Source organism: Oncorhynchus gorbuscha, linkage group LG18, assembly GCF_021184085.1.
Source record: "Oncorhynchus gorbuscha isolate QuinsamMale2020 ecotype Even-year linkage group LG18, OgorEven_v1.0, whole genome shotgun sequence".
In the NCBI taxonomy this organism is placed as follows: domain Eukaryota; kingdom Metazoa; phylum Chordata; class Actinopteri; order Salmoniformes; family Salmonidae; genus Oncorhynchus; species Oncorhynchus gorbuscha.
The window spans coordinates 208,059-327,199 of NC_060190.1; the positions used below are offsets into that span (position 1 = coordinate 208,059).

Below are 119,141 nucleotides of genomic sequence, written 5' to 3' on the forward strand. Positions count from 1 at the left end.
GTGGTGTATTGGTCATGTCTGACTGTATCCTAGTTAGGTGGTGTATTGGTCACGTCTGACTGTATCCTAGTTGTGTCTGACTGTATCCTAGTTGTGTCTGACTGTATCCTAGTTAGGTGGTGTATTGGTCACGTCTGACTGTATCCTAGTTGTGTCTGACTGTATCCTAGTTGTGTCTGACTGTATCCTAGTTAGGTGGTGTATTGGTCACGTCTGACTGTATCCTAGTTGTGTCTGACTGTATCCTAGTTGTGTCTGACTGTATCCTAGTTGTGTCTGACTGTATCCTAGTTGTGTCTGACTGTATCCTAGTTAGGTGGTGTATTGGTCACGTCTGACCTTATCCTAGTTGTGTCTGACTGTATCCTAGTTAGGTGGTGTATTGGTCACGTCTGACTGTATCCTAGTTAGGTGGTGTATTGGTCACGTCTGACTGTATCCTAGTTAGGTGGTGTATCCTAGTCACGTCTAACTGTATCCTAGTTAGGTGGTGTATTGGTCAGTCTGAACTGTTAGGTGGTGTAACAGAGTGTTAGGTGGTGTAACAGAGTGTTAGGTTAGGTGGTGTATCAGAGTGTTAGGTGGTGTAACAGAGTGTTAGGTGGTGTAACAGAGTGTTAGGTGGTGTAACAGAGTGTTAGGTGGTGTATCAGAGTGTTAGGTGGTGTATCTGACTGTATCCTGTTAGGTGGTGTAACAGAGTGTTAGGTGGTGTAACAGAGTGTTAGGTGGTGTATCAGAGTGTTAGGTGGTGTAACAGAGTGTTAGGTGGTGTATCAGAGTGTTAGGTGGTGTATCAGAGTGTTAGGTGGTGTAACAGAGTGTTAGGTGGTGTAACAGAGTGTTAGGTGGTGTAACAGAGTGTTAGGTGGTGTGACAGAGTGTTAGGTGGTGTAACAGAGTGTGTACGTGTCGTACTGACCGAGCCGAGGCCTTAGCTTCTAGAAGGCCATACAGGCTGTGCATGTTGTAGTGAGACGAGGTCTTCTGGACAGCAGAGGCACACAGAGTCTTAGCCCTCAACAACCCTCCTAATATACCTAGAGGGAGAGAGAGGGAGAAGTGAGAGAGAAATGAGAGAGAGGTGAGAGAGAAGTGAGAGAGGTGAGAGAGAAGTGAGAGAGGTGAGAGAGAAGTGAGAGAGGTGAGAGAGAAGTGAGAGAGAAATGAGAGAGAGGTGAGAGAGAAGTGAGAGAGAGGTGAGAGAGAAATGAGAGAGAGGTGAGAGAGAAGTGAGAGAGAGAGAAATGAGAGAGAGGTGAGAGAGTTGAGAGAACGAGAGGTGGAAGAGAGCAAGATGAGAGAGGTGTGTGTGTCTCACCAGGTGTGTACGGAGGGTTCTCCAGCTCGGTGTCAGGACAGCCAACGGTCGACCCGTCCACGAAGCTAGATGGCTCGTTCATGTCCTAGGCAAGAAGTGAGAGGGGTCAGAGGGCAAAGCCGTTCACAATATCTGACTCCAGACTGAAACAGGAAAACACACACACGGTTAGATGACAGCGCACACACACACACACACACACACACACACACACACACACACACACACACACACACACACACACACACACACACACACACACACACACACACACACACACACACACACACACACACACACACACACACACACTCTTACGTACGATCCAGAGTCCGTCGAAGGGAACTTTGTCGTGGAACCTCTTGAGATTGTCGTACCACCACTCATGGGTCACATCATCAGAGAAATCAGGAAACGCTGTCAGACCTGGCCACACCTGGGAGAGGTGAACAACATAGGAGAGGAGAGGAGAGGTGAACAACATAGGAGAGGAGAGGAGAGGAGAGAGGTGAACAACATAGGAGAGGAGAGGAGAGGTGAACAACATAGGAGAGAGAGAGAGGTGAACAACATAGGAGAGGAGAGAGAGGTGAACAACATAGGAGAGAGAGAGAGGTGAACAACATAGGAGAGGAGAGGAGAGGAGAGAGGTGAACAACATAGGAGAGGAGAGAGAGGTGAACAACATAGGAGAGAGAGAGAGAGAGGAGAGAGGTGAACAACATAGGAGAGGAGAGAGAGAGAGAGAGAGGGTGAACAACATAGGAGAGGAGAGAGAGGAGAACAACATAGGAGAGGAGAGGAGAGAGAGAGAGAGGTGAACAACATAGGAGAGGAGAGGAGAGGAGAGAGGTGAACAACATAGGAGAGGAGAGAGAGGAGAACAACATAGGAGAGGAGAGAGAGAGAGAGAGGTGAACAACATAGGAGAGGAGAGAGAGGTGAACAACATAGGAGAGGAGAGAGAGAGGTGAACAACATAGGAGAGGAGAGAGAGGTGAACAACATAGGAGAGGAGAGAGAGAGTGAACAACATAGGAGAGGAGAGAGAGGTGAACAACATAGGAGAGGAGAGAGAGGTGAACAACATAGGAGAGAGAGAGAGAACAACATAGGAGAGAGAGAGAGTGAACAACATAGGAGAGGAGAGAGAGAGGTGAACAACATAGGAGAGGAGAGAGAGAGAGAGAGAGAGGTGAACAACATAGGAGAGGAGAGAGAGGTGAACAACATAGGAGAGGAGAGAGAGAGGTGAACAACATAGGAGAGGAGAGAGAGGTGAACAACATAGGAGAGGAGAGAGAGAGGTGAACAACATAGGAGAGGAGAGAGAGGTGAACAACATAGGAGAGGAGAGAGAGGTGAACAACATAGGAGAGAGAGAGAGGTGAACAACATAGGAGAGGAGAGAGAGAGAGGTGAACAACATAGGAGAGAGAGGAGAGGAGAGAGGTGAACAACATAGGAGAGGAGAGGAGAGAGAGAGAGGTGAACAACATAGGAGAGAGAGAGAGAGAGAGGTGAACAACATAGGAGAGGAGAGAGAGAGAGAGAGAGTGAACAACATAGGAGAGGAGAGAGAGTGAACAACATAGGAGAGGAGAGAGAGGTGAACAACATAGGAGAGGAGAGAGAGAGGTGAACAACATAGGAGAGGAGAGGAGAGAGAGGTGAACAACATAGGAGAGAGAGAGAGGTGAACAACATAGGAGAGAGAGAGAGAGAGGTGAACAACATAGGAGAGGAGAGAGAGAGAGGTGAACAACATAGGAGAGGAGAGAGAGGTGAACAACATAGGAGAGGAGAGAGAGAGAGAGAGGTGAACAACATAGGAGAGAGAGAGAGGTGAACAACATAGGAGAGAGAGAGAGGTGAACAACATAGGAGAGAGAGAGAGAGAGAGGTGAACAACATAGGAGAGAGAGAGAGAGAGAGTGAACAACATAGGAGAGAGAGAGAGGTGAACAACATAGGAGAGGAGAGAGAGGAGGTGAACAACATAGGAGAGAGAGAGAGAGGTGAACAACATAGGAGAGAGAGAGAGAGAGGTGAACAACATAGGAGAGAGAGAGAGGTGAACAACATAGGAGAGAGAGAGAGAGAGAGAGTGAACAACATAGGAGAGAGAGAGAGAGGTGAACAACATAGGAGAGAGAGAGAGAGAGAGAGAACAACATAGGAGAGGAGAGAGAGGTGAACAACATAGGAGAGGAGAGAGAGAGAGAGTGAACAACATAGGAGAGAGAGGAGAGAGAGAGGTGAACAACATAGGAGAGAGAGAGGTGAACAACATAGGAGAGAGAGAGAGAGTGAACAACATAGGAGAGAGAGAGAGAGAGGTGAACAACATAGGAGAGAGAGAGGTGAACAACATAGGAGAGAGAGAGAGAGTGAACAACATAGGAGAGAGAGAGAGAGGTGAACAACATAGGAGAGGAGAGAGAGGTGAACAACATAGGAGAGGAGAGGAGAGGAGAGAGGTGAACAACATAGGAGAGGAGAGAGAGAGGTGAACAACATAGGAGAGAGAGAGAGAGAGAGGTGAACAACATAGGAGAGAGAGAGAGAGGTGAACAACATAGGAGAGAGAGAGAGAGGTGAACAACATAGGAGAGAGAGAGAGAGAGGTGAACAACATAGGAGAGAGAGAGAGGTGAACAACATAGGAGAGAGAGAGAGGTGAACAACATAGGAGAGGAGAGGAGAGGTGAACAACATAGGAGAGAGAGAGAGGGTGAACAACATAGGAGAGAGAGAGAGAGTGAACAACATAGGAGAGAGAGAGAGAGAGGTGAACAACATAGGAGAGGAGAGAGAGAGAGAGAGAGAGAGAGGTGAACAACATAGGAGAGAGAGAGAGAGAGAGGTGAACAACATAGGAGAGGAGAGAGAGAGAGAGGTGAACAACATAGGAGAGAGAGAGAGAGGGGTGAACAACATAGGAGAGAGAGAGAGAGGTGAACAACATAGGAGAGGAGAGAGAGAGGGTGAACAACATAGGAGAGAGAGAGAGAGGTGAACAACATAGGAGAGAGAGAGAGAGAGGGTGAACAACATAGGAGAGAGAGAGAGAGAGAGAGGTGAACAACATAGGAGAGAGAGAGAGGTGAACAACATAGGAGAGAGAGAGAGAGGTGAACAACATAGGAGAGAGAGAGAGAGGTGAACAACATAGGAGAGGAGAGAGAGAGAGAGAGAGTGAACAACATAGGAGAGAGAGAGAGGTGAACAACATAGGAGAGAGAGAGAGAGGTGAACAACATAGGAGAGGAGAGAGAGAGGTGAACAACATAGGAGAGAGAGAGAGGTGAACAACATAGGAGAGGAGAGAGAGAGAGAGAGAGAGAGAGGTGAACAACATAGGAGAGAGAGAGAGAGAGAGGTGAACAACATAGGAGAGGAGAGAGAGAGAGAGAGAGGTGAACAACATAGGAGAGAGAGAGAGAGAGGTGAACAACATAGGAGAGAGAGAGAGGTGAACAACATAGGAGAGGAGAGGAGAGAGAGGTGAACAACATAGGAGAGGAGAGGAGAGGAGAGAGAGGTGAACAACATAGGAGAGAGAGAGAGAGAGAGGTGAACAACATAGGAGAGGAGAGAGAGAGAGAGGTGAACAACATAGGAGAGAGAGAGAGGTGAACAACATAGGAGAGAGAGAGAGGAGGTGAACAACATAGGAGAGGAGAGAGAGGTGAACAACATAGGAGAGGAGAGAGAGAGAGAGAGAGAGGTGAACAACATAGGAGAGAGAGAGAGAGAGGTGAACAACATAGGAGAGAGAGAGAGGTGAACAACATAGGAGAGGAGAGAGAGGTGAACAACATAGGAGAGGAGAGGAGAGGAGAGGAGAGAGAGGTGAACAACATAGGAGAGGAGAGAGAGAGAGGTGAACAACATAGGAGAGAGAGAGAGAGAGAGGTGAACAACATAGGAGAGGAGAGAGAGAGAGAGGTGAACAACATAGGAGAGAGAGAGAGAGAGGTGAACAACATAGGAGAGAGAGAGAGAGGTGAACAACATAGGAGAGAGAGAGAGGTGAACAACATAGGAGAGAGAGAGAGGTGAACAACATAGGAGAGGAGAGAGGTGAACAACATAGGAGAGAGAGAGAGAGGTGAACAACATAGGAGAGGAGAGGAGAGGAGAGGGTGAACAACATAGGAGAGAGAGGTGAACAACATAGGAGAGAGAGAGAGAGAGAGTGAACAACATAGGAGAGAGAGAGAGAGGTGAACAACATAGGAGAGAGAGAGAGAGAGGTGAACAACATAGGAGAGGAGAGGAGAGAGAGGTGAACAACATAGGAGAGGAGAGAGAGGAGAGGAGAACAACATAGGAGAGGAGAGAGAGGGAGGTGAACAACAGAGGAGAGAGAGAGAGAGGTGAACAACATAGGAGAGAGAGAGAGAGAACAACAGGAGAGAGAGAGAGGTGAACAACATAGGAGAGAGAGAGAGGTGAACAACATAGGAGAGAGGAGAGAGAGGTGAACAAGGAGAGAGGAGGAGAGAGGAGAGAGAGAGGTGAACAACATAGGAGAGAGAGAGAGAGGTGAACAACATAGGAGAGGAGAGAGAGAGAGAGGTGAACAACATAGGAGAGGAGAGAGAGAGGTGAACAACATAGGAGAGAGAGAGAGAGTGAACAACATAGGAGAGAGAGAGAGAGTGAACAACATAGGAGAGAGAGAGAGAGAGGTGAACAACATAGGAGAGAGAGAGAGAGGTGAACAACATAGGAGAGAGAGAGAGGTGAACAACATAGGAGAGGAGAGAGGTGAACAACATAGGAGAGGAGAGGAGAGGAGAGGAGAGGAGAGGAGAGAGAGGTGAACAACATAGGAGAGGAGAGAGAGAGAGGTGAACAACATAGGAGAGGAGAGGAGAGGAGAGAGAGAGAGGTGAACAACATAGGAGAGAGAGAGAGAGAGGTGAACAACATAGGAGAGAGAGAGAGAGAGAGGTGAACAACATAGGAGAGAGAGAGAGAGAGAGGTGAACAACATAGGAGAGAGAGAGAGAGAGGTGAACAACATAGGAGAGAGAGAGAGAGGTGAACAACATAGGAGAGAGAGAGAGAGGTGAACAACATAGGAGAGAGAGAGAGAGAGAGGTGAACAACATAGGAGAGAGAGAGAGAGTGAACAACATAGGAGAGAGAGAGGTGAACAACATAGGAGAGGAGAGAGAGGTGAACAACATAGGAGAGAGAGAGAGAGAGAGAGGTGAACAACATAGGAGAGGAGAGAGGTGAACAACATAGGAGAGGAGAGAGAGGTGAACAACATAGGAGAGAGAGAGAGAGGTGAACAACATAGGAGAGGAGAGAGGTGAACAACATAGGAGAGAGAGAACATAGAGAGAGAGAGAGAGAGAGGTGAACAACATAGGAGAGAGAGAGAGGTGAACAACATAGGAGAGAGAGAGAGAGGTGAACAACATAGGAGAGAGAGAGGTGAACAACATAGGAGAGAGAGAGAGAGTGAACAACATAGGAGAGAGAGAGAGAGGTGAACAACATAGGAGAGAGAGAGAGAGAGGTGAACAACATAGGAGAGAGAGAGAGGTGAACAACATAGGAGAGAGAGAGAGGTGAACAACATAGGAGAGAGAGAAACAACATAGGAGAGAGAGAGAGAGGTGAACAACATAGGAGAGAGAGGTGAACAACATAGGAGAGAGAGAGAGGTGAACAACATAGGAGAGAGAGAGAGGTGAACAACATAGGAGAGAGAGAGAGGTGAACAACATAGGAGAGAGAGAGAGAGGTGAACAACATAGGAGAGAGAGAGAGAGAGAGGTGAACAACATAGGAGAGAGAGAGAGAGGTGAACAACATAGGAGAGAGAGAGAGAGGTGAACAACATAGGAGAGAGAGAGAGGTGAACAACATAGGAGAGAGAGAGGAGGTGAACAACATAGGAGAGAGAGAGAGAGGTGAACAACATAGGAGAGAGAGAGAGAGTGAACAACATAGGAGAGAGAGAGAGAGAGTGAACAACATAGGAGAGGAGAGAGAGAGAGAGAGGTGAACAACATAGGAGAGAGAGAGAGAGAGGTGAACAACATAGGAGAGAGAGAGAGGTGAACAACATAGGAGAGAGAGAGAGGTGAACAACATAGGAGAGAGAGAGAGGTGAACAACATAGGAGAGGAGAGAGAGAGAGAGGTGAACAACATAGGAGAGAACATAGAGAGAGAGAGAGAGGTGAACAACATAGGAGAGAGAGAGAGGTGAACAACATAGGAGAGAGAGAGAGGTGAACAACATAGGAGAGAGAGAGAGAGGTGAACAACATAGGAGAGAGAGAGAGAGGTGAACAACATAGGAGAGAGAGAGAGGTGAACAACATAGGAGAGAGAGAGAGAGGTGAACAACATAGGAGAGGAGAGAGAGGTGAACAACATAGGAGAGGAGAGAGAGGTGAACAACATAGGAGAGAGAGAGAGAGGTGAACAACATAGGAGAGAGAGAGAGAGGTGAACAACATAGGAGAGAGAGAGAGAGAGAGAGGTGAACAACATAGGAGAGAGAGAGAGGTGAACAACATAGGAGAGAGAGAGAGAGTGAACAACATAGGAGAGAGAGAGGTGAACAACATAGGAGAGAGAGAGAGGTGAACAACATAGGAGAGAGAGAGAGAGGTGAACAACATAGGAGAGAGAGAGAGGTGAACAACATAGGAGAGAGAGAGAGAGGTGAACAACATAGGAGAGAGAGAGAGGTGAACAACATAGGAGAGAGAGAGAGGTGAACAACATAGGAGAGAGAGAGAGAGAGTGAACAACATAGGAGAGAGAGAGAGAGAGGTGAACAACATAGGAGAGAGAGAGAGAGAGAGGTGAACAACATAGGAGAGGAGAGAGAGAGAGGTGAACAACATAGGAGAGAGAGAGAGAGGTGAACAACATAGGAGAGAGAGAGAGAGAGAGGTGAACAACATAGGAGAGAGAGAGAGAGGTGAACAACATAGGAGAGAGAGAGAGAGGTGAACAACATAGGAGAGAGAGAGAGAGGTGAACAACATAGGAGAGGAGAGAGAGGTGAACAACATAGGAGAGGAGAGAGAGAGAGAGAGGTGAACAACATAGGAGAGAGAGAGAGGTGAACAACATAGGAGAGAGAGAGGTGAACAACATAGGAGAGAGAGAGAGGTGAACAACATAGGAGAGAGAGAGAGAGAGGTGAACAACATAGGAGAGGAGAGAGAGGTGAACAACATAGGAGAGGAGAGAGAGGTGAACAACATAGGAGAGAGAGAGAGAGGTGAACAACATAGGAGAGAGAGAGAGAGGTGAACAACATAGGAGAGGAGAGAGAGTGAACAACATAGGAGAGGAGAGAGAGGTGAACAACATAGGAGAGGAGAGAGAGGTGAACAACATAGGAGAGGAGAGAGAGAGAGTGAACAACATAGGAGAGAGAGAGAGAGGTGAACAACATAGGAGAGAGAGAGAGGTGAACAACATAGGAGAGAGAGAGAGAGGTGAACAACATAGGAGAGAGAGAGAGAGGTGAACAACATAGGAGAGAGAGAGAGAGGTGAACAACATAGGAGAGAGAGAGAGGTGAACAACATAGGAGAGAGAGAGAGGTGAACAACATAGGAGAGAGAGAGAGGGTGAACAACATAGGAGAGAGAGAGAGAGGTGAACAACATAGGAGAGAGAGAGAGAGGTGAACAACATAGGAGAGAGAGAGAGGTGAACAACATAGGAGAGAGAGAGAGAGGTGAACAACATAGGAGAGAGAGAGAGAGGTGAACAACATAGGAGAGAGAGAGAGGTGAACAACATAGGAGAGAGAGAGAGAGGTGAACAACATAGGAGAGAGAGAGAGAGGTGAACAACATAGGAGAGGAGAGAGAGAGGTGAACAACATAGGAGAGAGAGAGAGGTGAACAACATAGGAGAGAGAGAGAGAGGTGAACAACATAGGAGAGAGAGAGAGAGAGGTGAACAACATAGGAGAGAGAGAGAGAGAGGTGAACAACATAGGAGAGAGAGAGAGAGGGTGAACAACATAGGAGAGAGAGAGAGAGGTGAACAACATAGGAGAGAGAGAGAGAGAACAACATAGGAGAGAGAGAGGTGAACAACATAGGAGAGAGAGAGAGAGAGGTGAACAACATAGGAGAGGAGAGGAGAGGAGAGAGAGGTGAACAACATAGGAGAGAGAGAGAGAGGTGAACAACATAGGAGAGGAGAGAGAGGTGAACAACATAGGAGAGAGAGAGAGAGGTGAACAACATAGGAGAGAGAGAGAGAGGTGAACAACATAGGAGAGAGAGAGAGAGGTGAACAACATAGGAGAGAGAGAGAGGTGAACAACATAGGAGAGGAGAGAGAGAGGTGAACAACATAGGAGAGAGAGAGAGAGGTGAACAACATAGGAGAGAGAGAGAGGTGAACAACATAGGAGAGAGAGAGAGAGGTGAACAACATAGGAGAGAGAGAGAGGTGAACAACATAGGAGAGAGAGAGAGAGGTGAACAACATAGGAGAGAGAGAGAGAGGTGAACAACATAGGAGAGAGAGAGAGGTGAACAACATAGGAGAGGAGAGAGAGGTGAACAACATAGGAGAGGAGAGAGAGAGGTGAACAACAGAGGAGAGAGAGAGAGAGGGTGAACAACATAGGAGAGAGAGAGAGGTGAACAACATAGGAGAGAGAGAGAGAGGTGAACAACATAGGAGAGAGAGAGAGAGTGAACAACATAGGAGAGAGAGAGAGAGAGGTGAACAACATAGGAGAGAGAGAGAGAGGTGAACAACATAGGAGAGAGAGAGAGAGAGGTGAACAACATAGGAGAGGAGAGGAGAGGAGAGGAGAGGTGAACAACATAGGAGAGGAGAGAGAGAGAGGTGAACAACATAGGAGAGGAGAGAGAGGTGAACAACATAGGAGAGGAGAGGAGAGAGAGAGAGGTGAACAACATAAGAGAGGAGAGAGAGGTGAACAACATAGGAGAGGAGAGGAGAGAGAGAGAGAGGTGAACAACATAGGAGAGGAGAGAGAGGTGAACAACATAGGAGAGGAGAGAGAGGTGAACAACATAGGAGAGGAGAGAGAGGTGAACAACATAGGAGAGGAGAGGAGAGGAGAGGAGGTGAACAACATAGGAGAGGAGAGAGAGGTGAACAACATAGGAGAGAGAGAGAGAGAGAGGTGAACAACATAGGAGAGGAGAGGAGAGAGAGGTGAACAACATAGGAGAGAGAGAGGAGAGAGAGGTGAACAACATAGGAGAGGAGAGAGAGGTGAACAACATAGGAGAGGAGAGAGAGGTGAACAACATAGGAGAGGAGAGGAGAGGAACAACAGAGGAGAGAGAGAGAGAGAGGTGAACAACATAGGAGAGAGAGAGAGAGGTGAACAACATAGGAGAGAGAGAGTGAACAACATAGGAGAGAGAGAGAGAGGTGAACAACATAGGAGAGGAGAGAGAGAGGAGAGGTGAACAACATAGGAGAGAGAGAGAGAGAGAGGTGAACAACATAGGAGAGAGAGAGAGAGAGAGGTGAACAACATAGGAGAGAGAGAGAGAGGTGAACAACATAGGAGAGAGAGAGAGAGAGAGAGGTGAACAACATAGGAGAGAGAGAGAGAGGTGAACAACATAGGAGAGAGAGAGAGAGGTGAACAACATAGGAGAGAGAGAGAGGTGAACAACATAGGAGAGAGAGAGAGAGAGAGGTGAACAACATAGGAGAGAGAGAGAGAGAGAGGTGAACAACATAGGAGAGAGAGAGAGAGGTGAACAACATAGGAGAGAGAGGTGAACAACATAGGAGAGAGAGGTGAACAACATAGGAGAGAGAGAGAGAGAGAGGTGAACAACATAGAGAGAGAGAGAGGTGAACAACATAGGAGAGAGAGGTGAACAACATAGGAGAGAGAGGTGAACAACATAGGAGAGAGAGAGAGAGAGGTGAACAACATAGGAGAGAGAGAGGTGAACAACATAGGAGAGAGAGGTGAACAACATAGGAGAGAGAGGTGAACAACATAGGAGAGAGAGGTGAACAACATAGGAGAGAGAGAGGTGAACAACATAGGAGAGAGAGGTGAACAACATAGGAGAGAGAGGTGAACAACATAGGAGAGAGAGAGAGAGAGGTGAACAACATAGGAGAGAGAGGTGAACAACATAGGAGAGAGAGAGAGAGTGAACAACATAGGAGAGAGAGAGAGGTGAACAACATAGGAGAGAGAGGTGAACAACATAGGAGAGGAGAGAGGTCAAGGTAAAAAGGTAAAAGAGAGGTAGTTATCCCACAGAAACAAACACAGGTAAAAGAGGCTGGAGCAGAGGGGAGGCGCAGTAACCCATTTTAGAGGTTAATGGTCTTGCTCAAGGGCACAATGGCAGGCAGGATACGGCATGTAGCTGTCAATCCACTCCCTCCAGCTGCTGGTCCATCTCTCTCTAACCTCCAGCTGCTGGTCCATCTCTCTCTAACCTCTAGGAGACCCTAAGCTGCCTCTCTCTCTAACCTCTAGGAGACCTCCAGCTGCTGGTCCATCTCTCTCTAACCTCTAGGAGACCTCCAGCTGCTGATCCATCTTTCTCTAACCTCTAGGAGACCTCCAGCTGCTGGTCCATCTCTCTCTAACCTCCAGGAGATCTCCAGCTACTGGTCCATCTCTCTCTAACCTCCAGCTGCTGGTCCATCTCCCTCTAACCTCTAGGAGACCTCCAGCTGCATCTCTCTCTAACCTCCAGGAGACCTCCAGCTGCTGGTCCATCTCTCTCTAACATCTAGGAGACCTCCAGCTGCTGGTCCATCTCTCTCTAACATCTAGGAGACCTCCAGCTGCTGGTCCATCTCTCTCTAACCTCTAGGAGACCTCCAGCTGCTGGTCCATCTCTCTCTAACCTCTAGGAGACCTCCAGCTGCTGGTCCATCTCTCTCTAACCCCCAGCTGCTGGTCCATCTCTCTCTAACCTCCAGGAGATCTCCAGCTGCTGGTCCATCTCTCTCTAACCTCTAGGAGATCTCCAGCTGCATCTCTCTCTAACCTCTAGGAGATCTCCAGCTGCTGGTCCATCTCAGGAGTGAGTAAGTACCAAACAGATAGAACGTGCACAGAACCTGGGATTGGAACCTTTAGAGGTGAGTGTGTTTCCATCTGTGTGTGTCTCCCTACCTTCCTGGTGAGTGTGTGTCCATCTGTGTGTGTTTGTCCATCTGTGTGTGTTTCCATCTGTGTGTGTGTGTCTCCCTACCTTCCCGATGATTGTGCTTCCATCTGTGTGGTTGATGAAGACTCCTCTCCTCAGACCTTCGTCATACGGCCAGTACCCTCCTTCTGGCTGGACACTACTGATACCCGGGTCCTGTAGAGGGAGGAGAGGGTTAATACCCCTAGAGGGGGGAGGAGAGGGTTAATACCCCTAGAGGGAGGAGGAGAGGGTTAGTACCCCTAGAGGGGGGAGGAGAGGGTTAGTACCCCTAGAGGGGGGAGGAGAGGGTTAATACCCCTAGAGGGGGAGGAGGAGGGTTAATACCCCTAGAGGGGGAGGAGGAGAGGGTTAATACCCCTAGAGGGGGAGGAGGAGGAGAGGGGGAGGAGGAGAGGGGTTAATACCCCTAGAGGGGGAGGAGGAGAGGGTTAATACCCCTAGATGGGGGGAGGAGGAGAGGGTTAAAACCCCTAGAGGGGGGGAGGAGAGGGGGTTAAACCCCTAGAGGGGAGGAGGAGAGGGTTAATACCCCTAGAGGGGGGAGGAGGGGTTAATAGAGGGGAGGAGGAGAGGGTTAATACCCCTAGAGGGGGAGGAGGAGAGGGTTAATACCCCTAGAGGGGGAGGAGGAGAGGGGGAGGAGGGGGTTAATACCCCTAGAGGGGGAGGAGAGGGTTAATACCCCTAGAGGGGGAGGAGGGTTAATACCCCTAGAGGGGAGGAGGAGAGGGTTAGTACCCCTAGAGGGGGGAGGAGGAGAGGGGTTAATACCCCTAGAGGGGGAGGAGGAGAGGGTTAATACCCCTAGAGGGGGAGGAGGAGAGGGTTAATACCCCTAGAGGGGGGGAGGAGAGGGTTAATACCCCTAGAGGGGGAGGAGGAGAGGGTTAATACCCCTAGAGGGGGAGGAGGAGAGGGTTAATACCCCTAGAGGGGGAGGAGGAGAGGGTTAGTACCCCTAGAGGGGGAGGAGGAGAGGGTTAATACCCCTAGAGGGGGAGGAGGAGGAGGGGTTAATACCCCTAGAGGGGGGAGGAGGAGAGGGTTAATACCCCTAGAGGGGGGAGGAGAGGGTTAATACCCCTAGAGGGGGAGGAGGAGAGGGTTAATACCCCTAGAGGGGGAGGAGGAGAGGGTTAATACCCCTAGAGGGGGAGGAGAGGGGAGAGGGGTTAGCACCCCTAGAGGGGGAGGAGGAGAGGGTTAGACCCCTAGAGGGGGAGGAGGAGAGGGTTAGAGGGGGAGGGGGAGGAGGGGTTAATACCCCTAGAGGGGAGGAGGAGAGGGTTAATACCCCTAGAGGGGGAGGAGGGTTAGGAGGGGGAGGAGGAGAGGGTTAGTACCCCTAGAGGGGAGGAGGAGAGGGTTAATACCCCTAGAGGGGGAGGAGAGGGTTAGTACCCCTAGAGGGGGGGAGGAGAGGGTTAATACCCCTAGAGGGGGGAGGAGAGGGTTAGTACCCCTAGAGGGGGAGGAGGAGAGGGTTAATACCCCTAGAGGGGGAGGAGGAGAGGGTTAAAACCCCTAGAGGGGGAGGAGGAGAGGGTTAATACCCCTAGAGGGGGAGGAGGAGGGGTTAAACCCCTAGAGGGGGGAGGAGAGGGTTAAACCCCTAGAGGGGGAGGAGGAGAGGGTTAGTACCCCTAGAGGGGAGGAGGAGAGAGGGGGAGGAGAGGGTTAGTACCCCTAGAGGGGGAGGAGGAGAGGGTTAATAGAGGGGGAGGAGGAGGGGTTAATACCCCTAGAGGGGGAGGAGGAGAGGGTTAATACCCCTAGAGGGGGAGGAGGAGAGGGTTAGTACCCCTAGAGGGGGAGGAGGAGAGGGTTAATACCCCTAGAGGGGAGGAGGAGGAGAGGGTTAGTACCCCTAGAGGGGGAGGAGGAGAGGGTTAGTACCCCTAGAGGGGGAGGAGGAGAGGGTTAATACCCCTAGAGGGGGAGGAGGAGAGGGTTAAACCCCTAGAGGGGGAGGAGGAGAGGGTTAAAACCCCTAGAGGGGGAGGAGGAGAGGGTTAAAACCCCTAGAGGGGGAGGAGGAGAGGGTTAAAACCCCTAGAGGGGAGGAGGAGAGGGTTAATACCCCTAGAGGGGGAGGAGGAGAGGGTTAATACCCCTAGAGGGGGAGGAGGAGAGGGGTTAATACCCCTAGAGGGGGAGGAGGAGAGGGTTAATACCCCTAGAGGGGGAGGAGGAGAGGGTTAAAACCCCTAGAGGGGGAGGAGGAGAGGGTTAAAACCCCTAGAGGGGGAGGAGAGGGTTAATACCCCTAGAGGGGGAGGAGGAGAGGGTTAATAACCCTAGAGGGGGGAGGAGGAGAGGGTTAGTACCCTAGAGGGGGAGGAGGAGAGGGTTAGTACCCCTAGAGGGGGAGGAGGAGAGGGTTAATACCCTAGAGGGGGAGGAGGAGAGGGTTAAACCCCTAGAGGGGGAGGAGGAGAGGGTTAAAACCCCTAGAGGGGGAGGAGGAGAGGGTTAATACCCCTAGAGGGGGAGGAGGAGAGGGTTAATACCCCTAGAGGGAGGAGGAGAGGGTTAATACCCCTAGAGGGGGGAGGAGGAGAGGGTTAATACCCCTAGAGGGAGGAGGAGAGGGTTAATACCCCTAGAGGGGGGAGGAGGAGAGGGTTAATACCCCTAGAGGGAGGAGGAGAGGGTTAATACCCCTAGAGGGGGGAGGAGAGGGTTAATACCCCTAGAGGGGGAGGAGGAGAGGGTTAATACCCCTAGAGGGGGAGGAGGAGAGGGTTAATACCCCTAGAGGGGGGAGGAGGAGAGGGTTAATACCCCTAGAGGGAGGAGGAGGAGAGGGTTAGTACCCCTAGAGGGGGAAGGAGGAGAGGGTTAGTACCCCTAGAGGGAGGAGGAGAGGGTTAGTACCCCTAGAGGGGGAGGAGGAGAGGGTTAATACCCCTAGAGGGGGAGGAGGAGGGGTTAATACCCCTAGAGGGGGAGGAGGAGAGGGTTAATACCCCTAGAGGGGGAGGAGGAGAGGGTTAATACCCCTAGAGGGGGAGGAGGAGAGGGTTAATACCCCTAGAGGGGGAGGAGGAGAGGGTTAACACCCCTAGAGGGGGAGGAGAGGGTTAATACCCCTAGAGGGGGAGGAGGAGAGGGTTAATACCCCTAGAGGGGGAGGAGGAGAGGGTTAATACCCCTAGAGGGGGAGGAGGAGAGGGGTTAATACCCCTAGAGGGGGAGGAGGAGAGGGTTAATACCCCTAGAGGGGGAGGAGGAGAGGGTTAATACCCCTAGAGGGGGAGGAGGAGAGGGTTAATACCCCTAGAGGGGGAGGAGGAGAGGGTTAATACCCCTAGAGGGGGAGGAGGAGAGGGTTAATACCCCTAGAGGGGGGAGGAGAGGGTTAACACCCCTAGAGGGGGGAGGAGGAGAGGGTTAATACCCCTAGAGGGGAGGAGGAGAGGGTTAATACCCCTAGAGGGGGAGGAGGAGAGGGTTAATACCCCTAGAGGGGGAGGAGGAGAGGGTTAATACCCCTAGAGGGGGAGGAGGAGAGGGTTAGTACCCCTAGAGGGGGAGGAGGAGAGGGTTAATACCCCTAGAGGGGGAGGAGGAGAGGGTTAACACCCCTAGAGGGGGAGAGGAGAGGGTTAACACCCCACAGAGGGGGAGGAGGAGAGGGTTAATACCCCTAGAGGGGGGAGGAGGAGAGGGTTAATACCCCTAGAGGGGGGAGGAGGAGAGGGTTAATACCCCTAGAGGGAGGAGGAGAGGGTTAATACCCCTAGAGGGGGAGGAGAGGGTTAATACCCCTAGAGGGGGGAGGAGAGGGGTAACGTACCAGCATCATGACGTAGCGCTGTCCGTGGCTGTGCAGGTCTTTCACCATGTCAGGCAGGGTCGAGAAGGCCGTGGGGTCAAAGGTGAAGTCTAGAGAACGGTCCATGTAGTCTATATCATTCCACTGCAGTCATCCTGGAACACACACACACACAGGGAGTCAGTACCTGAGGTATTATTCCACAAGACAGTCCCTGTTCCATGCAGAAAAGAACAGTGAACACACACACTGAGGGAGTCAGTACCTGAGGTATGTTCTATACACACATACTGAGGGAGTCAGTACCTGAGGTATGTTCTATACACACATATATACACACACACACTGAGGGAGTCAGTACCTGAGGTATGTTCTATACACACACACTGAGGGAGTCAGTACCTGAGGTATGTTCTATACACACACACTGAGGGAGTCAGTACCTGAGGTATGTTCTATACACACACACTGAGGGAGTCAGTACCTGAGGTATGTTCTATACACACACACTGAGGGAGTCAGTACCTGAGGTATGTTCTATACACACACACTGAGGGAGTCAGTACCTGAGGTATGTTCTATACACACACACTGAGGGAGTCAGTACCTGAGGTATGTTCTATACACACACACTGAGGGAGTCAGTACCTGAGGTATGTTCTATACACACACACTGAGGGAGTCAGTACCTGAGGTATGTTCTATACACACACACTGAGGGAGTCAGTACCTGAGGTATGTTCTATACACACACACTGAGGGAGTCAGTACCTGAGGTATGTTCTATACACACACACTGAGGGAGTCAGTACCTGAGGTATGTTCTATACACACACACTGAGGGAGTCAGTACCTGAGGTATGTTCTATACACACACACTGAGGGAGTCAGTACCTGAGGTATGTTCTATACACACACACTGAGGGAGTCAGTACCTGAGGTATGTTCTATACACACACACTGAGGGAGTCAGTACCTGAGGTATGTTCTATACACACACACTGAGGGAGTCAGTACCTGAGGTATGTTCTATACACACACACTGAGGGAGTCAGTACCTGAGGTATGTTCTATACACACACACTGAGGGAGTCAGTACCTGAGGTATGTTCTATACACACACACTGAGGGAGTCAGTACCTGAGGTATGTTCTATACACACACACTGAGGGAGTCAGTACCTGAGGTATGTTCTATACACACACACTGAGGGAGTCAGTACCTGAGGTATGTTCTATACACACACACTGAGGAGTCAGTACCTGAGGTATGTTCTATACACACACACTGAGGGAGTCAGTACCTGAGGTATGTTCTATACACACACACTGAGGGAGTCAGTACCTGAGGTATGTTCTATACACACACACTGAGGGAGTCAGTACCTGAGGTATGTTCTATACACACACACTGAGGGAGTCAGTACCTGAGGTATGTTCTATACACACACACTGAGGGAGTCAGTACCTGAGGTATGTTCTATACACACACACTGAGGGAGTCAGTACCTGAGGTATGTTCTATACACACACACTGAGGGAGTCAGTACCTGAGGTATGTTCTATACACACACACTGAGGGAGTCAGTACCTGAGGTATGTTCTATACACACACACTGAGGGAGTCAGTACCTGAGGTATGTTCTATACACACACACTGAGGGAGTCAGTACCTGAGGTATGTTCTATACACACACACTGAGGGAGTCAGTACCTGAGGTATGTTCTATACACACACACTGAGGGAGTCAGTACCTGAGGTATGTTCTATACACACACACTGAGGGAGTCAGTACCTGAGGTATGTTCTATACACACACACTGAGGGAGTCAGTACCTGAGGTATGTTCTATACACACACACTGAGGGAGTCAGTACCTGAGGTATGTTCTATACACACACACTGAGGGAGTCAGTACCTGAGGTATGTTCTATACACACACACTGAGGGAGTCAGTACCTGAGGTATGTTCTATACACACACACTGAGGGAGTCAGTACCTGAGGTATGTTCTATACACACACACTGAGGAGTCAGTACCTGAGGTATGTTCTATACACACACACTGAGGGAGTCAGTACCTGAGGTATGTTCTATACACACACACTGAGGGAGTCAGTACCTGAGGTATGTTCTATACACACACACTGAGGGAGTCAGTACCTGAGGTATGTTCTATACACACACACTGAGGGAGTCAGTACCTGAGGTATGTTCTATACACACACACTGAGGGAGTCAGTACCTGAGGTATGTTCTATACACACACACTGAGGGAGTCAGTACCTGAGGTATCCCATAGTTCCTCATGTTCTTGACGACGTCCCAGGTGGCATTGCTACTTCCGTAACCCCAGCGACAGAGATGGTACCCCAGCGCCCAGTAGACCGGCATGGCGGGGTAACCTGAGAGAGGTGACGGTCGAGAATCAGACAGTGACGACTTCCAAGGACACGAGGAAGAAATAGGTCCTTATCTTTCTGTAGACTGACCTACGACCTCCAAATACTGTCCAATCACAGAGGCCGGATCGGGACCCAGAAAGACGTAGAAGTCCAGGATCCCACCGATGGTGCGCCAGGTGATGGCAGGGCCCGGCTGGAGGACGACGTCTACAGAACCAACATCCACACAGCATCGCTCAGACAGCATCGCTCAGACAGCATCACTCAGACAGCATCGCTCAGACAGCATCGCTCAGACAGCATCGCTCAGACAGCAACAGAGATTCAACATACTGAACGTAAAAGGTGGTTGAAACGGAACAGGCCAGCCACCTGACCCATCATGTCCCAGTAAACAGGAGCTAGAGTAAAGGTAGTAATGGTAGTAATGGGACGTGGCCACCTGACCCATCATGTCCCAGTAAACAGGAGCTAGAGTAAAGGTAGTAATGGTAGTAATGGGACGTGGCCACCTGACCCATCATGTCCCAGTAAACAGGAGCTAGAGTAAAGGTAGTAATGGTAGTAATGGGACGTGGCCACCTGACCCATCATGTCCCAGTAAACAGGAGCTAGAGTTAAGGTAGTAATGGTAGTAATGGGACGTGGCCACCTGACCCATCATGTCCCAGTAAACAGGAGCTAGAGTAAAGGTAGTAATGGTAGTAATGGGACGTGGCCACCTGACCCATCATGTCCCAGTAAACAGGAGCTAGAGTAAAGGTAGTAATGGTAGTAATGGGACGTGGCCACCTGACCCATCATGTCCCAGTAAACAGGAGCTAGAGTAAAGGTAGTAATGGTAGTAATGGGACGTGGCCACCTGACCCATCATGTCCCAGTAAACAGGAGCTAGAGTAAAGGTAGTAATGGTAGTAATGGGACGTGGACACCTGACCCATCATGTCCCAGTAAACAGGAGCTAGAGTAAAGGTAGTAATGGTAGTAATGGGACGTGGCCACCTGACCCATCATGTCCCAGTAAACAGGAGCTAGAGTAAAGGTAGTAATGGTAGTAATGGGACGTGGCCACCTGACCCATCATGTCCCAGTAAACAGGAGCTAGAGTAAAGGTAGTAATGGTAGTAATGGGACGTGGCCACCTGACCCATCATGTCCCAGTAAACAGGAGCTAGAGTAAAGGTAGTAATGGTAGTAATGGGACGTGGCCACCTGACCCATCATGTCCCAGTAAACAGGAGCTAGAGTAAAGGTAGTAATGGTAGTAATGGGACGTGGCCACCTGACCCATCATGTCCCAGTAAACAGGAGCTAGAGTAAAGGTAGTAATGGTAGTAATGGGACGTGGCCACCTGACCCATCATGTCCCAGTAAACAGGAGCTAGAGTAAAGGTAGTAATGGTAGTAATGGGACGTGGCCACCTGACCCATCATGTCCCAGTAAACAGGAGCTAGAGTAAAGGTAGTAATGGTAGTAATGGGACGTGGCCACCTGACCCATCATGTCCCAGTAAACAGGAGCTAGAGTAAAGGTAGTAATGGTAGTAATGGGACGTGGCCACCTGACCCATCATGTCCCAGTAAACAGGAGCTAGAGTAAAGGTAGTAATGGTAGTAATGGGACGTGGCCACCTGACCCATCATGTCCCAGTAAACAGGAGCTAGAGTAAAGGTAGTAATGGTAGTAATGGGACGTGGCCACCTGACCCATCATGTCCCAGTAAACAGGAGCTAGAGTAAAGGTAGTAATGGTAGTAATGGGACGTGGCCACCTGACCCATCATGTCCCAGTAAACAGGAGCTAGAGTAAAGGTAGTAATGGTAGAAATGGGACGTGGCCACTGACCCATCATGTCCCAAACAAACAGGAGCTAGAGTAAAGGTAGTAATGGTAGAAATGGGACGTGGCCACTGACCCATCATGTCCCAGTAAACAGGAGCTAGAGTAAAGGTAGTAATGGTAGTAATGGGACGTGGCCACTGACCCATCATGTCCCAGTAAAGAGGAGCTAGAGTAAAGGTAGTAATGGTAGTAATGGGACGTGACCACTGACCCATCGTGTCCCAGTAAACAGGAGCTAGAGTAAAGGTAGTAATGGTAGTAATGGGACGTGGCCACCTGACCCATCATGTCCCAGTAAACAGGAGCTAGAGTAAAGGTAGTAATGGGACGTGGCCACTGACCCATCGTGTCCCAGTAAACAGGAGCTAGAGTAAAGGTAGTAATGGTAGTAATGGGACGTGGCCACCTGACCCATCATGTCCCAGTAAACAGGAGCTAGAGTAAAGGTAGTAATGGTAGTAATGGGACGTGGCCACTGACCCATCATGTCCCAGTAAACAGGAGCTAGAGTAAAGGTAGTAATGGTAGTAATGGGACGTGGCCACTGACCCATCATGTCCCAGTAAACAGGAGCTAGAGTAAAGGTAGTAATGGTAGTAATGGGACGTGGCCACTGACCCATCATGTCCCAGTAAACAGGAGCTAGAGTAAAGGTAGTAATGGGACGTGGCCACTGACCCATCGCGTTGCTGTTGAGCAGGAAGAATCCATGTGCTGTCCCCGTCCCTCCCTCATCTATCGCCAGGTAGAAGGGATGAACCCCGTACAGGTTAGTCAGCTCCTACAGACACAGGATATAGAATAGAGTCACGGTCAGGTAGAAGGGATGAGGTCCTACAGACACAGGATATAGAATAGAGTCACGGTCAGGTAGAAGGGATGAGGTCCTACAGACACAGGATATAGAATAGAGTCATGGTCAGGTAGAAGGGATGAGGTCCTACAGACACAGGATATAGAATAGAGTCACGGTCAGGTAGAAGGGATGAGGTCCTACAGACACAGGATATAGAATAGAGTCATGGTCAGGTAGAAGGGATGAGGTCCTACAGACACAGGATATAGAATAGAGTCATGGTCAGGTAGAAGGGATGAGGTCCTACAGACACAGGATATAGAATAGAGTCACTGTCAGGTAGAAGGGATGAGGTCCTACAGACACAGGATATAGAATAGTCATGGTCAGGTAGAAGGGATGAGGTCCTACAGACACAGGATATAGAATAGTCATGGTCAGGTGGAAGGGATGAGGTCCTACAGACACAGGATATAGAAAAGTCATGGTCAGGTAGAAGGGATGATATGTGGTCTGGAGACGGGAGTCGTTACCGTGGGCGCCACGTCTCTAGCCCACATGGTGAGGGTGTTCCAGTGGATGTCGTGTAGGAAGGAGGAGCGGTGTTCTCCCAGCCCATAGATGTACTGACTGGACAGACTGCTGGACAGCTGGAGGAACTGGTCACAGTAGAACAGAGGAGCTACCGTGGTGTTGAGGCTGGGGGGGGGCAGAGAGAGACAGACAGACACAACATGAAGACAGACACACAAGCACAGGCATTATGTTAAGTCAAAAGAAACTAGCCCAATTCCCAGATTACTCCAACCAGACTACAGAGAGAGAGCCGGAGAGAGAGAGAAGAGACTACCGACAGAGAGTAGAGTCTACAGAGAGAAAGTAGAGACTACACAGAGAGAGAAACAGAGTAGAGACTACAGAGAGAGAGAGACAGAGAGACAGAGACAGAGAATATAGACTACAGAGAGAGAGAGAGAAACAGAGTAGAGACTACAGAGAGAGAGAAACAGAGTAGAGACTACAGAGAGAGAGAGACAGAGAGACAGAGACAGAGAATATAGACTACAGAGAGAGAGAGAGAAACAGAGTAGAGACTACAGAGAGAGAGAGAGAGAAACAGAGTAGAGACTACAGAGAGAGAGAGAGAAACAGAGAGAGAGAGAGAAACAGAGTAGAGACTACAGAGAGAGAGACAGAGAGACAGAGACAGAGAATATAGACTACAGAGAGAGAGAGAGAGAGAACAGAGTAGAGACTACAGAGAGAGAGAGAGAAACAGAGTAGAGACTACAGAGAGAGAGAGAGAAACAGAGTAGAGACTACAGAGAGAGAGAGAGAAACAGAGTAGAGACTACAGAGAGAGAAACAGAGTAGAGACTACAGAGAGAGAGAAACAGAGTAGAGACTACAGAGAGACAGAGAGAGAAACAGAGTAGAGACTACAGAGAGAGAGAAACAGAGTAGAGACTACAGAGAGAGAGAGAAACAGAGTAGAGACTACAGAGAGAGAGAGAGACAGAGAGAGAATATAGACTACAGAGAGACTACAGAGAGAGAGACAGAGAGAGACTAGAGAGAGAGAGACAGAGAGACTACAGAGAGAGAGAGACAGAGTAGAGACTACAGAGAGAGAGACAGAGTAGAGACTACAGAGAGAGAGACAGAGTAGAGACTACAGAGAGAGAGACAGAGTAGAGACTACAGAGAGAGAGACAGAGTAGAGACTACAGAGAGAGAGACAGAGTAGAGACTACAGAGAGAGAGACAGAGTAGAGACTACAGAGAGAGAGAGACAGAGTAGAGACTACAGAGAGAGAGACAGAGTAGAGACTACAGAGAGAGAGACAGAGTAGAGACTACAGAGAGAGAGAGAGACAGAGTAGAGACTACAGAGAGAGAGACAGAGTAGAGACTACAGAGAGAGAGACAGAGTAGAGACTACAGAGAGAGAGACAGAGTAGAGACTACAGAGAGAGAGACAGAGTAGAGACTACAGAGAGAGAGACAGAGTAGAGACTACAGAGAGAGAGAGAGAGAGTAGAGACTACAGAGAGAGAGAGAGAGAGAGAGAGAGAGAGACAGAGAGAGACTACAGAGAGAGAGACAGAGTAGAGACTACAGAGAGAGAGACAGAGTAGAGACTACAGAGAGAGAGACAGAGTAGAGACTACAGAGAGAGAGACAGAGTAGAGACTACAGAGAGAGAGACAGAGTAGAGACTACAGAGAGAGAGACAGAGTAGAGACTACAGAGAGAGAGACAGAGTAGAGACTACAGAGAGAGAGACAGAGTAGAGACTACAGAGAGAGAGAGACAGAGTAGAGACTACAGAGAGAGAGAGACAGAGTAGAGACTACAGAGAGAGAGACAGAGTAGAGACTACAGAGAGAGAGACAGAGTAGAGACTACAGAGAGAGAGACAGAGTAGAGACTACAGAGAGAGAGACAGAGTAGAGACTACAGAGAGAGAGAGACAGAGTAGAGACTACAGAGAGAGAGAGACAGAGTAGAGACTACAGAGAGAGAGACAGAGTAGAGACTACAGAGAGAGAGACAGAGTAGAGACTACAGAGAGAGAGAGAGAAGACAGAGTAGAGACTACAGAGAGAGAGACAGAGTAGAGACTACAGAGAGAGAGACAGAGTAGAGACTACAGAGAGAGAGACAGAGTAGAGACTACAGAGAGAGAGACAGAGTAGAGACTACAGAGAGAGAGACAGAGTAGAGACTAGAGTAGAGACTACAGAGACTACAGAGAGAGAGACAGAGTAGAGACTACAGAGAGAGAGACAGAGTAGAGACTACAGAGAGAGAGACAGAGTAGAGACTACAGAGAGAGAGAGACAGAGTAGAGACTACAGAGAGAGAGACAGAGTAGAGACTACAGAGAGAGAGACAGAGTAGAGACTACAGAGAGAGAGAGACAGAGTAGAGACTACAGAGAGAGAGACAGAGTAGAGACTACAGAGAGAGAGACAGAGTAGAGACTACAGAGAGAGAGAGACAGAGTAGAGACTACAGAGAGAGAGACAGAGTAGAGACTACAGAGAGAGAGACAGAGTAGAGACTACAGAGAGAGAGACAGAGTAGAGACTACAGAGAGAGAGACAGAGTAGAGACTACAGAGAGAGAGAGACAGAGTAGAGACTACAGAGAGAGAGACAGAGTAGAGACTACAGAGAGAGAGAGACAGAGTAGAGACTACAGAGAGAGAGACAGAGTAGAGACTACAGAGAGAGAGACAGAGTAGAGACTACAGAGAGAGAGACAGAGTAGAGACTACAGAGAGAGAGACAGAGTAGAGACTACAGAGAGAGAGAGACAGAGTAGAGACTACAGAGAGAGAGACAGAGTAGAGACTACAGAGAGAGAGAGAGAGACAGAGTAGAGACTACAGAGAGAGAGAGAGAGTAGAGACTACAGAGAGAGAGACAGAGTAGAGACTACAGAGAGAGAGACAGAGTAGAGACTACAGAGAGACAGAGACAGAGTAGAGACTACAGAGAGAGAGACAGAGTAGAGACTACAGAGAGAGAGACAGAGTAGAGACTACAGAGAGAGAGAGACAGAGTAGAGACTACAGAGAGAGAGACAGAGTAGAGACTACAGAGAGAGAGACAGAGTAGAGACTACAGAGAGAGAGACAGAGTAGAGACTACAGAGAGAGAGACAGAGTAGAGACTACAGAGAGAGAGACAGAGAGTAGAGACTACAGAGAGAGAGACAGAGAGTAGAGACTACAGAGAGAGAGACAGAGTAGAGACTACAGAGAGACAGAGACAGAGTAGAGACTACAGAGAGACAGAGACAGAGTAGAGACTACAGAGAGAGAGACAGAGTAGAGACTACAGAGAGAGAGACAGAGTAGAGACTACAGAGAGAGAGACAGAGTAGAGACTACAGAGAGAGAGAGAGACAGAGTAGAGACTACAGAGAGAGAGACAGAGTAGAGACTACAGAGAGAGAGACAGAGTAGAGACTACAGAGAGAGAGACAGAGTAGAGACTACAGAGAGAGAGACAGAGTAGAGACTACAGAGAGAGAGACAGAGTAGAGACTACAGAGAGAGAGACAGAGTAGAGACTACAGAGAGACAGAGACAGAGAGAGAGAGAGAGTAGAGACTACAGAGAGACAGAGAGAGAGAGAGAGAGAGAGAAGAGACTACAGAGAGACAGAGAGAGAGAGAGAGACAGAGTAGAGACTACAGAGAGAGAGACAGAGTAGAGACTACAGAGAGAGAGACAGAGTAGAGACTACAGAGAGAGAGACAGAGTAGAGACTACAGAGAGAGAGAGACAGAGTAGAGACTACAGAGAGAGAGACAGAGTAGAGACTACAGAGAGAGAGAGAGAGAGAGAGAGAGAGTGAGAGAGAGAGAGAGAGAGAGACAGAGTAGAGACTACAGAGAGAGAGACAGAGAAGAGACTACAGAGAGAGAGACAGAGTAGAGACTACAGAGAGAGAGACAGAGTAGAGACTACAGAGAGAGAGACAGAGTAGAGACTACAGAGAGAGAGAGACAGAGTAGAGACTACAGAGAGAGAGACAGAGTAGAGACTACAGAGAGAGAGAGACAGAGTAGAGACTACAGAGAGAGAGACAGAGTAGAGACTACAGAGAGAGAGAGACAGAGTAGAGACTACAGAGAGAGAGACAGAGTAGAGACTACAGAGAGAGAGACAGAGTAGAGACTACAGAGAGAGAGACAGAGTAGAGACTACAGAGAGAGAGAGAGAGACAGAGTAGAGACTACAGAGAGAGAGACAGAGTAGAGACTACAGAGAGAGAGAGAGTAGAGACTACAGAGAGAGAGACAGAGTAGAGACTACAGAGAGAGAGACAGAGTAGAGACTACAGAGAGAGAGAGAGAGTAGAGACTAGAGAGAGACTACAGAGAGAGAGAGACAGAGTAGAGACTACAGAGAGAGAGACAGAGTAGAGACTACAGAGAGAGAGACAGAGTAGAGACTACAGAGAGAGAGACAGAGTAGAGACTACAGAGAGACAGAGACAGAGTAGAGACTACAGAGAGAGAGACAGAGTAGAGACTACAGAGAGAGAGACAGAGTAGAGACTACAGAGAGAGAGACAGAGTAGAGACTACAGAGAGAGAGACAGAGTAGAGACTACAGAGAGAGAGACAGAGTAGAGACTACAGAGAGAGAGACAGAGTAGAGACTACAGAGAGAGAGAGACAGAGTAGAGTCTACAGAGAGAGACAGAGTAGAGACTACAGAGAGAGAGACAGAGAGTAGAGACTACAGAGAGAGAGACAGAGAGTAGAGACTACAGAGAGAGAGACAGAGTAGAGACTACAGAGAGACAGAGACAGAGTAGAGACTACAGAGAGAGAGACAGAGTAGAGACTACAGAGAGAGAGACAGAGTAGAGACTACAGAGAGAGAGACAGAGTAGAGACTACAGAGAGAGAGACAGAGTAGAGACTACAGAGAGAGAGACAGAGTAGAGACTACAGAGAGAGAGACAGAGTAGAGACTACAGAGAGAGAGACAGAGTAGAGACTACAGAGACAGAGACAGAGTAGAGACTACAGAGAGAGAGACAGAGTAGAGACTACAGAGAGACAGAGACAGAGAGAGAGAGAGAGTAGAGACTACAGAGAAACAGAGAGAGAGAGAGAGAGAGAGAAGAGACTACAGAGAGACTGAGAGAGAGAGAGAGACAGAGAAGAGACTACAGAGAGAGAGAGAGAGAGAGAGAGAGAGAGAGACTACAGAGAGAGAGACAGAGTAGAGACTACAGAGAGAGAGACAGAGTAGAGACTACAGAGAGAGAGACAGAGTAGAGACTACAGAGAGAGAGAGAGAGAGAGAGAGAGAGAGAGAGAGAGAGACTACAGAGAGAGAGAGACAGAGTAGAGACTACAGAGAGAGAGACAGAGTAGAGACTACAGAGAGAGAGACAGAGTAGAGACTACAGAGAGAGAGAGACAGAGTAGAGACTACAGAGAGAGAGAGACAGAGTAGAGACTACAGAGAGAGAGAGAGAGAGAGAGAGAGAGAGAGAGACAGAGACAGAGACAGAGACAGAGACAGAGACAGAGAGAGACTAGAGAGAGAGAGAGAGAGAGAGAGAGAGAGACTACAGAGAGACAGAGACAGAGAGAGAGAGAGAGAGAGAGAGAGAGACAGAGAGAGACTACAGAGAGAGAGAGACAGAGAGACTAGAGAGACAGAGAGAGAGACAGAGAGAGACTACAGAGAGAGAGAGAGAGAGAGAGAGAGAGAGAGAGAGAGAGAGAGAGAGACAGAGAGAGACTACAGAGAGAGAGACAGAGAGAGACTACAGAGACAGAGACAGAGAGAGAGACAGAGAGAGAGAGAGAGAGAGAGAGAGAGAGAGAGAGAGAGAGAGAGAGAGAGAGAGAGAGAGAGAGAGAGAGACTAGAGAGAGAGAGAGAGAGAGTAGAGACTACAGAGAGAGAGAGACAGAATAACTCATGCATACAGCACAGCTCCTGTGGAAGTTCTCTTAACGATGATGCCAAACGGCTCATTGGACAGCTCCACAGAGTAGGCGGGACTAGAGGCCTTCTCTGTGGCCTTGGGCACGGCGATTGGCACCTCGAATCGCGACTCAGACGGGTCGGTGATCTGAACATAACAAAAGAGAGATGAATGACGGCCAAAGACCCCAGAGATCTGACACTATACAGTACATTCATGTGCATCTGTCTGTATTTGTGTGTGCGCACTTCTGCCTGTGTGTGTGAGCATTAATTTGCGTGTGTGTACAGTACAGTATGTATGTATTGGTGTGTATACAGTACATGGTGGAAAATAAGGGACCATTTTTTTCTCATTTTGTTTGTCATAGTTGAAGTGTACCTTTGATGAAAATTACAGGCCTCTCTCATCTGTTTAAGTGGGAGAACTTGCACAATTGGCGGCTGACTAAATACTTTTTTGCCCCACTGTATGTATTGGTGTGTCCTCCCTGCCTCCTCACCCTGACTCGGAGCCTGTTGTCTGTGTGTCAGTATGTATGTATTGGTGTGACCTCCCTGCCTCCTCACCCTGACTCGGAGCCTGTTGTCTGTGTGTCAGTATGTATGTATTGGTGTGTCCTCCCTGCCTCCTCACCCTGACTCGGAGCCTGTTGTCTGTGTGTCAGTATGTATGTATTGGTGTGTCCTCCCTCCCTGCCTCCTCACCCTGACTGTTGTCTGTGTGTCAGGAGCCTGTTGTCTGTGTGTCAGTATGTATGTATTGGTGTGTCCTCCCTGCCTCCTCACCCTGACTCGGAGCCTGTTGTCTGTGTGTCAGTATGTATGTATTGGTGTGACCTCCCTGCCTCCTCACCCTGACTCGGAGCCTGTTGTCTGTGTGTCAGTATGTATGTATTGGTGTGACCTCCCTGCCTCCTCACCCGGACTCGGAGCCTGTTGTCTGTGTGTCAGTCTGTATGTATTGGTGTGACCTCCCTGCCTCCTCACCCTGACTCGGAGCCTGTTGTCTGTGTGTCAGTATGTATGTATGTATGTATTGGTGTGTCCTCCCTGCCTCCTCACCCTGACTCAGAGCCTGTTGTCTGTGTGTCAGTATGTATGTATTGGTGTGACCTCCCTGCCTCCTCACCCTGACTCGGAGCCTGTTGTCTGTGTGTCATTATGTATGTATTGGTGTGACCTCCCTGCCTCCTCACCCTGACTCGGAGCCTGTTGTCTGTGTGTCAGTATGTATGTATTGGTGTGTCCTCCCTGCCTCCTCACCCTGACTCGGAGCCTGTTGTCTGTGTGTCAGTATGTATGTATTGGTGTGTCCTCCCTGCCTCCTCACCCTGACTCGGAGCCTGTTGTCTGTGTGTCATTATGTATGTATTGGTGTGACCTCCCTGCCTCCTCACCCTGACTCGGAGCCTGTTGTCTGTGTGTCAGTATGTATGTATTGGTGTGACCTCCCTGCCTCCTCACCCTGACTCGGAGCCTGTTGTCTGTGTGTCAGTATGTATGTATTGGTGTGACCTCCCTGCCTCCTCACCCTGACTCGGAGCCTGTTGTCTGTGTGTCAGTATGTATGTATTGGTGTGTCCTCCCTGCCTCCTCACCCTGACTCGGAGCCTGTTGTCTGTCTCATAGAGGAGCTCCAGCTGTAAGGTCAGAATGTCTTTAGGGTAGTAGGTCTTCACCGTCTTCACCAGAGTTCCCGTCTGACCCACGTCTGTGGTGTTAACAGACACCAGGGAGTAGGAGGGGAACCCAGGAGGGTAGAAACACCAGGGAACACCGTTCCTCCCCGGGGCAGGGGGGAAGGAGGAGGCAGGGATGAAGCAACAGTTCCTCGCCTCACACAACTCCCTGGTCACCACCACCCCTCTCTCTGGGTAGCAGTCAAACCTCCAGGCCTCTGGGACCACTCCACAAGCCTGGGGCTCTGGTAGGGCTCTACTCCCGTCTCCCCCACCCGTCCCTGGGGAGCCCCTGGGCGGCGGGGCCCTGTGGGGGGCGCTGTTGGAGGGGGCTTGGAGCCAGAAGATGGTCACCAGAAGCCAGAGGCCACAGACCAGGAGCAGCAGGGAGCCCAGGGAGATGAGGGCCGTGGTGGCAGAACAGGAGGGCCTCCGAGGCAGCAGGGGGCGCTCTGTCTCCTCTGGGTCCTTCCCCTGAAATCACAACAACAGTTACAGTTTGACTGCAATACGACACAATACTAAACCGTAGAGTACAAGACAGTACAAAACACTGGTGTAGTCTGGGTAAGAACGTGAGCCTTGGCTTGTGCGAGTCAGAACGGCTCATAGGGGCAGGAGCCTGTTTCTGCAGCTTGGTGTACAGTGGGTCCTGGGCAGGACACTAGTCAATCACCTGCCTGTCTGTTTCTGCAGCTTGGTGTACAGTGGGTCCTGGGCAGGACACTAGTCAATCACCTGCCAGTCTGTTTCTGCAGCTTGGTGTACAGTGGGTCCTGGGCAGGACACTAGTCAATCACCTGCCAGTCTGTTTCTGCAGCTTGGTGTACAGTGGGTCCTGGGCAGGACACTAGTCAATCACCTGCCAGTCTGTTTCTGCAGCTTGGTGTACAGTGGGTCCTGGGCAGGACACTAGTCAATCACCTGCCAGTCTGTTTCTGCAGCTTGGTGTACAGTGGGTCCTGGGCAGGACACTAGTCAATCATCTGAGTGCCAGTCTGTTTCTGCTCTTTTGTAAGAAATGCAGGGGTGTAAAGCAGTTGAGGTACTATGTACAGTACCAGTCAAAGGTTTGGACACAACTACTAATTTAAGAGTTTCCTTTAATGTTTCACTATTTTCTACATTGTAGAATAACAGTGAAGATCATCAAAACTACGAAGTAACACAAATGGAATCATGTAGTAACCAACAACAACAAAAAGTGTTGAACAAATCCAAATATTTGAGATTCTTCAGAGTCGCCACCCTTTGCCTTGATGACAGCTTTGCACACTCTTGGCATTCTCTCAACCAGCTACATGAGGTAGTCACCTGGAATGCATTTCAATTAACAGGTGTGCCTTGTTAAAAGTACATTTGTTTAATTTATTTCCTTCTTAATGCATTTGAGACAATCAGTTGTGTTTGACATGGTAGGGGTGGTATACAGAAAATAGCCCTATTTGGTAAAAGACCAAGTCTATATTATGGCAAGAACAGCTCAAATAAGCAAAGAGAAACAACGGTCCATCATTACTTTAAGACATGAAGGTCAATCAATAAGGAACATTTTCAGAACTTTGAAAGTTTCTTCAAGTGCAGTCGCAAAAACCATCAAGCGCTATGATGAAACTGTCTCTCATGAGGACCACCACAGGAAAGGAAGACCCAGAGTTACCTCTGCTGCAGAGGATAAGTTCATTAGAGTTACCAGCCTCAGATTGCAGCCAAATAAATGCTTCACAGAATAACAGACATCTCAACATAAACAATATTTTGATTTGTTTAACACTTTTCTGGTTATTACATGATTCCATTTGTGTTATTTCATAGTGTTGATGTCTTCACTATTATTCTACAATGTAGAAAATAGTAAAAATAAAGAAAAACCCCTTGAATGAGTAGGTGTTCTAAACCCTTGAATGAGTAGGTGTTCTAAACCCTTGAATGAGTAGGTGTTCTAAACCCTTGAATGAGTAGGTGTTCTAAACCCTTGAATGAGTAGGTGTTCTAAACCCTTGAATGAGTAGGTGTTCTAAACCCTTGAATGAGTAGGTGTTCTAAACCCTTGAATGAGTAGGTGTTCTAAACCCTTGAATGAGTAGGTGTTCTAAACCCTTGAATGAGTAGGTGTTCTAAACCCTTGAATGAGTAGGTGTTCTAAAACCCTTGAATGAGTAGGTGTTCTAAACCCTTGAATGAGTAGGTGTTCTAAACCCTTGAATGAGTAGGTGTTCTAAACCCTTGAATGAGTAGGTGTTCTAAACCCTTGAATGAGTAGGTGTTCTAAAACCCTTGAATGAGTAGGTGTTCTAACCCTTGAATGAGTAGGTGTTCTAAACCCTTGAATGAGTAGGTGTTCTAAACCCTTGAATGAGTAGGTGTGTCCCAAACTTTTGACTGGTACTGTAGGGTTGGGGTAAAATGTGACTACATTCCTATACATGACAGAATCCCACCAGAGTGTCCGGTAGTTCTCTCACCTCCTCCCGTACAGGAGCCTCCTCTGAAGCAGCAGCGTTGGTGAACTGGACATCCTCTGGGCTCAGTCGCTTATAAGACACCATCTACACAGAGACCAGGACAACGTAGACGGGTGAGGACACGACAGACACATGTAGCGGCATATCAAACCCAGTGTTTGGTTTACAGACACTGTAAAGAGCTGTGTACACACATCTCCAGTAAGCCTGACTGGCTAGTAGATTCGACTGTATCATATAGTTAGATAAGATTGCATACATAGCTTCATAAATATTGTTGAATAGCCTTGCTAGACTTTCGACCCGTAGACAGCCAACACAAGCTGTGCTGTAAATGCCAAAGGTGAATTTATCTGGCCACCTCGGCTGGGGATACTAGCTGAGTTTACCTCAACTACACGATATCGTATTACAGGGATTTAATAAACAAAAACGAGGCTGTGAAAGTAAGGTTACCTAAACAACTAACTAGTTAGTATCCCTCTAACTGAGCAACGAGGCTGTGAAAGTAAGGTTACCTAAACAACTAACTAGTTAGTATCCCTCTAACTGAGCAACGAGGCTGTGAAAGGTTACCTAAACAACTAACTAGTTAGTAATCCCTCTAACTGAGCAACGAGGCTGTGAAAGGTTACCTAAACAACTAACTAGTTAGTATCCCTCTAACTGAGCGACGAGGCTGTGAAAGGTTACCTAAACAACTAACTAGTTAGTATCCCTCTAACTGAGCAACGAGGCTGTGAAAGGTTACCTAGACAACTAACTAGTTAGTATCCCTCTAACTGAGCAACGAGGCTGTGAAAGGTTACCTAAACAACTAACTAGTTAGTATCCCTCTAACTGAGCAACGAGGCTGTGAAAGGTTACCTAAACAACTAACTAGTTAGTATCCCTCTAACTGAGCAACGAGGCTGTGAAAGGTTACCTAGACAACTAACTAAATGACTTAAATGTAAATGTAAATGTAACTAGTTAGTATCCCTCTAACTGAACAACGAGGCTGTGAAAGGTTACCTAGACAACATTAGGTTTGTTGGAGTAGATATCTAACCTTAGTTTCCTTGGATACGAGATAAAAGAAAGCGACGCACACGAACGTTTCTTACCTCGACTGTTTGTCTCGGGTTTTTCACTAATAATAGTAATAATAATAAAAATAATAATAATAATAATAATACTGATAATAATACACGTTCCCTCGATGTAGGTTTTTTGAAAACGTGTCTAGCATGCCGTCGTCTCTCCTTCCATAAACATGTTGTTGTTCTCTCAGGCTTGTTCTTCTTCGGTGGATTTAACGGCGGTCGGGATTCACCGTTAAACGATGCACTACCGCCACCTACTGTACTGGAGACAGAGAAACGGAAGAACTAAATCAAATCTGACAGCCCTGTGTCTCTAAATTAAAGAAAACAAAAGATTGGATACTATATTCAATTCAATTCAAGGGCTTTATTGGCATGGGAAACATGTGTTAACATTGCCAAAGCAAGTGAGGTAGACAACATACATATCTGTCGAGGTTCTACCCAGTCAACTCTTTACACTTTGTGCCCAGGCAAGTCCCAGCCAGCGAGGTCAAAGATGGTGGATAAATGATGTCCCACTCAGGCTGTTTCCCATTGAAACAAAACATATTCAGTTCCGTTCTGCTCGACAGGGTGGCTCTCCCTTTGACACCAATGCATTAGCAGCTAGAGCTAGTCTGCGAAGTTCATTAACCATATATGGACCAGAAAAAGAAAATAGGGAGTGGGATGTCTTGCATTCTCTTCCTTCTCTGCTGAGGTGCGTTGACCGTGCAGAAAATGGCAGCCTTGCTTGTAGCGCTGTTTGAGTAAAATCAGAGACTGTTAGCGAGCTGAAACATCATCCGTATCGGGGAATAATTCTAATGTTCAGTATGTGGCAGCACATTAAATGTGTGAACGTCAATGTATCAAATAATATGTTTTGAAGTGATTTGGTTTTCCTATCAGATGTAATGACTTATTCAACCGGCTGTTTCCAACCCCAAGACTGGTCAAACAGGGTTTCAACTCGAGTTAGGGAACCCCTGAGGTAAAGGATGGCCTCCTCACTTCCATCTCTTCCTGCCGTCCTCCCCTCCCCGACTTCCTCTGTACTGGGAATAGACGCTGCCCTGTGTCTCTATCCCACTACTCCTGCAACCTCTGTACCATTACTGCCCATATCAGTCCCTAAAGCCTCTGTACCATTACTGCCCATATCAGTCCCTAAAGTCTCTGCATCATTACTGCCCATATCAGTCCCTAAAGCCTCTGCATCATTACTGCCCATATCAGTCCCTAAAGCCTCTGCATCATTACTGCTCATATCAGTCCCTAAAGCCTCTGCATCATTACTGCCCATATCAGTCCCTAAAGCCTCTGCCCATATCAGTCCCTAAAGCCTCTGCATCATTACTGCCCATATCAGTCCCTAAAGCCTCTGCATCATTACTGCCCATATCAGTCCCTAAAGCCTCTGCATCATTACTGCCCATATCAGTCCCTAAAGCCTCTGCCCATATCAGTCCCTAAAGCCTCTGCATCATTACTGCCCACATCAGTCCCTAAAGCCTCTGCATCATTACTGCCCATATCAGTCCCTAAAGCCTCTGCATCATTACTGCCCATATCAGTCCCTAAAGCCTCTGCCCATATCAGTCCCTAAAGCCTCTGCATTGCTTATTGAAATCTCCACTTCCACCACCCCTCAGGGCCCGTTTAGCCAACACATCAACTACCTCATCCCCCTCCACCCCCCACATGGGCTGGGACTCATCCCCCTCCACCCCCCACATGGGCTGGGACTGAAGCACATCTCATCTGTATACCCATTGGTCTCTCTTCCTAGAGCTGGCCGCCAAGCCGGAGTCCGGACTTGAACCCCGATTGAACATCTCTGGAGAGACCTGAAAATAGCTGTGCCGCGATGCTCTCCATCCAACCTGACAGAACTTGAGAGGATCTGCAGAGAAGAATGGGGAAAAACTCCCCAAATACAGGTGTGCCAAGCTTGTAGCGTCAAACCCAAGAAGACTCGAGGCTGTAGTCGCTGCCAAAGTACTCAAAGTACTGAGTAAAGGGTCTGAGTACTTATGTAAATGTAATATTTCTGTTTTGTATTTTAATACATTTGCAAAAAATGTTTAAAAAACTTGTTTTTGCTTTGTCATTATGAGGTATTGTGATGTCATTGAGGTATTGTGATGTCATTGAGGTATTGTGATGTCATTGAGGTATTGTGATGTCATTGAGGTATTGTGATGTCATTGAGGTATTGTGATGTCATTATGAGGTATTGTGTGTGTGTAGATGGATGAGTTTTACTTTCCTGAATGCAGCGTATATCATTTTTTCAAAGGTGCGGCTTTAAACGTACTCTTGAAAGTTGTAATAGTAGAATGCACAAGGTGCAATGTATAAATTGGGTAGTTCATCGTTCAGTTCCTCTTGTCATGTTAGTCATTACATACCATAGAGAGATATGTATAACTGGTCTGAAATGTCCGGGTCAACTAGCCCATGACAGCATGGGATAGTTGGTTTTTTACCACATAGATAATGTTGTAATTTTTTTTGTCACTCAAATGAATACATATTAGACATGGTAAATGTTTAGAATTGCAAGAAAATTAGCTTTAAAACAGCAACATTTTCTTTGCACCCCGATGACTAAATGTGTAGAACTGCAGGAAATACACTTTAAACCTGAAAAATCCTCTCCACCAACAAGAGGCGTGTGAACAGTGTGTGTCATGAACAGTGCTGGTGCCCATAGAAATAGACCTGTATCTGATGCTGTCTGGACAGTAGTAGTGTGGCATGTCATACCTTTTCTGGCCGGACAGCATCAAATACATGGGCTACAGATAGTAAGACAGAGGGGCGCTGTTTCGCTGGCTAGTTTCAGCAGAGAGGAAGAGGCGAAGAGAGAGGGCTCACCCGCTAAAAATCTGTCCTCAATAAACCCAATGCGTTTCTATGTGGCATAATATGCAGGCCTAAACTTGTCGCCTGCGTTCCCGCATTTGGGATGACGTTTCACATTGTTAGGGCGGGGACATGAGCATCTCGTCGTTATTTACAGATCTCTGGTTTCAGCCATTCGCTAATTAGAAAGGTAAATTGGCAGCTGCGCAGTTTGGATTCTGGCTTCCCCTAAAGTAAATGTATCTTTTGTTAAAATATTTTAATTACTCCTCCTGTCTAAATAAAATCATTCACAATTCATTGCCAGAGAGTTTGACTCAGCCACAAAGGGTCATTACCAGAGAGCTTGACTCAGCCACAGAGTCATCACCAGAGAGCTTGACTCAGCCACAGAGAGTCATTACCAGAGAGCTTGACTCAGCCACAGAGAGTCATTACCAGAGAGCTTGACTCAGCCACAGAGAGTCATTACCAGAGAGCTTGACTCAGCCACAGAGAGTCATTACCAGAGAGCTTGACTCACCCACAGAGAGTCATTACCAGAGAGTCATTACCAGAGAGTCATTACCAGAGAGTCATTGCCAGAGAGCTTGGCCATTAGCTCTTTCAAAAAAATTATAGGCATATGCCTATTGAGGGAAGCCAGCAGTTTAGGCAGAGCTGATTATTGACTTGGCCTAGCTGATTATAATCAGGCAGAGCTGATTATTGACTTGGCCTAGCTGATTATAATCAGGCAGAGCTGATTATTGACTTGGCCTAGCTGATTATAATCAGGCCGAGCTGATTATTGACTTGGCCTAGCTGATTATTGACTTGGCCTAGCTGATTATTGACTTGGCCTAGCTGATTATAATCAAGCCTAGCTGATTATTGACTTGGCCTAGCTGATTATTGACTTGGCCTAGCTGATTATAATCAAGCCTAGCTGATTATTGACTTGGCCTAGCTGATTATAATCAAGCCTAGCTGATTATTGACTTGGCCTAGCTGATTATAATCAAGCCTAGCTGATTATTGACTTGGCCTAGCTGATTATTGACTTGGCCTAGCTGATTATAATCAGGCAGAGCTGATTATTGACTTGGCCTAGCTGATTATAATCAGGCCGAGCTGATTATTGACTTGGCCTAGCTGATTATTGACTTGGCCTAGCTGATTATTGACTTGGCCTAGCTGATTATTGACTTGGCCTAGCTGATTATTGACTTGGCCTAGCTGATTATTGACTTGGCCTAGCTGATTATAATCAGGCAGAGCTGATTATTGACTTGGCCTAGCTGATTATAATCAGGCCGAGCTGATTATTGACTTGGCCTAGCTGATTATAATCAGGCCGAGCTGATTATTGACTTGGCCTAGCTGATTATAATCAGGCAGAGCTGATTATTGACTTGGCCTAGCTGATTATTGACTTGGCCTAGCTGATTATTGACTTGGCCTAGCTGATTATAATCAGGCCGAGCAGATTATTGACTTGGCCTAGCTGATTATAATCAGGCCGAGCTGATTATTGACTTGGCCTAGCTGATTATAATCAGGCCTAGCTGATTATTGACTTGGCCTAGCTGATTATTGACTTGGCCTAGCTGATTATAATCAGGCCGAGCTGATTATTGACTTGGCCTAGCTGATTATTGACTTGGCCTAGCTGATTATTGACTTGGCCTAGCTGATTATTGACTTGGCCTAGCTGATTATAATCAAGCCTAGCTGATTATTGACTTGGCCTAGCTGATTATTGACTTGGCCTAGCTGATTATTGACTTGGCCTAGCTGATTATTGACTTGGCCTAGCTGATTATTGACTTGTGTCTGTCAGTAAAAAGCATCTGAAATGTGTGAAGATAATGTGTCTTGAGTTTAAGGCTGAGACAGGAAGAAGGGGGAATGTGGGGATCTCTCTCCAGAATGCTCTCAGCTCTACAGAATTATTTAACTAGGCAAGTCAGTTAAGAACAAATTCTTATTTACAATGACGGCCTCCGCCCAGTCAAAACTGGCCAATTGTGTACTACCTGACGGGACTCCCAATCACGGCTGGATGTGATGCAGTCTGGATTCAAACCGGGGACTGCAGTGACGTCTCAAGCACTGAGATGCAGTGCCTTAGACCACAGCGCCACTCGGGCAATACAACATTACACTTCACTAGCAATAAGCTCAAGTCGAGACAAATGGAAAGGGAGGCAGACATGCAGAGTAGAGATCAATGTGACTGACAAATGGAAAGGGAGGCAGACATGCAGAGTAGAGATCAATGTGACTGACAAATGAAAAAGGGAGGCAGACATGCAGAGTAGAGATCAATGTGACTGAAAGAACCTGAATATATCAGGATGTTCTGTTGTCATCTGTGGGCTTTAGACCTCTATGTGTGTTACTCAGGTGATGACGGGAGTTATAGTCCTACTGCTGCATCGGCCTATCGAGGCCATCTAAGACTTCCATGCGCTCATTTCTTTAGCCACCAATTGATCACGGTGTAATCAGTGTGTCCATTTGGCAAAGACTGGAACACTCTGTCGTATATATGTCGATCCAGAGCATCCCAAACATGCTAATGGGTGACATGTCTGGTGAGTGTGCAGGCCATGGATGAACGGACATTTTCAGCTTCCAGGAATTGCGTACAGATCCTCAGGACATGGGGCGTTGTATTATCATGCTGAAACATGAGGTGATGGCGGTGGATCCACATGACACCATACACATTACACGCCATCTGCCCGGTACAGTTAAAACCAGGATTCATCCGTGAAGAACACACTTCTCCAGCGAGGCCAGTGACCATCGAAGGTGAGCATTTGCCCACTGAAGTCGGTTACAATGCCGACCTGCAGTCAGGTCAAGACACTGGTAAGGACGACAAGCACCCAGATGAGCTTACGTGAGATGGGTTCTGACAGTTTGTGCAGAAATTATTCAGTTGTGCAAACCCACAGTTTCATCAGCTGTCCAGGTGGCTGGTCTCAGACCATCCAGAAGGTGAAGAAACCGGATGTCGTGGTTACAAGTGGTCTGTGGTTCGGAATGTACTGCCAAATTCTCTAAAACAACATTATGATAGAGAAATGTTAAATTCTCTGGCAGCAGCTCTGGTGGACATTCCTGCAGGCAGCAGGCCAATTGCACGCTGCCTCAAAACTTGAGACATCTGTGGCATTGTCTTGTGTGACAAAACTGCTCATTTTAGAGTGGCTTTTTATTGTCCCCAGCACAAGGTGCACCTGTGTAATGATCATGCTGTTTAATCAGCTTCTTGATATTCCACACCTGTCAAGTGGATGGATTATCTTGGCAAATGAGAAATGCTCACTAACAGGGATGTAAACACATTTGTCCTAAATAAGCACATGGAACACTCTAACCACTAGGCTACCCTGCCACCCCAGTATTGTGGTGCTATCCAGGGCTCATCTGGGAAAGAGACCTCGGTCTCAGCTTAGACTCCCTGTCAAAATAAAAGGTACAAAAAAAATAAACCCAGCCTATTGCCCTTTTGATCTCTACCATAGTAGGGTGGTTCCCCTCTCATTCTCTCTCTCCTTCTGACAGAGAAACCCAGCCTATTTCCTTCTACCATAGTAGGATGGTTCCCCTCTCGTTCTCTCTCTCCTTCTGACAGAGAAACCCAGCCTATTGCCCTCTTCATCTCTACCATAGTAGGGTGGTTCCCCTCTCGTTCTCTCTCTCCTAACAGAGAACCCAGCCTATTGCCCTCTACACCTCTACCATAGTAGGGTGGTTCCCCTCTCGTTCCCTCTCTCCTTCTAACAGAGAAACCCAGCCTATTGTCCTCTACCATAGTAGGGTGGTTCCCCTCTCGTTCTATCTCTCCTTCTGACAGAGAAACCCAGCCTATTGCCCTCTTCATCTCTACCATAGTAGGGTGGTTCCCCTCTCGTTCTCTCTCTCCTAACAGAGAAACCCAGCCTATTGCCCTCTACACCTCTACCATAGTAGGGTGGTTCCCCTCTCATTCTCTCTCTCCTTCTGACAGAGAAACCCAGCCTATTTCCTTCTACCATAGTAGGGTGGTTCCCCTCTCGTTCTCTCTCCCTTCTGACAGAGAAACCCAGCCTATTGCCCTCTTCATCTCTACCATAGTAGGGTGGTTCCCCTCTCGTTCTCTCTCTCCTTCTGACAGAGAAACCCAGCCTATTGCCCTCTTCATCTCTACCATAGTAGGGTGGTTCCCCTCTCGTTCTCTCTCTCCTTCTGACAGAGAAACCCAGCCTATTGCCCTCTACCATAGTAGGGTGGTTCCCCTCTCGTTCTCTCTCCTTCTGACAGAGAAACCCAGCCTATTGCCCTCTTCATCTCTACCATAGTAGGGTGGTTCCCCTCTCGTTCTCTCTCTCCTTCTGACAGAGAAACCCAGCCTATTGCCCTCTACAATAGTAGGGTGGTTCCCCTCTCATTCTCTCTCTCCTTCTGACAGAGGAACCCAGCCTATTGCCCTCTTCACCTCTACCATAGTAGGGTGGTTCCCCTCTCGTTCTGACAGAGAAACCCAGACTATTGCCCTCTTCACCTCTACCATAGTAGGGTGGTTCCCCTCTCGTTCTCTCTCTCCTTCTGACAGAGGAACCCAGCCTATTGCCCTCTTCACCTCTACCATAGTAGGGTGGTTCCCCTCTCGTTCTCTCTCCTAACAGAGAAACCCAGCCTATTGCCCTCTTCATCTCTACCATAGTAGGGTGGTTCCCCTCTCGTTCTCTCTCTCCTGACAGAGAAACCCAGCCTATTGCCCTCTACCATAGTAGGGTGGTTCCCCTCTCGTTCTGACAGAGGAACCCAGCCTATTGCCCTCTACCATAGTAGGGTGGTTCCCCTCTCGGTCTCTCTCTCCTTCTGACAGAGGAACCCAGCCTATTGCCCTCTACCATAGTAGGGTGGTTCCCCTCTCGGTCTCTCTCTCCTTCTGACAGAGGAACCCAGCCTATTGCCCTCTACCATAGTAGGGTGGTTCCCCTCTCTCTCTCTCTCCTTCTGACAGAGGAACCCAGCCTATTGCCCTCTACCATAGTAGGGTGGTTCCCCTCTCGGTCTCTCTCTCCTTCTGACAGAGGAACCCAGCCTATTGCCCTCTACCATAGTAGGGTGGTTCCCCTCTCGTTCTGACAGAGGAACCCAGACTATTGCCCTCTTCACCTCTACCATAGTAGGGTGGTTCCCCTCTCGGTCTCTCTCTCCTTCTGACAGAGGAACCCAGCCTATTGCCCTCTACCATAGTAGGGTGGTTCCCCTCTCGTTCTCTCTCTCCTTCTGACAGAGGAACCCAGCCTATTGCCCTCTTCACCTCTACCATAGTAGGGTGGTTCCCCTCTCGTTCTCTCTCTCCTTCTGACAGAGAAACCCAGCCTATTGCCCTCTACCATAGTAGGGTGGTTCCCCTCTCGGTTGCCCTCTACCATAGTAGGGTGGTTCCCCTCTCTCTCTCTCTCCTTCTGACAGAGGAGAAAGGCTTTAGCCATCGTCTCCGCTTCCTCCTCTCTTACTGCCCATATCCTCCCACTGGTCAACACGGGATCCTATCCCTTCTGAACCCCACTCATCCTCTCGATCGTCCCCCACACTTCTCGCCCTTCCAATGCTAGCCTTGTGTATACGGTACGAAAGTGATCCGTCGTTTTCCAGGAAGTAGCCATTCCCTTTTGTAGGAGTTTTGAATGGTTTTGAATGGTCTTCATTGTAAAAACATCATCAAATTCATCTGGGAGAAGTACATTCATCCACAAAGAAGAATATAATCTGAATGCTGATTGGCTGACAGCCTTGGTATAGTAAAGCAATAAGGTCCGAGGGGGTGTGGTATATGCCAATATACCATCAAGTTTATAATATTTCACAAATTTGATGATAGAATTGTCAAAGCCCGTTCAAAAAAAGATGGGGACAAGGACCCCCGGGAGCATGAAGCAGGACGGCGCCACCTGCGCATGGCATTACCAGACTGATTACCGCTGTAGCGAATCGGAAAGCAAGCTCACGAGACCTCTGGATGGTTGTACCAGGCTAGATCCTCTCCACTAAAACCAGAAACCACATGTGTTGAGAGGTGTGGTAATAGTGGCATGCCATAGTGTAAATGTCATCAACAACACGTGCCGACTCCGGACAATGAAAGGACTGGCACATTCACCATCTATACTTTTATTTCCATTGTTCACATAACATGATTATGACATCACGTAACATGATTATGACATCACGTAACATGATTATGACATCACATCCATATCAATATTCCACAAACACCTCATTCTGAAATGATTGCCCACACACACACACACGCTTCTTTCAGCAATATCCTACTTTCTAAAACAACTAACATTGTGAACATTGATATTAAAAGACAAGTTATTGTAAAGTGTTAAGAACAGGGAAGAAGAGCTATTCTATGGACTACAAACTTAATATTTGGATTGTTGCATAATTAGCATATTAATCACATGAATTAACCATAATAAAATAGAAAGAACAATGATCATTTTATTAAAATGTTTATAGATTCCACCAGCTTGTTGGCTCATGTCATTTCTCACGTTGGATTGACTGATGTGTGATAGTATGTTGTTAATCTGCTTTATACTGTTCAGTCTGCTGTCTTTATGCACCTTTTCATGCTTTCTCTTTTTTTTAATAGTTTAAATGTATTTGATACAAATTGGCTTAATCTTGAAACCATTAACCTTTCACAAAAACATTGCTCACTTAAAATAAAAATACAATTCTTGGAAACATGCATCAGTGTGCAGATATATATATTTTTTTACATTATGAGGTCATCATTGTTCATCATTCCCAGTCTAAACCGGCACCTCGTTAGGAGACCAACGGTCGTCAATCATCACGATTATCCACCCTACTAGCATCCACTAACTGTAGAGGCTCCTCCTTCTCCTCTTCACCCTACTAGCATCCACTAACTGTAGAGGCTCCTCCTCCTTCTCCTCTTCACCCTACTAGCATCCACTAACTGTAGAGGCTCCTCCTCCTTCTCCTCTTCACCCTACTAGCATCCACTAACTGTAGAGGCTCCTCCTCCTCCTCTTCACCCTACTAGCATCCACTAACTGTAGAGGCTCCTCCTCTTCACCCTACTAGCATCCACTAACTGCGGAGGCAGTCTCCACTTCATCATCATCAATACTCTTCACATCTTTAGTCAGAACCTCTTCAGTTTTTGTGTTCTGATGGATCTTCTTGTGTCGTCCCAGCTTCATAGAACTGGTGAATGTCTTACCACATTCGGCACAGCTGTACGGTCTCTCTCCTGTGTGAGATCTGTTGTGTATCGTGAGTTCAGAAGCTTTTCTGAAGGTTTTCTCGCAGACAGAGCAGGAGAAAGGTCTCTCTCCCGAGTGCGTCTGTAGGTGTTCTTTCAGGCGCCCTGCTTGAGAGAAACTATTCCCACACACAAAGCAGCAGTGGGGTTTTTCTCCTGTGTGTAACTGCTGGTGTCTTTTCAAGGCAGAGGAGAAGCTGAACCGCTTGTCACAGTGGGTGCAGGGGTACGGTTTCTCTCCAGTGTGTACTTTCTGGTGGTCTTGCAGATGTCTTTTCTGAGTGAACTGCTTCTCGCACACAGAGCAACTGAAGGGCTTCTCTCCTGTGTGGATCCTCATGTGTAACTTGAATGCGGACAACTTCTGGCAATCTCTCCTACATATGTTACAGGTATAGGGACTCTCCCCCAGGTGGACTTTGCTGTGCGTTTTAAGGTACGAAGCAGTAGTGAAGCGCTTCCCACACACAGAGCAGCAGTGCGGTTTCTCTCCAGAGTGCGTCGGGTAGTGTTCCTTCAAACGTGACAGTTGAACAAAACCTTTCCCACACACTGTGCAAATGTGAGGTTTCTCTTCTCTGTGTAACTTCTTGTGTCTATTCAGAGCTATGGTGGAACCGAACATCTTGTCGCAGTCTGAGCAACCATAAGGTTTTTCAACTGAATGTACACTCTCGTGTCTTCGCAGATGTCCTTTGTGGTTGAACTGCTTCCCACACACAGAGCAGCTGTACCTCAGAGCCGTATTGTGGTTCACCTTGTGCTGTTCAGTTTCTCCTGATGTTGACGGACTCTCCTCTTCCTCAGAACTCAGAGGAGGATTGAAACGAGGAGGATCCAAGTCCAATCCAACTTCTTCTCCATCAGAATTGATCAGAACACTAAATTCCTCCTCCTCCTCATCTTCCTCCTTCAGTCCTTCGTTTTTAGCATTCATCTCTGGTGTTTGGTTGTGGTTGTCAAACTCAACAGGTTGTGGTAGTCCAGGTGGTAGATGGGTCTTCTGATGTTTCCATAGGTTGTGGGAACTGGTGAAGCTCTGGCCACATTCAGTGCAGCTGTAAGGTTTCTCCCCTGTGTGGTCTCTGTGGTGTACTTTAAGGTCTGCTGGTCTTGCAAAACTCTTCCTGCATACAGAGCAGGAGTAAGGTTTCTCTCCTGTGTGCGTCCGGAAATGTTGCTTCAAACGCGATGACTGGGTAAAACTCTTCCCACACACAGAGCAGGGGTAAGGTTTCTCTCCAGTGTGTGTCAGCAGGTGTATTTTCATGGCTCCCAAATGGGCGAACTTCATCCCACAGGCGGGGCAGTGGTAAGGTTTCTCTCCAGTGTGAGTTTTCAGGTGTGCTTTCAGGTGTCCCTTCTCACGGAATTGGTTTCCACACAAAGTACAGGGGTAAGGCTTCTCTCCTGTGTGAATTCTCATGTGTTTTTGTAGCGCCGATAATTTTTGGCAGTCTTTTCCACACACTGAACAGCAGTGAGAGCTCTTAGCTGTGTGATTCTCCTGGTGATGTTCAGGTTCTCCTGATGTAGAGGGACTCTCTTCAATGTCAGAACTCTGACTGGGATTATATCCTGTGTGAAAAAAAATTGGAACAGGTTAAACAAAGCAGCAGACGAGTCAAGAGAAAATCCCCAGGTTTTAATGAAATCCTGGCTGGAGGATTCCGTTTCCTGTTTATTCCCTCCTGATTCCGGGAATCTTCCAACCAGGATTTCTGAAAAACCTGGGCATTTTGGGAAAGTTTACCTGACTCACAAACTCATCTCAACATACCAAGAAGAGAAGAATCCCAGTCCATTTCTTCTCCATCAGAATTAATCAGCCCAACAACTTCCTCCTCCTCCTCTTCTTCTTCTTCCTCCTCCTCCTCCTCTTCTTCGTCCTCCTCCTCCAGTTCTTCAGTTTTAATCTTCAGTCCAAGTGTTTGCTCCTCCTCTTTAATGTTAACAGTCATCCCAGCAGTTTGAGTGGAGGATTCACTATGGCTCTGGTCAGAAGGCAGAGACTCTGTGGGTTTGTGTCCAGCCTGGTGAGAAAATAATAAACGTTTATTTAGGATGGAGAATAACAATCAAAATGGTTCAAATGGCCTTAAAATGTTATTTCTGGTCCACCAGCCCCTAAAATGTCTTACCAGCTAAACTATTAATATCCTGTTTAAATGACACCAACAAAACACAAAAAAACAGATCTGCTTTGTAATGTTTCAAAAACAATACATGTGTTGCTCGTAAAAAGTAACGTGGTATTTAGTCCAATCACTCTTTTGTGACCCCGTTAAATCAGCCAGTGAAAGTGCAGGGCGCCAAATTCAAACAGAAATCTCATGATTCAAATTCAGCAAACATACAAGTATCTTATACAATTTTAAAAGGTAATCTTGTTGTTAATCCCACCACAGTGTCCAATTTCAAAAAGGCTTTACAGCGAAAGCACACCAAACGATTATGTTAGGTCACCGCCAAGTCACAGAAAAAAACAGCCATGAAGCAGAAATAGAGATAAAATGAATCACTAACCTTTGCTGATCTTCATCAGATGACACTCATTGGACTTCATGTTACACAATACATGTGTGTTTTGTTCGATAAAGTGCATATTAATATCCAAAAATCTCATTTTACATTGGCGTGTTATGTTCAGTAGTTCCAAAACATGCAGTGATTTTGCAGAGTCAATTTACACAAATACTCATAATAAACATTGATAAAAGATACAACTGTTATACATGGAACTTTAGATAAACTTATCTTATTATGCAACCGGTGTCTCAGATTTCTTTTTTTACTTTACGGAAAAATACCATGCAATAATCTGAGTACAGCACTCACCCAGAGACCAAAACAGATATCCGCCAAGTTGTGGAGTCAACATTAGTCAGAAATAGCGTTATAAATATTAACTTACCTTTGATGATCTTCATCAGAATGCACTCCCAGGAATCCCAGTTCCACAATAAATGTTTGATTTGTTCAATAAAGTTAATAATTTGTCCAAATACCTCTTTGTTAGCGCGTTCAGCCCTGTAGTCCATATTAATAATGCCAGAGCAGACACGCGTTTACTAGGAGCTAACGATCACGTGACCGCGCATGGTCAGCTGCTCCTGGCAGACCTCTGACTCGTTCCCCTCTCATTCGGCCCCCATTCACAGTAGAAGCATCAAACAAGGTTCTAAACACTGTTGACATCGAGTGGAAGCCCTAGGAAGTGCAAGATTACCAATATCCCACTATCTTCAATAGGAGATGAGTTGAAAAACTACAAACCTCAGATTTCCCACTTCCTGGTTGGATTTTTTTCTCAGATTTTCGCCTGCCATATGAGTTCTGTTATACTCACAGACATCATTCAAACAGTTTTAGAAACTTCAGAGTGTTTTCTATCCAAATTAACTAATAATATGCATATCTTAGCTTCTGGGACTGAGTAGCAGGCAGTTTACTCTGGGCACTTTATTCATCCAATACTGCCCCAGCCATAAGAAGTTTTAAGGGCGGTGGGTCACCATGGGAACGGGACACGTTTGTGCTTGTGAGATTGACTCTGACTAGTAGAAGTGCTACGTTCTCTTCCCTAGCATGTTGAAACTCATTAAACATTGAAAAACCAACCTAGCTTGTGAACAAAACCACGTAGATCGAAAAGAAAAACAACGTGACACTTCAGTCGACTTTTCTTTTCAAGTAAATTAGACAAACTTTTATACCTGTGCCCAGCACTTCTAAAAATGAATATTTTAACTCAGCCCCCAGCCAGGCAGCGTTGCAGCAGGAGGTGGGATAGGCTATAGGAGTCGCAGTTCTTGGACTTTGTGCGATTCATTTTCCAGTTAACCTCATAGTCCGACCCACACCGCATGTGGTCACGTAATCATAGCCTCAAGCTCATTACCATAACGCAACGTTAGCGATTTCTAAAAATCGCAAATGAAATGAAATAAATATGCCTGCTCTCAAGCTTATCCTTTTCTTAATCCTGTCGTCTCAGATTTTCAAAATATGCTTTAGAACCAGAGAAAATCAATAATTTGTGTAAGAGTGGTGATAGCTAGCTTAGCATTTAGCACTCAACATATTCACAAAAACCAGCAAAGGGATCAAATAAAATAATTTACCTTTGAAGAACTTCAGATGTTTCAATGAGGAGACTCTCAGTTACATAGCAGATGTCCAGTTTTTCCTGAAAGATTCTTGTGTAGGACACAACGTTCCGTTTTGTTACTATGCATTTGGCTACCGAAACTAACCGAAAATTCAGTCACCTACACGTCAAACTTTTTTCCGAATTAACTCCATAATATCGACTGAAACATGGAAAACGTTGTTTGAATCAATCTTCAAGGTGTTTTGTCATATATCTCTTCATTGAAATGCCGTTCCTGGAAGCCTGCATTGTTCTCAGATTCGGATGGAAAAATACTGGTAGGTGACTTTTGCGCACCAACTTCCATACAGACACCGTGCGGGACCCCTGGTAAATGTAGTCTCTTATGGTCAATCTTCCAATGATATGCCTACAAATACGTCACAATGCTGCAGACACCTTGGGAAACGCTAGAAAGTGTCCGTTCATTCCTGTCGCATTCACAGCCATATAAGGCGATCATGGAAAACGTACCAGAAATCCTGTTGATTTCCTGGTCGCTCAAACATCTTGGTTTTGCCTGTAGCTTTTGTTCTATGGCACTCACAGTGAAAATCTTTGCAGTTCTGGAAACGTCAGAGTGTCTTCTTTCCAAAACTATCAATTCCAAGCATAGTCGAGCATCTTTTCGTGACAAAATATTGCGCTAAAAACGGGCACGTCTTTTTATCCAAAAATGAAATACTGCCCCTAGAGTCTTAAGAGGTTAAGAAACAAAACCGGCAGATGGCGGGTGTTAATTTTAGGCCCTGGCCACCAGAATTAAGAGACGTTGGAGTCACTTTCCCAGGATACAGATTAAACTTCTGTGTTCTCGTGACAGCGCAGGTGGTCACTGAGACTCAGAGACAGCGCAAGTGGTTTCACACTGTCTAGGGGGGCAGAGTCACTGAGACTCAAAGGAGACAGTGCAAGTGGTTTCACACTGTCTAGGGGGGCAGAGTCACTGAGACTCAAAGGAGACAGCGCAAGCGGTTTCACACTGTCTAGGGAGCAGAGTCACTGAGACAGCGCAAGTGGTTTCACACTGTCTAGGGGGCAGAGTCACTGAGACTCAAAGGAGACAGTGCAAGTGGTTTCACACTGTCTAGGGGGGCAGAGTCACTGAGACTCAAAGGAGACAGTGCAAGTGGTTTCACACTGTCTAGGGGGGCAGAGTCACTGAGACTCAAAGGAGACAGTGCAAGTGGTTTCACACTGTCTAGGGGGGCAGAGTCACTGAGACTCAAAGGAGACAGCGCAAGTGGTTTCACACTGTCTAGGGGGGCAGAGTCACTGAGACTCAAAGGAGACAGCGCAAGTGGTTTCACACTGTCTAGGGGGGCAGAGTCACTGAGACTCAAAGGAGACAGTGCAAGTGGTTTCACACTGTCTAGGGGGGCAGAGTCACTGAGACTCAAAGGTGACAGGTGACAGCGTAGTGCAAATTAAGATAAAAGGCTCAAGACGCTGCAGGACAGGACTAGCCAGACGCTGCAGGACAGGACTAGCCAGACGCTGCAGGACAGGACTAGCCAGACGCTGCAGGACAGGTCTAGCCAGACGCTGCAGGACAGGACTAGCCAGACGCTGCAGTGCAGGACAGGACTCGCCAAACCTCAAGTGACATGTGCTCTTCAGAACACTCTTTCCCCATAGTGAGAGCTGCAGACCTTGAAGTCTATAGGGAGTCCATTCGAGGGCTGCCTCACCCTTGTTAAGGGAACCACGCTCAGCTGGTATTGAGGCTTGGCCCTGCTGCACCACAGTCCTGACTAAAATGCTCAATGGAGAGTCTCCCAATGGATCATTTTTGTACATTTTTTATTTTATTTTACCTTTATTTAACTAGGCAAGTCAGTTAAGAACAAATTCTTACTTAAGATGATAACCCACTGTTCCCCGATAGGCTAACTGCCTTGTTCAGGGGCAGAACAACAGATGTTTACCTTGTAAGCTCGGGGATTTGATCCAGCAACCTTTTGGTTACTGGCCCATTGCTCTAACCACTAGGCTAATGATTAGTCCAGGGCTAGTCTTAATCTGTGTCTGGGATATGGGCCTTTAGAATTAAAGGTGAAAGATTGGCCCAAATATGAAGGACAAAAGTTTAGCTTTATTGAGAGGAACACAGCAACTTGGACAAAAGTTTGGTTGATAGGATAATGATTTCCACCGACCTTGACCAGTATATTCGGGAAGACAGCAGCATCTTGTAGAAGTAGAATCCCACTCTCAGTAGCCTGGTTAAGGCTCACAGCACCACAGATCCCTGAAGAGTTACGCTGGTGTCTCAGTAGGTTCTCAGAGAGCGAGAACCTCATTCCACACCCGGAGCACTGGTACGGTTTCTCTCCAGTGTGAACTCTCTGGTGTTTCAGCAGCTTTGACTCAATTGTGAAACTCTTCCCACATTCGGTGCATTGGTACAGGTTCTCCCCAGTGTGGATTCTCTGATGTTCCTTCAGCTTGGTTGAAGTGGAGAAGCTCTGGTCACAATGGATACAGTTGTAGAAGTTGACTCCAGTGTGTGACTGGGCATGTATTTTCAAGGACACCAGTTGAGCAAATCCCTTACCGCATTCTCCACATTGGTACGGCGTTTCTCCTGTGTGGAGTCGTTCATGCTTCACCAGTGTCCCAGATAGAGCAAAGCGCTTGGGGCAGTAGGAGCAGCAGTAAGGTCTCTCGCCAGTGTGCACTCTCTCATGGTTCTTCAGCTTGGCAGCAGTGGAGAAAGTCTTTTCACAATGAGCGCAGAGGAAAGGTTTCTCCCCTGTGTGTGTCTGTTGGTGAGATTTTAGGTGCGCCAACTGAGAAAAACTCTTCCCGCACTCAGGGCAGCTATAAGGTTTCTCACCCGAGTGCAACAACTGGTGTCTCTTCAAGTCTCCCATGTGAGTAAACCTGCTCCCGCAGTCAGAGCAGGGGTACGGCTTCTCTCCACTGTGCACTTTCTGGTGCGTCTTGAGGTTTGCGGCTTGGGAGAAGCCCTTCCCACACACCATACACTCGTAAGGCTTCTCTCCTGTGTGTGTTCTCTGGTGTAGCATTAGTTTGTAGGAGCTGGATAGTTCTTTTCCACACGTTGAGCAGATGTGAGGGCCCAGAGCTTTGTTGTTCTCCTGGTGTTGGTCAGTTCCTCCTAATGTAGAGGGACTCTCCTCACTCTCAGAGCAATGGTCAGGTCTCTCTGCTGTGGTAAAGAGGTCGTATGGATAAGTAAGCACCTTAAATATGTGAAGATTTGAGACTGTCAATAATATAGATGTTTCTTATTTGGGTAATTGGAAATAGACAATTTATTTAAATTTCCTAAAATAAAGTAAACGTGAATGTGTAGGCTAACCCATACCTTAATAAATTAATCTTTGAACTCACCAAAAGCAGGATCTTCCTCCTCTTCTTTTACTTTGACATCTAGCACTAGACTGAGACCAGACTCCTCTACAACTGTGGGTTCAACCTGGTTGTTTTGGTCAACATAAGCCTCGGGTTAATAAATCAGACAACTCACTCGGTATAGTATGTCAACAGCAGCATTAATCTTAGTTATATTGTGTTAAGGGCCTTAATGACTGGTTTAAGGGTGCAAAATTCCAGTAACTTTCTTAAAAAATTCCCAAGTTTTCCAGAAATACAGGTTGGACGATTCCTGGAATCAGAAAGAAATAAGCAGGAAATCTGGAATCCACCAACACAGATAAAAAATGTTTTAAAAAACGAATTAAGAAAATAAATACAAAATTGCACTGGATACACCATATAAACCTACCGTACTGGTACCGTCCACAGAGGTGGCCTCCTGCCGCTGTGACCCACCCTGTATACCTTCATGGATACGACGACGATGACTGGTTCTATTCGCTGACGAGGAGAAACTCTTCCCGCAGTCGGAGCACTGGAATGGTTTCTCTCCGGTGTGAACCCTCTGGTGTCTTTTAAGGAGTGACGACGAGGAGAACCTCTTCTCGCATTGAGCGCAGTGGTACGGTTTCTCTCCGGTGTGCTGGCGCATGTGTATCTTTAAGGTCCATGGCTGAGTGAATTCCTTCCCACATTCTGAGCAGCTGTACGGCTTGGCGGTACTATTCGCTTCGCTTATATGGGATTGTTCATGTCTTGTTAGAGAGCTTGGGAAAACAAAGGTCTTTTTGCATGTGGAACACTGGTATGGTCTCTCCCCAGTGTGCATCCTCTGGTGCATCTTGAGCTCTGCTGCAGAGTTGCAGCCCCTCTCACACTCGGAGCATGGGAAAGGTTTTTTCATGCTGAGTTTCTGCTTCTCTCCGGCGTGCGTCATCATGTGGACCTTCAAGTGCCACATACGTGAGAAACTCTTCCCGCACACAGAGCAGTGGCAAGGTTTCTCTCCGGTGTGTGTCCGATGGTGTAGTTTTAACTCTCCTTGGCTGACAAACCTCTTCCAACAGTTCTTTTCCGGGCAAATGTACGGTTTCTCTCCTGTGTGCAACCTCTCGTGTGTTTTGAGGGTCCCTGTATCACTGAATCTCTTCCCGCACACAGAGCAAGGATATGGTTTCTCTCCTGTGTGCGTTCTAAGATGTCTCTGTAGTTTTGATGGGTGAGGAAACTCTTTCCCACACTCCGGGCAGCGGTAAAACGTCTTCTTAGCTGTGCGATTCTCCTGGCATCGTTCAGCTGACGCCTCATCACTAGAGCTGGGGTTTGGACTCTCTCCTGTTACAACAGTAAGGATAAAACAAGTTATGATGCGTCCCAGATGCTACCCTATTTCCTATATAGCACACTACTTTTGACCTGGCACTATACAGGAACTAGGGTATCATAATCTACTGTAGCGCTCTAGGTTCATGTATTAAAAATAATAAATAATCTCCTCGAGGGGCATTAAAGTATCGTCAGTGGGATTTCAAGTATTGTCCATCTGTGGGTAGGAGGCTTTGGGTAGGGGGTAGGAGGCTGTGGGTAGATGGTTGTGGGTAGGAGGTTGTGGGTAGGAGGCTGTGGGTAGGAGGCTGTGGGTAAGAGGTAGGAGGCTGTGGGTAGATGGTTGTGGGTAGGAGGTTGTGGGTAGGAGGCTGTGGGTAAGAGGTAGGAGGCTGTGGGTAGATGGTTGTGGGTAGGAGGTTGTGGGTAGGAGGCTGTGGGTAGGAGGCTGTGGGTAGGAGGCTGTGGGTAGGAGGCTGTGGGTAGGGGGCTGTGGGTAGGGGGCTGTGGGTAGGGGGTAGGAGGCTGTGGGTAGGAGGCTGTGGGTAGGAGGCTGTGGGTAGGAGGCTGTGGGTAGGAGGCTGTGGGTAGGAGGTAGGAGGCTGTAGGAGGCTGTGGGTAGGGGTGGGTAGGAGGTTGTGGGTAGGAGGCTGTGGGTAGGAGGCTGTGGGTAGGAGGCTGTGGGTAGGAGGCTGTGGGAGGCTGTGGGTAGGAGGCTGTGGGTAGGAGGCTGTGGGTAGGGGGCTGTGGGTAGGGGCTGTGGGTAGGAGGCTGTGGGTAGGGGGGGCTGTGGGTAGGGGCTGTGGGTAGGGGGCTGTGGGTAGGGGGCTGTGGGTAGGGGGCTGTGGGTAGGAGGCTGTGGGTAGGGGGCTGTGGGTAGGAGGCTGTGGGTAGGCGGCTGTGGGTAGGGGCTGTGGGTAGGGGGCTGGGGTAGGGGGCTGTGGGTAGGGGGCTGTGGGTAGGGGGCTGTGGGTAGGGGGCTGTGGGTAGGGGCTGTGGGTAGGAGGCTGTGGGTAGGGGGCTGTGGGTAGGGGGCTGTGGGTAGGAGGTTGTGGGTAGGAGGTGTGGGTAGGAGGTGGGTAGGAGGCTGTGGGTAGGGGCTGTGGGTAGGGGCTGTGGGTAGGAGGCTGTGGGTAGGAGGCTGGGGTAGGAGGCTGTGGGTAGGAGGCTGTGGGTAGGAGGCTGTGGGTAGGGGGCTGTGGGGTAGGGGGCTGTAGGAGGCTGTGGGTAGGGGGCTGTGGGTAGGGGGCTGTGGGTAGGGGGCTGTGGGTAGGAGGCTGTGGGTAGGGGGGTGGGTAGGGGGCTGTGGGTAGGAGGCTGTGGGTAGGCGGCTGTGGGTAGGGGGCTGTGGGTAGGGGGCTGTGGGTAGGGGGCTGTGGGTAGGGGGCTGTGGGTAGGGGCTGTGGGTAGGGGGGGCTGTGGGTAGGGGGCTGTGGGTAGGCGGCTGTGGGTAGGCGGGCTGTGGGTAGGCGGCTGTGGGTAGGACTGTGGGTAGGCGGCTGTGGGTCAGGGGGCTGTGGGTAGGGGGCTGTGGGTAGGGGGCTGTGGGTAGGGGCTGTGGGTAGGGGGCTGTGGGGTAGGGGGCTGTGGGTAGGGGGGCTGTGGGTAGGGGCTGTGGGTAGGGGCTGTGGGTAGGGGGCTGTGGGTAGGGGGCTGTGGGTAGGAGGTTGTGGGTAGGAGGCTGTGGGTAGGAGGCTGTGGGTAGGAGGCTGTGGGTAGGAGGCTGTGGGTAGGAGGCTGTGGGTAGGAGGCTGTGGGTAGGGGCTGTGGGTAGGGGGTACACTGTGGGTAGGGGGGCTGTGGGTGTGGGTAGGGGGCTGTGGGTACTGTTACAGGGGGCAAGGAGGCTGTGGGTAGGGGGCTGTGGGTAGGGGCTCATGGGTACAGCTGTGGGTAGGGGCTGTGGGTAGGGGGCTGTGGGTAGGCAATGGGTACATTGTGGGTAGGGGGCTTTGGGTAGGGGCTGTGGGTAGGGGCTGTGGGTAGGGGCTGTGGGTAGGGGGCTGTGGGTAGGGGGCTGTGGGTAGGAGGCTGTGGGTAGGCGGGGGCTGTGGGTATGTGGGTAGGGGGCTGTGGGTAGGGGGCTGTGGGTAGGGGGCTGTGGGTAGGAGGCTGTGGGTAGGGGTGGGTAGAGGCTGTGGGTAGGAGGCTGTGGGTAGGGGGCTGTGGGTTTCCCCCTCAGGACATCATGTGGGTACCAACACTGTGGGTAGGGGCTGTGGGTAGGGGCTGTGGGTAGGGGCTGTGGGTAGGGGCTGTGGGTAGGGGGCTGTGGGTAGGGGGCTGTGGGTACTGTGGGTAGGGGGCTGTGGGTAGGGGGCTGTGGGTAGGGGGCTGTGGGTAGGGGGCTGTGGGTAGGGGGCTGTGGGTAGGGGCTGTGGGTAACGGCTGTGGGTAGGCGGCTGTGGGTAGGCGGCTGTGGGTAGGAGGCCGTGGGTAGGAGGATGTGGGTAGGGGGCTGTGGGTAGGGGCTGTGGGTAGGCGGCTGTGGGTAGGCGGCTGTGGGTAGGAGGCTGTGAGTAGGGGGTGGAGGAGGCTGTGGGTAGGGGGCTGTGGGTAGGGGGCTGTGGGTAGGGGGCTGTGACGGAAATAAAATAACAATAAGTCTGTCTTCTGTCTCAAGACAATCAATAACCATCAAAACCATTTAAAATAGGCAAACATTTATTTAAGGTATTATAAAGGAAAAAAAAGTTGGATGTTTCTGAATAGGACTTTCCCCCCCTAGTGGTGAAGGAGACGTGTCGATGAAAGTTTGCAGACATCATTACAACCAACACTGTTATTTCCCCCCTCAGACATCATTACAACCAACAGTGTTATTTCCCCCCTCAGACATCATTACAACCAACACTGTTATTTCCCCCCTCAGACATCATTACAACCAACACTGTTATTTCCCCCCCATACATCATTACAGCCAACACTTATTTCCCCCCTCAGACATTGCATGGGTGACAGAACAGCAGATACTGCAACAACAAAAAATACCACGCTGCTCACATCCGTATCATCTACAAAACATAAAACATAGCAAAGAGTCTGTCTGGGGCAAAGAGTGGCTCTGTTTCCCCTAATGGGGCAAAGAGTGGCTCTGTTTCCCCTAATGGGGCAAAGAGTGGCTCTGTTTCCCCTAATGAGGCAAAGAGTGGCTCTGTTTCCCCTAATGTGGATTCCATCTTTAAAGACTCAAAGAGTGGCTCTGTTTCCCCTAATGAGGCAAAGAGTGGCTCTGTTTCCCCTAATGAGGCAAAGAGTGGCTCTGTTTCCCCTAATGTGGATTCCATCTTTAAAGACTCAAAGAGTGCCTCTGTTTCCCCTAATAAGGATCCAATCTTTAAAGACTCAAAGAATGGCTCTGTTTCCCCTAATGAGGATTCCATCTTTAAAGACTCAAAGAGTGGCTCTGTTTCCCCTAATGGGGCAAAGAGTGCCTATGTTTCCCCCAATGAGGCAAAGAGTGGCTCTGTTTCCCCTAATGGGGCAAAGAGTGGCTCTGTTTCCCCTAATGAGGCAAAGAGTGGCTCTGTTTCCCCTAATGTGGATTCCATCTTTAAAGACTCAAAGAGTGTCTCTGTTTCCCCCAATGAGGCAAAGAGTGGCTCTGTTTCCCCTAATGGGGCAAAGAGTGACTCTGTTTCCCCCAATGAGGCAAAGAGTGTCTCTGTTTCCCCTAATGGGGCAAAGAGTGTCTCTGTTTCCCCTAATGGGGCAAAGAGTGGCTCTGTTTCTCCTAATGAGGCAAAGAGTGTCTCTGTTTCTCCTAATGAGGCAAAGAGTGTCTCTGTTTCCCCTAATGAGGCAAAGAGTGGCTCTGTTTCCCCTAATGAGGCAAAGAGTGGCTCTGTTTCCCCTAATGGGGCAAAGAGTGGCTCTGTTTCCCCTAATGGGGCAAAGAGTGGCTCTGTTTCCCCTAATGGGGCAAAGAGTGGCTCTGATTCCCCTAATGAGGCAAAGAGTGGCTCTGACTCCCCTAATGAGGCAAAGAGTGGCTCTGTTTCCCCTAATGAGGCAAAGAGTGGCTCTGTTTCCTCTAATGAGGCAAAGAGTGGCTCTGATTCCCCTAATGAGGCAAAGAGTGGCTCTGTTTCCCCTAATGAGGCAAAGAGTGGCTCTGGTTCCCCTAATGAGGCAAAGAGTGGCTCTGGTTCCCCTAATGAGGCAAAGAGTGGCTCTGTTTCCTCTAATGAGGATTCCATCTTTAAAGACTCGAAGAGTGGCTCTGTTTCCCCTAATGAGGCAAAGAGTGGCTCTGTTTCCTCTAATGAGGATTCCATCTTTAAAGACTCAAAGAGTGGCTCTGTTTCCCCTAATGAGGCAAAGAGTGGCTCTGTTTCCTCTAATGAGGCAAAGAGTGGCTCTGTTTCCTCTAATGAGGCAAAGAGTGGTTCTGTTTCCTCTAATGAGGATTCCATCTTTAAAGACTCAAAGAGTGGCTCTGTTTCCCCTATTGAGGCAAAGAGTGGCTCTGTTTCCCCTAATGAGGCAAAGAGTGGCTCTGTTTCCCCTAATGGGGCAAAGAGTGGCTCTGTTTCCCCTAATGGGGCAAAGAGTGGCTCTGTTTCCCCTAATGGGGCAAAGAGTGGCTCTGTTTCTCCTAATGAGGCAAAGAGTGGCTCTGTTTCCCCTAATGAGGCAAAGAGTGGCTCTGTTTCCCCTAATGAGGCAAAGAGTGGCTCTGTTTCCCCTAATGGGGCAAAGAGTGGCTCTGTTTCCCCTAATGGGGCAAAGAGTGGCTCTGTTTCCCCTAATGAGGCAAAGAGTGGCTCTGATTCCCTAATGAGGCAAAGAGTGGCTCTGTTTCCCTAATGAGGCAAAGAGTGGCTCTGTTTCCCTAATGAGGCAAAGAGTGTCTCTGTTTCCCCTAATGAGGCAAAGAGTGGCTCTGTTTCCCCTAATGGGGCAAAGAGTGGCTCTGTTTCCCCTAATGGGGCAAAGAGTGGCTCTGTTTCTCCCAATGAGGCAAAGAGTGGCTCTGTTTCCCCTAATGAGGCAAAGAGTGGCTCTGTTTCCCCTAATGAGGCAAAGAGTGGCTCTGTTTCCCCTAATGGGGCAAAGAGTGGCTCTGTTTCCCCTAATGGGGCAAAGAGTGGCTCTGATTCCCCTAATGAGGCAAAGAGTGGCTCTGATTCCCCTAATGAGGCAAAGAGTGGTTCTGTTTCCCCTAATGAGGCAAAGAGTGGCTCTGTTTCCTCTAATGAGGATTTCATCTTTAAAGACTCATCAAATTGAACTGTCCTCTTGAGAGAGAACCATTTTATTTCTAGTTAACATTGTCGGCTACTTACCTGTATAATTAAAACTCCACTCCTCTAAATCTTCCTCCTCCTCTTTGACTACGATGTTAAATCTAGGTATTTCACTGAAGCTGTCAAGGCCTCCAGGGTAACCAATCTCCTGCCCCTGCGGTGTGTGGTCCCGGTCACCGCGGTTACAGTCAGGACCCAGCGACAGCGTTGGTTGGGGTTCAGTTGAGCAGGATGGGGACGGCCCACCAAAGTCCTAGAATACAGAATCAAGTCAAATTGTATTTAAAGCGCATTAAAAAAAAAAAAACGCAACACACTGTATAGTAAAACGTAAACAGTCAGTGCCACGACATCATTCAAGAACCACCTTCTTCATAAGGTGAATGCACCAATTTGTCCTTCCGTAGCTCAGTTGGTAGAGCATGGCGCTTGTAACGCCAGGGTAGTGGGTTCGATCCCCGGGACCACCCATACGTAGAATGTATGCACACATGACTGTAAGTCGCTTTGGATAAAAGCGTCTGCTAAATGGCATATATTATTATTATTATATATTATTAGAACCTGAGGGGGACCAAGAGGCAGCCTGTAGTAACTATACCCCAGCCTCTGGTATAACCTGCTAGAGGACCTGAGGGGGACGAAACTGGACTTCTGTAGCTCAGTTGGTAGAGCATGGCGCTTGTAACGCCAGGGTAGTGGGTTCGATCCCCGGGACCACCCATACGTAGAATGTATGCACACATGACTGTAAGTCGCTTTGGATAAAAGCGTCTGCTAAATGGCATATATTATTATTATTATTATTATATTGTAAGTCGCTCTGGATAAGAGCGTCTGCTAAATGACTTAAATGTAATGTAATGTTCTGACTCATTAGCCTGCTGTGGGTTTACAAGCCTGTATGAAAGGTATTCTACGGTGACCCTTGACCCTATTCACACACATTAGCCTGCAGTGGGTTAACAAGCCTCTCTCAAAGGCATTCTACGGTGACCCTTGACCCTATTCACACTCATTAGCCTGCTGTGGGTTTACAAGCCTGTATGAAAGGTATTCTACGGTGACCCTTGACCCTATTCCCTCAGGGAGTCTCAGGGTGAGTAGGAATATGCACACACAAAAACAAATAACATATTTCCAATTCACATGTGCGTAGTAACACATACCGGTACGCGTGTACATTAATACATACCGGTACGCGTGTACGTTAACACAGACCGGTATGCGTGTACGTTAACACAGACCGGTACATGTGTATATTAATACATACTGGTACATGTGTAAATTAACACATACTGGTACATGTGTACATTAATACATACTGGTACATTAATACATACTGGTATATTAATACACACTGGTACATGTGTACATTAATACATACTGGTACATGTGTACATTAATACATACTGGTACATGTGTACATTAATACATACTGGTACATGTGTATAATAATACACACTGGTACATGTGTATATTAATACATACTGGTACGTGTGTATATTAATACATACTGGTACATGTGTACATTAACACATACTGGTATATTAATACACACTGGTACATGTGTATATTAATACATACCGGTACATGTGTACATTAATACATACTGGTACATTGTGACTACAGGCTCTGACAATAAAGACTATAACTACAGGCCCTGACAATAAAGACTATGACTACAGGCCCTGACAATAAAGACTATAACTACAGGCCCTGACAATAAAGACTCATTATGACTACAGGCCCTGACAATAAAGACTCATTATGACTACAGGCCCTGACAATAAAGACTATGACTACAGGCCCTGACAATAAAGACTCGTTATGACTACAGGCCCTGACAATAAAGACTATGACTACAGGCCCTGACAATAAAGACTAAGACTACAGGCCCTGACAATAAAGACTAAGACTACAGGCCCTGACAATAAAGACTATGACTACAGGCCCTGACAATAAAGACTCGTTATGACTACAGGCCCTGACAATAAAGACTATGACTACAGGCCCTGACAATAAAGACTCGTTATGACTACAGGCTCTGACAAGACTATGACTACAGGCCCTGACAATAAAGACTCGTTATGACTACAGGCTCTGACAAGACTATGACTACAGGCCCTGACAATAAAGACTATGACTACAGGCCCTGACAATAAAGACTATGACTACAGGCCCTGACAATAAAGACTATGACTACAGGCCCTGACAATAAAGACTATAACTACAGGCCCTGACAATAAAGACTATAACTACAGGCCCTGACAATAAAGACTCATTATGACTACAGGCCCTGACAATAAAGACTCATTATGACTACAGGCCCTGACAATAAAGACTATGACTACAGGCCCTGACAATAAAGACTATGACTACAGGCCCTGACAATAAAGACTCGTTATGACTACAGGCCCTGACAATAAAGACTATGACTACAGGCCCTGACAATAAAGACTAAAACTACAGGCCCTGACAATAAAGACTATGACTGCAGGCCCTGACAATAAAGACTATGACTACAGGCCCTGACAATAAAGACTATGACTACAGGCCCTGACAATAAAGACTAAAACTACAGGCCCTGACAATAAAGACTATGACTGCAGGCCCTGACAATAAAGACTATGACTGCAGGCCCTGACAATAAAGACTATGACTGCAGGCCCTGACAATAAAGACTACAGATTATATATATATATATCACACACACACACACACACACACACACACACACACACACACACACACACACACACACACACACACAGTACCAGTCAAAAGTTGACACCTACTCATTCAAGGGGTTTTTCTTTATTTTTACTATTTCTACATTATAGAATAACAGTGAAGACATCAAAACTATGAAATAACACATATGGAATAATGTAGTAACCAAAAGAAGTGTTATACAAGTTAAAATATATTTCATATTTGAGATTCTTCAAAGGAGCCACCCTTTGCACACTCTGGGCATTCTCTCAACCAGCCTCATGAGGTAGTCACCTGGAATGCTTTTCAACTAACAGATGTGCCTTTCCTTCTTAATGCATCCTTCTTTCCTTCTTAATGCATTAATATGAAATAACTGGCTCTCATGAGGAAAGGAAGACCCAGAATTATCTCTACTGAAGAAGATAAATTCATTAGAGTTAACTGCACCTCAGATTGCAGCCCAAATAAATAATTCACAGAGTTCAAGTAACAGACATCTCAACAGCAATTGTTTAGAGGAGACTGTGTGAATCAGGCCTTCATGGTTGAATTGCTTCAAAGAAACCACTACTAATGGACACCAATAATAAGAAGAATTGCTTGGGGCAAGAAACACGAGCAATGCACATTAGATCTGTGGAAATCTGTCCTTTGGTCTGGAGTCCAAATTGGAGATTTTTCATTCCAACCGCCTTGTCTTTGTGAAACGGATGATCTCTGCATGGGTGGTTCCCATGTGAAGCATGGAGGAGGTGGTGTGATGGTATGAGGGTGCTTTGCTGGTGACACTGTTGGTGATTTATTTAGAATTCAAGGCACACTTAACCAGCATGGCTACCACAGCATTCTGCAGTGATACACCTTCCCATCTGGTTTGCGCTTATTGGGAATATAATTTGTTTCTCAACAGGACAATGACCGAAAACACACCTCCTGGCTGTGTAAGGGCTATTTGACCAGGAAGGAGAGTGGAGTGCTGCATCAGATGACCTGGCCTCCACAATCACCTGACCTCATCTCAATTGAGATGGTTTGGGATGAGTTGGACCTTAGAGTGAAGGAATAGCAGCCAACAAGTGCTCAGCATATTTGGGAACTCCTTCCAAAATGTTGGAAAAGCATTCCAGGTGAAGCTGGTTGAGAGAATGCCAAGAGTGTGCAAAGTTGTCATCAAGGCAAAGGGTGACTACTTTGAAGAATCTCAAATATAAAATATATTTTGATTTTATAGGTGTTATTTCATAGTGTTGATGTCTTCACTGTTATTCTACAATGTAGAAAATAGTAAAAATAAAGAAGAACACTGGAATGAGTAGGCGTGTCTATTATTTTACCCTAACCCTACCACTCCTCCCCTAATTAGTTTACTTCAATGGACAACAACACTTAGGCTTCCACTTCCAGCATATACTATATACATTTTACAGACAGTATATTCTACATGAGTCACCTTGTTTTTTGTCCTACCCTTCAGCTCAACACATCTCTCAACACCATCCATTTTACAGACAGTATATTCTACATTAGTCACCTTGTTTTTTGTCCTACCCTTCAGCTCAACACATCTCTCAACACCATCCATGTTTTATATCCATTTGCCATATATTTTTCAACTGTGTCGTTTCACAAAAGTTCTAAACCGTTCTCATAGTTACAGATTGTAAATTAAAGAAACATTTTTTTGTGAAAAGTATTATTATATTATTGATTAATTGACTATGCCTTTTCAAATCACCCAGCAGTGATATTTGCAGAGTCAGCTCCAGGTAAATGTTGCCATTCTTCAGCCATTCCTGGACCTGCGATCCAAAACAAGCTTCATATGGACAGTACCAAAACAAATGATCTAATGATTTTGTCTCCGTCTCAAATTCTTCTCAAATTTTAAGGCTGTAACGTAACAAAATGTGTGAAAAGTCAAGGGGTCTGAATACTTGCCGAATGCACTGTAACATTCTATTGGTTGCAAGAATTTTGTATAATAATTTAGTTTTGAATCTAGCGTTGTTTTGCGTTTCAGTTCATAAACCATGTGCTATGGAATCGGTACGTCGAATATCTCTTCTTTTTATTTTCCAATCTATATGGCACAGCGGTCCATTGTCTGGTCCTTAAATTAACCTCACTAGGGTAGGGGGCAGCATTCAGAATTTTGGATGAAAAGCATGCCCAAAGTAATCGGGTCCAGAAGCTAGGATATCCATAGAAATTGGTTGATTTGGATAGAAAACACTCTAAAGTTTCTAAAACTGTTAAAATAATGTCTGTGAGTATAACAGAACTGATATGGCAGGCAAAAACCTGAGGAAAATCCATCCAGGAAGTGCCTTTATTTTGAAAAGCCAATTTTTCCATTGAAAGCCTATCCACCATACAAAGACTTATGACACAGTTCACGATCCCTATGGCTTTCGCAACATGTGGCCAGTCTTTAGGCATTGTTTCAGGCTTCTACTCTGAAAAATTAAGGAAAACAGCACTTTCAATGAGAGGACAGTGGAAATTTCCAGACACGAGTCCAGCGCCTGACCGGGAGCCTTTCTTGTTTCTCCTTTTCTATTGACAAAGCTTTTGTCCGGAAGAAATATGATCGATTATTCATGACAAAAACAACCTGAGGATTGATTTTAAACATCGTTTCATATGTTTCTATGAACTTTTATGGTACTTTTTTTTAGATTTTTCATCTGCATGCTGTGACCACAGGTTTTCGGATATAAAGAGGGACTTGATCGAACAAAATTAAAATTTATTGGGTAACTGGGAGACTTGTGAGTGTAACCGTATGAAGGTCATCAAAGGCAAGTGTCACATTTTATCGCTATTTCTGACTTTTGTTACTCGTCTACTTGGCTGGTTACTGTTTGTAACGATTTCTCTGCTGGGCGCTGTTCTCAGGTAAACGCATGGTTTGCTTTCGCGGTAAAGCCTTTTTGAAATCTGACACCGTGGTTGGATTAACAAGAAGTTCATCTTTAAACTGATGTATAACACCTGTATGTTTCATGAATTTTTATAACGAGTATTTCTGTTTTTGAATTTGGCGCTCTGCAATTTCACTGGATGTTGGCCAGGTGGGACGGTAGCGTCCCACACCCCCTAGAGAGGTTTAACTGGTATACTTCATTTTCCACAAATTTCTTTAACCAATGGTTGTGTTCATTTAAACCTGCAAGAGAAACTAACTTTTCATGGCCACATGGTGCCATCTTTAGTGTTAATGATGTTTTAAAAACATTTATGCACAAAAAGTGCATAGTGCTGCTAATTGTATATGTTGTTTGTTGGTTTTCAGTATAAAACTTGGTGAAATGATTTACTGATACTGATAACATTGATAACACTGATAACACTGACAATCCTGATAACACTGACAATCCTGATAATAATAATAATAATAATATATGCCATTTAGCAGACGCTTTTATCCAAAGCGACTTACAGTCATGTGTGCATACATTCTACGTATGGGTGGTCCCGATAACACCGACAATCCTGATAACACCGACAATCCTGATAACACCGACAATCCTGATAACACCGACAATCCTGATAACACCGACAATCCTGATAACACCGACAATCCTGATAACACCGACAATCCTGATAACACCGACAATCCTGATAACACCGACAATCCTGATAACACCGACAATCCTGATAACACCGACAATCCTGATAACACCGACAATCCTGATAACACCGACAATCCTGATAACACCGACAATCCTGATAACACCGACAATCCTGATAACACCGACAATCCTGATAACACCGACAATCCTGATAACACCGACAATCCTGATAACACCGACAATCCTGATAACACCGACAATCCTGATAACACTGACAATCCTGATAACACTGACAATCCTGATAACACTGACAATCCTGATAACACTGACAATCCTGATAACACTGACAATCCTGATAACACCGACAATCCTGATAACACTGATAATACTGACAATCCTGATAACACTGACAATCCTGATAACACTGACAATCCTGATAACACTGATAATACTGATAATACTGACAATCCTGATAACACTGATAACACTGTCAATCCTGATAACCGCGATAACAATGACAATTGCGATAACACTGTCAATCCAATTTTCATAACATTTAATCTCTAACTGCATGTGTGACAGAACTCCACCTGACAATATATATATTTTAAAAAATCGCAACGATATGGGCAATTATGATTTGATTCTTTTTTTGCAATTATCCGCGCTTTCATGTCAATTAGTCAGGTGCTACGGGGTCTAAATCAGTGGTCCCGAAACGGCTGATTTATTTAAGTTGTAACGCACAAGGTGAAATGTAGAAATTGGGTAGTTCATCATCAGTTTCTAGGCCGTCATTGTAAATAAGAATGTGTTCTTAACTGACTTGCCTAGTTAAATAGAAGGTTAACTCAAAGTATATATATATATATATTTATTTTTTTATTCATCAGTTCCTGTTGTCATGTTAGTCATTGCAGATCTTAGAGAGATATTTATAACAGGTCTGAAATGTCCAGATCAACTAATCCAGATCAACTAATTCAGATCAACTAATCCAGATCAACTAATCCAGATCAACTAATTCAGATCAACTAATCCAGATCAACTAATCCAGATCAACTAATGTTTTTTTTAGCTTGTTCTTTTTTAGCATATAGATTTTGTTTCATGTTTGAGTCACTCAGATCTCACACCAATAAACATTATACATTGGCAAAATGTATAGAATTGCAAGAAAACATGCTTCAAAAATTGCTACATTTTCTCTGCACCTCATGACAACATGTGTAGAATTGCAGGGAATAAGTTGCCAAAACAGTTTGTGCCATGAACAGGGCTTGTGCCCATAGAAATAGACCTGGGAGAACAGAAGGGAGGACTGTCGGTCCTGCTGCTCTGATTGGATAAAGAAATAGACCTGGGAGAACAGAAGGGCGGGCTGTCGGTCCTGCTGCTCTGATTGGATAAAGAAATAGACCTGGGAGAACAGAAGGGCGGGCTGTTGGTCCTGCTGCTGATTGGATAAAGAAATAGACCTGGGAGAACAGAAGGGCGGGCTGTTGGACCTGCTGCTCTGATTGGATAAAGAAATAGACCTGGGAGAACAGAAGGGAGGGCTGTTGGTCCTGCTGCTCTGATTGGATAAAGAAATAGACCTGGGAGAACAGAAGGGCGGGCTGTCGGTCCTGCTGCTCTGATTGGATAAAGAAATAGACCTGGGAGAACAGAAGGGCGGGCTGTTGGTCCTGCTGCTCTGATTGGATAAAGCGAAGCTGTATTTCTCATTCATAATTTCACCCGGTCTTTTCCTCACATGTTTGGGTCTTGTCATTCAGATTGCTGCTGCCTCCTGTTCGTCTGCTACTATGACAAATCAATAGGTAAGAACACTTGCTATGACGCTATCAATGTGCATAATATCTAACAAGCAGAGCGAAGGTAGGGAAAATTGTTACGCTAACTTATTAAGGACACACACACACACAACCAGTCCGCACGCTGCTCCTAATCTGCAACCTTTTTTGGTCGATAAATGTGCAGGGAGATTTTGCCAACATCTACTTAGCAATATTAAAACACTTCTGTTTTTTTCCCCAGATCACGAGTGTCATCTGATTATCAACTGTCAATTTAGTCATGACATTGATGCAGCCTCCTCTCACTTTTTATAGCTATTGTTTACAGGCCTCCTGGGCCGTATACAGCATTCCTCACTGAGTTCCTATCGGACCTTGTAGTCATGAAATCTATGCAGCCTACCCAAACATTTTATATATCTACTGGTTACAGGCCACCTGGGCCGTATACAGCGTTCCTCACTGAGTTCCTATCGGACCTTGTAGTCATAGCAGATAATATTCTAATCTTTGGTGACTTTAATATTCACATGGAAAAGTCCACAGACCCACTCCAAAAGGCTTTCGGAGCCATCATCGACTCAGTGGGTTTTGTCCAACATGTCTCCGGACCTACTCACAGCCACAGTCATACTCTGGACCTAGTTATGTCCCATGGAATAAATGTTGTGGATCTTAATGTTTTTCCTCAAAAATCGGACCACCATTTTATTACGTTTGCAATCGCAACAAATAATCTGTTCGGACCCCCAACCAAGGATCATCAAAAGCTGTGCTAGAAATTCACAGACCACCCAAAGCCGTCAGAGTACTAAAATCACTTAGCTGAGGAACTAAATGTAACCTTGCGTAATACCCTAGATGCAGTCGCACCCCTAAAAACAACAAAAACATTTGTCATAAGAAACTAGTTGCCTAGTTTGTTTTCACTATATATTTGACCTCTTGGTGATGTCATTCGGAAACATAATGTTAACTTTCACTGCTATGCGGACGACACACAGCTGTACATTTTGATGAAACATGGTGAAGCCCCAAAATTGTCCTCCCTGGAAGCCTGTGTTTCAGACATAAGGAAGTGGATGGCGGCAAATGGTTTACTTTTAAACTCGGACAAAACAGAGATGCTTGTTCTATATCCCAAGAAAAGAGATCTTCTGTTGAATCTGACCAATTAAATCTCGACGGTTGTATAGTCGTCTCAAATAAAAGTGAAGTGGATGGCTGCAAACTTTCTACTATTAAACTCGGACAAAACAGAGATGCTTGTTCTAGGTCCCAAGAAACAAAGAGATCTTCTGTTGAATCTGACAATTAATCTTAATGGTTGTACAGTCGTCTCAAATAAAACTGTGAAGGACCTCGGCGTTACTCTTGGACCCTGATCTCTCTTTTGACGAACATATCAAGACCGTTTCAAGGAGAGCTTTTTTCCATCTACGTAACATTGAAAGAATCAGAAACTTTCTGTCCAAAAATGATGCAGAAAAATTAATCCATGCTTTTGTCTGTTCTGGGTTAGACTACTGCAATGCTCTACTTTCCGGCTACCCGGATAAAGCACTAAATGAACTTCAGTTAGTGCTAAACACGGCTGCTAGAATCCTGACTAGAACTCAAAAGTTTGATCATACTACTCTAGTGCTAGCCTCCATACACTGGCTTCCTGTTAAGGGCAGATTACAAGGTGTGACTGCTAACCTACAAAGCATTACATGGGCTTGCTCCTACCTATCTCTCTGATTTGGTCCTGCCATACATATCTACACGTACGCTATTGTCCCTAGAACAGCTGGAGGCAGGGTTTTCTCCTATAGAGCTCAATTTTTATGGAATGGTCTACCTACCCATGTGAGAGACACAGACTCACGTCTCGACCTTTAAGTCTTTACTGAAGACTCATCTCTTCAGTGGGTCACATGATTGAGTGTAGTCTGGCTCAGGGGTGTGAAGGTGAATGGAAAGGCACTGGAGCCACGAACCACCCTTGCGGTCTCTGCCTGGCCGGTTCCACTCTCTCCTCTGGGATTTTCTGCCTCTAACCATATTAAGGGGTCCGAGTCACTGGCGCTCTTCCATGTCGTCCCTAGGAGGGGTGCGTCACTTGAGTGGGTTGAGTCACTGACGTGATCTCCCTGTCCGGGTTGGCCCCCCCTCGGGTTTGTTTCCCATGGGGGAGATCTTCGTGGGCTATACTTCGTGGTTTGAAGATATCCCTCTAGTGGTGTGGGGGCTGTGCTTTGGCAAAGTGGGTGGGGTTATATCCTGCCTGGTTGGCCCTGTCTGGGGTTATCGTCGGACGGGGCCACAATGTCTCCTGACCCCTCCTGTCTCAGCCTCCAGTATTTATGCTGTAATAGTCTACGTGCTGGGGGGCTAGGGGCAGTCTGGTGTATTTCTCCTGTCTTATCCGGTGTCCTGTGTGAATTTAAGCACGCCCCCCTCTAATTCTCTCTCAATGTCTTCTCTCGGAGGACCTGAGCCCTTGGACCTGAGCCCTTGGACCTGAGCCCTTGGACCACGCCTCAGGACTACCTGACCTGATGACTCCTCTCCACGCTTCTTCCATGGTTCCTGCTGTTTTATGGAGTTTTTCCTAGCCACTGTGCTTCTACATCTGCATTGCTTGCTGTTTGGATTAGTCAATTAGTAAATTATACACCCTTTCAGGTTGTTTACCAACTCATAGAAGTAGTCGTAAATTGACTACTTCAAAATGGAGATGGCCTCAATGATGCTGCACGTGCGCTCAGACGCCTTAATGAGGTACAACGCTGCGATCTTAATAAGACATCTCTATTCTCCCAACCAATCAGAGACCGGTTAGATCTGGTTCAGGGCACCGGAGCGGAACTCCACGACATCCGGTCTCTGCTCTGTTCTTCAGAAACTTCCTTCACCATGGAGTTGAGTAACCTAGCTAGGTCTGTAGACCCAACCAACAGAAATAACACGCCATTCCACTAGTGCTGAGCAATTTGCCAAAATAACTGCTATTCTAATTGACCAACGTTTCATTTCTTTCTGTGAGCTCAATGCGCACACTGCAGTTTCTCTAGAGATACACCAGATCCAGCCTGAACTGTGAGATGTAGTAGGGAGTTGTAGTTTCCAACAAGCTAATATTCCACATAATTACCACGTTTAATGCGCTAAACTAACTACAATGACATGTGCATTTATTCGTCTGGTCTGTGTTTCTTTTATGCCTGCTACAGCATGATTTGAGAGGTATCTCTACCTGAAAATACATGATCTAAGTGATTGATAGTTGCATGGAGAGGCAGGTAGCCTAGTGGTTAGAGCTTTGAGCCAGTAACCGAAAGGCTGCTGAATCAAATCCCTGAGTTGACAAGGTAAAAATCTGTCGTTCTGCCCCTGACATGGTGGATGTTGAGTAAGGCAGCCCTCCACACCTCTCTGATTCAGAGGGGTTGGGTTAGGCACATTTCAGTTAAAGTATTCAGTTGTACAACTGACTAGGTATCCCAATTTCCCCAATCAGCAGTCATAAAAGTATGCCTTATTTACTTTAAAGAACTACAAAATAGTGATTGTCAGGCAGCAGCTCTGAGATGACTTGGCATAAAATAAAACAAATGTAAGACACACAACTGAAATATTTTAGAGTAAATTAATGGTTAATATGTGAAACGCAGTAACTGTCATCACTACCATCATGGGAGTTGTATTAATAGTTGTATCCTGTGCATTCAACCCCAATAATCGAAACAGAAAAGAGTTTATTTTTCTGAATCGAACTGACCTCAAAGATAACGGATTGGTCGTGTTCGTGTGTAAACCAAGTCGGGAGAAGAGTGGATAATGTTAAAGGTTAGCTACTATTCTGCCGACGTGTACTTGGTTTACACAATATCAATCCCCGCTACTGATAGCTAACGCTAGTTATCTCCATCCAGCTACTACTTATTGTGCTAACACCAATCCGATACTTGTTTTAAATCTGTGAGTGGACACTTTGGGAAAAGGGTGGAGAAACGGGACGCAACTAGAGAACGAAAGTCGTGGTTCTCACCTCCTCCATCTTGAATCCTTCAGGAATTGTTGAAGCAGCTAAATGCTGTAGCGGGAAATGAAATCGTCCACGTCCTTTCTCTGAAATGAAAATGTTCACCACGAGGTCACGTTAGCTAGTTAGCTAGCGAATTAAACAGCCTCGCTACTAGTAGCACATTACAATTTGACAAAGGTTAGCTAGCTAGGCTAACGGCAGCCAGGAAGCTAGCTAACTGCTTTGCTAAACCCGATTACAAAACTATAAAAATACTAGTTGGAAATATTGCCTGCTCCGTGTTTACAGTTCAAGTTTGGCAACGTCACAGCATATTTTTCAACCGTATCATTGTGATATTTGACGAATTTCCAACAAAATTACGTGGACAGCTAATCCAGACTGCTGGCTAGCTACATCAGCGTCTTTCTGCTTCCGGTCTAACTTCCGGTCCGGATTATCTTCTACTGTGGACTCCGCTATACCGCCACCACCAGTTCAGGAGCGCAGTGGTGTTTCACAACATGTATATTTTAATTTCTTAATCCAAATAATGTTATTTGAATAATACTGAGTTGACTGTTATTGATATTTTATATGCAGAGCTCCTGAGGCATCACCTAAATGTGTAATAGACAGAGTGGAAGAGGAGAAGTCCAGGGGCTACATGACTCAGGCTGCTTCCCTGATTTGACCTCTACAAGATTATCAGCAGACTCCATCACCGTCATCTACCATCCTCTGACCACTCCCTCCGCTCAAACCATGAACTGACCCGCTGCTCTTCGGAGGATGCAGCGTTCAAAGACTTGGCCTCTATTCGTCGACCTGTCATGATATATTGCTTGTCATGTTTGTTGTTGCAGGGTAGCCTAGTGGTAAACAATGCTACCTTATATAATGTTACTTACCCTACATTATTCATCTCATATGCATATGTATATACTGTACTCTACATCATCGACTGCATCCTTATGTAATACATGTATCACTAGCCACTTTAACTATGCCACTTTGTTTACTTTGTCTACACACTCATCTCATATGTATATACTGTACTCGATACCATCTACTGTATGCTGCTCTGTACCATCACTCATTCATATATCCTTATGTACATGTTCCTTATCCCCTTACACTGTGTATAAGACAGTAGTTTTGGAATTGTTAGTTAGATTACTTGTTGGTTATCACTGCATTGTCGGAACTAGAAGCACAAGCATTTCGCTACACTCGCATTTAACATCTGCTAACCATGTGTATGTGACAAATAAAATTTGATTTGGTTAGAGTGTAGGAGGGCAGGTAGCCTAGTGGTTAGAGTGTAGGGGCGGCAGGTAGCCTAGTGGTTAGAGTGTAGGGGTGGCAGGTAGCCTAGTGGTTAGAGTGTAGAGGCGGCAGGGTAGCCTAGTGGTTAGAGTGTTGGACTAGTTTACCGAAAGGTTGCAAATTCAAATCCCCGAGCTGACAAGGTACAAATCTGTCATTCTGCCCCTGAACAAGGCAGTTAACCCACTGTTCCTAGGCCGTCATTGAAATTAAGATTTTGTTTTTAACTGACGTGCCTAGTTAAATAAAGGTAAAATACCATTTTTAAATGTGTTGTGTTTGAAGCGTTTTGGGATTCTATGAAAAACCCTATAGAAGTGTAATAAATGATTAGTAGTAGTGTATTGTAAATCCCAGTAATATACTTCTGACGAGGGGTAGCCAACCCTTCTCACGCATCGCTAGTGGAGAAAAGCAACGAGTAGTAACAACTTTTACTTTCAAGTTGTAGATCACAAATTCTTACTCTTAATATATTTAATTATCAATTAATAATCTTCATTTTTTGGTTCCGCTTCCTGAACCATGAAACTCATTATTTGAAGCCTGTTTTGTTGGGTGGGCCTTAGAATTTACTTCCATGAAAATTAGACCATTGGAATTTACTTCCTGGATTGAAATAGCTGTGAAAGCGACGGCAAAGATGATGGATCTACTGACAGGATACAGTACGTCTTTCTTTGGATTGGTGAATACCTCTCATCTCATTATTGTAATCCAGTTTTGAATATTCAATGAGGGTTGTTGACGTCAACCACCGTTATTCAATGGGGAGAGATGCTATGCCCCATATCATGAATATGCATAGCCATCTTGAGACACCGCGGATTTTAAAGTGTTTTTTTTTCTTCTTAAATTTGCGGGGATGTCACGTGTCCTACTTATATAAGTACACTCGTAACAACTTAAGCTTTACGAAACGTCTATTAGACCATATAAAACTCTGGTAGCAAATAATTATTTGTTGTTGAACAAATCCGACAATCTCTTTGGCCTCCATGCGAAACAACGCCACCTGCTGGAGAGAGAAAGATTTCCAGCCGAGTTGGACACTGTTCCTTTTCCTCTGGTGAGGGCCACTTCCACGTTACTTCTGGGTCGTGTCCCATAATCTCTTGAATGGGCTTCAAGATTACATGATCAAAGTCATGAAAACACGGTCATTTAAGATATATACATTTGCTCATAAACCGTTGCCTTTTATCAAAATATTTGACGCTCAGAAACGAATACCCATCTCCTAAAGTTAGAAATTTGAACTACCACTCTTGCAGCCTTGTTACCATACTGGAGCGTGGTAAAAATATTATACTGGGTTTTGTGACTGAACCTGCCAGCGTTTTTTTTTTGTAGTCCTGCAAACCAGACTGTATAAAATAAGGCCGAAGCCATCAACGGCGTCACCCCATTGTTTTCTATGTGAAGTCTCAGTGGCGCGTTTCAAGATCAGGAAGTGTCATTTCAGCATGTCGCCATCTTGCTATATGGAGGAGTTTTTGGAAAGATCACATGCAGTTTGAGCTACTCCAGGAAGTGACGTTGAAGGCTAAGCTCAGTACTGCTCCCTTTCATTGGGATGTGTGTGATTTTTAAATAATCGGTTCAAGGAGATACCTTGTTTGGGGGCGGCAGGTAGCCTAGTGGTTAGAGCGTTGGACTAGTAACCGGTTACAAGTTCAAACCCCTGAGCTGACAACATAAAAATCTGTCGTTCTGCCCCTGAACAGGCAGTTAACCCACTGCTCCTAGGCTGTCGTTGAAAATAAGAATTTGTTCTTAACTGACTTGGTCAAAAGTATTGGTCATATTGTGTAACGAAAAAATAATGTTAACGAATATTGACCATGAAGTTTGCCATATTCCCATTGATTATAATGGGGGACTCTAACTTTCTGAAACCACTGCCTCAGTACACCGGTCGGCCTTGATATCCTAAATGAGAGCAGGCAGCTTGTTCTCTCCTGCTGCAAACTCTCGAAAGATAGTCATGTTGGGAGTTGTAGTTTATGATGAATGAAATCTAACCTTTTGGCTTCGTACTCCTTGGGCATCAAATAAGTTGAAAACCGATATGAAAACACATACATTTTACTATGCAGTTCCAGTCAAAAGTTTGGACACACCTACTCGTTCAAGGGTTTTTCTACATTGTAGAATAATAGTGAAAACATCACAACTATGAAATAACACATATGGAGTCATGTAGTTAACCAAAAAAAGTGTTTTAACAAAACAAAATATATTTACAATTTTTCAAAGTAGCCACCCTTTGCCTTGATGACTGCTTAGCACACTCTCTACCAGCTTCATGAGGTAGTCACCTGCAGTGGTGTAAAGTACTTCAGTTAAAATACTTTAAAGTACTACCAATACATTTTCCCTGACACCCTAAAGTACTAGTTACATTTTGAATGCTTAAGCAGGACAGGAACATGGTCTAATTCACACATCCCTGGTCATTATCAAGAGAACATCCCTGTCTCTGTCATCATCCTGGAATAACTAAATAGAGAACATCCCTGGTCATCCTGACTGTCTCTGATGAACTAAATAGTCCCTGGTCATCCTGATCTCTGATCTGGCGGAATAACTAAACAGAGAACAATCATCCTGATCTGGCAGAATAACAAACAGAGAACATCCCTGGTCATCTGTCTCTGATCTGGCGGAATAACTAAACAGAGAACATCCCTGGTCATCCTGACTGTCTCTGATCTGGCAGAATAACTAAATAGAGAACATCCCTGGTCATCCCTACTGTCTCTGATCTGGCAGAATAACTAAACAGAGAACATCCCTGGTCATCCCGACTGTCTCTGATCTGGCGGAATAACTAAACAGAGAACATCCCTGGTCATCCCTACTGTCTCTGATCTGGCAGAATAACTAAACAGAGAACATCCCTGGTCATCCCTACTGTCTCTGATCTGGCAGAATAACTAAATAGAGAACATCCTTGGTCATCCCGACTGTCTCTGATCTGGCGGAATAACTAAACAGAGAACATCCCTGGTCATCCCGACTGTCTCTGATCTGGCAGAATAACTAAACAGAGAACATCCCATCCCTACTGGTCATAACCCCTTGGTCATCCCGACTGTCTCTGATCTGGCTAAACAGAGAACATCCCTGGTCATAACTAAACAGAGAACATCCCTGGTCATCCCTACTGTCTCTGATCTGGCGGAGTAACTAAACAGAGAACATCCCTACTGTCTCTGATCTGGCGGAATAACTAAACAGAGAACATCCCTGGTCATCCCTACTGTCTCTGATCTGGCGGAATAACTAAATAGAGAACATCCCTGGTCATCCCTACTGTCTCTGATCTGGCAGAATAACTAAACAGAGAACATCCCTGGTCATCTCTACTGTCTCTGATCTGCCGGAATAACTAAACAGAGAACATCCCTGGTCATCTCTACTGCCTCTGATCTGGCGGAATAACTAAACAGAGAACATCCCTGGTCATCCCTACTGTCTCTGATCTGGCAGAATAACTAAACAGAGAACATCCCTGGTCATCCCTACTGTCTCTGATCTGGCGGAATAACTAAACAGAGAACATCCCTGGTCATCCTGACTGTCTCTGATCTGGCAGAATAACTAAACAGAGAACATCCCTGGTCATCCCTACTGTCTCTGATCTGGCGGAATAACTAAACAGAGAACATCTCTGGTCATCTCTACTGCCTCTGATCTGGCGGAATAACTAAACAGAGAACATCCCTGGTCATCCCTACTGTCTCTGATCTGGCGGAATAACTTAACACAAATGCTTTGTTTGTAAATTATGTCCGAGTGTTGGAGCCCCTGGCTCTCTGTAAATAAAACAAGACAATTGTCCCATCTGTTGTTTCTTAATACAAGGAAGTTGTAATTAGTAATACTTCTAATTATGATAGTTAAGTATATTTCAAATCAAATACTTTTAGACTTTTACTCAAGTAGTATTTTACTGGGTGACTTTCACGTTTACTTAAGTAATTTTCTAATAAAGGTATCTATACTTTTACACTTATGACAATTTAGTACTTTTTCCACCACTGGTGACCTGGAATGCATTTCAATTAACAGGTGTGCCTTGTTCAAAGTTAATTTGTGGAGTTTCTTTCCTTCTTAATGTGTTTGAGACGATCAGTTGTGTTGTGACAAGGTAGGGTTGGTTTACAGAAGATAGTCCTATTTGGTAAAAGACCAAGTCCACATTATGGCAAGAACAGCTCAACATAACAAATCCGTCAAATGTAAATAACTTTGAAAGTTTCCTCGAATGCAGTCGCAAAAACCATCGAGCGCTATGATGAAAATGGCTCTCATTTGTTTTTCAACAGGACAATGACCCAAAACACACCCCCAGGCTGTGTAAGGAGAGTGATAGAGGGCTGCATCAGATGACTTGGTCTCCACAATCACCTGACCTCAACCCAATCGAGATGGTTTGGGATAAGTTGGACCGCAGAGTGAAGGAAAAGCAGCCAACATGTGCTCAGCATATGAGGGAACTCCTTAAAGACTGTTGGGGGAAAAAAGCATTACTCATGAAGCTGGTTGAGAGAATGCCAAGAGCGTGCAAAGCTGTCATCAAGGCAAAGTGTGGCTACTTTGAATAATCTCAAATATATTTTTGTTTAACACTTGGTTACTACATGATTCCATGTGTTATTTCATAGTGTTGATGTCGTCACTATTGTTCTACAATGTAGAAAATAGTAGAAAATAATGAAAAACCCTGGAATGAGTAGGTGTGTCCAAACCTTTGCCTGGTACTATATATCTCAAATGAATTTGAAGATGACCATTTGGAGCCCATTTTTAGCCTACAAAACCAGAACCCAGAAGTTAAAATGACACGTCACTTTCATAGGGTATTGAAATTCACCCCAACCCTGCAGTGCCATCTCTATTATCCTCTCCTCCATTACCAGGTAACTCTGTCAATGACATTTGCTTACCGTGTATCACAAATGAAAGAACCAATCAAAGTCATTATTTACTTGGCTCTTTATTTTTCGACAACACTACAGATAACATATTTTCATAATATTTAGCCGTCTTTGTTGAGTATAAACAACGAAATAAAAGAGAACTTCTTGTAAACATACACCAGGGCCTTCAGAAACTATTCAGACCCCTTGACTTTTTACACATCCTGTTACGGCCTTATTCTAAAATGGATGAATTATAAAATCCTCATCTATCTCCACACAACACCCCACAACACGACAATACCCCATAAAGACCCAATACCCCACAATGCCATACCCCAATGCCCCATTACCCCACAATGCCCCACAGTGACTCAATATCCCACAACGCCACAATAACCCACAAGGACACAACAACCCACAATGCCACAATACCCCATAAAAACCCAATACCCCACAACAACTCAATACCCCACAATGCCACAATACCCCATAAAAATCCAATACCCCACAATGCCACAACGACTCAATACCCCATGACACAACAATAACCCACAATGACAACACCCTACAACCCCACAATACCCCATAAAAACCCAATACACCACAACGACTCAATATACCACAACGACTCAATACACCACAATGCCCCACAACGCCTCAATACCCCACAACGCCACAAAAATACCCCACAACGACACAAAAATACCCCACAACGACACAAAAATACCCCACAACGACACAAAAATACCCCACAACGACACAAAAATACCCCACAATGCCACAATGCCCCATAATACCCAATACCCCACAACGCCCCACAATACCCCATACTACCACAATACCCCACAATGCCACATAAAAACCCAATACCCCACAATGCCACAATACCCCATGCCACAATACCCCACAACGACACTATACCCCACAACGACACTATACCCCACAACGACACTATACCCCACTATACCCCACAACGACACTATACCCCAGTATACCCCACAATGACACTATACCCCACAACGACACTATACCCAAGTATACCCCACAACGACACTATACCCCACAATGACACTATACCCCACAACGACACTATACCCCACTATACCCCACAACGACACTATACCCCACTATACCCCACAACGACACTATACCCCACTATACCCCACAACTATACCCCACAACTATATACCCCACAATGACACTATACCCCACAATGACACTATACCCCACTATACCCCACAACGACACTATACCCCACTATAACCCACAACGACACTATACCCCACAACGACACTATACCCCACAACGACACTATACCCCACAACGACACTATACCCCAGTATACCCCACAACGACACTATACCCCACAACGACACTATACCCCACAACGACACTATACCCCAGTATACCCCACAACGACACTATACCCCACAATGCCCCACAATGCGACACTATACCCCACAACGACAAAGCTGAACCAGGTTTTTAGACACGCTGGCAATTTCTTTGTTGGCAAAAATAAAATAAAATAAACTTATTTAAATAAGTATTCAGACCCTTTGCTGAGACTCTAAATTGAGCTCAGGTGCATCCTGTTTCCATTGCTCAACCTTGATGTATCTACAACTTGATAGGAGTCCACCTGGTGTAAATTCAACTGACTGGACATGATTTGTCAAGGCACACACCTGTTTTTCAGCAGAAGGGACTGAATGTCTAGTCAGGATTGAGGGAAAGAAGAACAGAGCAAAGGACAGAGAGATCCTTGATGATAACTTGCTCCAGAGCGCTCAGACCGGGGCGAAGGTTCACCTTCCAACAGGACAACGACAACACAGGAGTGACTTCGGGACAAGTCTCTGAGTGTCTTTGAGCAGCCCAGCCAGAGCTCGGAATTGAACCCGATCAATCATCTCTGGAGAGACCTGAAAATAGCTGCTCAGCGACGCTCCCCATCCAACCTGACAGAGTTTAAGAGGATTTGCAGAGAGGAATGGGAGAAACTCCCCAAATACAGGTGTGCCTAGCTTGTAGCATCATACCCAAGAAGACTATGCTGTAATCACTGCCAAAGGCGCTTCAACAAAGAACTGAGTAAAGGGTCTGAATACTTAAAGCTGAAGTCAGAAGTTTACATACACTTTGGTTGGAGTCATTAAAACTCATTTACATACACTTTGGTTGGAGTCATTAAAACTCATTTACATACACTTTGGTTGGAGTCATTAAAACTCATTTACATACACTTTGGTTGGAGTCATTAAAACTCGTTTTTCTATCACTCCACAAATGTCTTGTTAAACAAACTATAGTTTTGGCAAGTTGGTTAGGACATCTACTTTGTGCATGACACAAGTCATTTTTCCAAAAATTGTTTACAGATTATTTCACTGATTCACAATTCCAGTGGGTCAGAAGTTTGCATACATTAGACTGTGCCTTTAAACAGCTTGGAAAATTCCAGACAATTATGTCATGGCTTTAGAAGCCTCTGATAGGCTATTTGAGTCAATTGGAGGTGTATCTGTGGATGTATTTCAACGCCTACCTTCAAACTCAGTGCCTCTTTGCTTGACATCATGGGAAAATCAAAAGAAATCAGCCAAGAATTTCCCAACGCCTGAAGGTACCACGTTCATCTGTACAAACAATAGTACGCAAGTATAGACACCATGGGACCATGCAGCCATCATACCGCTCAGGAAGGAGACGCATTCTGTCTCCTAGAGACAAACGTACTTTGGTGCGAAAAAGAACAAAGCAATCCCAGAACAACAGCAAAAGACCTTGTGATGATTCTGGAGGAAACGGGTACAAAAGTATCTATATCCACAGTAAAACGAGTCCTATATCAACATAACCTGAAAGGCCGCTCAGCAAGGAAGAAGCCACTGCTCCAAAACCGCCATAAAAAAGCCAGACTACAGTTTGCAACTGCACATGGGAACCAAGATCGTACTTTTTGGAGAAATGTCCTCTGGTCTGATGAAACAAAAATAGTACTGTTTGGTCATAATGACCATAGTTATGTTTGGAGGAAAAAGAGGGAGGCTTGCAAGTCCGAAGAACACCATCCCAACTGTGAAGCACGGGGGTGGCAACATCATGTTGTGGGGGTGCTTTGCTGCAGGAGGGACTGGTGCACTTCACAAAATAGATGGCATCATGAGGAAGGAAAATTATGTGAATGAAGAAAATGAAGCTTGTGGAAGGCTACTCAAAACATTTGACCCAAGTTAAACAATTTAAAGGCAATTATACCAAATACCAATTGAGTGTATGTAAACTTCTGACCCACTGAGGATGTGATGATATATATATAGCATATATATGAAAGAAATAGAAGCTGAAATAAATAATTCTCTCAACTATTATTCTGACATTTCACATTCTTAAAATAAAGTGGTGATCCTAACTGGGAATTTTTACTAGGATTAAATGTCAGGAATTGTGGAAAACGTATTTTAAATGTATTTGGCTAAGGAATATGTAAACCTCCGACTTCAACTGTATATAAATGTGGAATTTACGGGAAAAAATACCTGTTTTTGCTTTGTCATTGGTGTTGTGTGAATGTTGATGAGGGGAAAAAAACAATTTAATCCATTTTAGATTAAGGCTGTAACGTTAAAAAAAATGTGTAAAAAGTCAAGGGGTCTGAATACTTTCCGAATGCACTGTATATATTTTACGTCAAGATGTTCAGGGCTAGTTCTTGTTTCCCCCCATGTTACCGTTGACATAAGAGGTTGCCTCCTCTTCATCTATGACACTATTGGCTCTTCAGTCTTGGGCTCTTCAGTCTTGACCCCGCCAGCCTGGTCCTCCTCAGGAAGTAAGATGTGGCGTCTCTTCTTGTGTCTCCCAAGACTCTGAGGAGTGTTGAGTCTCTGGCCACATTCAGCACAGCTGTAAGGTTTCTCTCCTGTATGAACTCTACTGTGTATGTTAAGGTCTGATGATCTTGTTAAAGCCTTCCCACAGACAGAACAGGGGTAAGGTTTCTCCCCATGTGTCTCCTTTGTGTGTCCAGAGGTGTTGTTTCGTGAGGTCTGTTCGTCTAAAACTCTTCCCACACACAGGACAGCTGTACGATTTCTCTCCTGTGTGCACTGTCATTTTGTCTTTTTCAGATCAAATAACAGTTGCCAGTCTTTCCCACACACAGAGCAACTGTATCTCTGAGCTTTGAGATTCCCCTAGGTTTCTTTAGGTTCTCCTGATGTAGAGGTTCTCCCCTCCGAACTCTCGTCTGTGTGAATGAGACAACACAGGTTAAAAGGTCCATTGCAGTGATGTGATTTCACTATGAGGTTGGGGAAAAAAATACTGTGAAAATATGAAAGTAATAAAATTCTTGCTTGAGAATTTGCTCTCATCTACGAAGATATTTGTTTATTTTAATTGAAAACAATCACAGCAGGGTACTTAATAAAAATAAAATTCATATGGAGTTAAAAAATATATTGGCATTGGATTTTTAAATAAAAGAGCGATGTTCATTCAAAGTCAATATTGTATTCATGTAATTCATGGCTGTTCTGCTTCCACTTACCGAGACGATGAAGATCCCAACCAACCTCTTCTCAAGCTGAATGAATCAGACCACCAACTTCCTCATCTTCTCCCTCCCGCTCTCCTTCAATTGTAACAGGGTTTTGAAACTCAACAGGTGGTAAAGCAGCATGAGTTTTCTGATGTCTCTGAAGTTTTTGAGAACTAATGAAGCTCTGGCCACATTTAGGACAGCTGTAAGGTTTCTCTCCTGTATGATATCTGAGGTGGACTTTAAGGCCTGCTGATCTTACAAAACTCTTATCACAGACAGAGCAGGAGAAAGGTTTCTCTCCAGTGTGTGTCCGGAAATGCTCCTTCAAGTAACGTGCTTCAGAAAAATTCTTCCCACACACAGAGCAGGAGTGGGATTTCCCTTCCATGTGCAACAGTCTGTGTTTACGCAGGGACGAAGCACATCCAAACCTCTTGTCACAATCAGGGCAAGGGTGTCGTTTCTCTCCAGTGTGCACTGACCGGTGGTCTTCAAGATACGCCTTCTCGCTGAAACTCTTCCCACATACAGAGCAACTATAAGGTCTCTTTCCGGTGTGAGTCTTCTCATGCTTCAGGAGTTGTTTAGACAAGGCAAAGCTTTGCTCACACATAGAACAGTGGTGGGGTTTCCCTGCGTGTTGCAGAGAGTGGTCCTTTAACTGATCTGGACGGCTGAAACTCTTTCCACAGACAGAGCAGGAGTGGGGTTTCTCTCCTGAGTGCATCAGGAAGTGTTCCTTCATGCGTGATTGTAAGCTAAAACCCTTCCCACACACAGAGCAGGAATAAGGTTTCTCTTCTGCGTGTAACCACTGGTGCCTTTTCAAGGCTGAGGCAAAACCAAACCTCTTGTCACATTTGGAGCAGACGTAAGGTTTCTCTCCAGTGTGCACTATCTGGTGGTCTTGAAGATGTCTTTTTACACGGAACTGCTTTCCACACACAGAGCAAGGGTATGGCTTTTCTCCTGTGTGTATTCTCATATGTATTACCAGTTTTGATAACTTTTTGCAGTCTTGTCCGCACACTGAACAGCAGTGAATTTTCTTAGCCGTTTGATTCCCCTGGTGTTGTTCAGGTAGTCCTGATGTAGAGGGACTCCCTTCGCTGTCAGAGCAGTGGTCATGTCTCTCTGCTGTGGGATAAGATGGGATGGATAAACTATGCGAAAATTTGGAACTGTAACTAAAAATATTTTTTGTCCTGTGAATAACTGAAAGTTATACAAATATGTATAAAAATGTTTTTGCAATCCAAGCCCTTACATAATAAGTACCTTAGACTTACCAAAAGCAGGATCCTCGTCCTCCTCTTTCACTATGATTACCAGTGCTGGTGTAAAACCATGACTCTCTCCTGTGTGCGTTCTCTGGTGTTTGGTAAGATTTGACGATGAAGAGAAACTCTCCCCGCACACGGCGCAACTGTACAGCTTCTCTCCTGTGTGCAACGTCTGGTGTTTTTTCAGGTTTCCTTTGTCACTGAATTGCTTCCCGCAGACAGAGCAGGAGTAAGGTTTTTCTCCTGTGTGAGTTCTCATGTGTATTTGTAGTTTTGATAACTTGTGACAGTTTTTTCCACAAACTGAACAGCAGTGAATCTTCTTAGCTGTGTGATTCCCCTGGTGTTGTTCAGGTAGTCCTGATGCAGAGGGACTCCCTTCACTCTCAGAGCAGTGGTCAGGTCTCTCTTCTGTGGTAACGACATAAATATGGATTAACTCAAAATGTTTGTTCCTGACGAAACAGAAAATAAATATTGTAAAATTATAGGGTCCATACTTTTCCCCAAAATGCTACATGTTAGCTTTTCCCATGAGATAACCTGGCACAGTTAGCCCTAAGCTAACCACCAGAAGCATATTTTAAACCTCCAAATCAAGGTTGTTCCACTTAAAATCAAATAAAATGTTATTGGTCGTGTACACAGTATTCTGCCGTTGTTATAGCAGGTGAAGCTAAATGCTGCGTTCATCCACCTCTGGCCTGCTCGCCTCCCTACCACTGAGGAAGTACAGCTCCCGCTCAGCCCAGTCAAAACTGTTCGCTGCTCTGGCCCCCCAATGGTGGAACAAACTCCCTCACGACGCCAGGACAGCGGAGTCAATCACCACCTTCCGGAGACACCTGAAACCCCACCTCTTTAAGGAATACCTAGGATAGGATAAGTAATCCCTCTCACCCCCCTTTAAGATTTAGATGCACTATTGTAAAGTGACTGTTCCACTGGATGTCATAAGGTGAATGCACCAATTTGTAAGTCGCTCTGGATAAGAGCGTCTGCTAAATGACTTAAATGTAAATGCTTATGTTTCTCGCTCCAACAGTGCAGTGTTACCTAACAATACAAAACAAAACATACTTTTTGGTGGGATTTATATCAGAACAGTCCGGAATATATATACAATGTATAGACAGTATATGAATAGGAACGGTGTGTACAACAGTAGTTATATAGGACAAACATAGACTAGAATACAGTATATACATATGAGGTGGGTAAATCAGGATGTAAACATTATTAAAGTGACCAGCGTTCAATGTCTCTGTCCATAGTGCAGCAGGCTAAGGTGGTAGCCACCTAGTAACAGTGTCTCTGTCCATAGTGCAGCAGGCTAAGGTGGTAGCCACCTAGTAACAGTGTCTCTGTCCATAGGGCAGCAGGCTAAGGTGGTAGCCACCTAGTAACAGTGTCTCTGTCCATAGGGCAGCAGGCTAAGGTGGTAGCCACCTAGTAACAGTGTCTCTGTCCATAGTGCAGCAGGCTAAGGTGGTAGCCAGCTAGTAACAGTGTCTCTGTCCATAGGGCAGCAGGCTAAGGTGGTAGCCACCTAGTAACAGTGTCTCTGTCCATAGTGCAGCAGTCTAAGGTGGTAGCCACCTAGTAACAGTGTCTCTGTCCATCGTGCAGCAGGCTAAGGTGGTAGCCAGCTAGTAACAGTGTCTATGTCCATAGGGCAGCAGTCTAAGGTGGTAGCCACCTAGTAACAGTGTGTCTGTCCATAGTGCAGCAGGCTAAGGTGGTAGCCAGCTAGTAACAGTGTCTCTGTCCATAGGGCAGCAGGCTAAGGTGGTAGCCAGCTAGTAACAGTGTCTCTGTCCATAGGGCAGCAGGCTAAGGTGGTAGCCAGCTAGTAACAGTGTCTATGTACATAGGGCAGCAGTCTAAGGTGGTAGCCAGCTAGTAACAGTGTCTATGTACATAGGGCAGCAGTCTAAGGTGGTAGCCAGCTAGTAACAGTGTCTATGTACATAGGGCAGCAGTCTAAGGTGGTAGCCAGCTAGTAACAGTGTCTATGTCCATAGGGCAGCAGTCTAAGGTGGTAGCCAGCTAGTAACAGTGTCTATGTACACTGCTATAACAACGGCAGATTATGATGATCTTCTAGATGGTAGCAGGGTGAACAGGATGTGGCTCGGGTGGCTGAAGTCCATTATGATGGTCTTCTAGATGGTAGCAGGGTGAACAGGATGTGGCTCGGGTGGCTGAAGTCCATTATGATGATCTTCTAGATGGTAGCAGGGTGTACAGGATGTGGCTCGGGTGGCTGAAGTCCATTATGATGGTCTTCTAGATGGTAGCAGGGTGAACAGGATGTGGCTCGGGTGGCTGAAGTCCATTATGATGATCTTCTAGATGGTAGCAGGGTGTACAGGATGTGGCTCGGGTGGCTGAAGTCCATTATGATGGTCTTCTAGATGGTAGCAGGGTGAACAGTGATGCGTTGGGCTGAAGGCGCCACCCTCTGTGGTTGCGGACGGTGCATTTACCGTAGCAGGCGGTGATACAGCCCGACGGGATGCTCTCAATGGTGCATCTGTAGAAGTTTGAGGCTCTCTAGGGGCCAAGTCAAATTTCCTGAGCCTCCTGGGGGGTTGAAGAGGCGCTGTTATGCCTTCACCACATGGCCTGTGTGAATGGATCATTTCAGGTTGTCAGTGATGGGCCTTAAGCTTTAAGCTTTTCACCACCTTCGTCTCTCTCTCTGCCGTCTCCAGGATCAGCTCCTTTATGTTGTTGACGTTGACGGAGAGGTTATTTCCCTGGCTCCACTCCACCAGGGCCCTGACCTCCGACCTGTAGGCCGTCTCCAGGATCAGCTCCTTCATGTTGTTGACGGAGAGGTTATTTCCCTGGCTCCACTCCACCAGGGCCCTGACCTCCGACCTGTAGGCCGTCTCCAGGATCAGCTCCTTCATGTTGTTGACGTTGACGGAGAGGTTATTATCCTGGTGGAAGGGCCCTGACCTCCGACCTGTAGTCCGTCTCGTTGTTTTTGGTAATCAAACGATCCCAACACAACAGGCTAAAATTTCAGGCGGCAGTTTCAAACAGCTCTTACACAAAAAGGGTTTTATCATCATTTGTACATTTACACAGTGGGATTCCATCCTCAGCGTGGACATACAGGACCAGTCAAAAGTTTGGAAAACTACTCTTGCAAGGGTTTTTCTTTATTTTTTACTCATTTCTGTATTGTAGAAAAACAGTGATAATAACACACATGGCATCATGTAGTAACCAAAAAAAAAGTGTTAAACAAATCAAAATATATTTTATATTTCAGATTCTTCAAAGTGGCCACCCTTTGCCTTGATGACAGCTTTGCACGTTCTTGGTATTCTCTCAACCAAGCTTCATGCATTTCAATTAACAGGTGTGCCTTGTTAAAAGTGAATTTGTGGAATTTTGTTCCGTCTTAATGCGTTTGAGCCAATCAGTTGTGTTGTGACAAGGTTGGTAATTCAGAAGATAGCCCTATTTGGTAAAAACAAGTCCATATTATGGAAAGAAAAGCTCAAATAAGCAAAGAGAAATGACAATCCATCATTATTTTAAGGCATGAAGGTTGCAGTAGCAAAAAGTGCAGTAGCAAAAACCATCAAGCGCTATGATGAAACTGGTTTTCATGAGGACCGTCAAAGGAAAGGAAGACCCAGAGTTACCTCTGTGGAAGAGGATACATTCATTAGATTCACCAGCCTCAGAATGCAGCCCAGATAAATGCCTCAGAGTTCAAGTAACAGACACAACTCAACATCAACTGTTCAGAGGAGACTGTGTGAATCAGACCTTCATGGTCGAATTGCTGCAAAGAAACTACTACTGACGGTAGTAAAGGACACCTATAAGAAGAAAAGACTTGCTTGGGCCAAGAAACACGAGCACTGGACATTAGACCGGTGGAAATATGTCCTTTGGTCTGATGAGTCCAAATTTTAGATTTTTGGTTCCAACCGCCATGTCTTTGTGAGGCGCAGAGTAGGTGAACGGATGATCTCCGCATGTGTAGGTGAACAGATGATCTCCGCATCTCCACTGTGAAGCACGGAGGTGGTGGTGTGTGGTGGTGTTTTGCTGGTGACACTGTCAGGGATTTATTTATAATATTCAAGGCACACCTAACCAGCATGGCTACCACAGCATTCTGCAGTGATATGCCATCCCATCTGGTTTGTGCTTAGAGGGACTATCATTTGTTTTTCAACAGGACAATGACCTAACACACCTCCAGGCTGTGTAAGGGCTATTTTACCAATTTTATACAGGACCAGGGCTCAGCATGTGGGAACTCCTTCAAGACTGTTGGAAAAGCATTCCAGGTGAAGTTGGTTGAGAGCATGCCAAGAGTGTTCAAAGCTGTCATCAAGGCAAAGGGTGGCTACTTTGAATAATCTCAAATATAAAATAAATTGTTTTGGATCCTACATGATTCCATATGTGTTACAGTGCCTTGCGAAAGTATTCGGCCCACTTGAACTTTGCACCTTTTGCCACATTTCAGGCTTCAAACATAAAGATATAAAACTGTATTTTTTGTGAAGAATCAACAACAAGTGGGACACAATCATGAAGTGGAACGACATTTATTGGATATTTCAAACTTTAACAAATCAAAAACTGAAAAATTGTGCGTGCAAAATTATTCAGCCCCCTTAAGTTAATACTTTGTAGCGCCACCTTTTGCTGCGATTACAGCTGTAAGTCGCTTGGGGTATGTCTATCAGTTTTGCACATCGAGAGACTGAAATTTTTTCCCATTCCTCCTTGCAAAACAGCTCGAGCTCAGTGAGGTTGGATGGAGAGCATTTGTGAACAGCAGTTTTCAGTTCTTTCCACAGATTCTCGATTGGATTCAGGTCTGGACTTTGACTTGGCCATTGTAACACATGGATATGTTTATTTTTGAACCAGTCCATTGTAGATTTTGCTTTATGTTTTGGTCTTTCTTGTTGGAAGACAAATCTCCGTCCCAGTCTCAGGTCTTTTGCAGACTCCATCAGGTTTTCTTCCAGAATGGTCCTGTATTTGGCTCCATCCATCTTCCCATCAATTTGAACCATCTTCCCTGTCCCTGCTGAAGAAAAGCAGGCCCAAACCATGATGCTGCCACCACCATGTTTGACAGTGGGGATGGTGTCTTCAGGGTGATGGGCTATGTTGCTTTTACGCCAAACATAACGTTTTGTATTGTTGCCAAAAAGTTCAATTTTGGTTTCATCTGACCAGAGCACCTTCTTCCACATGTTTGGTGTGTCTCCCAGGTGGCTTGTGGCAAACTTTAAACAACACTTTCTATGGATGTCTTTAAGAAATGGCTTTCTTCTTGCCACTCTTCCATAAAGGCCAGATTTGTGCAATATACGACTGATTGTTGTCCTATGGACAGAGTCTCCCACCACAGCTGTAGATCTCTGCAGTTCGTCCAGAGTGATCATGGGCCTCTTGGCTGCATCTCTGATCAGTCTTCTCCTTGTATGAGCTGAAAGTTTAGAGGGACGGCCAGGTCTTGGTAGATTTGCAGTGGTCTGATACTCCTTCCATGTCAATATCACAACAGTATCTCGGACCTGCCTGGTGTGTTCCTTGGGATCTCGTTTAAACAGAATCTCTTGCCTGGTGTGTTCCTTGCTTCTTCAAACAGAATCTGGACCTTGGTGTGTTCCTTGAATCTCGGACCTGCCTGGTGTGTTCCTTGTTTCTTCACAACAGTATCTCGGACCTGCCTGGTGTGTTCCTTGTTTCTTCACAACAGTATCTCGGACCTGCCTGGTGTGTTCCTTGTTTCTTCACAACAGTATCTCGGACCTGCCTGGTGTGTTCCTTGTTTCTTCACAACAGTATCTCGGACCTGCCTGGTGTGTTCCTTGTTTCTTCACAACATTATCTCGGACCTGCCTGGTGTGTTCCTTGTTTCTTCACAACAGTATCTCGGACCTGCCTGGTGTGTTCCTTGTTCTTCACAACAGTATCTCGGACCTGCCTGGTGTGTTCCTTGTTCTTCACAACAGTATCTCGGACCTGCCTGGTGTGTTCCTTGTTCTTCATGATCTCGGACCTGCCTGGTGTGTTCCTTGTTCTTCACAACAGAATCTCGGACCTGCCTGGTGTGTTCCTTGCTTCTTCACAACAGAATCTCGGACCTGCCTGGTGTGTTCCTTTTTCTTCATGATGCGCTCTGCGCTTTTAACGGACCTCTGAGACTATCACAGTGCAGGTGCATTGATACGGAGACTTGATTACACACAGGTGGATTGTATTTATCATCATTAGTCATTTAGGTCAACATTGGATCATTCAGAGATCCTCACTGAACTTCTGGAGAGAGTTTGCTGCACTGAAAGTAAAGGGGCTGAATAATTTTGCACGCCCAATTTTTAAGTTTTTGATTTGTTAAAAAAGAAATATCCAATAAATGTCGTTCCACTTCATGATTGTGTCCCACTTGTTGTTGATTCTTCACAAAAAAATACAGTTTATATCTTTATGTTTGAAGCCTGAAATGTGGCAAAAGGTCGCAGAGTTCAAGGGGGCCGAATACTTTCGCAAGGCACTGTATTTCATAGTTTTGATGTCTTCACTATTATTCTATAATGTAGAAAATAGTACAAATAAAGAAAACCCCTTGAATGAGTAGGTGTGTCCAAACTTTAAACTGGTACTGTATATATAGTTTTCTCAAGGTATCAGCTGGTCGTGTTAGCATAGGGCTACGTTTTCTCAAGGTATCAGCTGGTCGTGTTAGCATAGGGCTATGTTTTCTCATGGTATCAGCTGGTTGTGTTAGCACAGAGCTACGTTTTCTCATGCTGTCAGCTGGTCATGTTAGCATAGGGCTACGTTTTCTCATGCTGTCAGCTGGTCGTGTTAGCACAGAGCTACATTTTCTCATGCTGTCAGCTGGTTGTGTTAGCATAGGGCTACGTTTTCTCAAGCTATCAGCTGGTCGCGTTAGCAAAGGGCTACGTTTTCTCATGGTTAAAGCTTAAGCAAGAGGTCGCAAGTATGGACCCATTAAATATCAAATTTATAGTACAAAACAAACACTTTTACTCACCGAAAGCAGGATCCTCCTCCTCCTCTTTCACTTTGGCATCCAGTACAACAGACTCCTCTACCGCTGCAGACACCTGCTGCTGTGATCCCTGTCCAGGAGCTTGGCTCAGGCTAGCCTCAGGTCCTTCTCCAGCATGGAGACAGGACTGATTTGCTGGCGAGGATAATTTATTTCTGCAGTGAGAGCAGGGGTAAGGTTTCACCTTAGTGTGAACTCGCTGGTGTCTTTTGTGGAGTGGTGAAGCTGAGAAACTCTTATCACACCGACAGCTGTGGTGTGGTTTCTCTCCGGTGTGCTGTTGCATGTGTATCTTTAAAGTCCACGATTGGCTGAATTCCTTCCCACATTCTGAGCAGCTGTATTGTGCGACACTCGTGTGGGATTGTTTGTGTCTTGCTAGAGAGCTACGGTGAACAAAGGTATTTTTACAGGAAGTACACCGGTAAGGTTTCTCTCTATCAGCATTGACAAAAACAACAATTTCCTCCTCCTCTTTGACATTAATTGCCAGCTCCTGTTCCTCGTCTTCGATCTTGATATTCATAGTTTGACTGCCTGATAATGCTGTATCTGCAATTCCCAGTGTACAATGGTTGCTATGGTTACTGGCATGGCTGCAATGACGTTTGCGAAGACCTTCGGTCGAAGCGAAACCCCTCCCGCAATCAGAGCACTCGTAAGGTTTCTCTCCAGTGTGCACAGTCTGATGCTGCCTGAGCCTCGACGGTGACTCGTATCTCTTCCTACACTGTGAGCATTGGTAAGGTTTCGGTGTGGGTGCTCCTGTATGGCGTCGTACGTGTCTCGATAGAGTTCCCTTACAGCCAAAGCTCATCTCGCAGTAGGAGCACTGGTGAGGTCTCTCCCCTGTGTGCTTTCTCATATGCATCTTCAGTTCATATGCAGAGAAACATTCCTTTCCACAATCGGAGCACGGGTGCTTCTTTGTCGCGTCTGGCTGTTTCTCTCCAGGGTGGGTCATCTGATGTCTTTCCAGGTGGGGTTTCAGTGTGAATTGCTTCCCGCACACAGAGCACTGGTAAGGCTTCTCTCCTGTATGTGTTCGGAAATGTCTCTTCAGTTTGGAGGGGTGAACAAAATCTTTCCCACATATTGGACAGACGGAAGACTCCTTAGCAAGGTTTGTGTGTGTTCTCAGGTGTCTATTGAAATTAGATGGGTGAGCGATCTCTATTCCACATTCTGGGCAGCGCCAAAACTTCTTAGCTCTAGGATTCTCCTGGTGCTGTTCAGGTTCTGCTGGTGCCCCATCACTAGAGCTGGAGTTAGAACTCGCTCCTCGTTCGACTGGAAAATAAAGGGGGGAGGGGGGGGTCATTCAACCTCAAAAAACACAAGAGGCTTTTAACACCCGCGTTCTGAAATCGTTTCTATAGTTAGATAACACAAGCGTTCCAGAAACATTTGTGTTCAAATGATGTGATTTGATCTCTGAGGAATACAGCTAATTGATTGCACCCAAATTGGCCATTCTAATTTAAGGGATTCATATGCTCTTCAGTAAATATAGTAATATATAATAAGTACCAGACATCCAATTCAAATGGTCAAAAGTCACCCCCATCTCACCCAGACAACCAGTGTTACAGTATCAGTTCTTTACAGTGCCTTGTATATAATATATATATAATATAATAATAGTAATATATTTTTTTATTTTACCTTTATTTAACCAGGCAAGTCAGTTAAGAACAAATTCTTATTTTTAATGACGGCCTAGGAACAGTGGGTTAACTGCCTTGTTCAGGGGCAGAACGACAGATTTGTACCTTGTCAGCTCTGGGATTTGAACTGGCAACCTTCCGGTTACTAGTCCAACGCTCTAACCACTAGGCTACCCTGCCGAACCCTTTACGGAATAGTGACGATAAAACAAACACGTTTGGTATTTGCCAAAAGACATGTGGGTTACTCCCCAAACATATGGAAGACGGTGCTCTGGTCAGATAAGACTAAAATTTAGATTTTTGGCCATCAAGGAAAACGCTGTCTGGCGAAAAGCCAACACTTCTCATTACAACGAGAACACCATCCCCACAGTGAAGCATGGTGGTGGCAGCATCAGGGACTGCAGGGACTGGGAAACTGGTCAGAATGGAAGGAATGATGGATGACATTAAATACAAGGAAATTCTTGAGGGAAACCTCTTTCAGTCTTCCAAAGATTTGAGACTGGGACAGAGGTTCACCTTCCAGCAGGACAATGACCCTAAGCATTCTGCTAAAGCAACACTCAAGTGGTTTAAGGGGAAACATGTAAATGTCTTGTAATGGCCTTGTCAAAGCCCAGAACTCAATCCAATTGAGAAGCTGTGGTATGACTTAAAGATTGCTGTACACCAGCGGAACCCATCCAACTTGAAGGAGCTGGAGCAGTTTTGCCTTGAAGATTGAGCAAAAATCCCAATGGCTAGATGTGCCAAGCTTATAGAAACATACCCCAAGAGACATGCAGCTGTAATTTCTGCAAAAGGTGGCTCGACAAAGTATTGACTTTGGGGGGGTGAATAGTAATGAACGCTCAAGTTCATTTTTTTGTTGTCTAATTTCTTGTTTGTTTCACAATATAAAATATTTTGCATCTTCAAAGTTGTAGGCATGTTGTGTCAATCAAACGATACAACCCCCCAAAAAAATCTATTTTAATTCCAGGTTGTAAAAGCAACAAAATAGTAAAAATGCCAAGGGGGGTGAACACTTTCACAAGTCACTGTATGTCTGATGAGAACTGCGGCTTGGAGTATTGCTTCTTTGTAATGCACTCCTTGTGAATCTGGTGATTTTATTTTAATCCCTGTTCAGACAAAATTCACCATTGAAGATGCTTGCATTATTTGCCATTAATTATTGTGGAGGAACCAGGTTTTGCCCACTAGAGTTTGGTTAAAGCATCAAGCTGCTAAGAGATGGACAAACAATTGCTTTCATGGGAGGACTGGCTTGACTTGTGAGGATGACCACACAATATATTTTCATTATGATAAAAAGCTATTGGTTTTTTACCCAAAGTTGCATGGAAAATGATTTGATCCATTTAATAAACACAGGAGACCAGTAAAATTGATCAAATGATGTGGCAGTAGCAGGAATAGTGGCATTTATTGGGAAAAAAACTGGTACTTGCACACAAATGTATGGTAAATAATGCAAGTTATTTAAATGGCTAATTTCTCTGAACAGAGAAAAAAAAACATCACCAGATTCACAGGGAATGCATTACATAGTATGGAGAAGCAATACTCCAAGCCGCAGCTTCTACTTGTCAAACATAGAGAACTCATACTATACACTGGTTGTTAGGGTGAGATTGGCATTGGGGTGTGGGGTCGGTTGGTGCCTTTTGAGAATTGTATTGGATTTCTCATACACTACATGGCCAAAAGTATGTGGTCACTGCTCGGCAAACATCTCATTACATAATCATGGGCATTAATATGGCCTCACTTTGATATGGACTCACTTCCACCAAACTTTATAGTTGGCACAATGCATTCGGACAGGTAGCGTTCTTCTGTCCTTTGCCAAACCCAGATTAGTCCGTCGGACTGCCAGATGGTGAGGTGTGATTCATCATTCCAGAAAACATGTTTCCGATGCTCCAGATTCCAATGGCGGGGAGCTTTCCACTCGGTAGTGAGTGTTGTAACAGAGGGCAGTTTGGAACTCGGTAGTGAGTGTTGTAACAGAGGGCAGTTTGGAACTCGGTAGTGAGTGTTGTAACAGAGGACAGTTTGGAACTCGGTAGTGAGTGTTGTAACAGAGGACAGTTTGGAACTCGGTAGTGAGTGTTGTAACAGAGGACAGTTTGGAACTCGGTAGTGAGTGTTGTAACAGAGGACAGTTTGGAACTCGGTAGTGAGTGTTGCAACAGAGGACAGTTTGGAACTCGGTAGTGAGTGTTGCAACAGAGGACAGTTTGGAACTCGGTAGTGAGTGTTGCAACAGAGGACAGTTTGGAACTCGGTAGTGAGTGTTGCAACAGAGGACAGTTTGGAACTCGGTAGTGAGTGTTGCAACAGAGGACAGTTTGGAACTCGGTAGTGAGTGTTGTAACAGAGGACAGTTTGGAACTCGGTAGTGAGTGTTGCTTCCAGAGGACAGTTTGGAACTCGGTAGTGTTGCAACAGAGGCAGTTTGGAACTCGGTAGTGTTGCAACTGAGGACAGTTTGGAACTCTGTAGTGTTGCAACAGAGGCAGTTTGGAACTCGGTAGTGTTGCAACTGAGGACATATGATTTGTACACGCTACAGCACTCTGTGGTCCTGTTCTGTGAGCTTGTGTGGCCTACCACCATGCGGCTGAGCCGTTGTTGCTCCTAGACGTCTCCACTTCACAATAACAGCACTTACAACCGACCGGGGCAGTTGAGCTCTTCAGTCCAATGATGATGCCACGTTGAAAGACACCGAGCTCTTCAGTAAGGCCATTCTACTACCAATGTTTGTCTATGGAGATTGCATGGCTGTGTGATTGATTCTATTTTATAAATGTTTTCAATAAAAATTTACATGTTGTTGTTTTTTTTACCCCTTTTTCGTGATATCTAATTGGTTGATCCATTCTTGTCCCATCGCTGCAACACTCATACGGACTCGGAGAGACAAAATTCGAGAGCTTTTGGCCACGTAGTGTATCTTACTCAATGGAAGGACTAGGTTTGATCCATATCAGATGTGGGTATTTATTGACTATTATGTGAATCCTATAAATCTAAAGGGCCCATTTGGTTGGAATCAATTAGCTTCATTTCTCAGAGATTTACATGTAATTTCAACAAAAAAATTATGTTGCAGGAAAGCGAATCTTATCTGTTACTAACTACAGACGCAATTTCATAAGAATCATTGTGATGGTGGTTGTCATGGCTACCTGAAATGACATGGAATGATTCAAGGGGTAAACAAAACGTATGACTATTTTATAGCTATTATCGGTCACTGTCCTGTGTTTTTATTCCATAAACAATTAACCTTTTATTGAATTAAACAGATGGTCACACTATCTGTAGATGGACTATCTATCTGTTGATAGGCAACTGCTTGCCAATGTTACGTTAGGGTTATGTTTAGAATAAGGGTACGGGTTATGTTTAGAATAAGGGTACGGGTTATGTTTAGAATAAGGGTACGGGTTATGTTTAGAATAAGGGTACGGGTTATGTTTAGAATAAGGGTACGGGTTATGTTTAGAATAAGGGTACGGGTTATGTTTAGAATAAGGTTAGGGTTATGTTTAGAATAAGGTTAGGGTTATGTTTAGAATAAGGTTAGGGTTATGTTTAGAATAAGGTTAGGGTTATGTTTAGAATACGGTTAGGGTTATGTTTAGAATAAGGGTACGGTTAGGGTTATGTTTAGAATAAGGTTTGGGTTATGTTTAGAATAAGGTTTGGGTTATGTTTAGAATAAGGGTAAGGTTTGGGTTATGTTTAGAATAAGGGTAAGGTTTAGGGTTATGTTTAGAATAAGGGTACGGTTAGGGTTATGTTTAGAATAAGGGTACGGTTAGGGTTATGTTTAGAATAAGGGTACGGTTAGGGTTATGTTTAGAATAAGGGTACGGTTAGGGTTATGTTTAGAATAAGGGTACGGTTAGGGTTATGTTTAGAATAAGGGTACGGTTAGGGTTATGTTTAGAATAAGGGTACGGTTAGGGTTATGTTTAGAATAAGGTTAGGGTTATGTTTAGAATAAGGGTACGGTTAGGGTTATGTTTAGAATAAGGGTTAGGGTTATGTTTAGAATAAGGGTAAGGTTAGGGTTATGTTTAGAATAAGGGTAAGGTTAGGGTTATGTTTAGAATAAGGGTACGGTTAGGGTTATGTTTAGAATAAGGGTACGGTTAGGGTTATGTTTAGAATAAGGTTTGGGTTATGTTTAGAATAAGGGTACGGTTAGGGTTATGTTCAGAATAAGGGTACGGTTAGGGTTATGTTCAGAATAAGGGTACGGTTAGGGTTATGTTTAGAATAAGGTTTGGGTTATGTTTAGAATAAGGGTAAGGTTAGGGCCAGGGTTATGTTTAGAATAAGGTTAAGGTTATGGCTAGGGTTATGTTTAGAATAAGGGTAAGGTTAGGGTTATGTTTAGAATAAGGGTAAGGTTAGGGTTATGTTTAGAATAAGGGTAAGGTTAGGGTTATGTTTAGAATAAGGGTAAGGTTAGGGTTATGTTTAGAATAAGGGTTTGGTTAGGGTTATGTTTAGAATAAGGGTAAGGTTTAGGGTTATGTTTAGAATAAGGGTAAGGTTAGGGTTATGTTTAGAATAAGGGTAAGGTTAGGGTTATGTTTAGAATAAGGGTAAGGTTAGGGTTATGTTTAGAATAAGGGTAAGGTTAGGGTTATGTTTAGAATAAGGGTAAGGTTAGGGTTATGTTTATGTTTAGAATAAGGGTAAGGTTAGGGTTATGTTTAGAATAAGGGTAAGGTTAGGGTTATGTTTAGAATAAGGGTTATGTTTAGAATAAGGGTAAGTTAGGGTTATGTTTAGAATAAGGGTAAGGTTAGGGTTATGTTTAGAATAAGGGTAAGGTTAGGGTTATGTTTAGAATAAGGAATAAGGTTAGGGTTATGTTTAGAATAAGGGTAAGGTTAGGGTTATGTTTAGAATAAGGGTAAGGTTAGGGTTATGTTTAGAATAAGGGTAAGGTTAGACCATTTCCGGTTATGTTTAGAATAAGGGTTCAAGGTTAGGGTTATGTTTAGAATAAGGGTAAGGTTAGGGTTATGTTTAGAATAAGGGTAAGGTTAGGGTTATGTTTAGAATAAGGGTAAGGTTAGGGTTATGTTTAGAATAAGGGTAAGGTTAGGGTTATGTTTAGAATAAGTTTAGAAGAATAAGGGTAAGGTTAGGGTTATGTTTAGAATAAGGGTAAGGTTAGGGTTATGTTTCAATAAGGGTAAGGTTAGGGTTATGTTTAGAATAAGGGTAAGGTTAGGGTTATGTTTAGAATACATGGTTATCATTGCTATGCAGAATACACAATTAGGGTTATGTTTAGAATAAGGGTAAGGTTAGGGTTATGTTTAGAGTAAGGGTAAGGTTAGGGTTATGTTTAGAAGTAAGGGTTATGTTTCCTCCCAGAGTAAGAACCTAGGGTTATGTTTAGAATAAGGGTAAGGTTAGGGTTATGTTTAGAATAAGGGTAAGGTTAGGGCCAGGGTTATGTTTAGAATAAGGGTAAGGTTAGGGTTATGTTTAGAATAAGGGTAAGGTTAGGGTTATGTTTAGAATAAGGGTAAGGTTAGGGTTATGTTTAGAATAAGGGTAAGGTTAGGGTTATGTTTAGAATAAGGGTAAGGTTAGGGTTATGTTTAGAATAAGGGTAAGGTTAGGGTTATGTTTAGAATAAGGGTAAGGTTAGGGCTAGTAGATAGCTAGTTGACATGCTACTGATGTCTGTAGAGAATCTACAGGTGGACTATCCAAATAAAGTGTCACCAATTAGCTATATATAATGGACCTGTATAATCTCTGAGATGTAATTAATGAAGCATGTTTATTTACCAGTATTATCCACGTCCCAGTCCTCCTCCTCCTCCTTGACTACAATGTTAAATCTGGGTATTTCACTGCAGTTGTCGATGTCTCTATGGTTAGAGTCAGGAACCAGTGACTCTGGAGGGTTGGGTTCAGTGGAGCAGGAGAGAGGGGGGTTGGATGGGTCAGCAGAATCCTAAAACAAAGAATGAGATGTTAAAGGGGCAATCTGCAGTTGCTACATTCATTTCATGACATGAATTACTTCTATGTACCCATTGAACCATTCTGTGGTTCCCCATCAGAAACCCAAAATATAAACTTGTTTTACTCCGATGTTTGTAAATAAAGTACATAACCCCAAAACATTGTTAAAACTCTCATTGTCATATCATGGATGGTCACTCCTTGCATCAATAACCCTGTTTATGAATCTGAGAGTGGTTACATTTCTTCAGGCCACCTCTCAGCTTTTTTTTTATTAGCTAAGAGGGGAGGCAACACCCTTTGTGATTGTTTCCACTACTAATTGAAGCTTTAATACATAGCTGAATGAATTAGCTAACTAGTTAATGCTTTAGGCATAGCCATCCCGACTGGTTTAGCATTAGTTATAGTCATTCTCACCTCATCCATCGTGAATTCTTCAGAAATACTTTCCTATGAAAGAGTTGGGTCACTGAATTAAACTAAAGCAGATTCTTCTCAAATCCCCGACAGTTCACCACGAGGTCACATTAGCTTCCATACAACTCAGATAGCTAACTAGCTCAGCCAACGGTAGCTAGATAATTTACTTTCCTAGACCAGATAGCAAAACTATATGAAATGGTCGTTGAAAATATCGCTAGCTCCACGTATATAGTCCGAGTTGGGCAAAATCCAAGTCTAATTTAAACGACATCAAATGATATCAGACACATTTCAGACACTTCCAAACTAAGCTAGCTAGCTATCAACATAAGCATCTTCTTTCTTCCAGGCCAGCTTCCGGGTTAGATTCTTCTGTCAATCCGCATTTACCCCGAAACAGCAGAAGGCTTTACGGGACACTAGCATGTTACTAACGTTACAGTTTGAAAATATTGAAATATTTTACCGGTACAATTAATAATATATGCATGGTTAGCTACCAGCTAGCTACATTAGTGTCTTCCTGCTTCCGGCCTAACTTCCGGTCCGTCCTCGACTCTGCTGCCGGCTCATTCTGCTGTACCGCCACCACCGGTTCACCGTCTTCTATGGTATCATGGCGGTCCGCAAACAAACGTTTATTTGCATGCCGCCACCTACTGTGCTGGAATGTACGATCAATCATGATCTTCCAAATTCTGTACTACCATGAAAATAATATAACAACCAAATACCAACTTCTACCACCCAGTGGCGGTTCTAGACCATTTCAACTGGGGGCCAAGCTGGGGCCAGTTGTACTGTTAGAGGGGCCAGTTACATTAGACGTTATTGTTGTCATATCAAAAATGTGTTATGTCAAAATGATTTCAAACTCCACATTTAGGGGGGGCCACAAGGGGGTCCAAAATTGTTGTCACAGGGGCACTGCCCCCCCCTCCCCAACCCTCCTACCCTATTAAACTGTATCTAAGGGCATTGGGAAAATATTCAGATCCCTTGACATTTTACACATTTTGTTACGTTACAGCCTTATTCAAACATTTATTTTAAAAAAAAATCACTCATCAATCTACACCACAATACCCCATAATGTCGAAGCAAAAACAGATTTTTAGAAAATTTTGTGAAATGTCAAAAAATAAACTGAAATATTACATTTAAATAAGTATTCAGACCCTTTACTCAGTACTTTGTTGAAGCACCTTTGGCAGCGATTACAGCATCAAGTCTTCTTGGGTATGACGCTACAAGCTTGGTACACTTGTATTTATGGAGTTTCTCCCATTCCTCTCTGGAGATCCTCTCAAGCTCTGTCAGGTTGGATGGAGAGCGTCGCTGCACAGCTATTTTCAGGTCTCTCCAGAGATGTTTGATCGGGTTCAAGCCACTCAAGGACATTGACTTGTCCCGAAGCCATTCCTGTGTTGTCTTGGCTGTGTGCTTAGGGTCATTTACATTTACATTTAACCATTCACCAGAGCCTTAGGTCCTGAGCGACTCTGGAGCAGGTTTTCATCCAGTGGGACTCACTGTAACTATGCATCCTTAGTGGGGTCATCTTTCCCTCCATCCTGACTAGTCTCCCAGTACCTGCCGTTTCAAACATCCCCACAGCATGATGCTGCCACCACCATGCTTCACCATAGGGATGGTTCCAGATTTCCTCCAGATGTGACACTTGGTATTCAGGCCAAAGAGTTCAATCTCAGTTTCATCAGACCAGAGAATCTTGTTTTTAGTTTTTAAGAGCCTTATGGAAAACTCCAAGCAGGCTTTCATGTGTATTTTACTGAGGAGTGGCTTCCATCTTGCCACTCTACCATAAAGGCCTGTTAGTTTCTCCCATCTCCACAGAGGAACTCTAGTCATCTATCAGAGTGACCATGGGGCCTTGGTCAACTCCCTGATTGCTCAGTTTGGGAAGGCAACCAGCACTAGAAGGAGTCTTGGTGGTTCCAAACTGGATGAGTTAAGAATGATGGCAGCAACTGGTCTTGGGGACCTTCAATGCTGCAGAATTTTTTTGGTGTGTAGATTGCTGAGGAACATGTTTTATTTAATCCATTTTAGAATAAGGCTGTAATTTAACAAAATGTGGAAAAGGGCAAGGGGTCTGAATACTTTCCGAGAACGCACTGTGTATCATACTGAAACACTCTACCCTTGGGATTGTTCAGCATCTCAAGAACCATTTCAAATTTAACATCTTTCACCCCTAATATCTCTTTTGCTCCACAATAACCTTCAATCTGGCATTTCTCTTTCCACAACCAGAGTCGTATTGATAACAGGAGGAAGAGCAGCTTAGTTCTGGTCATCAGAAGGGGGAAAGGGAGAAGATTAATTGTGTGTCTTAGCAATGAAAGTTATGAAGTCAATGTTATTCATTATTCAAAGTATCTTGGTGTAACCAGAGTATCCAAAACCATGCCAGGACACCAGTGGTGAAACACCCCGGTCAAATCAAATCAAATCAAATTTATTTATATAGCCCTGTCACATCAGCTGATATCTCAAAGTGCTGTACAGAAACCCAGCCTAAAACCCCAAACAGCAAACAATGCAGGTGTAAATCACGGGTGGCTAGGAAAAATCCCTAGAAAGGCCAAAACCTAGGAAGAAACCTAGAGAGGAACCGGGCTCCGTGATGGGAGAGTGGCCAGTCCTCTTCTGGAAACTGTGCCTGATTTGGATAGAGATTATAACAGAACATGACCAAGATCTTCAAATGTTTTAAATGACCAGCATGGTCAAATAATAATAAGGCAGAACAGTTGAAACTGGAGCAGCAGCACAGTCAGATGGACTGGGGACAGCAAGGAGCCATCATGTCAGGTAGTCCTGGGGCACGGTCCTAGGGCTCAGGTCCTGTAATTGTTGACTCCGAGAGAGAGAAAGAAAGAGAGAATTAGAGAGAGAGTTGATATGTGGGGTGGCCAGTCCTCTTCTGGCTGTGCCAGGTGGAGATTATAACAGAACGTGGCCAATATGTTCAAATGTTCATAAATGACCAGCATGGTTGAATAATGGAGTAAGGCAGAACAGTTGAAACTGGAGCAGGAGCATGGCCAGGTGGACTGGGGACAGCAAGGAGTCCTCATGTCAGGTAGTCCTGGGACATGGTCCTTTCCCAGGCCAGTTGAAACTGGAGCAGCAGCATGGCCAGGTGGACTGGGGACAGCAAGGAGTCATCATGAGGTAGTCCTGGGGGCATGGTTCTAGGGCTCAGGTCCTCCGATGCTTGGAATTTAGAAAGAGAGAAGGAGAAAGAATTAGAGAGAGACAGAGATTTAAACAGGACACCGAATAGGACAGGAGAAGTACCCAGATAAACAAACTGACCCTAGCCCCCGACACATAAACTACTGCAGCATAAATACTGGGGGCTGAGACAGGAGGGGTCAGGAGACACTGTGGCCCCATCCGAGGACATCCCCGGACAGGGCCAAACAGGAAGGATATAACCCCACCCACTTTGCCAAAGCACAGCCCCACACCACTAGAGGGAAATCTTCAACCACCAACTTACCATCCTGAGACAAGGCCGAGTATAGCCCACAAAGATCTCCGACACGGTACAACCCAAGGGGCAGTGGGGGGTGTTGGATGAACCCAGACAGGCCGACCACAACAGTGAATCAACCCACCCAGGTGAGTTGCATCCCCCCCCAGGGAAGAACAGCATCTAGAAGAGCCCCAGCAAGCCAGTGACTCAGCCCCCGGTAACAGGGTTAGAGGCAGAGAATCCCAGTGGAAAAAGGGAACCGAGCCAGGCAGAGACAGCAAGGGCGGTTCGGTTAAAGCTCCAGAACCTTTCCGTTCACCTTCCCACTCCTGGGCCAGACTACACTCAATCATATGACCCACTGAAGAGATGAGTCTTCAGTAAAGACTTAAAGGTTGAGACCGAGGTTTGCGTCTCTGACATGGGTAGGCAGACCGTTCCATAAAAATGGAGCTCTATAGGAGAAAGCCCTGCCTCCAGCTGTTTGCTTAGAAATTCTAGGGACAATTAGGAGGCCTGGGCGTCTTGTGACCGTAGCGTACGTATAGGTATGTACGGCAGGACCAAATCAGAGAGGTAGGTAGGAGCAAGCCCATGTAATGCTTTGTAGGTTAGCAGTAAAACCTGAAATCAGCCCTTGCTTTGACAGGAAGCCAGTGTAGAGAGGCTAGCACTGGAGTAATATGATCAAATTTTTTGGTTCTAGTCAGGATTCTAGCAGCCGGGATTTAGCACTAACTGAAGTTTATTTAGTGCTTTATCCGGGAGGCTAGCCGCAAAATAGAGCATTGCAGTAGTCTAACCTAGAAGTGACAAAAGCATGGATTAATTTTTCTGCATCATTTTTGGACAGAAAGTTTCTGATTTTTGCAATGTTACGTAGATGGAAAAAATCAAGCTGTCCTCGAAATGGTCTTGATATGTTCTTCAAAAGAGAGATCAGGGTCCAGAGTAACGCCGAGGTCCTTCACAGTTTTATTTGAGACGACTGTACAACCATTAAGATTAATTGTCAGATTCAACAGAAGATCTCTTTGTTTCTTGGGACCTAGAACAAGCATCTCTGTTTTGTCAAACCGTTTAATAGTAATGAAATGTTTGCAGCCATCCACTACCTGTATGTCTGAAACACAGTTCTAGCGAGAAGAATTTTGGTGCTTCACCATGTTTCATTGAAATGTACAGCTGTGTGTCATCCGCAAATTAAGAGTGAAAGTTTACATTATGTTTCTAATAACATCCCCAAGAGGTAAAATATATAGTGAAAACAATAGTGGTCCTAAAACAGAACCTTGAGGAACACCGAAATGTACAGTTGATTTGTCAGAGGACAAACCATTCACAGAGACAAACTGATATCTTTCCGACAGATAAGACCTAAACCAGGCCAGAACATGTCCGTGTAGACCAATTTGGGTTTCCAATCTCTCCAAAAGAATGTGGTGATCGATGGTATCAAAAGCAGCACTAAGGTCTAGGAGCACGAGGACAGATGCAGAGCACTCGGTCCGATGCCATCAAAATGTCATTTACCACCTTCACAAGTGCCGTCTCAGTGCTATGATGGGGTCTGGAAACCAGACTGAAGCATTTCTGTATACATTGTTTGTCTTCAGGAAGGCAGTGAGTTGTCTCCCAACAGCCTTCTCTAAAATCTTTGAGAGGAATGGAAGATTCGATATAGGCCATAGTTTTTTTATTTTCTGGGTCAAGGTTTGGCTTTTTCAAGATGAGGCTTTATTACTGCCACTTTTAGTGAGTTTGGTTTCATCCAGTGGATAGAGAATCTTGTTTTTATGTTCAACATAGGAGGGCCAACACAGGAAGCAGCTCTTTCAGTAGTTTAGTTGGAATAGGGTCCAGTATACAGCTTGAAGGTTTAGAGGCCATGATTATTTTCATCATTGTGTCAAGAGATATAGTACTAAAACACTTGAGCGTCTCTCTTGATCCTAGGTCCTGGCAGAGTTGTGCAGACTCAGGACAACTGAGGTTTGGAGGAATACGCAGGTTTAAAGAGGAGTCCGTAATTGCTTTTGGCTAATAATCATAATCTTTTTCTCAAAGAAGTTCATGAATTTATCACTGCTAAAGATGCAAGTCATCCTCTCTTGGGGAATGCTGCTTTTTTTAGCTTTGCCAGAGTATCAAAAAGGAACATTTTTATTGTTCTTATTTTCCTCAAGGCTTAATTTAGAAAAATAGGAAAAGGTCAAGCAGCAGTATACTTTCTGGGCTCTTCATACTGAAACACTCTACCATCCTTCAGCTATCGGAAGAACTTCCAGTTTGGTGTGGCGCCATTTCTCGTTTGCTCCAATTTTCTGGCAGCTTGCTTTCAGAGCTCGGGTATTTTCTGTGTACCATGGAGCTAGTTTCTTATGAGACATTTTTTTAGTTTTTAGGGGTGCAACTGCATCTAGGGTATTGCGCAAGGTTAAATTGAGATCCTCAGTTAGGACATTAGGTCTACTCATGGACACCATGCCAGGACTAGCTGAAACACCCCGACATTAGGTCTACTCATGGACACCATGCCAGGACGAGCAGAAACACCCCGACATTAGGTCTACTCATGGAAACCATGCCAGGACGAGCAGAAACACCCCGACATTAGGTCTACTCATGGAAACCATGCCAGGACTAGCTGAAACACCCCGACATTAGGTCTACTCATGGACACCATACCAGGACGAGCAGAAACACCCCGACATTAGGTCTACTCATGGACACCATGCCAGGACCAGCTGAAACACTCCGACCAGCAGAAACACCCCGACATTAGGTCTACTCATGGACACCATGCCAGGACGAGCAGAAACACCAGACATTAGGTCTGCTCATGGACACCATGCCAGGACTAGCAGAAACACCCAGACATTAGGTCTGCTCATGGACACCATGCCAGGACGAGCAGGACATTAGGTCTACTCATGGACACCATGCCAGGACTAGCAGAAACACCCAGACATTAGGTCTATTCATGGACACCATGCCAGGACGAGCAGAAACACCAGACATTAGGTCCACTTCGTCAGGAGCAGCCATGGTAGTTCCCTCATTCCACTGTAGTTCCACCAGTCTGTCTAACAGCCTCTGCATATGATACATCATGACTCATTTTATATCTCTGACTCTCTCTCTGCACCTGGCATCCACCCCCCAACAAACACACACACAATTACAACACAACCTTCACATTTTCAGTAATCCCGTTCCCCTTCACACATCTTTTCCTTCCTTCATATTGAACAGCTACATGTGTCATGTTTGTCATTTATTATCATGTCTCGTCCCTGTGCTCCCCATTCTATTCGTTTCCCTCTGCTGGTCTTATTAGGTTCTTTCCCTCTTTCTATCCCTCTCTCTCCCCCTCCCTCTCTCACTCTCTCGCTCTCTCTTCTCTCTATCGTTCCGTTCCTGCTCCCAGCTGTTCCTATTCCCCTAATCATCATTTAGTCTTCCCACACCTGTTCCCGATCCTTTCCCCTGATTAGAGTCCCTATTTATTCCTTTGTGTTCCGTTCCTGTCCCGTCGGTTCCTTGTTTAGTATTCACCGTGCTGTGATTGTGTTTCGCCCTGTCCTGTCGTGTTTTTTGCCTTCATCAGATGCTGCGTGTGAGCAGGTGTCTCTGTCAACTACGGCCTGCGCCTACCCGAAGCGACCTGCTGTCTGTGGCCGCTTCCCCTGTTATTCCCCTCTACAGACTAGAGGATGTCTGTTATTCCCTGTTTGGACTTGAATAAACTCTGTTTCTGTTAAGTCGCTTTTGGGTCCTCTTTCACCGGCATGACAGAAGGAACCGACCAAGGAATGGACCCAGCGACTTCAGACGCTCGTTACACTGCCGTCGAGATCCAAGGAGCCATGCTCGGCAGACACGAGCAGGAATTGTCTGCTGCTCGCCATGCCGTGGAGAACCTGGCCGCTCAGGTTTCCGACCTCTCTGGACAGTTCCAGAGTCTACGTCTCGTGCCACCTGTTACTTCCTGGCCTGCCGAGCCTCCAGAACCTAGGGTTAATAACCCACCTTGCTGCCTCTAGTGAGTGGAACGAGCCGGCGCTGCTCGCTCGTTTTCTGGAGGGACTCCACGCAGTGGTTAAGGATGAGATTCTCTCCCGGGAGGTTCCTTCAGATGTGGACTCTTTGATTGCTCTCGCCATCCGCATAGAACGACGGGTAGATCTTCGTCACCGGGCTCGTGGAAGAGAGCTCGCATCAACGGTGTTTCCCTGCTCCGCATCGCAACCATCTCCCTCCTCTGGCTTTGAGACTGAGCCCATGCAGCTGGGAGGGATTCGCATCTCGACTAAGGAGAGGGAACGGAGGATCACCAACCGCCTGTGCCTCTATTGCGGAGTTGCTGGACATTTTGTTAATTCATGTCCAGTAAGAGGCCAGAGCCCATCAGTAAGCGGAGGGCTACTGGTGAGCGCTACTACTCAGTTCTCTTCATCTAGATCTTGTACTACTATGTCGGTCCATCTACGCTGGACCGGTTCGGGTGCTACATGCAGTGCCTTGATTGACTCTGGGGCTGAGGGTTGTTTCATGGACGAAGCATGGGTTCGGAAACATAACATTCCTTTCAGACCGTTAGACAAGCCTACGCCCATGTTTGCCTTAGATGGTAGTCATCTTCCCAGTATCAAATTTGAGACACTACCGTTAACTCTCACAGTATCTGGTAACCACAGTGAGACTATTTCTTTTTTGATTTTCCGTTCACCGTTTACACCTGTTGTTTTGGGTCATCCCTGGCTAGTATGTCATAATCCTTCTATTAATTGGTCTAGTAATTCTATCCTATCCTGGAACGTTTCTTGTCATGTGAAGTGTTTAATGTCTGCCATCCCTCCCGTTTCTTCTCTCCCTACTTCTCAGGAGGAACCTGGCGATTTGACAGGAGTGCCGGAGGAATATCATGATCTGCGCACGGTCTTCAGTCGGTCCCGAGCCAACTCCCTTCCTCCTCACCGGTCGTATGATTGTAGTATTGATCTCCTTCCAGGGACCACTCCTCCTCGAGGTAGACTATACTCTCTGTCGGCTCCCGAACGTAAGGCTCTCGAGGATTATTTGTCTGTGTCTCTTGACGCCGGTACCATAGTGCCTTCTTCTTCTCCGGCCGGGCGGGGTTCTTTTTTGTTAAGAAGAAGGACGGTACTCTGCGCCCCTGCGTGGATTATCGAGGGCTGAATGACATAACGGTTAAGAATCGTTATCCGCTTCCCCTTATGTCATCAGCCTTCGAGATTCTGCAGGGAGCCAGGTGCTTTACTAAGTTGGACCTTCGTAACGCTTACCATCTCGTGCGCATCAGAGAGGGGGACGAGTGGAAAACGGCGTTTAACACTCCGTTAGGGCATTTTGAGTACCGGGTTCTGCCGTTCGGTCTCGCCAATGCGCCAGCTGTTTTTCAGGCATTAGTTAATGATGTTCTGAGAGACATGCTGAACATCTTTGTTTTTGTCTATCTTGACGATATCCTGATTTTTTCTCCGTCACTCGAGATTCATGTTCAGCACGTTCGACGTGTTCTACAGCGCCTTTTAGAGAATTGTCTCTACGTAAAGGCTGAGAAGTGCTCTTTTCATGTCTCCTCCGTTACTTTTCTCGGTTCCGTTATTTCCGCTGAAGGCATTCAGATGGATTCCGCTAAGGTCCAAGCTGTCAGTGATTGGCCCGTTCCAAGGTCACGTGTCGAGTTGCAGCGCTTTTAGGTTTCGCTAATTTCTATCGGCGTTTCATTCGTAATTTCGGTCAAGTTGCTGCCCCTCTCACAGCTCTTACTTCTGTCAAGACGTGTTTTAAGTGGTCCGGTTCCGCCCAGGGAGCTTTTGATCTTCTAAAAGAACGTTTTACGTCCGCTCCTATCCTCGTTACTCCTGACGTCACTAGACAATTCATTGTCGAGGTTGACGCTTCAGAGGTAGGCGTGGGAGCCATTCTATCCCAGCGCTTCCAGTCTGACGATAAGGTTCATCCTTGCGCTTATTTTTCTCATCGCCTGTCGCCATCTGAGCGCAACTATGATGTGGGTAACCGTGAACTGCTCGCCATCCGCTTAGCCCTAGGCGAATGGCGACAGTGGTTGGAGGGGGCGACCGTTCCTTTTGTCGTTTGGACAGACCATAAGAACCTTGAGTACATCCGTTCTGCCAAACGACTTAATGCCCGTCAAGCTCGTTGGGCGTTGTTTTTCGCTCGTTTCGAGTTTGTGATTTCTTACCGTCCGGGTAGCAAGAACACCAAGCCTGATGCCTTATCCCGTCTGTTTAGTTCTTCTGTGGCTTCTACCGATCCCGAGGGGATTCTTCCTTATGGGCGTGTTGTCGGGTTAACAGTCTGGGGAATTGAAAGACAGGTTAAGCAAGCACTCACGCACACTGCGTCGCCGCGCGCTTGTCCTAGTAACCTCCTTTTCGTTCCTGTTTCCACTCGTCTGGCTGTTCTTCAGTGGGCTCACTCTGCCAAGTTAGCTGGTCATCCCGGTGTTCGAGGCACTCTTGCGTCTATTCGCCAGCGCTTTTGGTGGCCGACTCAGGAGCGTGACACGCGCCGTTTCGTGGCTGCTTGTTCGGACTGCGCGCAGACTAAGTCGGGTAACTCTCCTCCTGCCGGTCGTCTCAGACCGCTCCCCATTCCTTCTCGACCATGGTCTCACATCGCCTTAGACTTCATTACCGGTCTGCCGTTGTCTGCGGGGAAGACTGTGATTCTTACGGTTGTCGATAGGTTCTCTAAGGCGGCACATTTCATTCCCCTCGCTAAACTTCCTTCCGCTAAGGAGACGGCACAAATCATTATTGAGAATGTATTCAGAATTCATGGCCTTCCGTTAGACGCCGTTTCAGACAGAGGCCCGCAATTCACGTCACAGTTTTGGAGGAGTTCTGTCGTTTGATTGGTGCGTCCGTCAGTCTCTCTTCCGGGTTTCATCCCCAGTCTAACGGTCAAGCAGAGAGGGCCAATCAGACGATTGGTCGCATACTACGCAGCCTTTCTTTCAGAAACCCTGCGTCTTGGGCAGAACAGCTCCCCTGGGCAGAATACGCTCACAATTCGCTTCCTTCGTCTGCTACCGGGTTATCTCCGTTTCAGAGTAGTCTGGGTTACCAGCCTCCTCTGTTCTCATCCCAGCTTGCCGAGTCCAGCGTTCCCTCCGCTCAAGCGTTTGTCCAACGTTGTGAGCGCACCTGGAGGAGGGTGAGGTCTGCACTTTGCCGTTACAGGGCACAGACGGTGAGAGCCGCCAATAAACGCAGGATTAAGAGTCCAAGGTATTGTTGCGGCCAGAGAGTGTGGCTTTCCACTCGCAACCTTCCTCTTACGACAGCTTCTCGTAAGTTGACTCCGCGGTTCATTGGTCCGTTCCGTGTCTCCCAGGTCGTCAATCCTGTCGCTGTGCGACTGCTTCTTCCGCGACATCTTCGTCGCGTCCATCCTGTCTTCCATGTCTCCTGTGTTAAGCCCTTTCTTCGCACCCCGTTCGTCTTCCCTCCCCCCTCCCGTCCTTGTCGAGAGCGCACCTATTTACAAGGTACATAAGATCATGGACATGCGTTCTCGGGGACGGGGTCACCAATACTTAGTGGATTGGGAGGGTTACGGTCCTGAGGAGAGGAGTTGGGTTCCGTCTCGGGACGTGCTGGACCGTTCACTCATCGATGATTTCCTCCGTTGCCGCCAGGATTCCTCCTCAAGTGCGCCAGGAGGCGCTCGGTGAGTGGGGGGGTACTGTCATGTTTGTCATTTATTATCATGTCTCGTCCCTGTGCTCCCCATTCTATTCGTTTCCCTCTGCTGGTCTTATTAGGTTCTTTCCCTCTTTCTATCCCTCTCTCTCCCCCTCCCTCTCTCACTCTCTCGCTCTCTCTTCTCTCTATCGTTCCGTTCCTGCTCCCAGCTGTTCCTATTCCCCTAATCATCATTTAGTCTTCCCACACCTGTTCCCGATCCTTTCCCCTGATTAGAGTCCCTATTTATTCCTTTGTGTTCCGTTCCTGTCCCGTCGGTTCCTTGTTTAGTATTCACCGTGCTGTGATTGTGTTTCGCCCTGTCCTGTCGTGTTTTTTGCCTTCATCAGATGCTGCGTGTGAGCAGGTGTCTCTGTCAACTACGGCCTGCGCCTACCCGAAGCGACCTGCTGTCTGTGGCCGCTTCCCCTGTTATTCCCCTCTACAGACTAGAGGATGTCTGTTATTCCCTGTTTGGACTTGAATAAACTCTGTTTCTGTTAAGTCGCTTTTGGGTCCTCTTTCACCGGCATGACAACATGTCCCATTCTTTGGCATTTAAAACACTGCAATAAGGATGGGACAAATTCTCTGACAATGAAACTGATGAATCCTCTCTGTTCTTGTCTGAGCAGCACTGATAAGCTTTCCCTTCTTTAACCCTCGTTCCTCCTGATCAACCTGTTGGCCTCAATCACTCTGCCCCCCCTTTTCACATGCTCTTTAATATCATCTATAGACAGAGATATTGGGACACCAGTGACACCACTCCCCTCAACCAATCAGAAGCACCGGGAACATGTTTTTTAAATCTTCTTCTCGTCACCACTTTTCACTCCAACACATTACTGCTCTTACTTCCTACCTTCACCACCAGATCAGGAGCTCATCAATGTGCCTCGTTACAGAAAGCTGGGCGCATGACGTCACTATTTCACAGGCGTTTGAACGTCATCAAAATGTGTTTTTTTTCTTCTTCCAGAAATGCCTTCTTGAACATGTGAACTTTCATGTACCTCAATAACAAACTCTTATATAATATGTAAATGTAAACAACATGTTGTTACGGTTTTCTTCCGTCGAAGGAGAGTCGGACCAAAACGCAGCGTGGTAATTTCCATACATGTTTATTGAAAGACAAAAACACGAACAATACAAAACAACAAACGGACCGTGAAAACCTATACAGCCTATCTGGTGACTACAAACACAGAGACAGGAACAATCACCCACCAAATACTCAAAGAATATGGCTGCCTAAATATGGTTCCTAATCAGAGACAACGATAATCAACTGACTCTGATTGAGAACCGCCTCAGGCAGCCATAGACTACACTAGACACCCCCAAGACGAAACACACCACAAAAACCCATGCCACACCCTGACCTGACCAAATAAATGAAGATAAACACAATATATTTCGACCAGGGCGTGACATGTGGACTTTCATATGCCTTAATAACAAACTCGAATATAATATATAAATTAAATATGAAATCACAAAGCTATTTAGACACAGAGAAAATACAGAATCTTGCCAAGCCATGATTGCTGGTGATATTCGTCGAAGCACTTCATCCCAACCTGTACGATCTGTCAAAAAGGGAAAAGCAGGTGGATTAATGTCCTGAATGGACAACAGTAGTGTCAGAAAAAAAACTGGAACAACGATGAAATTGTCTAAAATTGGAGTGGAGGTAAATGAATGATGTTGATTCGCTTCCAGTTCGGGTGCATTTGTTGAGTGAGGATGCATATGTAGGAGACCCGTTTGAGTGAGGATGCAAATGTAGGATGTGTTTGTTGAGTGAGGATGCAAATGTAGGATGTGTTTGTTGAGTGAGGATGCATATGTAGGAAACCCGTTTGAGTGAGGATGCATATGTAGGATGTGTTTGTTGAGTGAGGATGCATATGTAGGAAACCCGTTTGAGTGAGGATGCATATGTAGGAGACCCGTTTGAGTGAGGATGCATATGTAGGAAACCCGTTTTGAGTGAGGATGCATATGTAGGAGACCCGTTTGAGTGAGGATGCATATGTAGGAGACCCGTTTTGAGTGAGGATGCATATGTAGGAGACCCGTTTTGAGTGAGGATGCATATGTAGGATGTGTTTGTTGAGTGAGGATGCATATGTAGGATGTGTTTGTTGAGTGAGGATGCATATGTAGGATGTGTTTGTTGAGTGAGGATGCATATGTAGGAAACCCGTTTTGAGTGAGGATGCATATGTAGGAGACCCGTTTGAGTGAGGATGCATATGTAGGAGACCCGTTTGAGTGAGGATGCATATGTAGGAGACCCGTTTGAGTGAGGATGCATATGTAGGAGACCCGTTTGAGTGAGGATGCATATGTAGGAGACCCGTTTGAGTGAGGATGCATATGTAGGAGACCCGTTTGAGTGAGGATGCATATGTAGGAGACCCGTTTGAGTGAGGATGCATATGTAGGAGACCCGTTTGAGTGAGGATGCATATGTAGGAGACCCGTTTGAGGAGTTGAAAATGGTGAAGTATGCACTGGGAAAAGTGGAGTCTGTCAGAGTGACCAGGAGTGGTCTTATTTTGATGCGTTGTATTTGTGAAGAACAGAGGAAGTTTGCAGTGGGCTTCAAGAGAATCCGGACAACAGAAGTATCGTGCTTTGAACTCGGGAGTAGAACTCCCGTCAGAGGAGTCATCTGGGGGTGAAGACGGATGTTCAGGTTGAATACACGAAGACAATTCCTGGTGTGGTTGGTTCCCGGCGTCTGACCCGCTGGGTGAATGGAGAAACAGAAGTCTGTCGGTCCTGTTGTTTTACGATGAAGAGCGTCTACCTACACATGTGAAGCTTGGTTATGTCAGATACACTGTAAGAGCTTTCATTCCCAAACCACTGCAGAGGAAGAGCTGTAAAGGATCACGGTTCAAGTGTGTGCAGACTGAAGGAGGATAATGAACAACGGTGTGTAGAAGGACGACAGTGTGGTAATTGTGGTGGGGACACGATCCTGAGTTCCCGGAGTGTCCTGTAAGGGTGAAGAAGATTAAGGTGTCAAAATATAGAGCGGCCAATCGAATCTCCTGGGCTGAGGCAAATTAAAATAATATATAAAACAAGTGATGCTTGTGAAGGTGTGGTGGTGGACTCATCACAGCCGGTAGTAAATGTTTACTGCCAGTCAAAAGATACCCGGTGTGTTAAATAGGTGGATTTTGTGGTGTTCCTTTCCACAGTTATAAACTGTACGGCTCAAATCTCTAAGAAACTGGACATTATTGTGGCGTTCATTTCCACAGTTATAAACTGTACGGCTCAAATCTCTAAGAAACTGGACATTATTGTGGCGTTCATTTCCACAGTTATAAACTGTACGGCTCAAATCTCTAAGAAACTGGACATTATTGTGGCGTTCATTTCCACAGTTATAAACTGTACGGCTCAAATCTCTAAGAAACTGGACATTATTGTGGCGTTCATTTCCACAGTTATAAACTGTACGGCTCAAATCTCTGAGAAACTGGACATTATTGTGGCGTTCATTTCCACAGTTATAAACTGTACGGCTCAAATCTCTAAGAAACTGGACATTATTGTGGCGTTCATTTCCACAGTTATAAACTGTACGGCTCAAATCTCTAAGAAACTGGACATTATTGTGGCGTTCATTTCCACAGTTATAAACTGTACGGCTCAAATCTCTAAGAAACTGGACATTATTGTGGCGTTCATTTCCACAGTTATAAACTGTACGGCTCAAATCTCTAAGAAACTGGACATTATTGTGGCGTTCATTTCCACAGTTATAAACTGTACGGCTCAAATCTCTAAGAAACTGGACATTATTGTGGCGTTCATTTCCACAGTTATAAACTGTACGGCTCAAATCTCTAAGAAACTGGACATTATTGTGGCGTTCATTTCCACAGTTATAAACTGTACGGCTCAAATCTCTAAGAAACTGGACATTATTGTGGCGTTCATTTCCACAGTTATAAACTGTACGGCTCAAATCTCTAAGAAACTGGACATTATTGTGGCGTTCATTTCCACAGTTATAAACTGTACGGCTCAAATCTCTAAGAAACTGGACATTATTGTGGCGTTCATTTCCACAGTTATAAACTGTACGGCTCAAATCTCTAAGAAACTGGACATTATTGTGGCGTTCATTTCCACAGTTATAAACTGTACGGCTCAAATCTCTAAGAAACTGGACATTATTGTGGCGTTCATTTCCACAGTTATAAACTGTACGGCTCAAATCTCTAAGAAACTGGACATTATTGTGGCGTTCATTTCCACAGTTATAAACTGTACGGCTCAAATCTCTAAGAAACTGGACATTATTGTGGCGTTCATTTCCACAGTTATAAACTGTACGGCTCAAATCTCTAAGAAACTGGACATTATTGTGGCGTTCATTTCCACAGTTATAAACTGTACGGCTCAAATCTCTAAGAAACTGGACATTATTGTGGCGTTCATTTCCACAGTTATAAACTGTACGGCTCAAATCTCTAAGAAACTGGACATTATTGTGGCGTTCATTTCCACAGTTATAAACTGTACGGCTCAAATCTCTAAGAAACTGGACATTATTGTGGCGTTCATTTCCACAGTTATAAACTGTACGGCTCAAATCTCTAAGAAACTGGACATTATTGTGGCGTTCATTTCCACAGTTATAAACTGTACGGCTCAAATCTCTAAGAAACTGGACATTATTGTGGCGTTCATTTCCACAGTTATAAACTGTACGGCTCAAATCTCTAAGAAACTGGACATTATTGTGGCGTTCATTTCCACAGTTATAAACTGTACGGCTCAAATCTCTAAGAAACTGGACATTATTGTGGCGTTCATTTCCACAGTTATAAACTGTACGGCTCAAATCTCTAAGAAACTGGACATTATTGTGGCGTTCATTTCCACAGTTATAAACTGTACGGCTCAAATCTCTAAGAAACTGGACATTATTGTGGCTGCGGCAGAAAAGTTTCAGGGACTTTTAAGGATTTTACAACGAAAGACTTGCCGGAACACGGATCCCTTGGGCCTGATCTTATCTGCTGTTTGACACGGCCCGCCCTCCCAGGATCCCTTGGGCCCGATCTTATCTGCTGTTTGACACGGCCCGCTCTCCCAGGATCCCTTGGGCCTGATCTTATCTGCTGTTTGACACGGCCCGCCCTCCCAGGATCCCTTGGGCCTGATCTTATCTGCTGTTTGATTCCGTTTATTTTAGGTACTTCCTGTTTCCATCCCGCACAGTAGGCGGCGGGATGCACATTATATTGTGAAATTAAGCAATTAGACCCGAGGAGGTGTGATATATGGCCAATATACCACGGTTAAGGGCTGTTCTTAAGCACGACGCAACGCGGAGTGCCTGGAAGCAGACCTTAGCCGTGGTATATTGGCCATATATCACAAACCCCTGAGGTGCGATTATAAACTGGTTACCAACGTAATTAGAGCAGTAAAACTAAATGGTTTGTCATACCTGTGGTATACGGTCTGATATACCATGGCTTTGAGCCAATCAGAATTCAGGGATCCATAGGGGGATGTTTCCTTTTTTATTTTACTGAGTGTTAGATGGGATAGGGTATTTGTATATTTTTTCCAAGCAAAGTGTTAGGGAGTTATACTCCAGTCCAGTAGGTGGCGGTAATGCAGCATTTACTGGATGCCAACCGCCGTCAAACCTCATCGAAGAAAAAGCAGCCATGATTGGTTGAGATATTAATGGGGTTTGGACATTCACGAGAAAGACTCCATTCTTTCGCTCAAGGCTTCTCTGTCAAATGGCACCTCCTGCTCTCTGTTACCGTGGAGATTTGAAAGATCCATTGGATATATAAACATGTTCATCATGGACAACATGCCACGTGTAGCTACAGGTCTCAATGATAACATGTAGCTACAGGTCTCAATGATAACATGTAGCTACAGGTCTCAATGATAACATGTAGCTACAGGTCTCAATGATAACATGTAGCTACAGGTCTCAATGATAATGATTGGATATATAAACATGTTCATCATGGACAACATGCCACGTGTAGCTACAGGTCTCAATGATAACATGTAGCTACAGGTCTCAATGATAATGATTGGATATATAAACATGTTCATCATGGACAACATGCCACGTGTAGCTACAGGTCTCAATGATTTCAGCATGTCAACCTCGTTGGGGGAAACACCATGGTTTAGATGAATGCCTCGTTGGGGGAAACACCATGGTTTAGATCAGGGGTGTCAAACATACGGCCCGCGGGCCGGAACCGGCCCCCAAGGAGGTTCGATCAGGCCCGCAGGATAATTTGAAAGTGGAAAAAAATGCATAAAAGACATGGAATTCATATTTTTAATTCGCTGCAATTCATGGATTATCCGCTAAGGGGCGCACTCTTTCCATCAGAGTAGAAGACAAGCCGCATCACTGAGACAGACTGAAAACAGCAGACGGTATCAATGCGCCATCTGCTGCTTGTTACGACGTTGTTAATACCTTGGTCTCTACCTCTCCGCTACACCCTCATTAGCCAAAATGTCGTTATCCAAACGGAGAAAAGTAGATAAGGAGTGTAGAATTTTCAAAGAAAAATGGACCACGTCCTATTTATTTACAGAGATGCACGGAAAACCTTTGTGCTTGGTGTGTTTGCAACAAGTTTCGGTATTGAAGGAATATAATATTCGACACCACTACGAGACTCATCACAGCGAAAAATATGACGGCTTGCAAGGACAACTGAGAAGAGATAAGATTAACGAATTGCTGGCGGGTCTGAGGAAACAGCAGTCAACTTTCATCCAGAGCCGAGAAGTCAGTGAAGCAGCGGTAAAAGCCAGCTACCTAATTGCTAGCGAAATAGCATTAGCATCGAAGCCGTATTCCGACGGTGACTTTGTTAAACGATGCATGATGAAGGCGGCTGAACTTGTATGTCCCGAGCGACAAGCTTTTGCCAATATTAGCCTGACGAGGAATACTATAGCAGAGAGGATTTCGGAACTATCGGCAGATTTAGACAGTCAATTGAAACAGAGAGTCAAGTCATTTATTGCATTTTCCGTGGCAATTGACGAGAGCACTGACATCACAGACGTGGCCCAACTGGCCATATTTATTCGAGGAGTTGATGAGACATTGACTGTTACTGAAGAGTTTCTTGAGTTGGTGCCAATGATGGACACCACAACAGCCGAGGACATTTTAGGCTCTGTCGTTGCTGCATTGGACAGAGTTGGAGTGGACTGGTCCCGCGCTGTCAGCCTGGCTACAGACGGCGCGCCATCCATGGTCGGAAAGAAAGCAGGTGTCGCGACAAAGTTCAAAGACAAAGTACAAGCCCTTAATGGAGGAGATCGTTTCTGGACATTTCACTGTATTTTGCACCAGGAGGCATTGTGTTGCAAGTCGCTGAAAATGGACCACGTCATGGAGGTGGTTGTTCGCACTGTAAATTTCATCCGGTCCAGAGGTCTGAACCATCGTCAGTTTGACAAACTTCTCAGCGACAGCAACATTACCCACAGCCTGCCATACCACACTGAAGTGAGATGGTTAAGCCGAGGCGCTGTGCTGAGGCATTTCTTTGATCTACGAGAGGAAATCTGACAGTTCATGGAGAAAAAAGGAAAACCGGTGTTGGAATTACAATCTCAGGAATGGCTACGGGACCTTGCATTCTTGGTTGATATTACTGAACACTTGAACAATCTGAACAAAATGTTGCAAGGCCGCAAAAAAGTTGTCACACAGTTTTCTGACAACATACATGTATTTAAGTTGAAGCTGACTTTGTGGGAGATGCAACTGGCAAATGGCAACCCTGCTCATTTCCCCTGTCTGAGAGATGTGTGTGTGACCAGACCTGATGCGGACATGAAACGGTACAAAGACAAAATTGCAGGACTACTGCGGGAGTTTGAGAAACGTTTTCAGGTATTTGGTGAACTTGAGACAGAATTTTCAGTTTTTCGCTCACCTTTCACAGTTAAAGCTTCTGATCTGCCGGTCGAAATTCAGCTAGAGATAATTGATTTGCAGTGTGATGCAGATTTGAAGGGCAAATTTGCCTCTGTAGGTCTGGACAGATTTTATCAGTATCTACTACCAGGGTACCCCAAATTAACAGCCCTGGCTGCTAAAATTTTGTGCATGTTTGGGACAACCTACCTTTGTGAACAAATTTTCTCAGTGATGAATATCAATAAAACAAAAATGCGTTCAAGGCTCACAAACAAGCACTTAAATGACATTCTGAAAGTGACAGCTAGTCAGGACATGACACCTGGTGTTGATGCACTTGTACAGGCCAAAAGATGCCAAGTTTCAGGTACAAATACAAGTCCAGACTAGACTAACACCTTTAAAATGCTGCCTTAGATACTGTTTGCATTGAAAGAATACAGCTCTGTGAAGATGAATCCTTACTGTGGTGATTTAAAAAATTTGCACTTTAATGTTAGTCAGCATCTTCAAAACAAAAGTTGTGTGATGGAATTCTACTGTTCATACAACTCCATAAATTTTCAGTATGTATTGTATGTGTATGTATGTTTCATGTATGAAGTTTACAGATTTACAGGACAGGCGAACACTTTCTTCATTACACATTTAAAATCACTCTCCTTAGTTTGTAAGGTGTACGCAGGGATTACATTTAGATTTTATATGCGTAAGTGGTTTAAAAATTCCTTTCTTTAAAAGTCTCATTTAATCTTAAAGTGCATTACTATATTTTTCAGTACCAATTAAAGTTTTGTGCCTTTGTACAATCAGTGGGATCAGTTGCAATGCATATTTGTGAATGATAAAAGTAAATTGCACATTTGTCTAAGGAAATATGAGGTGTTTCATGAAATGTTTTGTAAAAGGATAGTTCATTAAATGTCAATATTTTCCTAATGTTCTTGTGCTTCTTTACACCAAAACAAAGGAAAGACATGATATTTTGGTTATTTATAGCAGAGTATGGTATAATTTTAATGGTCCGGCCCACTTGACATCTCCCTAGGCCGTATGTGGCCCACGATGCGAAATGAGTTTGACACCCCTGGTTTAGATGAATGCCTCGTTGGGGGAAACACCATGGTTTAGATGAATGCCTCGTTGGGGGAAACACCATCGTTTAGATGAATGCCTCGTTGGGGGAAACACCATCGTTTAGATGAATGCCTCGTTGGGGGAAACACCATCGTTTAGATGAATGCCTCGTTGGGGGAAACACCATGGTTTAGATGAATGCCAGCAAAGCCACGACAATATAACTGTAAACAAAACATTAAATATGAACTATAAAACGGTGACAAACGTTGCCCACAAACTTTTAGAGTCTACACATGAATATGTCACAGAGAGTGGAGCTGATGGCCGACGAGCTTCAATAAGGTTTCTACTGACTCCTTGTGGATTTGTGTAACTGGATAAGAACCACATTCTCCTTCAATAAAAATAATGAATGTCGACATGAGTTTTAACTTTTGAAGCCAACACACACACACACACACACACACACACACACACACACACACACACACACACACACACACACACACACACACACACACACACACACACACACACACACACACACACACGTTATTACATTCACAAATGATTGTTCTTTTATAATTAACACTTAGCTCTTAAGTATAGGCAACTACAAGAAAATGAGCTGCGACGAGGCCTATTCGTTCAGCAATTCCGAAATGGACAGCGACAGAAATTCAGATGATGTTGAGGCCTCACAGAGAAAGACAGAAACCCAGACTCAGCAGTTAGCCAACTATTTGAAGTATTTTATTAGGCTAAAAAGGAATGAAGCATCTTCACTCTGGGTTATGAAAAGAGAACAGAATGAATCATCTTCACTCTGGGTTATGAAAAGAGAACAGACTGAATCATCTTCACTCTGGGTTATGAAAAGAGAACAGACTGAATCATCTTCACTCTGGGTTACGAAAAGAGAACAGAATGAAGCATCTTCACTCTGGGTTATGAAAAGAGAACAGACTGAATCATCTTCACTCTGGGTTATGAAAAGAGAACAGACTGAATCATCTTCACTCTGGGTTATGAAAAGAGAACAGAATGAATCATCTTCACTCTGGGTTATGAAAAGAGAACAGGACAATACAATCACGAGGATTCACTTTTATAGACAGACAGACGCACTGAAAAAGCATTGGGAAAACAACCCTCGCAATACGAGCTGGAATTACATGCATCTATTAACTGGACTTTTTGACGAACAAAAATATTTGAATGGGAGGAGACTAATATGTTGTTGGGTCTCTATCTCACCACCCTCATGGAGAAAATCACAAGAGATAATTATAACACACAAAGTAAAGAAAAAACAATTAAATGCATCATTCTTACATTACCTAAAATGATTAATAAGCTACTAATGAGATAGACCTATATAAGCAATATAACAACGCAGATGTACAAACTATGGCAAAAAGCTCTGGCCACATTCAGCACAGCTGTAAGGTTTCTCTCCTGTATGAACTCTATTGTGCATTTTAAAGGTCTGATGATCTTGCTTAAAAGTATTCCCACAGACAGAACATGGGTAAGGTTTCTCCCCATGTGTCTCCTTTGTGTGTCCAGAGGTGTTGTTTCACGAGGTCTGCTCGTCTAAAACTCTTCCCACACAGGACAGCTGTACGATTTCTCTCCTGTGTGCACTGTCATTTTGTCTTTTCAGATCAAATAACCATTGCCAGTCTTTCCCACACACAGAGCAACTGTATCTCTGAGCTTTGAGATTCCCTAGGTTTCTTTAGGTTCTCCTGATGTAGAGGTTCTCCCCTCCGAACTCTCGTCTGTGTGAATGAGAAAACATAGGTTAGAAGGTCCAGTGCAGTCAAACATGTGATTTCCTGTCTTTTATACACATTTCCACACTATGAGGTTGGAAAAAATACTGTTTATTTTAAATTATGATAATACCCTTTTAGCGTAAGTGCTGTTTGAATTTTGAAATGTCAATCTGGTGGGATGGAGTTTTGGCCTGTCTGGTGACATCACCAGGTGGTAAAGTAGTTAACAGACCAATAAGAAAGGAGAGTTCCAAACCTCTCTACTAATAACAGCTCATTTTCAGTTTTCCCGCTTTACTCAGACAACTCCCAGACAGTCTTAGCAAAATTCTTGCTTGAGATGTTGCCTGTTTATCTTTGACCACTTTAATTGAAAACAATCAAAGCAAGGTACTTCATTTTTACCCAGAAATGAT

The 119,141-nt window shown here is 45.5% G+C and overlaps 4 protein-coding genes across 4 annotated transcripts; all 4 read right to left on the reverse strand.

Annotated features, from left to right (window-relative positions):
- Nucleotides 1-922: 922 nt before the first annotated feature.
- On the reverse strand, nt 923-33,199 carry LOC124003753 (lysosomal alpha-glucosidase-like; the record flags this gene model as incomplete). Its single annotated transcript, XM_046312305.1, is given in 13 exon segments — nt 923-1,040; nt 1,322-1,406; nt 1,644-1,757; nt 12,552-12,662; nt 16,309-16,431; nt 18,574-18,692; nt 18,780-18,899; nt 21,214-21,316; nt 21,865-22,030; nt 27,802-27,947; nt 29,401-29,955; nt 31,947-32,030; nt 33,053-33,199. Coding segments are annotated over 12 exon segments (1,844 nt in total), but the record flags the coding sequence as incomplete, so codon positions are not given.
- A 9,024-nt stretch (nt 33,200-42,223) lies between these two features.
- On the reverse strand, nt 42,224-45,028 carry LOC124003751 (zinc finger protein 658B-like). The gene is made up of 2 exons (XM_046312304.1): nt 44,959-45,028; nt 42,224-44,756 (listed from the first exon to the last, which is right to left on the reverse strand). The coding sequence occupies exons 1-2, from the start codon at nt 44,981-44,983 to the stop codon at nt 42,994-42,996; spliced, it is 1,788 nt and encodes a 595-aa protein (XP_046168260.1). The 5' UTR covers nt 44,984-45,028; the 3' UTR covers nt 42,224-42,993.
- Nucleotides 45,029-45,055: 27 nt separating this feature from the next.
- Nucleotides 45,056-69,873, reverse strand: LOC124003750 (zinc finger protein 345-like; the record flags this gene model as incomplete). The annotated part of the gene is made up of 6 exons (XM_046312303.1): nt 69,380-69,873; nt 57,291-57,504; nt 51,086-52,011; nt 50,692-50,776; nt 49,491-50,506; nt 45,056-45,211 (listed from the first exon to the last, which is right to left on the reverse strand). Coding segments are annotated over exons 1-6 (2,406 nt in total), but the record flags the coding sequence as incomplete, so codon positions are not given.
- A 9,137-nt stretch (nt 69,874-79,010) lies between these two features.
- On the reverse strand, nt 79,011-97,179 carry LOC124002692 (zinc finger protein 271-like). Its single transcript, XM_046310345.1, has 6 exons — nt 96,634-97,179; nt 96,034-96,202; nt 88,505-89,812; nt 81,454-81,858; nt 80,171-81,301; nt 79,011-79,867 (listed from the first exon to the last, which is right to left on the reverse strand). Exons 1-5 carry the CDS (start codon nt 96,640-96,642, stop codon nt 80,202-80,204), a joined length of 2,991 nt encoding a protein of 996 aa, XP_046166301.1. The 5' UTR covers nt 96,643-97,179; the 3' UTR covers nt 79,011-79,867; nt 80,171-80,201.
- Nucleotides 97,180-119,141: the final 21,962 nt, after the last annotated feature.

Excerpts from the sequence above, each read along its gene's own strand:
- LOC124003751 (XM_046312304.1), bottom strand. The coding sequence starts at position 44,983 with ATGGACTGGGATTCTTCTCTTCTTG. Across the intron at positions 44,757-44,958 it reads CTGGGATTCTTCTCTTCTTG|GATATAATCCCAGTCAGAGT; the intron begins GTATGTTGAGAT and ends TTTTTCACACAG.
- LOC124002692 (XM_046310345.1), bottom strand. Across the intron at positions 89,813-96,033 it reads CTGGGACGTGGATAATACTG|TCGAACGAGGAGCGAGTTCT; the intron begins GTAAATAAACAT and ends TTTATTTTCCAG. Across the intron at positions 81,859-88,504 it reads GGAGGAGGATCCTGCTTTCG|AAGAGAGACCTGACCACTGC; the intron begins GTGAGTAAAAGT and ends TCGTTACCACAG.